The sequence below is a fragment of the Pongo pygmaeus genome, chromosome 7 (assembly GCF_028885625.2).
Source record: "Pongo pygmaeus isolate AG05252 chromosome 7, NHGRI_mPonPyg2-v2.0_pri, whole genome shotgun sequence".
In the NCBI taxonomy this organism is placed as follows: domain Eukaryota; kingdom Metazoa; phylum Chordata; class Mammalia; order Primates; family Hominidae; genus Pongo; species Pongo pygmaeus.
Genome location: NC_072380.2, coordinates 90,758,486 through 90,902,664, shown reverse-complemented (window position 1 = coordinate 90,902,664; position 144,179 = coordinate 90,758,486). Strand labels below are relative to the sequence as shown.

The 144,179-nt window shown below is 35.4% G+C and overlaps 1 protein-coding gene across 5 annotated transcripts; it reads right to left on the bottom strand.

The window, feature by feature from the left end:
• Positions 1 to 42,023: 42,023 nt before the first annotated feature.
• Positions 42,024 to 131,753, bottom strand: PKIA (cAMP-dependent protein kinase inhibitor alpha). 5 transcript variants are annotated; one of them, XM_054497858.2, is made up of 4 exons: positions 131,590 to 131,750; positions 73,969 to 74,097; positions 47,413 to 47,590; positions 42,024 to 44,218 (listed from the first exon to the last, which is right to left on the bottom strand). In XM_054497858.2, the coding sequence occupies exons 3-4, from the start codon at positions 47,561 to 47,563 to the stop codon at positions 44,139 to 44,141; spliced, it is 231 nt and encodes a 76-aa protein (XP_054353833.1). In that variant the 5' UTR covers positions 47,564 to 47,590; positions 73,969 to 74,097; positions 131,590 to 131,750; the 3' UTR covers positions 42,024 to 44,138. The 5 variants fall into 5 exon arrangements, with proteins under 5 accessions (XP_054353833.1, XP_054353834.1, XP_063524996.1 ...); XM_054497859.2 differs by lacking the exon at positions 73,969 to 74,097 and having other exon boundaries at positions 131,590 to 131,753; XM_063668926.1 differs by lacking the exons at positions 73,969 to 74,097; positions 131,590 to 131,750 and adding an exon at positions 68,749 to 68,772.
• Between the last annotated feature and the right edge of the window lie 12,426 nt (positions 131,754 to 144,179).

The following is a 144,179-nucleotide window of genomic DNA, read 5'->3' as shown; positions in this document are numbered from 1 at the left end:
CTGGGATTACAGGCGTGAGCCACCACACCCGGCCTGATTTCTTAATTTAGCTTACTTGCTTTATTAATTAGAATAGGCAAAAAACTAGAAGCAGGCAGAGACTAGGTCAAAGATGAACTTATTATTTCTTCAGGCAGCATAACAGACCTACTTGGTTGACCCTTTTACAAAATATTGGAAGTAAGCGTGCATTTTTAAATGGCTGTAATATAAGTAATAATGAGCCAAAACCATATAAATTACTTCTACTTGATAAAATTCTTCTCTTTAATGGTCACATCTGGAGTCTCTTGGTGCATATGCTTTTCCACTGTAATTCAAATAATCCATTACAAAAATTTTTAGTAAAAAGTTTTTTATAAATAAAGTTTCTTCCATAGTAGTTTGGACTTGACTGTTTTAAAGTATGTATGCCAAGAGGTGCAACATTAATAACCTTAGTCCTTCTGAATGCCAGTACTTCTAGTCCAAGTTCTGTCACTAACTGTATAATCCCTGAGCAAATCAATAAACACCTCTACCTTCATTTTCCTCATTCATAAAACAAGAGTTTTATACTAACTCTAGGACACATTTTATCTGAAGACATCCACATTTTGTGATCCTAGTAGTATTCTGCAGCCTATTTTGGAGGGATAGCTTTGGGCAGTTTTTTCCTCAAAGAAAGACATGTTCTTGAAGGCCTACCTCTTCATTGCCTTATTTATTGCCCCATTAGGCAATATAAAGTTAATCTCAAGTACTATTAGTTAAACATTGACTCTGTGTCAAACTGTTAAGATAGGGTGATTATCTGCTTATAAAGGGTATGTTGATTAAATGATATATTTCTGGACAATGACAGATCCATGTTAGAATTGTAATCCTATCTCCTCTCAGCTGTATGACTTTTAACAAGCTCATTGGTTTAAATTTCTCCATCTACAAGACACAGCAGTAGCTCCTAATAAGGGTGTTGTGAAGAATAAATCAAACAGTACATGAATATACTTAACAGAATGCCTCATGCATAATAATTTACTATTATTAGAGTCTTATAAACTCCAATTTCTACTTTTGCTTGATATGAAATAATTGAGCACTGAACAGTATGTATTTTCAATACACAGTAATGATAAGCACAGCATCAGAGGTTCATCCAAAACCACACGTACTGCCACTTCTACATTTGTGGGAGAAGGGGGCCAGGAAAAGTGTATTTGTCAGAAATATGCTGAAACTGTGAAAGAAAAAAAAAAGAAAATACATCAATTCCTTAAACTGAGAAACTTAAGTCAGTTTCACCTTTTCTGTAGTACCAATAATGTCCATGACAATGAACATAAAAATAAAACCAAAGAAGATCTAGGAGCACTTTGAAAAACTAAAAGGTCACTGATACTTTAATTAGGCCATCCTATTCCACTGCAAAACTTTTCATTACTCAGCACACACATTTCCTAAATAAATCTTCCAGTTTTTAGCTATAATCATTTATGTATTCTTTATTGATAACTGTGATGATTTGTAAAGAAGTCCTCCTGTGCTAATTTCCTAAGGGGCCATTAAAAATAACCATAAACCTGGTGGCTTAAACAACAGAAATTTATTTTCTCACAGTTCTGGAGGACAAAAGTGTATAATTCTGCAGGGTCATGCTCCCTTGGGGTGGACTAGGGAGACTCCATTTCTTGCATTTCTGCAATCTCTGCCTCTGTCTTCCCATGGCTTTCTCCTCTGTGAGTCTTCCCTCTGTTTGTCTCTTATAAGGACATTTAACATTGGATTTAGGGCCCAGGTGGACAACCCAGGATGATCTTCTTATTTCAAGACTCTTAACATAATTACATCTGTATAGATTATTTTTCCAAATAAGGTAACACTCACAGACTTCCAAGGTTTAGTACATAGTCATATATTTTTGAGTGTCACAGTTCAGCTCCAATACCCTGAAAATTACATGTTTCTGATAGTCTTTCAGCTATGGGGTCTTTCCTTTAATCTCTATTCCTTTACTTCTCATGTTCTCCTCTGACTTCCTTTCTTTTCTTTACCACCATCAATTATCATGCCTGACAGAAAATTTAAGTGAATGACTGAGTAGGAGTTACCAGTTTTTCAAAAGCTAAGGTAAGCAACTGTAGTCTAAAAAAAATGATGGTGAAGGCCTTGGTCACTAGTCCAACTATTTCTCTTCACTGATTTTAATCATCCTACAACTATGAAGAGGTTTATGTTAGAGTGCTCCAGACAATGTAGAAGCTAAAGAACTAAGATTTTTCTTGAGTAGTGAAATGACAGATCAACATAAACTGGATCTGAACATAAATCACTTGATAAAAAAAGTAAGTTGGCCAGGTGCAATGGCTCACACCTGTAATCCCAGCACTTTGGGAGGCTGAGGCAGGAGGATCACTGGAGCCTAGGAGTTCTAGAAAAATAATAATTTTACAGTGGAGAAACTTGATAAACACTACCTCAGCCAAGATTAGTGTTAAGGTCAACATCAACAGTGATCAGTCGTGGATACCTTTAATACGATGTAATGAAAATGGCACTTTACCTCTGTAGTATTCTTTTCCCGAAGGCATAACCCATAGCCCAGGACCAATCATCAAAAAATTCATCAAGAAAAACATCAAAGAAATTCCAATTGAGAGACATTCTATAAAATACCCGACCTGTAAAAGTTTCATGATTGTCAAAAACAAGGAAAATCTGAGAAAGTGTCACATGAAAGAGAGCTAAAAAAAGACAGAGTGACTAAATGGTATATGGTTTCCTGGATGAAATTCTGGAACAGAGAAAGGACATTAGGTACAAACTAAATAAATCTGAAAAAAAGTATAGTCTTTAGTTAAAAATAATGTATTAATATTGGTTCATTAATTGTAACAAATGTAACATATTAATGAAAGATGTTAGTAATAGGTGAAATATTAGGGGGTATATGGCAACATTCTGTACTATCTTCCCAAATGTTTTGCAAATTTGAAATGTGCTAAAAATAAAATTTATCAAAAATATCACTCGCAGGAGATAAGATAGTTTTTATTTATTAGTTTAATAAATATTTTTGTATCCTTTCCAAGTGGCAGGAGCCAGGCAAAGACCAAGGATACAGAGGTAAGGAATAGTCAGGGATCTTACCTAAATAGACCTCAGGTCCCTTCGTGAACATAGCCATTAAGCAGGTGACTAAATATAATATAGAGTGCTATGATAGGTAGTGCTATCATATGTTAAACATGGTTATAATCTTAAGGCCTCTTTGCATTGCCTGAGTGAGGAAACTTAGTTCCTCGCCCCTCCCATCCCCTCCCCTCCTCTCTCAATCTCTCTCATCCTCCCTTCATTTCTCTCCCTTCCCCTTCCCTCAACTACTCCAGCTCACTCTCCTCTCACCTTTTATGATAGACTACTGTTTTATATTTTGTTTCAGTCTCTCATTGAATCTACCATAGTGCCAGGCCCTAAGCAAGGGTTTATAAGCATTGCAATTATTATATATGATTTCATAAATATTTGTTAAATTAAATTAGATATCCAAAATCCTTAAATGGGTAATTTGAGGAACTGTGAAGGAGAATTTGAAAGTTAAGAGAGGAAGGAATAGTTTATAGCAGTAACTAATCTGTCTGCAAACCAAGGCTAGAAGTACCATAAAGATGATATATTTTGCCCAACCTACTCATCAAGATGCAAAGCTCATCATTAATATAATTTACATTTATTGAATAGGAGTTCTGTGCCGGACATGCTGCATAATGTATCGTACACATTATCTTAGCGAATCCACTGAGCAATCCCCTGAGATAGGAACTATTTATTCTCCCAGTTTTAGGGGTGAGATAACTGTGGCTTAAAGAGGTTAACTAGTTTTCTCAAGGTCACATAATTAGCAAATGACAGCTCAGATTCAAACAAAGCTCAGTAGTTCAACTCCAGATCACACTGTCTGAAAAACAAGAATAAACTATTGACTTCCTTATTAATAATAGCCTGCTTCATGGTCTAAAGACTTGGAGAATTGACAGGTAAATACTTATTTTTTAACTACTTCTCTTTCGGTTGTCACTGATTTAAATAAATATTCATTCAATTTTTGTAAATAAAATATTTATTTATTGTATAGATGATCATTGTTCTAGAAATGTCAGTTAATAATTTGTATTTTCTCAAGTTTCTTAATACACTTCAGACCCTTGGGATTAAAACGACTTCTTTTTAAATCTTTTTAAATTATATATATATAATTATACTATAAAATTATACTATTATTTTATTTGTAATTATTAATATATATTTTAGTAAGACTTCTCAGAATATACTTCAGGAAGAAAATGGAATAAAACTAAAAAAATTAATTGTATGCCAAGAAATTGATTGATTTTCTCAAAATATACCTGCTGCTTATAATTATTATGTTATCAAATAATTTTTCAAAGGCTAAGAAATGCTAAGACATTGTTTTCAGAATTATATATTTTAGTTTCAAAATTGTGGTTAATTATATAATGTATATAGCCCAGAGGGAATAAAAATTTACTTCTTGCAATGATTAATTTTATGTTTCAATTTGACTATGCCAAGGGGTGCCCAGATTAAACGTTTTTTTTGGTCTGTCTTGAGGATGTTTCCAAATAAGATTAGTATTGATTAGGTGGACCCAGTAAAGTAGATGGTACTCCTCCTCTGTGTGCCTGGGCATACTCCACTTTGCTGAGCACCTGAAAAGAATGAAAAGAAAAAAAAGCAGTAGAAGAAGGAATTCACTTTTTCCTTCTGCCCAATTGTTTGAGCTGGAACATCTATATTCATCAGCCTTGGCATTGGCACTCCTGGTTCTCAGGACTTTGGACTTGAACTGAATTATACCACCAGCTCTCCTGGATCTCCAGGTTGCAGAGGGCAGATTGTAGAACTGCTCAACTTCCATAATTGCCTCTATTAATATAAGAGTTAGCATGAACCAATTTCTTATAATAAATTTCTTCCAAAATGTATATCCTTTGGTTCTGTTTCTCTGGAGAATTCTGAATAATACACTTCTTGTGGAGTAAAAATTTCATAATTCTCATTTGACCTTTATTTAAACTTTAAAAGGATTGCAAATGCTTCATCATATCTTTCATTTAAGACCAAGTGAAATGAGAGTGTTAGAAATAATTAAACTTCTTGTGACTAATTGCTATTGAATTCACTTTTGTTCAAACAATTCTAGTAACGAAAAATCTCCAAGAATACGTATAAAATAATTCATATTAAGAGATATATACAATGTTAATATAACCTAAATATTAGTAACCAGAGCAAGAGAAGAAAAGGAAATGATGTTTGGTCACCCTCTAGTGGCTTTTCATTAGGAATTAGCTAGGGGAAACTGCAGTAGTATGAGAACTACACAAAATTTCTTTTATTAAAAGAGTTATAGTTATTGGGGCTTAGTTGGTTACATTTAAACTTCATCACTTTCTAGGATGTAAGTAAACCACTGTAGAAATAGTTAATAACTTTACACTGTTTTGTCAAAAGTTAACTTGTTTTTTCTTTTAAATAAAGGAAAGAAAACATGTTTAACAGCTGCTCGTGGAGAAGGGATAATCTTACTCTATACTTATGATCATTAGAGAATGTTCAGTTCATTTTATTTTTCTTATTTAAAATTAACATATTTAGGAATTATGTGTTTATATTTTAATAATGTAACCAGAGTTAATAGTGTTATTTTCTAGATCTTAAAAATCGTGTTTTTCATGAATACATAATTGTCAGTGCCATTTTATATATGTATATTTAAATTTCATATTTCCTAAATTTTGTTTGATTCTGATCAAGGTATAAAGCATGGCTAAAATAAATTCTTAAAATTTGGAAATTAAGTAAAAATTCTAATTCTGGTTATTGAATCCTGTTTTGGCTACTTACTATGATTTGAAGCAAATAACAATAATATATTTATCTATGCCTGCATTCTCATCTGTAAGACAGAAATGTATATCTTCCGAGAAGCAAATAGTATATCTCTTACCAAGTGAGAAAAGATAATTTTAGGATTTTTTCTGAATGCATTTCTATTCACATTAGCGTGAGTTTAGGGTTTTTGTTTTATTTTCAAACAAAGGAATTTGTTTTGTTCTTTAGAATTATTTAATTTTTATATTTATTTTTAAATGAGCATTGTTTAACCTATGCTCATAAAGAGTTATGAAATATACATATAAAGTGGACAACTTGTGTTCCATCTGCCATGATTTACAGTTTCCAAGGTTTGTAAAAATACTCTGTTGTTCTAAAATATGAGGATTTTGTGTAAAATATAAATTGGTAAAAAATAGTATTTAAAGGAAGGATGAAATATTGTAGATGTTTGGAGAGGGCATTAGAAATACTGTAGTTTGTTACCTTTGCCAACAGTTCTAATAAGAGAAGGAAATTGGGAAAGTCATGTAGATGCCATAGGTAGAACATTATTTTATTCATTATTGTTTACTTTAGAGCAAGAAAACAGGAACCTGTGACTAAAAAGAATCTAGATCAATCTTAGAAGTATATTTCTGTACTTTATTCATAGTACAGAAACCATTTAAGGAGTGTAATCTTTAAAACTTCTGCAATGACATATGCCCAGTTCTTGGGATTAGATAAAGAGTACCAGTAATGCCAACATAGTTACCAAGATAACAGAACTCTAGGCATTCCCATTTCCCATAATCTGGAGGATATTTTCTCTTAAATACCTTTCCATAATCCTAAAGAAAATATATTTAAAATTAAATGCATCACAATTCCCCCCAAAATCTCCCTTCTGAGCTTCTCCAATTTCTACCTACGGTTAGTACCACTCTATAGAACTAGAAAGCATAATTAACTTCCATCTATGTTTATTTTTTTCCTTGTGGTAAAGTTATTTTGAAAATCAAATTTTGAATCTGTTAAGCATTTTGATTATATATCTTAACAGTTCTACTTGATAGAAATGTATAACAAGAAGGCCATTTCTATCTCTGAAAATAAGGATAGCTGAGCCTATGTATAAGATTGTTCCTGGAATAATCCAAAGGTTTCTAAGAAAAGCAAGTTAATCTGAATTTTTAGGAAACACTGTAACCAGCAGTAATATTTGCACTCAGAGAGGAAAATAGCTTGATATACGGATAGCCAAAGTTCTGTGTTAAAAGTTGAAATATAACAATCCTAATGATACTTTCAGAATTTCTTTTTTCTGACACTTGGAAGAAAACCAGGAGACAGTATCTTTTAGAATGACATGAAAGATGTAGAGCTTCTCCTACCTCCTGGAGTTTTTCCACTCTTAATCATACATGCCATAAGCATAGCTGTAAGGATACTTTCAGGAACTCTAATTCTGAAAGATATCAGAAGAATTGAGTGAGTCTGAAAGGTTTGACACTGAAAAGCCTAAGCAAGAGAAAGAAACAAAAAATGAGGGTTATGTTGCCATGGAAAGCAAAAGAGAACAGAGTATGCCTTGTAGGAGAGGAGAGTGTGATAAGGGTGATAATGCCAAATTGTATTCAATTGTGTATATCTTTATATTTTGTTCTATCTATAATATTCTTAGATAAAAATAGCTAGTATATTTTGTCATTATGTACAAAATATGAGGATTAATCTAGTTCCTGTTGCTTCCTCTACCTTAATCAAAAAATGAGGTCTATGTTAACAACTGATTTTAAAAAGCTATGTAAAAAATTTCATGGATCCATGTGATAGAGATTTATTTATTTAGATTTAGAATAATAGGTAATGAAGGTGCCCTCATTTGTGTTTAATGTACAGTCATTGCACGTGAATATCCTTTGCAGTATCCAGTCCCCCATCTCTTCCTGTTCATGTTACAGAACAGTGTCTTCATGTTCTTTATTGTCAAATGCGTCATCCTTGATTAAAGTCATACCTCCCATCACAATAAAAAGGTGGCTGTTACTACAATGCCATGCCTCTTTGAAAACTGTTTCAATTTTCAAACAACTGAAAAAAGATCTTGCTGCCACTATGCTTTCCAAATACGATTTTAAAAATCTGGTAATGTGTTTATTCATAATGCTGCCTCATTTATCATTCTACCCATGAATGAATATTGGCTTCCAATATCTCTCTCAAAGTGTGTCACCATGCTTCATTGATCATGCTACATATTCCAGACTAACTCAAAACATGCAGACAATGTTAACCATATCCACTTTCTGTTCAAGTTAAATTAACTGTTTTTAATTTTATAGTATATATTTATGCTCTATTTTCTCCAACCATGTCCTCTCTCGAACTCTTTAGGCAGAAATAGCTGCACCCCTGGAATACAATCTCCTTCTGGGTTATCACTCATTAGTGGTGAATACAGGCCAAGGATCATGTTTAGATTCTCATTTACACAAACAAAAATGTTCAGCCTTCCTCTGTCAGATCTTAAAAATAAACATGGTGTCACAAATTGGCCAGGGACCAGAGAGGACATCAAAATTAGTAAAAACCCTTCTTACTTCAGAGCACATGTTATACCCAACAAAGCACGTATAAAGCTGAATATTAGAACTTTTGAAGTAACAGGAATTAAAATAACTAAATCCTATTAGCTTCTTACAAGAGGGCTCCTACTATAGTCTTATTTAATAAAATTAGAACAAGTAATATTAAATATATCATGTATGTGTGTGTATATATATATGTGTGTCAAATAGTATGTTAAGAGATGATTTTTGCAGCAGAAGGAAAATAGAATTTGATATTACAATAGCTGCCCTCAAAGGAACTTATAATTTGGAAGATGAATGTATACACAAGTGCAAAAAGCAATAAACAGACTGACAGTGGGAAGTAGAGGGGTCTGAATATGCTTTAGATTGTTAAAGCAAGACATGTCTACTACAAATATCTGAATCCTTTATGAATTAGAGAGAGATTACAAATTGGATTTCATAATAGTATCCGATTGCAAAAATTATTGTTTTATTATAGCATACTTAAGTGTCCTCCTCTGTCCTTTGTTACAGGACCAGTGCCTGTTTTGGAGGCATGGAGTTGGAATTGAGTTGGAGAGATGATGGTAATAGTAGCTTCTAAATATAAACCTGATGCTTATACAACCATTATACCAAAAGTAAAGGTAGCTGTTTAATTCCTTTCTGTGGAGCATGGAAGATTCTTTCTATTTGCATATGCAATAGGCCATTCATAGTCGAATTTGAATATGTAATAGGCCATTCATAGTTGATAGCTTTGGGAAAATGAACTAATTTCTTTACATCTGCGTATCCTCTTATATAAAAGGGTATACAAGCATTCAACATCCAAGGCTGCTATGAGGACCAGGTGCAAAGAAGACCTTTTAACACATATCAACCCCTCCCTTGCTTCCTGATTTTCTAAATTATCCATTTGTAACACACTTATTCTCTTAAGGTTGTCCTTGATACTTTTTTTTAGACTAATTTTATCTGCACAATTTTAGAGACTAAAAAGGAGAATATACAACATAGTTTGTGCAGAAACACGAGTAGATGACTCTTCTTATAGTCAAATTTTGTAGTCCATAAAACATGCAAAATATTTGGTCTATGACAATTTCAGAGCAATGTGACAGAGTAGATTCAACCATAATTGAAATCAAAATAATTACCACAGAGATGTATTATTTTTTCCCATATCCTCAGAATAGTAAATCTTTTAAGGGAACTGTAGACACTAGTTTATTTCCTATGGGAGAATGTTCTCTGTGGCATTTATAATAAAATCTTCCTTACTAAACTCTACTTATTCTCAATGATATGTTTTTTTTTGTTAAATAAATGTGGCATTCTCAACCAAAGTTAGGAAAACATAATAATTATTTTTCTCTTTAAATTAAGCTGCTTTCCATCCCAAAAGCAAATACACAGTCCTATTAGGCAACCTGGGACATAAAGGGGCCATTTGGTGTCTTGTTTAACAGACAAAGACAACTGCAGGGCAGCCAAAAGACAGATTTATATCCTGTTAAGAATAGCAGGAAATGTTTTAGTTTACAGCAGTATGACACCACTTGTGGTTTCCTTAGGCATACAAGACAAGTCAACTCAAGCCTGTGGATTTTTTGGGTGAATGGAAATAACTCCCTTCTGTGCTTGTTTTTCACTGGAATGCTGACATGTGCAATGCTTGAAAATTCAGATCAGCCAGAGTTTACCCTGGCACTTGTAAAGAAGAAACTATTTCAGTAGTACTGCAGTGTCCATTTTCAAGTGAGCAAAAGTGTAGTATGGTAGATGTAGAGAAGAGAAATCACGATTACCTGTTATTTTTCTTAAACTCAGCAGAAATAGTAGAAGAGAACAATCAAGAAATACTATCCCTTCTATTAAAACACTAGAATGTAGACAACTTATAAATTTTAGATTAAAATTCTTCATACAGGTCACTAGTTCTCCACAAATGTGAACCTTTCCAAGTCTGTGACTGTGGAAATACTTTGGTCATTCAAGGGCTGTGGCTGTGAGCTATATGTATGTTGTCTGCATGAGCAAAAATGCTGCCCAGTGAAAAATCAAGTGGAATATGGAGATATAATTGGCAGTAAAGATAAGATAACTGTTTGCTGAGTGCCTAAGATGTGCCAAGCAACTTAAACTCAGTTTGGTTAGGGTTAAGGTTAATGGTAGTCGCTAATTATAACATTGAGCTGTGGAACCCTATTAGGGAAAGAAGTTGTTTCGATGTTGGAGTCAGTGAGGTGCCACTTGTCAGAGAGATCCCGCTTGTCAGAGAGGTCCCTTGAGTTCCATAATTTTCTTTAGTTCTGAATGAATCCCTGGTTTGTTTGTTTTGTTTTATTCAAAACTTATATGTCTCACATATCTCTCAGGCTGGATTTTCTAGGAAGCATATGCCATATTTAATGTCTTTAAAAGATGCATTCTTTCTGACCTTACATTAACTTTAGGATACATTTTTTTCTATAGGCCAGGGACATTGCTCAATATTTTCAACTATGACTTTCAGTAAAAACGCAGAAACATTTTTATAGTGGATGATTTTTATACTTTCATCAATGCTGAGAGTTCAAAGACAATCTTTTTTTTTTTTTTTGAGATGGAGTCTCACCCTTTTGCCCAGGCCGGACTGCAGTGCCGCTATGTCAGCTCACTGCAAGCTCCACCTCCCGGGTTCACGCCATTCTCCTGCCTCAGCCTTCCAAGTAGCTGGGACTACAGGTGCCCACCACTGCGCCTGGCTAATTTTTTTTTGTATTTTTAGTAGAGATGGGGTTTCACCATGTTAGCCAGGATGGTCTCGATCTCCTGACCTCGTGATCTGCCCGCCTCAGCCTCCCAAAGTGCTGGGATTACAGGCGTGAGCCACCGCGCCCGGCCGAGTTGAAAGACAATCTTAACACTGAGAAGGCATTTTTGAAATGGGAGATTTTAATAATGTGGTTCAAGTGTATTGCATATTGAGCATTTAATCTCACCAAGAGCCGAAGATTTTAGGTCACAAGGAGGTACTATTTCAGTGAGTTCATAAAGCTGCATCTCTCATACAACTTATTTTTCCAAGGAAGACTTTATCAAATGCTGAATCACAATGTATTCTTATTTATACTTCGTGAAATGTGAAATACCAATATTCTTTAGAGTTTGAAATGGGACTTATAGTCATCCAAAACCAAGACTCCTGGAAGCAGAGACTGGACATTGGCTTCTTTCTCCACCTCAGAGTAGGAGGTTTTCCACTTCTCCATTGAGACGTGTTCCAGGTCCAGCTGAAGAAGGCAAAAAATGTTCTTCAGATAACTTGTGTAGGCTAACACATGGAGAAATGTGGATTTTCTAAAATTTAATAAAAACCTTGCCAGACTTGGTAGAAAAATAAGAAAATTTTACAAGAGACCAATCTCACTTACATATATTAATTCAAAAAATACTAAGTGAAATATTAGCAAACAAAAATCTATCACCACATTTAAAAATAATAAAGCATTCTGTAGGTTGTCTCATCACTTTGTGGAGTGCATCCCTTGCTATGCAGAAGGTTTTCAGCTTGATGTGATCCCATTTGTCTATTTTTGTTTTGGTTGCCTGGACTTTGGAGGTCTTATTCAGGAAATCTTTGCCCAGTCCAATGTCCTAGAGTGCTTCTCCAATGTTTTCTTCTAGAAGTTTTAGGGTTTCAGGTCCTAAATTTGTCTTTAATCCATTTTGAGTTGATTTTTGCATGTGACAAGAGATAGGGATCTAGCTTCATTCTTTTGTATGTGAATATCAATTTTCCCACTACCATTTATTAGCCTTTTCCCAATATATATTCTTGATGACTTTGCCAAAAATGAGTTGACTGTAAATGCATGGACTTATTTCTGAGTTCTCTACCCTGTTCCACTGGTTTATGTGTCTGTTTTTATACCCGTACCATGCTGTTTCAGCTACTGTAGCCACTATAGCTGTGTGATATAATTTGAAGTCAGGTAATGTGATGTTCTTTTTGCTTAGTATTACTTTAGCTATTCTGGACCTTTTGTGGTTCTATACAAATTTTAAGCCTTTTTTTCCCATTTCTGTGAATAATGTCATTGGTATTTTGATAGTATTGCAATGAATCTATAGATTGCTTTGGATAGTATTGACTTTTTAATAATATTGATTCTTCCAATATATGAACATGGAATATCTTTTCATTTTATTATGTCCCCTTACATTTATTTTATCAATGTTTTATGGTATTCCTTGCAGAAATCTTTCACTTCTTTGATTAAATTTATTTCTAGGTGTTGGAGGAAAATACTTGTAAATTGCTCATTTGACGAGAGATTAATATCCAAAATATATAAGGAGCTCACACAACTCAATAGCAAAAATGGGGGAAATATCTGATTAGACATTTTTCAAAAGAAGACCTACAAATGGCCAAAATGCATATGAAAAAGAATACTTGACATTACCAGCCATCAGAGAAATACATATCAAAACTACAATGAGATATCACTTCATCCCAATTAAAGTGGCTTTTTCTTAAGAAGACAGACCAAAGCTGACACTGGCAAGGATGCAGGGAAAGGGGAATCATTGTACACTGTGGGTGAGAATGTAAAGTAGTACAGCAACTACAGAGAACAATATGAAGGTTTCTCAAAATCCTAAAAACAGAGCTACCATATAATCCAGCAATCCTACTGCTGGATATATATCCCAAAAAAAGAAAATCAGTATATCAAAGATATAGCTCCACTTCCATGTTTATTGCAGCACTTTTTGCAATAGCAAAGATACAGAATCAACCTAAGTATCTATCAGTGGATGAATGGATAAAAATATGGTATATCTACACAATGGAATATTATTCAGCCACAAAAGTGAAATTCTGTCATTTCCAACAACATGAATGAAACTGGAGGACATTATGTTTGGTGAAATAAACCAGGTAGATAAAGAGAGACATGTGTTCTCCTTCATATGTGAAAGCTAAAATATTAGAACTCAGGAGATAGAGAGTAGAATAATGGTTATCAGAGGCCTGGAAATGTAGTGGGGAGGGAGGGTAAAGGTGGAATGATTAGTGGGCACAAAACCTCTAGATAGAAGGAATAAGCTTAAGCATTTAGTAGTACAGTGTGAGGACTATAGTTAACAATAATTTGTTGTATATTTCAAAATAACTAGAAGAGTGGAATTGGAATATTTCTAACATAAAGAAATAATAAATGCATGAGGTGATGGTTATCTGAATTATCTTGATTGGATCATTACACATTATATGCTTGCATCAAAATGTCACATGTGAAGATGGCCAAATAGGAACAGCTCCGGTCTACAGCTCCCAGCGTAAGCGACGCAGAAGACGGGTGATTTCTGCATTTCCATCTGAGGTACCGGGTTCATCTCACCAGGGAGTGCCAGACAGTGGGCGCAGGACAGTGGGTGCAGTGCACTGTGTGCCAGCCAAAGCAGGGCCAGGCATTGCCTCACTTGGGAAGCACAAGGGGTCAGGGAGTTCCCTTTCCTGGTCAAGGAAAGGGGTGACAGACGGCACCTGGAAAATCGGGCCACTCCCACCTGAATACTGTGCTTTTCCCACAGGCTTAGGAAATGGCACACCAGGAGATTATATCCCGCACCTGGCTCGGAGGGTCCTACGCCGGCAGAGTCTCGCTGATTGCTAGCACAGCAGTCTGAGATCAAACTGCAAGGTGGCAGCGAGGCTGGGGGAGGGGCACCTGCCGTTGCCCAGGCTCGCTTAGGTAAACAAAGCAGCCTGGAAGCTCGAACTGGGTGGAGCCCACCACAGCTCAAGGAGGCCTGCCTCCCTCTGTAGGCTCCACCTCTGGGGGCAGGGCACAGACAAACAAAAAGACAGCAGTAACCTCTGCAGACTTAAATGTCCCTGTCTGACAGCTTTGAGGAGAGCAGTGGTTCTCCCAGCACGCAGCTGGAGAGCTGAGAACAGGCAGACTGTCTCCTCAAGTGGGTCCCTGACCCCTGACCCCCGAACAGCCTAACTGGGAGGCACCCCCCAATAGGGGCAGACGGACACCTCACACGGCCGGGTACTCCTCTGAGACAAAACTTCCAGAGGAACGATCAGACAGCAGCATTCACGGATCACGAAAATCCGCGGTTCTGCAGACACCGCTGCTGATACCCAGGCAAACAGGGTCTGGAGTGGACCTCTAGCAAACTCCAACAGACCTGCAGCTGAGGGTCCTGTCTGTTAGAAGGAAAACTTACAAACAGAAAGGACATCCACAGCAAACACCCATCTGTACATCACCATCATCAAAGACCAAAAGTAGATAAAACCACAAAGATGGGGGAAAAACAGAGCAGAAAAACTGGAAACTTTAAAAACAGAGTGCCTCTCCTCCTCCAAAGCAATGCAGTTCCTCACCAGCAATGGAACAAAGCTTGACGGAGAATGACTTTGACGAGTTGAGAGAAGAAGGCTTCAGATGATCAAACTACTCTGAGCTACAGGAGGAAATTCAAACCAAAGGCAAAGAAGTTGAAAACTTTGAAAAAAATTTAGAAGAATGTATAACTAGAATAACCAATACAGAGAAGTGCTTAAAGGAGCTGATGGAGCTGAAAGCCAAGGTTCGAGAACTATGTGAAGAATGCAGAAGCCTCAGGAGCTGATGCGATCAACTGGAAGAAAGAGTATCAGTGATGGAAGATGAAATGAATGAAATGAAGCGAGAAGGGAAGTTTAGAGAAAAAAGAATAAAAGGAAATGAACAAAGCCTCCAAGAAATATGGGACTATGTGAAAAGACCAAATCTGCATCTGATTGGTGTACCTGTAAGTGACGGGGAGAATGGAACCAAGTTGGAAAACACTCTGCAGGATATTATCCAGGAGAACTTCCCCAATCTAGCAAGGCAGGCCAACATTCAGATTCAGGAAATACAGAGAACGCCACAAAGATACTCCTCGAGAAGAGCAACTCCAAGACACATAATTGTCAGATACACCAAAGTTGAAATGAAGGAAAAAATGTTAAGGGCAGCCAGAAAGAAAGGTCGGGTTACCCGCAAAGGGAAGCCCATCAGACTAACAGCAGATCTCTTGGCAGAAACTCTACAAGCCAGAAGAGAGTGGGGGCCAATACTCAACATTCTTAAAGAAAAGAATTTTCAATCCAGAATTTCATATCCAGCCAAACTAAGCTTCATAAGTGAAGGAGAAATAAAATCCTTTACAGACAAGCAAATGCTGAGAGATTTTGTCACCACCAGGCCTGCCCTAAAAGAGCTCCTGAAGGGAGCACTAACCATGGAAAGGCACAACTGGTACCAGCTGCTGCAAAATCATGGAAAAATGTAAAGACCATCTAGAATAGGAAGAAACTGCATCAACTAACGAGCAAAATAACCAGCTAACATCAAAATGACAGGATCAAATTCACACATAACAATATTAACTTTAAGTATAAATGGACTAAATGCTCCAATTAAAAGACACAGACTGGCAAATTGGATAAAGAGTCAAGACCCATCAGTGTGCTGTATTCAGGAAACCCATCTCACGTGCAGAGACATACATAGGCTCAAAATAAAAGGATGGAGGAAGATCTACCAAGCAAATGGAAAACAAAAAAAGGCAGGGGTTGCAATCCTAGTCTCTGATAAAACAGACTTTAAACCAACAAAGATCAAAAGAGACAAAGAAGGCCATTACATAATGGTAAAGGGATCAATTCAACAAGAAGAGCTAACTATCCTAAATATGTATGTACCCAATACAGGAGCACCCAGATTCATAAAGCAAGTCCTGAGTGACCTACAAAGAGACTTAGACTGCCACACATTAATAATGGGAGACTTTAACACCCCACTGTCAACATTAGACAGATCAATGAGACAGAAAGTTAACAAGGATACCCAGGAATTGAACTCAGCTCTGCACCAAGTGGACCTAATAGACATCTGCAGAACTCTCCACCCCAAATCAATAGAATATACATTTTTTTCAGGACCACACCACACCTATTCCAAAATTGACCACATAGTTGGAAATAAAGCTCTCCTCAGCAAATGTAAAAGAATAGAAATTATAACAAACTGTCTCTCAGACCACAGTGCAATCAAACTAGAACTCAGGATTAAGAAACTCACTCAGAACCGCTCAACTACATGGAAACTGAACAACATGCTCCTGAATGACTACTGGGTACATAACAAAATGAAGGCAGAAATAAAGATGTTCTTTGAAACCAACCAGAACAAAGACACAACATACCAGAATCTCTGGGACACATTCAAAGCAGTATGTAGAGGGAAATTTATAGCACTAAATGCCCACAAGAGAAAGCAGGAAAGATCCAAAATTGACACCCTAACATCAGAATTAAAAGAACTAGAAAAGCAAAAGCAAACACATTCAAAAGCTAGCAGAAGGCAAGAAATAACTAAGATCAGAGCAGAACTGAAGGAAATAGAGACACAAAAAACCCTTCAAAAAATTAATGAATCCAGGAGCTGGATTTTTGAAAAGATCAACAAAATTGAAAGACCACTAGCAAGATTAATAAAGAAAAAAAGAGAGAAGAATCAAATAGATGCAATAAAAAATGATAAAGGGGATATCACCACTGATCCCACAGAAATACAAACTACCATCAGAGAATAATACAAACACCTCTACACAAATAAACTAGAAAATCTAGAAGAAATGGATAAATTCCTTGACACATACACTCTTCCAAGACTAAAACAGGAAGAAGTTGAATCTCTGAATAGACCAATAACAGGAGCTGAAATTGTGGCAATAATCAATAGCTTACCAACCAAAAAGAGTCCATGACCAGATGGATTCACAGCCGAATTCTACCAGAGGTACAAGGAGGAACTGGTACCATTCCTTCTGAAACTATTCCAATCAACAGAAAAAGAGGGAATCCTTCCTAACTCATTTTATGAGGCCACCATCATCCTGATACCAAAGCCTGGCAGAGACACAACCAAAAAAGAGAATTTTAGACCAATATCCTTGATGAACATTGATGCAAAAATCCTCAATAAAATACTGGCAAACAGAATCCAGCAGCACATCAAAAAGCTTATCCACCATGATCAAGTGCGCTTCATCCGTGGGATGCAAGGCTGGTTCAATATACGCAAATCAATAAATGTAATCCAGCATATAAACAGAATCAAAGACAAAAACCACATGATTATCTCAATAGATGCAGAAAAGGCCTTTGACAAAATTCAACAACACTTCATGCTAAAAACTCTCAATAAATTAGGTATTGATGGGACGTATCTCAAAATAATAAGAGCTATCTATGACAAACCCACAGCCAATGTCATACTCAATGGGCAAAAACTGAAAGCATTCCCTTTGAAAACTGGCACAAGACAGGGATGCCCTGTCTTACCACTCCTATTCAACATAGTGTTGGAAGTTCTGGCCAGGGCAGTTAGGCAGGAGAAGGAAATAAAGGGTATTCAATTAGGAAAAGAGGAAGTCAAATTGTCCCTGTTTGCAGATGACATGATTGTATATTTAGAACACCCCATTGTCTCAGCTCAAAATCTCCTTAAGCTGATAAGCAACTTCAGCAAAGTCTCAGGATACAAAATCAATGTACAAAAATCACAAGCATTCTTATACACCAATAACAGACAAACAGAGAGCCAAATCATGAGTGAACTCCCATTCACAATTGCTTCAAAGGGAAAAAAATACCTAGAAATCCAACTTACAAGGGATGTGAAGGACCTCTTCAAGGAGAACTACAAACCACTGCTCAGTGAAATAAAAGAGGATACAAAGAAATGGAAGAACATTCCATGATGATGGGTAGGAAGAATCAATATCATGAAAATGGCCATACTTCCCAAGGTAATTTATAGATTCAATGCCATCCTCATGAAGCTACCAATGACTTTATTCACAGAATTGGAAAAAACTACTTTAAAGTTCATATGGAACCAAAAAAAAAGCCCACATCGCCAAATCAATCCTAAGCCAAAAGAACAAAGCTGGAGGCATCACACTACCTGACTTCAAACTATACTACAAGGCTACAGTAACCAAAACAGCATGGTACTTGTACCAAAACAGAGATATAGATCAATGGAACAGAACGGAGCCCTCAGAAATAATGCCGCATATCTACAACTATCTGATCTCTGACAAACCTGAGAAAAACAAGCAATGGGGAACGGATTCCCTATTTAATAAATGGTGCTGGGAAAACTGGCTAGCCATATGTAGAAAGCTGAAACTGGATCCCTTCCTTACACCTTATACAAAAATTAATTCAAGATGGATTAAAGACTTAAACGTTAGACCTAAAACCATAAAAACCCTAGAGGAAAACCTAGGCATTACCATTCAGGACATAGGCATGGACAAGGACTTCATGTCTAAAACACCAAAAGCAATGGCAACAAAAGCCAAAATTGACAAATGGGATCTAATTAAACTCAAGAGCTTCTGCACAGCAAAAGAAACTACCATCAGAGTGAACAGGCAACGTACAAAATGGGAGAAAATTTTCGCAACCTACTCATCTGACAAAGGGCTAATATCCAGAATCTACAATGAACTCCAACAAATTTACAAGAAAAAAACAAACAACCCCATCAAAAAGTGGGCAAAGGATATGAACAGACACTTCTCAAAAGAAGACATTTATGCAGCCAAAAGACACATGAAAAAATGCTCATCATCACTGGCCATCAGAGAAATGCAAATCAAAACCACAATGAGATACCATCTCACACCAGTTAGAATGGCAATCATTGAAAAGTCAGGAAACAACTGGTGCTGGAGAGGATGTGGAGAAATAGGAACACTTTTACACTGTTGGTGGGACTGTAAACTAGCTCAACCCTTGTGGAAGTCAGTGTGGCGATTCCTCAGGGATCTAGAACTAGAAATACCATTTGACCCAGCCATCCCATTACTGGGTATATACCCAAAGGACTATAAATCATGCTGCTATAAAGACACATGCACACGTATGTTTATTGCGGCACTATTCACAATAGGAAAGACTTGGAACCAACCCAAATGTTCAACAATGATAGGCTGGATTAAGAAAATGTGGCATATATACACCATGGAATACTATGCGGCCATAAAAAATGATGAGTTCATGTCCTTTGTAGGGACATGGATGAGATTGGAAATCATCATTCTCAGTAAACTATCGCAAGGACAAAAAACCAAACACCGCATGTTCTCACTCATAGATGGGAATTGAACAATGAGAACACATGGACACAGGAAGGGGAACATCACACTCTGGTGACTGTTGTGGGGTAGGGGGAGGGGGGAGGGATAGCATTAGGAGATATACCTAATGCTAAATGACGAGTTAATGGGTGCAGCACACCAGCATGGCACATGTATACATACGTAACTAACCTGCACATTGTGTACATGTACCCTAAAACTTAAAGTATAATAATAATAATAATAATAATAATAATAATAATAATAATGATAATAAATGTCACATGTACCCACAAATATTTAAGTGTTAGTTATTCACAAAAATTAAAAGTAAAAAAATTAAGGAGAAAAAAACATGACAAAGTGATATTTATTATAGGAATCTAAGGGATATTCAATATTAGAAAACTGTAAATTGAAACCTATCAATTCAAAAGGGTATAGTGAGAAAATAATACTAGCCTCTTCTTACGTATAGGAAGGCCGAAAATGCCAATTCGTGTTTAAAAACCCAAATAAATGGAAATTGATGAACTCCTATTTAACATGATACTTTACAGATACAGTAACTCAAGAACAAGTATCTTACTTAATGGTAAAGTAGCAGAGACTCTCTAGTAAAATGAGCTGTACAAGGATGCCTATTAGCTTCACTGTTATTTCACACTAAGTTGTAAATAGTAGCCAATAAAATAGAGAACAAAAGCATTTAGTGACAACAGTTTTGAAGAGTTAACACTATTTTTATTTACAAATTATACAATCATATATCACAAAAACTAAAAAAGTATTAATGCAAAAATACAACAAATAATTGATCAATATATAACAATAAATAGTCTTCATACAGGTAAATAAAATCAGTTAGAATATTTAATGGAATAAAAAGAAATCCCACTTATGTAGCAAAAAACAAAACATAGTCAGCTAAACAAAAATACAAAAAAATTTCCAAACTTGGCATAAGCATAAAAAGAAATGTTCCAAACCTATGTGACAAAAACTATAAAATACTCCTGTAAGGTGCAAAAGTTGAATTAAATAAATAGAAAGCTACTTATATTGCTGAAGAGAAAAACAGATTCAAAGTGTTGTCAATCCCTTCTAGGTTAATTTAAAAATTTTAAATAATTCCAATAACCATACCACTGTAATTTTTTTCTGGAGACGAAAATTTGATTATAAAGTTCATTTGAAAGAATAAATAAACAACAAATGGTTAAGAAAAACCTTGGGGAAGGGGTACAATAGCGTAGGTGATAAACTATTGTCCTTAGCAGATATTAAAGCATCTTATATTTTTTCTCTATCATTGAAAGGGTATGGTGTGCTTGCTTGACTGGACATACCAGAAACAGAACAGAAAACAAACTCCAGAAATAGACCCAATTCCATAGGAATATTTAAAATAAGACAGTGGTGGCTTTTCAAATACATGAAGTCAAGACAGACATTTTAATAAATAGTATTAGAAATCCATATAAAATAAGATAAATTGCATCTGTTCTGTCATGACAAATTCCAAATTAATCAGAAAGTTAAATGTAAAAAGTAAGATTCTAAAAAACCAGAGGAAACATTAGTGAATTCTTCTATAAATTGGGAAATAGAAAAATTCTCCTATGACTCAACACCGAAAAGTAATACTGAAAAACATGGACACATTTGACTACATAAAAAGCATTTTTACATTTTACAAAAATGCCAAAATCAAGTTTTTTAAAGGACAACCTGGGAATAAAAAAAATTTGCAACTTAGATAACTAACAAAATATCTATCTACCTATATATTATCTTTCTATCTATCTATCTATCTATATCTATCTATCATCTATCTATCTGTCTTCGCAAAAGACTAGAGTAAAAGACTAATGGTACTGTAGAAAAATGGACAATGTATCTGGACAGTCCTAATAAAAGCAAAGGCAAATGGTGTATAACTAACTAAACACAAATTCTAACTGTACTGTCATAACTTTCCTCACTTAAAATACTGTGTTGGTGGCCACGCATTATGGCCCAGCCTGTAATCTCAGCACTGTGTGAGGCAGAGGTGGGAGGATCCCTTGAGGCCAGGATTTCAAGACCAGCTTGGACAAAATAGTGAGACCCTGTCTCAAAAAAAAAAAAAAAAAAAAAAAAAAAAAAGAAAGAAAGAAAGAAAAGAAAAGAAAAAGAAAAGCTGGGCTGACCATGGTACCATGTGTCTGTGGTTCTGGCTACTCAGAAGACTGAGAGGGGAGAATTTCCTGGGCCCAGGAGTTTTAGGTTGCAGTGAACCTTAATTGCACTACTTCACTCCAGCCTGGGCAACAGAGTGAGATCTTGTTTCTTAAAAAAATTAAATAAATAAAATAAAAATTAAAATGCTCTCTTAGTGATCTCTGTAGAAATTGAACTTTTCTACATTGCCAATTGAAATGTGAAATAGTTCATCCCTGTTGAGGGGAATTTGTCAATATCTAGCAAGAGTATGTATGCATTTTCACTCAGATTCATAGCTCGTATTCCTAAATGCACACATACACACAAAATTATTCCCAATGATATCTATTACTGTATTATCTGTAGGAGCAAAACATAGGAAATAATTCAGGTGTCTGTCAATAGTGAACTGTGATGACATACTCAGACAAGAGAGACTCTGAGATGTAAAAAGGAATGATGGCTATCTCTATGTGGTGCTGTGGAGTGAACTCTAGCAAGTATTGTAAATCAAAAATAGCCAGGTGGGAAAAAAAGATGTGCATCCCAAGCATCCCAATGCATATGTGCATTTATTTAGAGTAAAAATTGAAAAAAATATGAAAAATATAATGGCTACTTATGAGGAAGAGAGGAAATTGTATAGAGGCGCAAAGATAGAAACTTGAATTTCTCTAAATATACACACTGTGCTAGAAGAGACTTGAGTATCTGCGGAATTTAGTATGCACAGTGGTATTCAAAATAACCCCCCCATTACAATCCTCCCCCCAAATTACAGGGAGGACTGTAATTTGTTTTGGAAACATTAACAAAATTCAGTAAACAACTATATTAAAATTAAAACAAAATAAATAAATGAATAATAAATAAATGACCCTAATTGTGTATGGATGTGAATTCATAACTACACAGGAATAATTTCAAGTGATTTTGTAAGACCTTAATTTAATGGTACAGAGTAGGCTATATTCTGAGGCTAAAAAAACTTGCACAATCCCAACAATCATATTATGTTGGTATGTTTTTTGTATGTGTGTGCATACATATATGCCTGAATATATTCTAAATATATAAATAACATAGTACATTGTATTCTATGACGTAATATATATGAAATGTCATTAAGGGAAAAACAGAGATAGAAAAACAGAGTCAGAAAAAAACATGTGCGTCAAAAGAGTTTCAAGAACCTGACCCTTCACATCAGCCTTTCAACAAATAATTACAAGGAGTGTTCAAAAGCAAGAAAAAAAGAGTTTGAAGAGACAAAGCACACATTAGAACTAGGCTTATATGTGACAAGATTTCAGAAATCTTATACAGGAAACTTAAAATAACTATGATTAGGCCGGGCCGCGGTGGCTTACGCCTGTAATCCCAGCAATTTGGGAGGCCGAGGCAGGCAGATCACGAGGTCAGGAGATCGAGACCATCCTGGCTAACACGGTGAAACCCTGTCTCTACTAAAAATACAAAAAGTAGCCAGGCGTGGTGGCGGGTGCCTGTAGTCCCAGCTACTCGGGAGACTGAGGCAGGAGAATGGCGAGAACCTGGGTGATGGAGCTTGCAGTGAGCTGAGATCGTGCCACTGCACTCCAGGCTGGGCGACAGAGCGAGACTGTCTCAAAAAAAACAAAAAAAAAACAAAAAAAAAACTATGACTAATATGCCAAAGTTACTAATAGCGAAAGTTGATAATATGCAAAACTCGATGGATAATGTAAATATAGAGATATAAACTCCAAGGAAGAATGAAAGGAAATGCTAGAAATCAAAAGCACTGTGACAGAAATTAGGAATACCTACATGGCAGGGGAGTTGATGAGCTTCCATATGACAGCAGAAACTTCCCTAATGAAATTCAAAAAAGTATGATAAAAGTATGAAAAATAGCACAGAATATCCTAGAACTAGAACATTTAGAAAAAATTAAATATAAGCATAGTGGGAAGACTAGAAGAAGAGAGAAAGGAACAGAAGAAATATTTGAAATAACAATGGCTGGGAATTTTAAAAATTAATGACAAACATCCAGACATCAAACCACAGATCTAGGAATCTCAGAGAACACCAGGCAGGATACATACCAAAAAAATCTGTACCTAGGTCTATCGTATTCAAGCTGTAGAAAACCAAAAACAAGAAGAAAATTTTTGAAAGAAGGCGGAGGGAAAAAAAACAAACAGCAAAATACCTTATGACCTTAGCTATAGAGGAAACTATGCAAACAAGAGAGTACCATGAAATATCTAAAGCATTAAAAGAAAAAAACCCAAGTTAGAATTCTATATCCAGTAAGATTGTCCTTCAAAAGTGAATGAGAAATAAAGACTTTCTCAGACAAACGAAAGCTGAGGAATGTCATTGCCGGCAAATCTGTCCTACCAGAAATGTTAACAAAATTCATAAAATAAAAATTATAGAGGTCAGAAACTTGGATCTACATAAAGAAAAAAAGGGTCAAAGAAGGAATTAATGAAGGTAAAATAAAATCTTTTACTTGCCTTATTCTAAATTGATTTAATAGAAAACTGCTCAAAAGAATAATTGTAACAATGCATTGGGTTATTATAGCACATGGATAAGTGAAATGGATGACATCAGTGTTAAAGGGAAGGGAGGGAAGAATTGGAAATACTCAATTATAGATGTTGAACTTTATTAAAATTAATAATTTCTGCTGTGTAAAAGATACTGTAAAGAGAAGGAAAAGAAGCCATATACTGGGAAAAATCATTAAAAAAACTCCTATCTGATAAAGGACATGTATCACAACGATAGCAAGAGCTCTCAAAACTCAATAAGAAAACAACCCAACTAAAAAATGGGTAATAGATTTGAACAGGCTCCTCACCAGGAGGATATGCAGATGGTAATTTAGCTCATAAAAATATACACAAAATCATTTGTCATTAAGAAATTACAACTTAAGGCTGGGCACAGTAGCTTGTGCCTGTAATCCTAGTATTTTGGGATGTTGAGGTGGGAGGATCCCTTGATGCCAGGAGTTCAAGATCAGCCTGGGCAACAAAGCATGATCCCACCTCTACAAAAAATAAAAATATCAGCCAAGGGTGGGAGGAGCGCTTGAGTCCATGAATTCGATGCTACAGTGATCTATGATTGCACCACTGTGCTCCAGTTGGGGGGACAAAGTGAGACTGTCTCAAAAAAAAAAGGAAAAAATGGAAACTTTCCAACATAAAACAATAATGACATCACTACACACCTATTAGAATGACTAAAATAAAAAAAAATGCCAAATGCTGGTGAGGGTACAGAGCATCAGATATTCTCATTCTTTGTTGGTAAGAAGGCAAAACGGTACAACTACTTTGGAGAAAGTTTGGCAATTGTTTTGAAAGGTAAACATAATTTAACCACTTACTCTAGCAAGCATGTCCTTAGGTATTTACCCAATTGAGTTGAAAACTTTTGTCCACACAAAAACCTTCATGCAAATGTTTACTGGTCTTTTATTTTTACTTGCCCCAAACTGGAAGCAAGCAAGATGTCCTTCAGTAGGTGAATGTATAAACAAACTGTGGTACATCTATACCAGGAAATATTATTCAGCTATAAAAAGTTATCAAATCATAAAAGACATGGACACATGCATATTACTTAAATGAATATTGCTAAGCAAAAGAAGCCAGTTTGAAAAGGCTACATACTCTGCTTAAAAGTATGTCATTCTGGAAAAGGGAAAATTATAGAGGCAATGAAATATCAGTGGTTGCCTGGAGCTTAGGGTAGGGGGACTTGGTAAATAGGTGATGCATAGATGATGTTTAGGCTGGTAAAACCATTCTGTATTATACCGTAATGATGCATACATGCCATTATGCACACATGCCATTATGCATTTGTTAAAACCCACAAGAGTTTACAGTCCAAAGATTTAGCTTTAATAAGTGAAATTTATGTGTACATATATATGTGTGTATATATATGTATATATATACTATACACACACACACACACACACACACACACACACACATGCATATATATATTTATGGAGTCAGAGGATCCCAGGAAAGAATGCAGGCTGTCGCAAGATAATCTAACTGAATTAAAAACGCACAAGACAATCTCACTTAGTGTAGTGGTATCTACTTTAGTAACTTTAGAAATAAATGGAGTTTGTATGATTAAAGGCAAAAAGAACAGCATGCGTAAGTGTTGTATTCTAGTTGATAAATTTGTGTCCCATGTAAGTATAGGCTAGCAACTGTGACATAGTTACACATGTAAACTGGAATGGGACAATAAATAAATGGATGTTGGATAGTGGGAGCCAATTTTCTCATTGCTGGAATGGGAGTTTTTATATAAATAAGGGGAAAAGGCTAAAATGATTCAAGTCATAATGGATTAGAGTTGGACACATTAGTATGCACTTATGTCTAATGTAATATAGATACAGATGATAACATCTAGAAATATTTATAGGTACAACTTGAGCATCCATCACCTGAAAATCTAAAACCCAAGCTGCTCTGAAAACCAAAAGTTTCTGAGCACCAACATAATGCCACAAGTAGAAAATTCCCCACTTGACCTCATGTGACAGGTCACAGTCAAAACACAGTTAACACTTTGTTTCATACACAGAAATATTTAAAAATGTTTTATGAAGGCCGGGCGCGGTGGCTCATGTCTGTAATCCCAGCACTTTGGGAGGCTGAGGTGGGCGGATCACGAGGTCAGGAGATCGAGACCATCGTGGCTAATACGGTGAAACACTGTCTACTAAAAATACAAAAAATTAGCTGGGCGTGGTGGCACGCGCCTGCAGTCCCAGCTACTAGAGAGGCTGAGGCAAGAGAATCGTTTTAACTCAGGAGGCAGAGGTTGCAGCGAGTGGAGATTGCGCAACTGCACTTCAGCTTGGCAACAAAGCGAGACTCCGTCTCAAAAAAGAAAAATTATACAAAGTTATCTTCAGGCTGTGTGTATAAGGTATATGTGAAACATAAATTTCATGTTTGGAATTAGGTCACATCCGAGAGATATCTATTTTTGTAAATGCAAATATTCCAAAATCCCCCCAAAATTCCAAAATTCAAAACTCTTTCAGTCCCAAGAATTTCAGATAAGGGATGCCCAACTTCTGTGCATATATACATAGCTTGGTACACATACATATATTTATTTGTTGTGTCAGATGAGACAGCCTAAAAGAAATGAGACCCCAATAGCAATGGGTGCATCTAGTACCCAGATCTTGAATTCTAATATCGTTCTCCAATTAAGGAATCAGGGCTCCTTGGAGAAAATGGCTGATTCTAGAACTGGGCAGAAATATTCAAGATGAGCCTAGATCATCTTGTCATGCCAGAAAGTAAGAAAGTATTAAATTACCAAAACCAAAACCAAAACGAAACCCCCAAAATATCTTACACTGGTTTGTGATTGGGGTATGTCAAAGGGGCACAGGAGCTCACTGAAAGAGTTTCCAATGACCAAAGCTGAAACTATTTCAGTAATAAATAAAGAAGCACTGTATTATAATCTAAAACATAACGTAAGTATCTGAATCTATAAGAACTGAATAAATAAGTTAATGGGAGAGAAGAGATAAATCTCCCATGCAGAAGAACCCGAAAGAGATTATGCAGAAACTCCACCCCAAACGAAGTTGCATGAGTCCCCACAACTTAGTGTGAGCTTCAAATCATGTCTTCTTTATAAAAGGTACAGTATAGCAAAGAGGGAAATTAAAAGAATTACTTTACAAGGGAGAAACCTGACAAAAATGCCTTCTACTAGGTAATTAAGATCAACATCAACAGTGATAAGTCAGGGTGATAATACATGTCCTTAATATGACATAATGAAAATGGCCCTTTGCCTTCACAGTCTTTCTTCTTCCCCCAAACCCATAACCTCAGTCTAATCATGAGAAAAACATCAAACATTTAAATTGAGAGACAACCTACAAAACATCTGACTCAATACTCATCAAAACCATCAAGTAATTAAAAAGAAGGAAAGTCTGAAAAATTGCCACAGGCAAGAAGAGCCTAAAGAGCTGTGACAAGATGTATACACAACGTGGCAACCTGAGTAAGATCCTAGAATAGAGAAAAGACATTAGGTGAAAACAAGAAAAATATGAATAACATATGAACTTGAGTTAATAATAATCTATCTATCTATCTATCTATCTATCTATCTATCTGTCTATCTATCGAGACAGAGTCTTGCTCTGTGGCCCAGGCTGGAGTGCAGTGGTGCTGTCTCAGCTCACTGCAGCCTCTGCCTCCCGGGTTCAAGCGATTCTCCTGCCTCAGCCTCCTGGGTAGCTGGGATTACAGGTACCCCTAACGACACCTGGCTAATTTTTGTATTTTTAGTAGAGACAGGGTTTCACCATCTTGGCCAGGCTGGTCTCAAACTCCTGACCTCAAGTGATCCACCCACCTCAGCCTCCCAAAGTGCTGGGATTACAGGCGTGGTTCATTAGTTCTAATAAATTTACAATACTAATGTAAGATGTTAATAATGGGGAAATTCTGTGCAAGGTTTATATGGGAACTTTCTGTAATGTATGCTCAATCAATCTGCAAATATAAAACTGTTCTAAATAATAAAACTTATTATTAGGCTGGTGCAAAAGTAACGTGATTTGTGCCATTAATTTTCAGGCCAAAAGCTGCAATTACTTTTGCACCAACCTAATAATAAAAAGAGTTTCAAGGGACTTAATAATAATTACAATATGTGGATCTATAATGAATCCAGATTTAAACCAACTAACTATATAGTCATTTATGAGACAATTGTAAGCTGGAAGGGTGACTATTTGATAATAAGGCATTACTCTTTCTTTAAGTTATAATAATGCTATTATGATTATGGGCAAAACACTATTTCAGAGATGCAAACTGAAGTATTTAAAACTAAAATGATAGGATGTTTGGATCATCCTCAAAGTAATCCAGTGGGTTATACTTCCTGTGGGAATATAGACAAAAAAGATTTTCCAAGAATGTTGGAGCTGGATAATGGCTACATGGAAGTTCATTACACTACTTTTTACTTGATATATGCTTAACATTTTCTATCAATATTTTTAAAAATTATAATTCATATTAGAGAGCTATAATGAGTGAGCGTTTGTCCTTAGTAATCAAATATATTATTTCTTCTTGTGAATTGTTTCTTCAGTTGTTTAAGCAAGTGTTCATCTATGATAATATAACTGTGCTGTATTTCTCAAAAAATAATTTTAAAAAATGGAGAATGAAAATATTTCTGATAGAGTTAAAAGAAATGTCTTGTATACTTGTATGTTCAGTGGCATGGGTTCAGTTAACTTGTTTGTTATGTGTGTTACTTATGTTAAAATAATAACCATTCAATCCTCTCTCATCTGCAGACCAGCGCTAATCACTAACATGTTTGGAAGAAAACATAAATATGTTCTGTATCACTTTCCCAACAGCATCTTCATATTCCAATAAAAAGTGATTTAAGTACTTAATTAGTCTTGGGTTGATTTATCTAATCATTTAAAAATTACATGATAATCTTAGCTGCTCTTATTGTCTATTGAAATGTGCTTCTTGTATTCAAAATATTCTCTATAGTAAAGTTTATAAGTATTTAAGTCAAATATGTATTGCTTACTCGAAATGCAGTATATTTCACTGTTTTTTTTCTATTAAGGCAATGCTTCAAAAATTAAGATTTTTGATAATTCATAGTTTAAAAAGTTGTTTCAGTTAATTATTGTTTTGGCAAAGCCTCCTTCATTTCTAGCAGGTAGTTCCAGTGCTATGTTTCTGTCAAGGCATGTTTGGTACTTCCCAAGAGGTTTATTCTGTTGCCAAGTAAAGACACTTAAGCAAACAAAAAAGCATGTTTTTTTTGGCCATATCTGATTGACCCAGGAGATTTTAGATCAGGAAAACTTACATGAAGCATATTCTGGTTAGCTAAAGATAACAAAGGCAAACTGTACTGTAAGATCGTGGAGTTTTAGGGAAGATATTCTTGATAAATATATTAGAATTGCCAGGCAAACATTTTAATTCATTTCAAATTGGTTTTCCAAAGAATATTTTGAAGCTTATGTGCATATATTAATGGCTCACAAGTCGATTGAGTGAAAAAGGGGACCCGTTGTGGTCCACAGTGTTTTTGGAAGACAGTCATATTGGCTACCACTGTTGACTTGTTCACTGATTGGTATCAAGCCAACCTACATTGCTTTTCTGAATAAGCAGTTTTCTAAAACAAAATCTTTTTGTTGTGCTTTAAGAGACACAGGGTACTTTTTTTTCTCTCTTAGAACTGCATATGGCCACCAGGAGGCAGATATCTATTACTTATTATTTGTCATATTTATAGAAATAAAGATTATAAAATAGAAATATAGAAACATAGAAAAACACAGAAATGTATAAAGATATACTTTTATTTTTTACTTGTGGTATATGAAAGACTGGTTTAATTATTGTTAAGTAACCTGGCTTTCCTAACTGATTGAGAAATATGCTTTATTAAACACAGGTATTTATTCAAAGACACTTATAGTAAATATTTGATTACCCAGAATGTCTGTTATGTGGAGTTTTCTTAGGTCTGGGAGGAAAATACTTTTTATTTTACTAGTGTATAAATAACTTTAAAAGTTAGCTTTTCTAGTGAGTAAATAGATTGACAATCATCATAGCCCCTATATATCTTGTTAAGAATATGTGAGTTTCAGGTCTATCTTTTTTAAAATCAGCTGGAAAATACTCCATCAGTGTGTATGAATAACATATCAGTGTTATGTTAATCACATAATTAATGCTATATGTGAAAGTAGGTATTTATTTAAAGATAGCTTTCATGATATATCTAACTAGCAGAAGAGGAGTCTCTCTTAGGCCAGAAACTGGAATGGGAGGAAAAGCCTACAGCTGAAAAGGGGAAATTTTCTAGACAGTACCTAATCTTTCTTTGGAGGACCCCATGCACAATACAAAGGCCTGGAGATCCTGGGCCGAGGTTAACTAGATTATAAAAATTTAAAAAAATTAAAAAGAAAAATCTTCCTTTAGTCAGCTGGTCAATCTATACTTTCTGTTTTTCTTCCTTTTGTTCTTCCTCAATGTTTACCAGACTCTGCCTGGTCTCAGTTTTACTAAGGGAGTCAAGAGAATAGGATTTTATCTGCACTTAAATCAGAAAATTATCAAGAAAGCAGCTGTCAGAGGTGCCAAAGGAAATGTCATCAAATGACTAAGTCTGTCCGATGCTTCTTACTGTCCTTCCAGTGCCAATCTCTGATGGCTTTATATTTTACATAATTAAGAGAATTTATGCCCCCTTCTACTATCTAGTGACATTGTGAAACTGCAAAGGTAACAGTTGTTAAGAAAAAGTTAGGACTGAATTTATTATGTTGACTTGAAGATAGTCCTGAAGTATTCTCTCTCTCTCTCTCTCTGTCTTTCTCTTTGTCTCTGTCTCTGCATTTCTCTCTCTTCATTTCATAACTCTTGATTCAAATAGCTAATAACACTTTGCTCCACCAAATTTGGATTTTCTACACTAAACTAGAGGAAACCCTCTAATATAAATATTTGGTTTGCTGGGATGCAATTAAACTGAGTTTTATGACTGTGGTTAAGTTGTTGGATAGCAAGCATCTTGAAAATATCTGACACATATTAGGTGGGAACTCCTTCATATCTGTTCAGTAAATAAATGAATAAAATCTCTGTGCAGATGAGGGTACTAATTTATGAGAGCTAAAAGCCATTTGACTGCTCTCTGAGTCATTTAAGACTATAATCAACATATCTCATAGAACGACAAAACAACAACCGTATTAGAAGCTAATATTTATTTACACAAAGTTCCAGGCAGTGTTCCCAATACTTTACATTTACTGATTAATCTCAACCTTTTAACATTCTTCTTAGGAGCTATCAGTCAACATTCCTAAGAGATGCTATATTATTTCCTTTTACAGATAGGAAACTGAGACCAGGATTGGTTAAGTAAATTGTCCAAAATCATACATTTAATGAGTAAGGAGCATAGATTCTGAGGCTATGGCGATTAAAATACGCTTTTCATGCATATTTTTTCCAAGTGTTTTCTAAAATTGTCAGTCATTTGGAATTCCACTGGATAGACAGATGACAAATCAAGGTGTCTCTCTGATATTTGGGGAACTCGTAAAATTTCTGATTCTCATGGTGGCAGCAGTTAGTGGAACTGGGTACCACCCACCACCTCTCTCCTAGTTGATGAATGACTCAGAGGTGTCATTCAGTTGATGAATAATAGAGGTGAAGACTACTCTTACCACCAGTGTTATTTATGCATCCCTCCTCTCCTACTTTGCCTTGTACCACCTGTTCCTCGCCAATACCGAGGGGCTCCATACTTCCAACAAACTTTAGACTGAATCACATCTAGCAGCTTGAGTCTGGAGCTCATTTCTTTTTTTTCTCTTCCTCCCACATAAAGGTGGGTAGTGGCTGAGAGGTGTGCAGGAAATGCCGGGTAGAGAGATTGAGGAAGAAAGTTGAAGCTGGGAGGATGCAGAATGGAGAGCAACTGATTAGGCATTCTTGGGAATTATAAAAATCATGAAGAGATAAAATGAAGGAGAATACTGATATGTGAGTAGGAGGAGAGGAATGTGGAGAGACACAGTGTAAGTGAGGAAGCTCAAGTAGGAAACTGGCAGAAGCAGGCAGGTGGGCTGAGTAGGATGGAGTCAAGAAGGAAGACAGCTGTATTAGGATATTGTCAGATTGATCCATGAAGGGAGAGAACAGATGGTCATGTTTTCCCTTTCTCAACTGCAAGTGCTGTCTTTGCAAAGTCAGACTCATTCAAAATATTCTTGTATGGGCTGGAAGTACAACAAGGCATTGTTCTGAGAGCACAGAAAAAAGCGACACTGTGAAGCAATTGTAATTCCAGTAAATGACAGGCCAAATGTTGCTGGGTGTTTAATACATCTAGAAGCTGTTTACTCAGGACTTATTAAATCATAGAGCCTAAGGATTCAGTCCACTTTTATGCTTTTCAGATTGGCTGGAGTTAGGAAATATTTTAATTGATGATAACTTTCTGATTATGTCAGTGAGGGGATGCTGTTGTATTAAAGGCAACAATTTTGAGTTTTCATAGTAAATATATTTTAAATTACTTAAATCTGAAGGAGGTAAATGACCAACAGGAAGAACAAATGCTGTTTCTACAGAAATTAGCTTATGGGACCAGAGGATCTGTGTGGTAATGAGATGGGCTAGAGCAAAATGTTGGGGAATTATGTACCAAGAAAAGGGGAGTAAGCCTGGGACTTATAACCTGTTCAGCAGTGAACTGAAATCTGTGATACTGGCTTCACAAAGTTGTCATCCATCTGATCTTTTGATAATGAGGGAGAGGAAACTCAGGTGAAAAAATAGATGGATAGTTCAGGAAAGGCAAGGACAGGACCAAATCCCTGGGATCATGCAGCTAAGAAGAGCTGAACAGAGGTGGAGCCAGCTTGATGGTTCAGAACTGAATGGAGATGGGACCTGCATGGACAAGGGGATATAGTGGTTTGAAGGACCTGTACTTCCTTGGGTAAACTTCTAAAATATGAATAGGTTTGCAGGTGAGTTATGATTTTGGGAGCTTCAGGTTGACTTGAGAAACATGACAATAGAACTCTACAGAAGGGTGACTTGCAATGAGCCTTCATAAATGCATTAGGTGACCATTCTGGGCCGAACTTCGGAGCCTACTCTGGAGGGACAGATGAGGATTTAGCATTCACCAGTCTCAGAGGATACAGTTCTTTCTAGTGAGTGATGACTAGAAATGAACATGACAGGAGCTTCCAGTATGTTATGATATTTGGATCCTTGATTTAGATGTTGGTTACCTGAGTGTTCATTTTAGAAAAATCCATCAAATTGAACATTTATGGGTACTTTAAAATATTTATTATACTTTAATACAAAGCTAAAAAATACCTATGCCTGAACCTCTCCTTACAATAAAATCAAAATCTACAGAAATTTGGCTGAGTTCTTAATCTTTAAAAAGTTTTCCAGCTGATTTGGACACAAAGCCAGAGTTGAGCATCACTGAGAAAGAACTATACACATACATGCACACTGTACACCTCCATCCTGCAAAAGTGAATCCTCTCCTTGTTTAATTGTCAGAAAGCAGAATATGGTATAGAGTTCTGTGCTGTATAATATGGTAGGCAAGACATTTGAAATTTGGCTGATCCGGATTGAGATCAGCAAAACAGATATTGGATTTTGAAGAATTGGTACGAAATAAAGAATGTGTCAATAATTTTTATATTGGTTAGGTATTGAACAACCATATTTTGGATATATTGAGTTATTTTACTGCTTTCTTTCTATTTTTTTAATGTGGCTACTGGAAAATGTAAAACTACATGTTCAGCTAGTATTATTGTTCTATTGGGTAGCTCACGTGTAGTTGAAAGAGCATGAGAATTGTCACCTGAGAAGATGGACATAATTTTCAGTCCTGCCTTTGCAACATGGCCTAGGACAAGGCTCTTAAGTTCTCTGAGTCTAAGACTGCTCATTTATAAGGAAATAAATATATTCATATTTCAGAGTAACTGTGAGAAAGAGGTAATATAATCAAGCATCTGAAACATATTCAGAACATAATAGTTACTATTACTCTGAGAAAAGTCTTCTACCCCCTTCCTATGGTGCAATATAAAAAGACATCTTTATTTTATACTTGAACCACATGTTGTAAGTGGAGACAGAGGGTGCCTTTAAAAACTGAGGAGTGAATCAGGGCAAGGGCATGAGTAGGATATGGATAAAGGACAGCAGCAGCTGCTTTGCCAGAAAGAACCCTATCTGTGCCTCATTGTATGCACCTCTGCTGCTTCTCATTTACCCTCTGACATCTCTTCGGCTTTTCCATCTACTAAATTATTAACCTTTGAAAAAGTCCTATGTCTACTTTCATCTCTAGCCCTTAGCGCCTACCTTCAAAAATTTAACTCTCACTTTCAGAATTCTTTCATTTCTGTGTTAGGCTCCTCAGCATGAGCCTTATCTGCAGTTCAGGGTCCTTGTGTGTGGGACATGCCTTGATTTTTACACTTTTCTCTCTGACTGGTCTGGGAGCTGGCCTGCCAGCCACTTCTGAGCTATTTCAGGCACACCCTCAAATTCTCACTGACTTTCATCAGCTTTGGGGGCTTCCAGGTCCTCCTTCACCATAGAGTCTCAGATTTCTTCTCCACCTAGTCTAGTGTCTCTCCTCAGACTTAGCATCTGCACACTGTGCTCTGGCTAACAGGGATTATTTTTAAATTATGTGATCTTGTTTTCCTACCTGTGTACCTTAGTTTATGTCAGTTTTTCTACACAGAATGCCTAATTTTTCTTTCTTCAGTGAAATAATTATTCCAGTAAATAATTTCAGTGATTCATTTTTCATAATATATCCTGTCAAGTGAAGTTTCTTTCCCAGAATCTGTATAAGATGTTCCATGTTCATTTGCTACTATTTAGCAGTTTCAGACATTTATCATAGATATGTATGTGATTCTGTTACCATTTCTATTAAATGAGTATCCTTTAATAAACCATCAGGTCCCCTGTGGCCTCCTCTTTGTATAGAGCCTAATTCAAAAAAGTTTCATCTGAAAACCAGAAATAATTGAAGAGAATTCCCAATATTTACTTACGTACCTTCTAGGATATTAAAGAAGATATAATTCAGAACCTATAAAAGGCCCTTTTCTCTCCTTCCCAATTTTGTTTCATTCTGTATTTTCATTTAAATGTCTTACTTGTCAAACCTCTCAAACTTGTTTTAAAAACCCATATCACTGCTTTAAAAATCCTCCTTGTAATTCTTTATTCTTAATTACGCATGTTGACTTAAATATGTTAAACAACTTTTTAAAAACCTGTTTCAATCATTACTTGGTTTATTCTCAACAAAGGAAACCTCTAGCATTGTTTATCTGAGAATCTTCTTTTTCCTCTTATCTCTCTAACTTATATATCTGTTCTCCCAATTCTGTGTTGCAAAAGGCCTAGGAATCAGCTGAGAAAAAACTAAATTCTCATTAGACGGTAGAATTGAATAATAGGTTCTTAAAAGGAAGATGGAGTGGTGTTGGGGGAAGACTGGAAATACTGATAGAAAAACTATGGTCCCCATTATTATTTCAGTTTTTATTGGTCTATTGGATTCTGTGGTCTTTTAAAAATTTCACTTTTATTACACCTAATAAGAAAAGACTTAAACTTAATAAATGCTCAAATTTTATTTCCTAGACAAATTTGATGATTTGTTGAATTGTATTTAGGACTATCTGAGAAGGCAGAATCAGTTTAAGTTGTCTTTCTTTAGCTATAGCTATTTTTTTACCCTTAAAACTTCATGATTATATCTTGGCTTGTGGATTTCAAAGAGATGTGGGATAAAAGAAAACTTAGAAATTCAACAGGACAGTCATAATAGTCACACCATCCTACTCAAGCAATGTGTAAAATGAATCATGGCAGCCAAAGTTTAAACATGTTCTATTAGCAGTAACCTACATCATCACCTTTGTCAGTCTTTTTCTTAGTTTCAGAGTCCAAAAGTTCACAGTACTTCTTTAGTCTTGTTAGATCTCCAAAATTAATTTTATTACTAGTGTTTTTTTAAAAGATAACACTATTCAGGAAAAAGTCTTTAAGGTTCTATACATGTATATCAGTGAGCTTTCTTTCTTGAGTATATACAAATGTATTTCTTAATCCCTTTCTACTATTTTTTCCCCTTTTTTCTGTGAATTCCTGACACTGAGGTTTATTCTATTGTTATTAGAACTTTCATTTCGTTAGGCTGTTCGAGTGCATTTCTGTAAGGCATATTCTCAGAAACTCCAGTGAACTTTTGTTCAAGGCCTGCAAGATCCTTCCTGGAGATCTTCCTCTCTGAACAATGCATCGCTTAGGCCAAAAGAGTAAGATATAACCCCCTTTTGGCTCATCTTAATTCCAGCAAACTGAAGACAATTCCTGCTACAGAATTCCCAGGAATACCTTTACCAAAGGCTTATTTAGCTGGATGGCTTACCTTAATTTGCCCATCTAGTTATGTGTCGTCCTATTGGACGTCTCATTTCTCTATGTCTTATGAAATCTTTGTGCGTGTGTGTGTGTGTACAAATGCAGCACACCAGTTTGTGATAAAAATTTTAAAATAGTTACTCTTGTATAAACTAAAAAAAAAAAGGTAATAGGAATTAAGTTTTTATCCTCTGCAATGCAATATTCTTGAGACGTCACTATTTTCAACCATGAATTTTATCTCTGAATTGCATTTTCCCTAATCGATCTATGTGTAGATTCTGTCTCTTAACTTCATTATGAGCTTCAGGAGGGCAGATATTATTTATTTACAAATATCTACTGATGTTTGTACTGATTAGCAATAACCTACATAGATAAACAATGAGTATACAAAGATGAATAAAACGGAGTTGATGCCCTCAAAAAGCTCACACTCAAGGCGGAGAGATATGCATGCAAATAAATAGCTATGATATAGAGATCCATTTGTGGATAAATTGTTAGAGAGCAAGGAGTATAGAATGGCTGATTTCCTAGGGTAGGGCTTGGGAATGGAGATGAGTCAGAAAGACTGCCAAAAAGAATGAAATGAGGCTTAGTCTGAAAGGATCAATGAGACTTTGCCCACAAGCATGAAGCACATTTTAGGAACAGGATAAAAGCTAACACAGAGCAAGGAGTTATACACAAATACAATGTGGTACTTATACCATAAAGTTTGTCTGGCTAAACTTAAGGATTTTTTAATTAGGAGAGATACATGATCAAAATCATGTATCAGAGCAATACATCTGGTGGCAAGATGGCTGGAAAGAGTGCTGGATGAGGCAGGTCATGCTGAGCAGGCCATTGCGTAATAATAGATAAGTAATGATTTAAGGGTTGGAGTGCAGATAAAAAGAAGTGAACAGTTTCAATAGTGAAGAATTAGAATTGATTGACCAAAAAACAAACAAACATACAAATCAGAGGAAGAGGTAACAGCTAAAAGGGCTCCAAGAATTTTGATTTAAGGTCAGTGGAAAATCGGTGCTACCATGATCTGAAATCTGTAGCATATAAAGAAAAGCAGGTTTGAAAATGGGATTATGCATTGTATTTAGTATTAGAACATTGAATTTTAAGATTCTTTGAGCAATCCATGTTCAACTATCCAATAGGTCAGATAATGAGGAGTGACTCGTGGGCTAGAGATCAAGATATGAGATTCACCATAGGAATATAGTTGCTGATGTGGGAGTGGAGGAAGTCATCTGGAGAGAGAGATTAGAGGAGAGGAATGAGAATGGAAACCCAGGGAACCATGAAATTTAGCGGAGAGGTAGACAAGGGGGAACCAGTCTTAGGTTAGTGAGGAGGTGTCAGAGAGAAACAAACAAGAAATCACTAAATAAAAACACCTGGAAGAAAAAGGAAGGCAAATGAAGCATATCAAAAAGATTCCATGGTGAACCAGATTAAATGTCATTGAGTAAGCTAATAAAATATACAAAAATGATCCACTCTATTTCAGGTAGATATATTTGTTTAGCTATAATTCAGAGAAGTAGAGCAAGACTGGGATTTTACACATATATGGCTGCTGTTGAGAGGAACAAGTGATATCACTAACATTTATCCAAGAGTAGAATGGAACACAGAACTTTACAACATCACAAGATAATCTTGCCCATCTATGAATGTCTAGGCTCTGTGTTGGTGCCCAGATATGTGACAACCACTCCTATAAAGAAATGAGCACTATGGGATCTGAGTACATAGCAAGCAAACATTACGGGGAGATTGTGGTCATAGAGTAAGGACATATACATACATTATGGAAGTTCTATCCTAGAGAGAAAGCTGACATTTTCTTGATATATGTCGATTCTATATAGTTGAAAAATACTTTATTATTCAGTGATACCCTGTCATACTAGTATCAATTAAAAATATAAAAACATTAAATTTTATTTTAGGTTAATCTGAGTCCTCTGAATCATCATCACCTTTTAATTTCCACATTGGTCAGAGATTCAATGACAATGGCAGAGACGATGTGCTACTAAAGATGTCATTGATAATGACAAAAATTTTATTGGAAGCCAAATTGCAAAAGAATAAGAAATAAGGAGGAGAAGAAGCATGAAAATAGGGAGTATACATTACTATTTTGAGAAACATAAGTAATGAAGCAAATAGGAAATTGAAAACTTGAGCACATTTGTGAAAAAGGGTAAAGTCAGTAAAGAAAAAGGATAATTAAGACATCCTGTTAAAGTCAGAATAAAATGGTTTAAAAACATCAAATGAAGGAATAAATCTTAGCCTGAAAGTGGGAAGATTCCTCTGTCCCCAGGGACATGAAAAGAGAGAGCTGTGCAGCATTTATATCTAGACTGAGGTTGCAGACAATGAATAAGCATTGTTTTAAACTTTTTACAGTCATCCAGAAGACAAGTAAAGAGAAGCGAGATGGCCTAATTGACTTTGATGGGGCAGAGACGGCAGAAAGGCAAGAAAATGTGGAACCTGAGGAGCACCTAGGAGAAAGATGAACAATAGAGTCCAGACTAGCAGGAAGTTTGCTGAGGAAGCATCCATATTCACCCAATCAGAAAGAAGATGTGGTGCAAATTAGAAAGTTAATAGGTTATAGTCATATAATTTTGTTAATTTTGACAAAAATTTTGTCAAAATATTAAAAAATTTTGTCAAAATATTATAAACATAATAATTTATATAAAATTATAAACATATAATTTTGTTTAATATTAAAGATGAAAAGGATCCCGAATCCCCACACCTGAATTAGACAGATACAAAAAATATACAATGAGTAGAGACACTAGAGGCTCTACAACTTATTTCACCGGCTAGCATTTTGTTGGTCCCAAGTCCCTATGTAGTGTTTTATTCTTGCAATCTGAGTAAGATGAACTTAAGTATTTACATCCCCTTTGCCCTTTGGACTGAAGAACTTGCCTGGATTCAGGCTGAGTGCTGTTTGATGCCTACTTTCTCCTGAGCTCTGCCTTGGTCTCTGTTTGGTCATTACTGGCTGTGTGATAAAAATGAAATGACGGAAAGAGAGAAACACTAAGAGAAAAGAAGAGCTCTCTTTGCTTCTTTACCCTAAAAATTTACCCTTAATGCAGTAAAACCATGTGCGTTACCCTTAATGCAGTAAAACCCTGTGAGGATTGCGTATTGTTCCTGACTCATTTCAAAGCCTTGCAGTGGAGTGGGCAGGGTGGGTGCATCAGGAAGCCTTGAACTTCTAGATCCATGGTTCTAAAGTGGTGGGGGTGCAGGTGGGTGGAAGAAAGGTATCAGAGTCATGTAGAAAGTTATTTTAAGAGAAAGAGTGTTTGTGTATGAATGTATCTATGTGGGGGGTGGGTAGAGGGTGGGTACTGTAAAAACTTTCCAAGAATTCTGATAAACACCTGTCTTTCTCCTGACTGAAAGTCACCTCCCTACAGATGAGCAAGTAAGAACCACAGGCATGGTATTGGGGTTTGAGATCTAGGAGGTGGGATGGTTCTGGTAGATGACAAAGACCAGGAAGTGGGCTACTCAATTGGAATGGAGTTGAAAATGATTAGAATAAAGGCCAGGAAAGAGTGAAGCTGGAGTCCTGGGTTTGTCCACTGCAGGATGACTGAGGCATAGAATTTCTCCTTTATCACCTGCAGCACTCTCTAGCACCAAGTACATAGTGTGAATTCAATAAATACTCTTAATAGACTGTGTACATTTCAGAAAAATGTGTTACTTTTAATTATCAATTATGTGAGCATGCAACATTGCTAAATACAAAAGCCATACAAGCTCACAAATGACTTCAGAGACTGCCACTCTTGTAATTAAAGAACAATTTAGGGTCTATTAAGACATCATAAATCATAGATCCTTTCCTATTTTCACTTGATGACTACACATTTTCTCCCTACTACTACTACTACTACAGGTTTCACTTAGAAGCTTTGCTGCCCGGCAGTTACATTTCTTTATCCATTATTGTTTCCCTGAAGAGAAATAGCAGTATCATTCTCTTCTAAAATGGTGCATTACCACTGTATCTAAGTAAGACTCAAGTATAGGGCATTTACCATTGGCTGTTCTGGGAGTATTATCTAAGAATTGTATTTCAATGTCTGTTATTTATTGGAAAAATATTTCTATGAATTTATGATAACAATATGTTGCCATAGAATGATTACAATTGATAAAAGGTAAATTTAACAATTTCATGCTTGTTGCAAATAAGTCAAAAAGCCAAAGTCCCCATGTTTGTTGGTAATTAAACAAAATGAGTAACATGAAATGTAAAAAATATGAATCATGCTGTGTTTACAGACCACATGCCAGAAAAGTATCTTCTGGGAAATATACCCCCCAAATAAGACATAATTGAATTTCTTTTTTTAAAAAAAGATATACTTTATGTGACCTACTCATATCTGCTATTACCCATCCAGGGAGCCTTGAGAAAGGCAATTTCTCCTTCAGGGATTCAGTTTCCTTCTGTAAAATATGGAGGATGAAGAAGTTCCTCTCTAAAAGTTCCCTTACAGCTCTGCAGTTGGCTCTAATTTTATGACATGTGCACTGGAAAGGTCCTTGGTGACAAACATGGGTTCAAATCCTAAGTTCATCACTTATTAGCTTTTTAAGCTTCTAAAGGTTATATTTTATTGAGTGCTTATATTTTAATCTGTGAAACTGGATAAAAATACCACTCTAATAGAATTGTTTGAGGATCAAATGGGAGAATACGAGCTGCAAAGTCATTAGCATAGGAATAGTTGGTTAATAGGCATCCAATGCCTGTTACTAAATCCAAGGCCCTGGTTTCCTACCCTTTCCTTCTCTCCTTAAAAATTCAGATCCATGTGTATTCTTGACTTGCAAATAAAGGAAACTAAAATAAAATTTGAAAGATGCCATGAATAAGCAAAATGTATAGGATGTGGACATTTTGGAAAATTAATTTTTATCTCCCTAGCTTGGGAATGCCTTTGGGTTTGAATATAGCAGACAAAGCAGTAGTAAGAAGTCAAACTAAATCCAAAGCTCCATATAACTTTGCAATTTAGCACTATTTATATATTTAAAGACAAGCATGGCACCACATGCATTAATAATAGCATATCACATAGGAATATAAACCCTCCACATAGACTCAGCACTGGTTCGAAACTTTTCAAAATCACATAAAATCAGATTGGAATTTCACAACCTTAAGAAAGAAGAGAAGTTTAAATTCACAAGAAACCTATTAAAATATTAAATGAGGATACTGAAAACTGACTGTAGGGGTTCGATGGTTTAAACAGTTTGCCAGGGATTGCCTAAAATAACCCTAGGAACCTCTTTTCTCACTTGTGAGTCTATCAATAGGTGATGTGTTTGAATTTTACTGGGCATTTTGGCCCCTGATGGATTAGACAGAAGGAAGCATTCTAAAATTTAATCTTTCCTCTTTCTGCTCTCGGAAAGGCTCACGTTATTAATTTTTTTTCTAGTAATATCTGATTGAGTACTAAATGCAACCCATGCCCTTATTCCAGTCAGTTGAAATGCCCTGTAGAAGGAGAAGTGAGCAGACTTACCTTTTATCCTGTATGTAATTACATAGAAGCGCTGAGTTTCTGGCACAACCACACAAATTACCTACTGAAATGCTGCTCTACCTATTTCACGTGGAAAGGTATCTAAGCCCTCAAGGACAGCTAAGTGGGCTCGTTATTGTAAAGGGACTCCCATTGTCTGCTATTTGTCCAGTAATTCATGAACCATTGGCATATTACTGGTTCCTTATTTATTACCACTGACAAATGATTTCATAATACTGACCAGAGGGATTACACAGCTCACAAAAACTTTCCATATAAGAAGCACGATGTTAAAACACAGCAGAGGCCATCAAACACAGTATTAATGAGAATTTTGTTAGCTTCTAATGATAATCATTATTGTATCAGAATGCAATTCACACTAATTATTAGTAAAAGTTTACAAACATTAAAAAGTGCATAATAACATTTGGATCTGAGAGGGCTGAAAAAAGACATGAAAACACAACACCAGGGCTTTACTTTTGTGATTGGTGTCCACATGATTGCAAGGAGATTACTTTCTCCACCTGATTCAGCTTAGTGAAGATAAGTTGTCCTCCAAATTTAAATAGTATCATACAGCATTGTGAGAAATTTGATTCCATAGAACAAAATATTTCCAGTCCTTAGTATGATTTTGGCTTTTCTTTTCTACCTTTCCAATTGTCCAAAATTCTCATAAATTAAAAAATATATATATATGTTAGGTGGGAGAAGTTCTCCACTCGAGAATAAAACAAATTTGACAGATTGAATTCCAGTCTGTGCAGACACCAAACAGACTGAATTCAGGTGATATTCACATTAATGGATATTTTCAAATGTCTGTATAAAAAAGCAATGGAGTCTTGATGAATCTGTTAGACTTAATCAACTCATCAACACACAATGAGCAAGGGGAAAGACTGTGTTTTAAAAAAGGGTGTTCTATCCTGTGTACACCACCACAGTATGGAAAACTAAAATAAAAAGACAGCCCTTTTAAAAATGAGTGGTATAAAAATTCACAGTAATGTACATCATTTTGTTTTTCATAAGCAATCAGAGAAGGGGGCAGTGCTGAGCATATATATTGTACAATACAAAACAGTGTAAATAACACAGCAGTAACACACAGATACGTAATGCTAAAAACAGTGCTTTCTGGATCTTTCTTTTACTGGGTGAACACTTGAGCCAGAGATATTTAAACTCTGGGGTTCAATCAACCCTTCGCAATTAGACACAATTAAATCCTCTGACATTGTGAGGGGCCAGATGCTACAGGAAGAATCATCATCTAGGTCGGTGCTACTCTCTATAAGCATTTCGTCATATGATCAAGTGAAAGGATCCATACAAAAATGACGCCCAAACACAAGCCACATGATTTCAACCATTGCTAATGACAGAGGTAGGGAAAAGTCTGCCTGCAGCCACAGCCTCTGCCCTCATTTTTAACATAATAATGAGCAGGTTCCTGCAATGCAGAACAGCCATTTTCTTTTTCCTCTTTTCACTCATGGAAACAAATGCATTCCAGACACTCCTGGAGATTTGAGACATTTTCAGGTGTGGTCGAGGGTCAAAGTGGGGTGTTAGCTTTCAGATTTTGCTGCTTCTCCCTGGGCTTCCCCACTTTGTTCTGTAGAACTTCGTTGTGCATCTTCTTCACCTTCTGCAAAAGAAAAACGAAAACAGAATAAAGGCAAAATAAAAATGATTGCTTTTATTTACCAACTCTCAATATGTCACATTGGTAACTTCAGAAATACTAAAGAGGCCTGAAACCCTCGAAGGAACAAGTATATTTTCTTGGTAGTCAGTTCACCACTAAGAAAACAGCTTAAGTTTTCAAGGACTGATTAATTCTGTGAACTTGGGACAGCATGGCTCAAAAACAAAATAATATTCAGATTTTCAGAGTAGTTAGTGATCAGCTAAGCTTTGGATAAATAGCTCAGAAATCTCAAGGCCAGGTCATGTCACTTAGATATAGTTTCACGGGTTGCAGAAATCACAAATGTCTTTAAGTAGAAATCAGAAGTGGGAGCATGTTTACCTTTTATGCCTGATTGTCTTATTTGAAGAAATATTTTAAAACTGCATTTTCTCCTTTTTATAGCACTTGATGATAACCCAGCTAATTTCTCAGAGGTTCTATTAGTTCAAAGTAAAAGCAATAGTGGAAAATGAAAGGACACTATGTCAGCTGGCCAGTCCCTTGTCAAATAGTTATAATGGCCTCTGGTCTGCCCTTACAGAACATGTGCACAATTCCAATAAAACCACCCTCATAACTGCATCCTCAGTAGCAATCTTAGCCAGTGGTATGGCAAACATTTCAATGCTTTCACTCCATATTAGGTCACTTTATATAAGTGCAAGCTGTTGGCAATTCTAGACTCAAAGATTCAAATATCTGCATGTGATATTTGGTTATCAGGCAGCCAGTATGGCTTGGCAGACAAAATGTTTTCAGGTGTTGCAATAATATAAACAAATCAATATTTGCTAAGGGTTTGTTATCATAATTCAAATAAAAGCAGGTAAGTCGGCTGGTCTATTCTTTGGACCATAATGTTATAAGGCAGTTTCTCCTCTACTCTTAGCAAGTACACACAAAGCACCTCACCATACTGCAACAACATTAAATCTTTAGGGAAATTAAAACCAATTCTTCTACATAAAAATATTTTCTTCTAAAGCAGTACCAAGGGTATGACCAGACATTATATATAATTTTCTTGCACTATTTTATTGTGAGAGGCTCGCATGATGTGCAGATGGCCTGGTTCTGAGATGTGTAAATTAAGCATGCAACAAGAACCTGGTAAACAGGAGAAGCTTTTGGTAATCAAAGAAATGAAGTCAACTTAGGGCATATGTAAGACAGTAGAATATTTCAGGATGAAAGTGATTGTATAAATACAAGATGAGGAACTTGACTCCCATGGGGCTTGGGACCTTCTAGGTGTCTGAGGACAGTTCGCAGGGCTTAGCATTATGCTGAAAACATAGAGACTGTTGCTAAATAAATGCTTGTTAACAAACAAAGGTAAACATGAAGCAACAATATTGTTGAATATAAACTAAAATGAAGCTGAAACATTTACAAATTACAAAAAAAATCCTCACAATTCTTAGTGACATTGAATTTGTCATTACATATTTGCCATTTTTTCTATTTTAGATCTTCATATTATACAGTTATTAGTTTTTTGTACTTAGAATAAACAAAGTTATTGCTTTGCATACTGTTCCTGGTTTTGGACTTTAAAACAGAAAATGTTGCAAGAGCCTAGTGAATTGCAATTAACATGCAAAAATATTTAGAAAAGAAGACATTTGGAAGTATAAAGATAATTTAATTGTTTTAAATTATTTAATTATAAAATAATGCATATGAAATTATTTTATTTATATTTATTAATATTACATTTTAATTTATTATTTAAATAATTTATAATAATTTAATATGTTTTCAGGAAAATAAAACAGTCTCAGGGCTAACAATTCTCAACTTCAGGAAAAATAGAAAAAGAAGAAATTAAATTGTACTATGAATAAAAATGTCCTAATATTAAGAGTGGCTAAAATTAATGCAGACTATTTAAAGTAGCATATTTGTATGAAAAATAAAATATAAATCTTATGCAAGACTGCAGCAAAAATGTATTTATCCATCTCATGTTACCAAATTGGAATAATTCCCTATACAGTCTTTCTCAGAGCTGTTCTGGGAAGTAACTACTGGTAGCAATAATAGCACAACAATGAAACCTAAGATATACACAGGTCTACATATTCCAAAGTGGTGATGTTAAAGTTTTATTATTAATCTGAATTTGAAAAGACCAGTCTGGGAAATACTGAGCTTTAGCCATTGAATAAAATACTATCCTTATATATTTTGAAGTAATGTTGCTGAGTCATTTCATTAATCTATGTATACATATACTCTGACTCAGTTTTCTAATAATCTAAAGGTTTTACCTTAAAAATTCTAACAGCGAAGACATATTGAATAATTAAGAGTCAGAAACTGTGATAAGTGCTTTCCATGCACATAATATCAGGGTTTCCCTAATCGTGAATTCTTTTTACTTTTAAAGGTTATTTTTACACAAGTCTTCTCAGGGAAACACATTCAGCTTTGATATCTGCAAAAGCTATGGGTGGAGGAACTATCAGGGGACTTATTCTAATACTCAGAAGTAAAACTGTCAAGTTTTTTAATCCATCAAACTTGTTTTTCTTTTTCATTAATGAAGATAGACTCCTTGGGTAAGAATTCAAGGCCCAGTAAGGAGACAAATTTTTCACAAACCCATTCTATCTGGAATGGGAAACCAAAGACCCTTTTACCTAAGACTTACTAACGTAACAGATCATTTTACTTCCATTCTTAATAAAATTAGCCCTGGAGACTCCTTTTTACTAAAATTGTTCTTAGAATTGAAGTCTATCAGAATTACCTGTGAATCTTGTTAAATATCTATCTAGTAAACGTTAGAGGTGGCCAATATTGTCAAAGGTAGGAGCTCCAACTTTGTTAAATACTGTACATAAGCAATTTCAGCTTTTATAGAAATTAGGATTTAAAAAAACACACCATGTGTTTTATTGATTGCATCAATAAAATCAGATTAAGGATTCTGCATTTGAGTGGGAAGCCTTCTAAACAGACATCGTTGAAAATAGAGCAGGAGTGATTAAGAGATTAGTCTCAGACTTTCATCTTGCCTTAGATTGTTTAAAACTCTTTACATTAGATTACTTTCAAAGATGGCTTTTCGTACCTTAATCCCACTTAGTAAAATGCTGCAAATCATTCCATGCTCATAGAGAAATGTGTGCCAGATGACTTACCTGTCTTGTTGATATCAAGACCTGCTAATTTCAAGGCTAATTCATTGCTGTTGCCACTTGCAGAGGAAACCAGGATATCATGTATTGCATTTCTTCTACCTGTTCTTCCTGAAGCAATAAAATCTGCATATGTAGTTTCCACATCAGTCATTGCTACCAAATATCCACATAGCAGGGACTACAAAAGAAAGGAAAATTAATAGGTGAATATAATGGTAGTCAATGCTAAACATTTAACAAAGACAACTGTTAAACTACCGACCTAGTATATGAATGTGAAACAATTGTCGTGTTTACAGGTTCACAAAACAAATAATGCCTTTTCTGGTCCTAGGTATTTAGATCAAAGGTCTGGGAACCTTTAATGTACAGGGCCTGATAGTACATATTGAGGCTTTGAGGGTCATATGATCTCTATCCCAACTACTCAACTTTGTCCTTACAGTACAAAAGCAGCCATAGCCAACACGTAAAACAAATGTAATAAACTTTATTAACAAGAACAGAGAATGGGCCAGATTTGGACTGCATGCCATAGTTTGTTGACATTTAGTTTACATTATAAAATTATCTTTCTCTAATACCATTTTCGTCATTCTTCAACTCCAGAGAGAACTTGAGATCAGGTGGGGGTGTTAAGTGAAAAGTGGTTTATCCTAGGGGTAGGCACTAAGTGAGAGTATTGTCTGTACAGTCTGTTAATGAAATGGGCCAAAATTCAGTTTGCTTTTTATTACCACTATGCACCATGCACCGGCAATTCTAAATATTTTCAGTGATCAAATACTGCTCCCAGTCCAGAAAAACAGCTCCCCACGTTCCCCTTGATAAGTCATTACTTGGGAGGAGTAACAAACACTGTTGATTAAATCTTGGAAATAAAATGTCAAAAGGTACAAAAACTGATTACTCAAAACCCTTTCATTTCTATCATTAAAATGGCCATACTGCCCAGATTCACAGATTCAATGCTATTCCTATCAAACTACCAACGATATTTTCCACAGAATTAGAAAAAAATTTTTCTAAAATTTGTAAAGAACCAAAAAGAGCCCAAATGGCCAAAGCAACCCTAAGCAAAAAGAAAAAAGCCAGAAGCATCATGCTACCCAACTTTAAGCTATACTACAAGGCTATGGTAACCTAAAACAGCATGATACTGGTACAAAAACAGATGTAGAGAACAATGAATCAGGTTAAAGAACCCAGAAATAAAGCCACGCTTAAAGCTATCTGATCTTCAACAAAATTGACAAAAACAAGCAATGGGGAAAGGACTCTCTCTTCAATAAATGGTGCTGGGATAACTGGCTAGCCACATGTAGATTGAAACTGGACCTTTTCCTTTTACCATGTACAAAAATCAACTCAAGGACTAAGTCAATTTCAATTGATTAAAGACTTAAATGTAAAACCTGTAAAAACTCTAGAAGAAAACAAAGGGAATACCTTTCTGGACATAGGCCCTTGCAAATAATTTATGTCAAAGACTCCAAAAAGAATTGCCACAAAAGCAAAAATTGACAAATGGGACATAATTAAACTAAAGAGCTTCTGCACAGCAAAAGAAACTATGAACAGAGCAAAAAAACAAACCACAGAATGGCAGAAAATAGTCTCAAATTATGCATCTGACAAAATTCTAATATCCAGAAGTGAAAAGGAGCTTAAATCAACAAGCAGTGGCTCACGCCTGTAATCCCAGCACTCTGGGAGGCCAAAGCAGGTGAATCACCTGGGGTCAGGAGTCCGAGACCAGCCTGACCAACATGGTGAAACCCCATCTCTACTAAAAATACAAAAATTAGCCAGGCCTGGTGTTGGGTGCCTGTAATCCCAGCTACTCAGGAGGCTGAAACAGGAGAATCACTTGAACCCGGGAGGCGGAGGTCACAGTGAGGTGATATCACGCCCATTGCACTCCAGCATGGGAGGCGAGAGTGAAACTTCATCTCAAAAAAATAAATAAATAAAATTTTTTTAAAAAGCCAAAAGCAAACAGCTCCATTAAAAATTGGGCAATGGATATGAACACACACTTCTCAAAAGAAGACACACACGTGGCCAACAAGCATACGAAAAACTGGCCAACATCACTAATCATTAGAAAAATGTAAATCAAAACTACAATGAGATACCACCTCACACCAGTCAGAGTGGCTATTACTAATAAGTCAAAAATCAACAGATGCTGGTGAAGTTGCAGAGAAAAGGGAACACTTTTACACTACTGATGGGAATATAAACTAGTTCAGCCCCTGTGGGAAGCATTTTAAAGATTTCTCAGTGAACTAAGAACTACCATTAGACCCAGCAATCACATTACTGGGTATATACCTAAAGGAATATAAATCATTCTACCATAAAGACACATGCACACGTATGTTCATCAAAGCACTTTTTACAATAACAAAGACACGGAATCCACCTAAATGCCCATCAACAGTGGACGAGATCATGTCTCTTGCGGCAACATGGATGGAGCTGAAGGCCATTATCCTAAGTAAATTAATGCAGGAACAGAAAACCAAACACTGCACGTTCTCACTTATAAGTGGTAGCTAAAAACTGAGTACAAATGGACAAAAAGAAGGGAAGAATAGACACCAGGGCCTATGTGAGGATGGAAGGTGGGAGGAGGGTGAGGATCAAAAAACTATAGGGTACTATGCTTATTACCTGGGTAATAAAATAATCTGTACACCAAACCCCCAAAACATGCAATTTATCCATGTAACAAACCTGCATATGTACCCCTTGAACCTAAAATAAAAGTTGGAAGGTAAAACAAACAAAATTAAACCAAAACCACCTCATTTGTAAAGTTCTCAATCTGGAAATTCTCTCCCCTTGTCACAGCCACCTTTTCTTTTTCTTTTCCTCTTATACTCAATGAACCAATTCTTTATATTGATGCTGTCTTTAATTCCTTGAATCACTTTTTAGTTTCCTCTAGGTCCATTCCTACGTGAATCAGTTACCCACTACTTTATGTAGTTTTTTTATTAGCATCAAGAAGTCCCTTTGATCTATTGTTATCTTTACTTTCGTACCTACACTTCACTGCTGGGAAAACACTATAGTATATTTTCACTGATCTCAGTACTGGGTGGCTGAGTGTTACCAGAAAAAGTCACAAAATTGTGCCAATTGGCTCAACTAGAAATTTCTGGCTCTATTATTAGCATACACTTGGATGGAGTTGCTCAGAAATTCTTCTGTTCACCTCTAGTTGACTCTTCCTTATGCTGTTCTCTTTGGGAAGGATTCCAAACCCTTTCCAGTCTACACACCAGACACCACCTACCTTAAGAGATGACTCTGCATCTTCCTCTGAGAAGATACAGGACATCTGTTACAAATTCTCTAAAAATTCTTCCTTTTTCAAACAACATTTCTCTGTATAATCACCATTCTTTCTTTTTTGGATGAATTGACCTGCCTTTTTAAGACATGCTATTGATTTTATTTCCTTCCACCTCTAATGCCATTACCCACTGCTCATTAACATGACACATGTTGGAGAATATATTTTCCCTCATTTCTCCCCTTGATATCCATGTCTAATCACTTGCCAGGTCATACTGATTTTTATTTGATGCCAGTCATATTTAGTCCCTGTAAAACACAGGAAAAACATAGGAACATGCACATCAACCAAATGCTGAGTTTTTCTATTCCCTAAATTTCTCCCTGTCCCAACCTATCCAAAATGCTGTGGTAAGTGTTACCATTTTGCCTTTCTCAAAGGCCTTTCAAGCCTGCTGCACAGCCTATAGAACACATTCTGAATTTTTTAGCATTTCTTTTAAAGCCTTCCACGATCTGGAAAGGACTCACTTTTTTTTTTTTTTTTAACTTCAACCACTTGCTCTCACACATGGTATGTTTTAGAATAATGAGCAATATTTTTCCAGAGCTTCTCTGCTGCTGTGCTGGTTCAAGTCTGTTACTCCACCTGTAACAGTTTTTCCCCAACAAACTTTCTTGTTAAAGTAGATTTAGCCCTCAAAACTCAGTCAAACACCATCTTCTCTTTTACCTAATTTCCCTATCTCTTCAGGTAGCGATCTACAGGTTTGATTTGTACCCTACAGGGCACTTAAATTCTAACTAGCGTTATAATTACTTCTCCTTCTCAATAGATTACTGCATTTTGTTAATATTTTAATCACATACAATTTCTGGCAGAGTTGTTTGCACATAGCCAATGTTAAATAAGAATATGTTAAACAGAACTGACGAATGAGGAAGAAATATATTAATCACCTTTTATCAGTGGCCACAGAAAACTTTCCTGCTTCCTGATTGTACTAAATTACTAAATCCTAAAAATTCGTCTACTTCAGTCTAGAAGTTTTTATAGATGAAGAACCTGAGTACCAGATAATTCAAGTGATCTGCCCATATTCACATAGTTAATAAATTAATCTGCCCATATTCACATAGTTAATGAATTAAGTACTTGGAACTTAAGTCTGCAAAGTTCCTGCCCATGCTTTTTACTTTACCAGGCAGCCTGTCCTATGAGTAAGTCAGAGTTTGAATAAAGTTTTTGGAACTTGGAATAATTCAGTGTTATTAATTGTAAAGATATTTTCATTATCTGCATTACCATTAACCAACACAGTATTTGGTTTCTGCATTACTTCAAAGGTTTAGAACTGAACATGCACATCAATCTAGCAAATACATCTTATAAATATTTAAGGAGAGGTGGAGTCACAAGAGATATTCAAGCTCTTTTCACAATGATTTTCACTCTTAGTCTCCTTCTATGGCTTTTAAAAACATGGGCTTAGGCCAGGCACGGTGGCTTATGCCTGTAATCCTAGCACTTTGGGAGGCCGAGGCGGGCGGATCAAGAGGTCAGGAGTTCGAAACCAGCCTGACCAACATGGTGAAACCTTGTCTCTACTAAAAATACAAAAATTAGCTGGGTGTAGTGGCGCACGCCTGTAATCTTAGCTACACAGGAGGCTGAGGCAGGAGAATTGCTTGAACCCTGGTGGCGGAGGTTGCAGTGAGCCAAGATGGGTCACTGCATTTCAGCCTGGGTGACAGAGCGAGACTCTGTCTCAAACCAACCAACCAACCAACCAACAAACAGCCTTAGAAAAAGCACAAGTGCTATTATTTCTCATCTGATAACAATGCTGTAAAGTAGGAAAACAAATCCTCATTTTTCAGATGGAGAAAATAAGTCTCAGAGATTTTAAGTAACCACTAAATCATACATATTACCATGACTTAAACTATGGGTATATGTCTTTGGGTTTTGTTAAAGGGCATTGTACTTTGCAGTAAAGGTCCCTGTTTTTTTGCCATTATCATTTCTAACTGCCATAATAATACATATCCTTGTAGGGGTTTATATCTAATTCTCCTTGCTGAAAATAGTTTTTAAAAGATTTGAAATACCAAAAATGAGGCAGAGAAAAGTGGTAAAATTTTCCATGAGAAGGTATATATAAAAGAAAGTGTCTTGTATTATGATTTATCTATGTGGGAATTTTAAAAGATCCTGGTGGCAATTCTACTTATACAAGGGTAAGCAACAACTTACTTTGAATTTTCATTTAGTGTACTCCCAAGTAATGAAGACATAAAAGTATATTGTGCTTACTTTTAAAATCTTCATATATAGCTTTCATTTCAATTGAATGAAAGACAATAGAGACAATTGTGAGAAGAGATTATTCCTGTAAAGTTGAAATATATTTTTAGTTCCATGTGCATCCAATTCTGCACCTTTAAAGTAACATAGAAACTAAGCACTGGATATCCAGTTACAGTAGCCAATATAATTATTATAATAGAAATAGCTATTACTATAAAAGTAATATTTCATTGCTTATTATGTTTTCTTTCCCTAGACAATAGATCTATTTTCCAATAAAAGAGCAATAGCTAACAAATAGCACACACCAAATATGTGAATGAAGGAACACATGCAATTACATTTTTAAACAAAATATATATTGTATACTCCAGATTTTCTCTATGATTATAGTGCTTTTAGTGAATTCCCCTTAAGTGCTCAAAAATAGATATTTTTACCTGCCTGGTGGCTATTTTTTTTTCAGTCAAGCATTTAGACACAGGTCTTCTAATTTAGTAATATGACTCTGAGAGACAAATATCGTTTACGTCAAGCATACCTGTATAGACGACTTGTACTTTTGCTTTGAAATTCTGGAGAACAGCCATACAAATTATGTTTGACAGATATTCACCCCCCAAAATTACAAAATTCAAAAAAAGTCAAATAAATGTCAGCAGCAGATTGAAGTTTAATAGACCAGCAACTAGCACATATTCTGACTTTATAAAAATAATCAGTAAAAAATCTGGAAAACTTATTAAAAGTAGACTTTGATTCTTTACTAGAGTTTCCTGTCTATGTTGCTATAACTGGAATTTTCTAGACATGACCAAATGATAGTATTGAATACAGACAAGGTAATATGGTGTTACTTTTTTGTATTCAATTATACAAAAGATCCAATTATACTAATATTCAGCCTTATGGGATAGGGAAAAGGGAAATGGACATTTTATTATTTAAATACTGAACTATTTAACGTTGTATTAAGTTTTAAAGCATAAATCTCTAAAACCTGACATCTAAAAATTTAATCAAAATCTATGAATTAGAAATAAGCTTGCTCTTTTCCCCATTCTTAAAACAGCCTCACTCTCTTACTCTTTAGCAACAGAAGCAATATTGCTGCTCTACAAATGCTTTATATAATGGATTTCAAAACTGAGACTCATGATCTGTGCTGATCTTTTCCTTTTTTGTGCTATCTTTTCAAAATTCCATACACACAAATTATTTGAGAGAATAAAGCATAAGGTATTACTATAGTAGAATTTACAGATTTAGATAGATTTCAAGAGGCTATGAAAACCATGTACTTACGTCTCCTACGTAAAACAAACTGAAGTGTTCCACATCGATGGATTCTAGAAGTTGGGCCTATGATGTTGCTAAAATGATTTTTATAGTGACATTGAGTCATGAGCCAAATGGTGACTGGATAACATGCTAATTTTACTCCTGTAAATGGGACACATGAAATGAGACTCACAGACTTGGAGGAAAGAATGGAGAGAATGTCATCAGCATGCACTGAAGACTTCTCTTTAATCTGAATACTATGACTCCCTTTAAGTAAAAAGAAAGAAAGAAAGAAAGAAAGAAAGAAAGAAAGAAAGAAAATTCCCCTTTTTCCACTATTACAAAATGCAATAATATAACTTCTCAACTTTGACTTTGTGAAATCATGGGAAGTATGTTTAAAGACCTTGAGTAGTTTACTATGTGTTTAGTGCTTGGTCTACATTAGTATTTCTGAATTGTTTTGGTCTCAGATATCTATTACATGCTCAAAAATTATGAAGAACCCAACTTAGCTTTCATTCTCCAGGGATAAATCTACCAATATTTAACATATGGGAAATTAGAAAAACTGAAAAAATTAAATAATTATTAATTCACCTCAAATACTATGAATAAACCCATTACGCTTTATATAAATATTTTAATGAAAATAAAATATATTCTCCAAAGCAAAAAAAAAATAAATAGTGACAAGTATGTCACTGATTTACATTTGCAGTTCTCTGGCTTAATTTTGCAAATGTCTGGCTTAATGAAAGACATCTGGTTTCTCATATTTGCTTCTGCATTCAGTATCTCTTAACATGTTGTTTTAGTTGAAGTATATAAGAGAATCTGGCTTAACAGAGATATTATTTTTTTTAAGCTGGAAAAGTGAGGAGAATTTTAATAGCCTTTTCAGATAATTGTGGCTTTTTTTCAATGTGGAATCTAAAGTCATATGAATATGCTTTCCATACTCTGCCTTTAGAAAGTTCCCATTGTCTTTCTTGCAGTTTGAAATGGTCTTTTGTCCACGCATTTTTTGTCTTTTTCTTTTTTTTTTTTTTTAACTATCAGACATTGGTCATCTGGAAAATATTGGTACACTGGGTTATGTAAATTTCCCAAACGGTAGTACATTTAAATACAATATCACATTTGTTGGCAACACAACTGTCTCATCTGAAAAGTCTTTAAGAATTGGGAAACTGACAAGTTCACAGGGGCAGATAATAAGATTTCCGAAATTATAATTTTTGTTTGAAAGTTCAGTTTTTTTCTTTGGCAAAAGATACAGTTAGATTTTGCTTTCCTAGAAGTGACAAGCTCACTTTGTTCATTTTCAAGAAAATCTCTGCCAAATGTTCAAGTTTGAACAACTACAGTTTGCCTGTCACTTGTTCGTTCAAGTAAAAATGGTGATCCATGAAAATAGTGTCTGGCTCAGCTCTCAACCCACAGTTGCACAAGGTGCTTTACTTGTGATAACCACATGTTTGATACACAACAGAAGTGCTTCATGAGATGTCCCATTTCATCACATGAATATTAAAAACATGTGTACTCAAAGGTCGAGATTCAAGAAAATGATTTTTTTTTTTACTGCTTCATCAAGTACATTCTTAGGTAAACCTGGAACTAAAAAAATACTAATTGTGAGTGTTTAGGGGTGCAGAATACATAGATCACTAGGAGAGTTCAGTGCCACTGACTTGCTTAGTGCAAAAGTGCCAGCAGTTCCCTGCCTACCCCCGCCTTGCTTTTGCATCATTCCTGCAAATGTCAGCTTTCTTTTTTATTCCCCCCAATGGCATCATTACTTAATTTCCCCTCTCAAACTTTCTTAGATCAGACTCAAGTACTTTTTTCCCCCTACAATGTTTAACACGTAAAAACTTTAAAATGAGAACTCTTTACCTGTAAATGTTTAAAATGCTAGAAGTACTATCTTTCTTTAGAAAATATTTTTATAATTGGGCAACGAGTGACCTCAAAGCTACTCATAAATTCTTATACTCATTTCTGGTTTACCCCTGTACTATCCCTAATAAAAACAATTTCTTTCTTTTTTTTTTCTATGCTCTTTAAATTTTATTTGTATCTTGCTTTCTTACTCTCCATAGCAAATCTTACCTAATAACTTTGTGGAGACCAAGGTCATCATTCATCTTCAATCCTGTTTCTTTATTATCACATATAAAGTCGTCCATCTCTTTATTCAAGAGTCCTTTTGCCCACCATTATTAATATCTGACTGGTGCTCTTGATTCTATCTTCTTCCTCATTATCATTCCTTCAATTCTGCCTCTTGCTTCTGGAGTCAGAATTTTACTTCAGCTACTTCTTTAACACCTTTCAAATTGCTTACATCTTCCCCATTACAAACTCTTTTATCTTTTAACTCTGCATTTTTTAAATCTTTCTTTTCTTTTTTTTTTTTTTCCTTTCTTTTGAGACAGGGTCTCGCTTTGTTGCCCAGCCTGGAGTGCAATGGAACAATCATCAACCCTGCATGTTCTTTAAGACATTCATCTCTTTTTCTTTCATTTACTCCCATATAGGAAAAGAGGTAGATACTAATTTTCCCTGCTTCCTCTACACTGCTTTATTTTTAATTCCCCTTGTAATTTTACACATATATCTATTAACTTAGGAGAACTGTTTTCTCAGGAACTATCACTACAGATTATTCACCAAATGCAATAGTCTTTTCACAATAGTCATCCGTATCAAATTGTATTTAGCGTTTTACACTGCACTTTTTTGTTGTTGTTGTTGTTTGTATTTTTTTTTTGGATGCAATTTTGCTCTTGCTGCCCAGCCTGCAGTGCCGTGGCTTGATCTCGGCTCACCGTAACCTCCGCCTCCTGGGTCGAAGCGATGCTCCTGCCTCAGCCTCCTGAGTAGCTGGGATTACAGGCATGCGCCACCACGCCCAGCTAATTTTGAATTTTTAGTAGAGACGAGGTTTCTCCATGTTGGTCAGGCTGGCCTCAAACTCCCGACCTCAGGTGATCCACCCGCCTCAGCCTCCCAAAGTATTTAAAGTACCAAAGCTCTTGGTATTCTCCTATTGGTCTTCTCAACCTGTTCTCATCTTTCCAGTCACACTCTTTCTCCATCTCCAGGTAGAATAAATAACTTTGTTATTGTGTTGATTTAATTCTGTCTTATGTGAGAATTTATTATTTTCATGTTGACCTCTTTATATCATATTTCTGGGTCTTTGATTTTCGAATCCACTACAACGTATGGCACAGAGTTTTGTATTTTGTTCCTAAATCCACAAATGTATTGTGTAGATTGTTCTTGATTATCTTACTCAAGATCCTCCTTGTTTAAATAACTTGATCGAGGTCATACAGTTGTTCACAGTAAAACTAGGCTAAGAGTATGTGTCCTTTTTCTTCTTTTTGAAATGTTCTTCTCCCTTGGCTGCTGTAGTTACTGTACTCTTTTGGTTGCTTTATAATCTTCCTGTACTTCTTGCTCTTCTCACTACTTACGTCTTAAAATAAATCTTTATTCTCCTTTTTGTTTTTTATGCTGTTTCTGGTAATCCCATTTACCCTAATAACCTTAATTGCCACTTGTAAATTGATGCTACTCAAATCTGTAATTCTGGGGCCTGACATTTTTTTAAAGCTTCACTAGAGAATTTCTACTGACTATTAAATACTCCACTATGGATGTCTTTAAAATCTCAAATTCAGTATGTTCAAAATGGGATCTCTTGCTTTCTTCATCTCCACCTCTGCTCACAAGACTGTTCATTCTTTCTATTATTTTGTTTATATTTTCACTATTTTTACAGGCATCAATGATAGAAATCTCAGAATTGTATTCAATCACTTCCTCTCACTAATTCTTCACATCTGATCATTTCTCAAACCTCAGTAGTTAATTCCATCTATTCAATGTCTCTTAAATATTCTTCATTCCATTCTTCTGGCAACAGCCTTCATCTCTTTCTCGACTGCTGCAATTGTAGGCTAACAACTCAACTTTATCTAAACCTCTTCTCCAATTTACCCTTTAAAGTATCAGCAGAATTAACTTTATAAAATATAAATAGTACTCAAAAACCTTCAGTTGTTCCTAGGAACCCACAAAACATAGTTCACTTTTTTGATGGCCCTTTAGAGTTTGAAACCAATCTACTTTACTAGCCTCTTTTCTCACAATATCTCTCCTGTTCATAATAAGGTCCAATCACAGCAGCACATGCAATGCTCTTGGTATTCTCCTATTGGTCTTCTCAACCTGTTCTCATCTTTCCAGTCACACTCTTTCTCCATCTCCAGGTAGAATAAATAACTTTGTTATTGTGTTGATTTAATTCTGTCTTATGTGAGAATTTATTATTTTCATGTTGACCTCTTTATATCATATTTCTGGGTCTTTGATTTTCGAATCCACTACAACGTATGGCACAGAGTTTTGTATTTTGTTCCTAAATCCACAAAATGTATTGTGCAGACTGTTCTTGATTATCTTACTCAAGATCCTCCTTGTTTAAGTAACTTGATCGAGGTCATACAGTTGTTCATTAGTAAAACCAGGCTAAGAGTATGTGTCCTTATTCTTACCCAGTTCATTTTCCTGTCTAATAAAATATTTTTTATCAACTTAAGAAGATAAACACAATTATGATCTCTAGCACACTTTCTTTTCTTATATTCACAATTATAACAAAAGATTTTTAAAAATAACAGCAATAGAAAGCATCTAGAATCCCGAGTAATCTAACCTATTTTCACTTTGTTGATGGCTTCCTCTTTTAAGTTTTTTATCAAATATACATGACGAAAGTAGCAAATTAAAGCATGGAATAATTTGTTCTGTCCTCTTGTTAGGGCTTTTTATATCATATATTTAATATTTCAGAGGGTTTATAAATCATTTATCCACTAATCTTTGCAATACCCCTGCGGAGAAAGTCAATTAGCCACAGAAGTACTGCTGGCTGGCAAGTGACAAGTAATATTACCTGCACATTACAAAAGAAGAAACTAAAGCAGCGAAAGGTTAATCGACTTAACCAGTGCCTTACCCAGTCAGCAGCAGTACTGACGTCAGAGAGGGGACCAGGGTTTATTCACATCAAAATCACAAAAGCATTAAGGGCCTGGGGCTGGTGATGTTCTTTGTTATATAATACTCGCCAAATTATTTGTTTTATCTTTTCCTTTACTGGCTCTGTAAGAGTCCAAGGAAGAAAGATACTTTTAAAATCTATAACCTCTCATTAATCTATGACTTGCCCTCCTATGTTAAATAAATACTTAGATTTTCAAAGGATATTAGAACACTGACACAGTTATCAAAATAACTCATATTAACTTTTTCATCTTTAAAATCACAAAAAGGATCCAATCAAGCTCAGTAATATTTTCTGGTCTGTTCCAAGATATAATAATGACCACAAGAATAACAAAACAGCTACGGTTTAATAGTGCCTTATGAATAATAACAATAACAAAAATAAATATCACATATGTGCCACATATCACACTCTGTGTATATGGATTATATAATTTAAATTTCTTAACAACTCTCTCAAAACAGTGTTCTCATTATTTCACTTTAAAAGATGAAATAATAAAGGTTTGGAAATCTTAAGTCATGAAACTAGTAGGTGATTTAACCATTTACAGTTACCATTTTCCAATGTTTGCATTGGGGTATAAACTTCCTTCATTTTCTGTTAATGGTTTGCCATCAATATTTCTTTTTAAATATGTAAGTAGTTTACATTATGTTTTGAGGTATTACTCTATAGGGTGATAGTCTATTGATATCTCAACAGTATCTGGGTTTTGAATATTATGATCTGCTATGCAGAGTATTAATTGACACCACCATCTTTTTCTTGATTTCTGTATTTGTTCTACAAACACTTCCTATTCCATCTCCCACAAATATGGTTTAATTATCCAGGTGATGTTCCTCATATTCAGTTGTCTCACTGTTAGGGCTGTTTTGCCTTGTGATAGTAAAAGCACACTCTGTAGAGACTATGAGTTTGAGAAAGACCTATGAAAATATTAACACCTAAAAAAAAGCTTCCAAAATATTTTTCAAAATGCAAAAGTGAGATTAAAAGCATGTTTTATTAATATTACCAGCACTAATATTACAACTCATGAAATGCATATCCTACTTAGTTATGTAATAAATTATATTAAATATGTGATTTGGGTACATTTTAATATATTTGATAAAATGTAGTGTGGAGCTTCCAAAAGTGCAATTGCCCAGGATGGGAGAAAGCTTAAAAATGGCCCTGCTCATAATGAACTAGAAGTGACTTTGATTGGCAGGTTGAGGCAGAGATGGTAGGCCCTGAGAATAAGGGAGCAGGGGTACAGTGGAGAAGACTACCTGGTGAAATAGGAGAGTCAGAAATTAGTGATTTATTGAGTGGCAAGCATGAAGGTAGAGGATTCTAGGTTGACAATTTTAGAATTTTATCTAGATTTCTAACTTGGATAAATGAGAGGCCAGTGCTGTTTAGTGAAGGCAAAAGGAACAGCAACGCGGAAAGTCTAAGAATGCCACTTTAAGATGCCACAATGCTACATTTAAGCTAAACTCGGTGATCTTTTCTTTTCTGAATGAATGAAAATGCATTAATTAAAAACACACATTTCATACACATGTTAATATCTGCTATTCTGCAAGCAAGTATTTTCTGTACAGTGTCTAAATATCTACTCCAATTGAAAAAGTGCTTAAACACTTCAATATGCCTCTTTTCAGCCAAAAAGAAAAACAGTTGCTATGACCATGTTTCAACATATTTTAAATCTACACATAATCACTGCCAATTTATAATATCTTCTCTGCAGATGCTAATTTTCTATATAGCATTTTTATCCCCTTTAACTACCGAAAATCTAATTGTTCAGTATTACAATTAATGTATTTCATTGCTATTACATGTCTGAATGTTGTTAGAATTTTTTGTTAATCTTTTTACTAATGGAATGCTCTTCAGTACAATGTGTAATAACTCTTCTTCTCTGACACTGTTATAAGTTATTTCAAAGATTTTCCATACACTTGTTTTAAATAGAATTTTCAAATATTTCAGGCTAGTTTAAGTCAGTAGAATAGGCTGTAGAGAAAAGAAAATGCTGAAGAGCAGAAATGTGATTTAAATGTAAGTGTAAATAAGAAAGTATCAATTTGGCTAATAAGAAATATACCCATATATATAAAATATATAATGGATATATCAATCAATAGACATTTCAAAATGAGATTATCCACTGAACTATTTTAAAATATTAATAAAAAAAGTGGTCAAATCGCTATACTAACAAAATAAAAAAATTTTAATAAGGTAACAAGATAAACAATATGTGTATTTATTTCGGCCAAGAGACAAGTTGTTATCTGGAAAATCATGACATGTTGTATATTATCAAAATTACTATCAATGTCAAGCAGCTCTACTATTGACTCTATTATCAGGACTAGAAATTATTATTATGACTCTATCCCATTACCAGGAATATTTAAGAAACTACTTAAAATGGTAAACATTAATTTAACAAATAAAAACCAATCCATCTGAGGAAGAGGTCTCCATGAACTGAGACATTAAAAGATCTCAAAATCTTTCCTTTGACTACAATATAAACTACTTGAGATTTATATTTTCTAGTTTGCACTCTAAATTTTAGAAAATGTTTTCTGCACAATTCAGGGTACAAAGTAAATACATACAAATAAAAATGCTTGAACGTATTACCTTGTGGTACAAATTAGAATGTCTTTCATATTTACATAACTCTAAGATTTTTATTCCAGCATTATGCATTAGTAATGTTTGTGTCTAATTCCCGTAATATTTTGTGTCAACCAAACTCATTTGAGTTATAATTAAAAGATCTGGTGCTTATCTTCTAGGCTTTCATCATTGCATGTCACTTCTTTAATTCACACCAACTTTTAATATTTTATAACACAACCAAAGACACTATAAACACATATAATAAGCACTATGCAAATGACTCAGGATAAAACAGGTTTCAGATGTGAAATTACAGCCATGCTTGGCTATACTTCCATCTAAGTGCTTCATCTGAATAGAGGTGTTCAACCCAGCTGCATATATAAATCACCTAGAGTGACTTTTAAACTTACCAATGGCTGGCCCCACTATCAAATCTAATTATTGTCTACATTATAATAATTGTTTTTCAACTGAGAGCTATATTTGATTGGTTGCCAAGGCAGCACACACACACACACACCCCCACACACACACACACACACTTCCCAGTACTTTTAGAATTATAGAACAGGGTTAATCATAACTATTGAGTTTAAATGTTACTTATCAACATGTTAAAATGCAAATGAGTTGGGGAAAATTAAAGATAAGCTGTTTTACATATATTTTTAAAAGTCTTATAGAAATCCTTAAGAAATTAATATGAAATGGGAAAACATGAAAATCTTGTTGCTTTCTATACTCCCTCACCTGTGGCAATGCAAACAACAGAAATCATTCTGGGACTTCAATTAACCCATTGATGCCAGAGGTTGCAAATTTCTTTTTTGAAAAGTCAGATTTTGGTGATGACTTTGAGCAGTGGGATATAAATGACTCCCACAAGCTTATAATTCCGATAATGGAACACTAGGCATAAATGGGTTAAGGAAGGTTATAATAGATTAGGTCTAGCCAACATTGTCTCTCTCCCATCTCCCTCTAAGGTATGACAACTCCAGTCCCCACCTTGCTGTCTCCAACTATAATCTCCTCTACTAAAATGTGTTTTTAGACTTACTGTTATACAGTAATTCAACTGTAAAAGACTGCAAATGCAAGCAGAGTCATTTAAAGAAGAAAGGAAAATGCTCTCACCAATTTTTAACACAGAAACAGCATTTTAAGAGTGAGTTACAAAAAAGTAAAGTTGAAAAATATTTCTTACAGCTAATACTTGCAGGTAATGCTATCATCCCTCTCACAAAAGCAAGAGGGATGAGGCATAGAAGGAACGTGGTGTTGAGGGCAATGAAAATAAGCGGTTACTGCAATCTGTTAGCAGCTGCATTCAATTGACTAGAAGACAGGGGTTTCAATGTCATAATTTTTACAGTATTTGCTTGCCATCTGATATTGGGAAAAATATTAATTTCTCTGCACTTCAGTTTTCATGCCTCCAAAATGTGGGTTCTCAAACTAAAGACATATTTCAAAACTTTTCGAGGTCTAAAAATTGCTGATCTTAGTGTCTGTGTGCCCTTCATAAAGGGCAAGTTTTCACAAAGAATGGTATTCTTCTAAAAGGCCTTTGAAGTAAGAAAAACCTATATTTAGAAAGCTCATTCAGTGTCCCTGGGTGTTCTCATGTCTTGCTGCTATTTATAACCAGGTATAGGCCAGTAGACAACAGTTTTGCTTTAACTAAATAAGTGCCCAGGTTTCTGAGAGTTAAAGAGAGGTTTTTCATTTTTCTAAGTGTGGAGTTGAGAAATTGTTGAAAACAGGAATGTTTTTGAACTTGTTTGCTGAATTGCCCAGTTGTTACATGGCCTGACATGGATGATTTAAAAGGTCGCATTTCTGTCTGGATATATAATTGTCACCCTGCTGCTTTATCATCACCCTCTTACAGGGTAAACATGTTCAACTGTTTTGAGTTTGTGAGTGTGAATGTTCCTTATGATTTGTTTTTTCTTATGAATTTCATGCCCATTTATTCCAATTTGAATGCAGGTAGAAATATATAAAGTTTTTGAAGAACGTTTTTTTTGAGTTTTTTATTTTATTTTATTATTAGTATTATTATACTTTAAGTTTTAGGGTACATGTGCACAATGTGCAGGTTAGTTACATATGTATACATGCGCCATGCTGGTGTGCTGCACCCATTAACTCGTCATTTAGCATTAGGTATATCTCCTAATGCTATCGTATTTTCATTCTTATGAATCTTGTTGATTTTATTGTAATACAGAGAACTTTACTAATTTTATAGACATTTGTAGAGTAAGAACATCAAAAGAAAACAAAAACATTGATACAGTTTGGCTTTGTGTCCCCATCCAAATCACATCTTGAATTGTAATCCCGTAATCCTCACGTGTTGTGGGAGGGACCAAGTGGGAAGTAACTGAATCATGGGGGTGGTTCCCCCCATGCTGTTCTCGTGATAGTGAGTGCTCACAAGATCTGATGGTTTGAAAAGTGTCTGGCATTTCCCCTGCTTGCACTCATTCTCTCTCCTGCCAACCTGTGAAGAGGTGCCTTCCACCATGATTTTAAGTTTCCTGAGGCCTCTCCAGCAATGTGGAACTGTGACTCAATTAAACCTCTTTCCTTCATAAATTATCCAGTCCTGGGTATGTCCTTATAGCAGCGTGAGAATGGACTAATACAAACATCATTAGAAAAAAAATCCCAAAGCCTCAAAAAAAAAAAAAACCACACACGAAATATTGCTGGGATTACATGGTATTAGCAAGAGAGATTAGCACCACTAGGCTAGAAGCCAACTACCATTGTAAACAGCTTTTAACTATACTAGCTGCCTGAAGAAGGATTATCTGACTCAGGGATGACTTGTCTTTTGTTCATAATTTTAAAAATACGATCTCACACTTACAAAAACGTTGAAATGACAGTAAAAAAGACAGTAAAAATGGCTTATTTCTCAAGCCATTTGAGAGTTAGCTGTCAACACAATGCCCTGTCAACCCCAAACACTTCCTACAAACATATCCAAATATTAACAAGAAAATCTGACAATTAACACTGATACATTACTATAGTACTGTCTAATCCTCAGACTTGTTCAAGTTTTGTCAATTATCCCAATAATGCCCTTAATAACTAAAGGATTAGCCTAAAATCATGTTTCATTGAGTTGTCCTGTCTTAGTTTCTTTTATCTGGTACATTTTCTTGGATTTCCCTTGAAATTCATAGCCTTAAAACCTTTAAAGATACAGACTAGTTATTTTATAGAATTTAGCTGTTTGTGTTTGTCTCATGATTAGATTCAGAAGATGTGTTCTTTGGCAGGAAAATCACAGTGAAGCTCTATTCTCACCACATCCTACCAACAGACAATTTGGGCAAACTTTTAATTTGTACCCTTATTGGGATACTAATTTTACTCATTTGATTAAAAGGTGCCACCCAGTCTTCTCCACTGTAAAGTTATTTATTTCTTTTTTAACATTAATATATTTTGTGGCAAGATACTTTGTGCTTACGTAAATATCCTATTTCTCACCAAACATAATGTATTCAATTTATTTATATTGATATAAACTCATTGACCATTTTATTATATTAACTATAACGGGTTTCTATTATTATTTATTTTGAAGCTCAGATTGTTCAAGATTTGCCCAGGGGAAATCCCTTCAATTTGGCCAATATGTCCTTTGACATCTCCCCGTCATTCTTTGATATGTTTCTTGCTTCTTGGAACCATATGTTCTAGGGTCATCTTATGCTTTCTCTGCTCTGAATCAGCCATTTCTCCAGAAAGCTCTGGTTCCTTCACTAGGAGAATTGTATCTAGACACCAAGATCTGGACACTAGGTTTGCTCGTTGCTATTGGGGAATAGCTGCCCCAGGCCTTTGCAATAGACTGAGCTATGGGATTTATGTGTATGTAGGCATACATACATACATACATACATGTGAAAACACGTTCATCTACATTTATATAGTCACACACATATATACCTTACATCTATGTTTAATTCTATATTTGCTAAATATATTGAAAACCAGCACTTTCATTCCCCCATTTTCATCCAGCACCAGAGTTCATTCTAGCTTTTGCCTATATCATACTTTAACTTCCTCCTCAGTGACAAATACTGATTACCTTCATCTTTAATATTCACACTTATTAGATCAATCTCCCTGTATTTTAACAAATTATTGTTGCTACCGCTTTTCTACCCCATACAACATTCTCCCCACCTAGCACAGACTATAACTATCTGTACTAAGTGGCTGCTGTGGCCACTCCCCCATGTAGATGTCCTTCTCCTTCCAATAACTTTCAACAGCTCACACTAGGCTCCTCTGCGCAGACACCCTCCTTATATTTCTTGGGCTTTAATAGCAAATGCCCAACCATTGCCATACCCTGTATACCCACCCTGCCCATGGTGACAAAGGCTTACTAGGCCTCATCGAATGGCTTTTGTACTAAATTGTTTAAGAAGTGAAAGCACAAGGAAGAGGATGAGGAAAGGAAAGTGGTAAAGAATGGAAAGAAACAATATTTTTTCCTAGAGAATATTAGAAGTGGTTCTTTAGGAAGTTATAAAGACAATATGCAGTATCAGCTAAATAATTAAGCCTAGATTACATATTCTTTACATATCTATATCTATATGCTCTGTATCTTTATACCTATGACATATGTATGCATCATTTTATAGCAATAAAATATATGTGACAAAATTTATAATATTTATCAAAATATTTTAATACTTCACAACTTAAAAAATTACATAGCACAATTCAATGATTAACAGTTCATTTCTATGAATGGATTTTCAAGTCTCCATGCCGAGAGTGCTTGGGATAGTATCTGTAGTGGTCTTTATCGGATCATCTTCCTCTTTTGCCACTCAGGATTCATGTAATCTGCTGGTCCTCAATTGCATACCACTGGTGCTCTGCACCAGCCCATGTTTATCTGAACAAATATACCAGCTTGGTATTTCTCAAAGGGTTGTCTGTAAACCATATGCAGCAGAATCACCTGAAGACCTTGTCAAAAGGCAGGTCCCCAGGCCATCTTGATTTCCTGTTCAGAATCTTTATGGGTGGAAATGGTTGTCTGGAACTCAATTCAGGTGATTCTTATGCATTAAATATTGAAGCCATGGTGTAACTCACATGTCTACAGTTCCTCAGATTTCTCTGTTTAAAATAGACATCTTTGCTCTATCATTTTTGCACTTGTTATTTAATAAACTTGCTCATTGCTAAATGTGTAAATACCCTCCAAAGTAAAATGTATCTATCTTTCGCAAAATGTCTCTCACCAAATGTCTCCACAAAATGAAAATGCAACTATCTTCTGAGATCTTATTTTGAGGAATCTTACAGGTCTTCCAGGTTCAGAAAATAACAAGTGCAAAGGTCCTAATGCTGGAAAAGTCTTTTAGGGAAAAACATTCTAGAGGCGAGTGTGTGAGGGGGAAAGTGGTAAATCAGTTTGGACAGTAAGGCAGAAGGAACATTGACTAAGGCCATGTAGGTCAAAGAAAGCAGTTTAATTTGTATTTTAAAAGTGATGGGAGCCAGGGTTTTGGACAGGAATGTTACCTGGTTTAAATTTCTTTGGAAGATTATTCTGGCTATTGTACTTGTTATAAACTAGAAGGACTGTGGCAAGAGGGGAAGGAGGAAGATCCTGTAAGAGACTGCCTGTTGCACTAGGTGAGGCAAGCAATGATGGCTTGCAGTAGGGTGAAGATGGTGAGAGGTAGAGGGATCCAGGATAGATTTTAAAGTTAGAGGTGGAAAGAGCTTCTTATGGACTACATGTAGAAACTGTTGGAAAGTGAAAGTTTAGGGATGAATTCCAAGCTTTTGGCTTGAGCAAATGGAGATGGAAACAACTGGAGTGAAAGTGATAGAAAAAAGTAAACTATTTCATTGTATTTGCTAATTCTGAAATGTCTATGATATATAAAGTAGAGATATTTAGTGGGAAATGGGAATTATGAATCTCAAGCCTGGGTGAGTGGTGAAGGCTAGAGGTATGAATATGGGAGTCATGGTCATCTGCCTGTTGAAGCAATGGGACTAGAATAAAACTCATGTGCACAGACAGAAAACCGTAGAGGGCCAGGAATGAGTTTTAGGGCACTCTAGCAATAAACACTAAGAAATGGAGGCATCACAAAGGAGACCAGGAAGAAATGTGAAGTGAGAAAGGAAGAAAACTAGGAGAGTATGGTGTTCTAAAAGCCAGTCAAACAAAGCATCAATGTTGGAAATTATGAGAGCTTATTTTCCAAAATTTGTTGTATTAAGAACTTAAAACTTGATATTCTAAAGAGAGCTTTTAGTAAACAGAAAAAAATAATGATTTTTTTTTTCTACTAAAAGTGATTGATTGTAACAGCATAAGAACTGGAAATGTGAAAAAGTCATCAAGAATTTAGGTAGAACATGATTTGAAACAAAAGTGTTCATTTAAGATACAAGTACACAATGTTAAGACATAATATTTTGTCTATCAACTGCAGCTACAGCATGCCGTAAGTGAAGATGAATGATTACAGTTTAATATCAAATTCAGCGGAAAATATTTGAGTCTTCATAATTTTTAAATAGATTTTAAAAATAGGCTTGAGACTTGTCATAAGTGAAACAGAATTTTATAAACGATCATAACAATTTTAGAATCAGAATAAAGTTTACATATAAAATTACTTACTTGAATTCACATGGTTCATTTTTATGGGTGAAGACAAAGACTCAGGTTTTCTGATTACTGAGTAGTATTTATTACTTTAACACACTGTCTTGAATATCTTCCAACCATCATAAGTCATCTATAAAATGACTAAAAAGGGGCTTATCAGTGATATCTTACATTTTAAAATAAAATTCTAAGTAATTAGAGCTAGGAGAAATAAGACTCATGAGGATTAAATTGTTAAGAAGAGCTTATAAGAGGGGGAAAAAGTAAGAGATACATTTCCACATGGACAGATAGGAGATTTTAGGAGAAAACAATCAAAACTTTATTTATACGTGTTTATATTAGCTTAATGAAACAAAGACAACCATCATGGGACTAGCAGATAATTTTGAATATGAATTTTTGAATATGAAGACTGGTACAGACTAACATCCAATTACACTAAAGACCAGATAAGGTCTTCATTCTATTACAGCATATCAGGAATAAAGATACCTCTTGATACTTTGGTATGTGCCGTTTTGGGAGAATGAACCTTACTACAAAGTGAACATTTATGTCAAGAAGTAGTTTAGTATATAAATTGTAGTCGTATATGAATATGACTCAGTAAATTTAGGTATGTCATGAAAGTTATGTTAGGTTACTTTGAAAAGTTAGAAATGACCAGGTTAACTAACTTTTTTTCTTTTTTTTCAAACTTTTATTTTAGGTTCAGCGGTACATATGCAGGTTGTTATATAGGTAAACTCATGTCAAAGGGGTTTGTTTCATAGATTATTTTGCCACCCAGGCATTAAGCCTAGTATCCAACAGTTATCTTTTCTGCTCCTCCCCCTCCTCCCACGCTCTACCCTCAAAAGGCCCCAGCGTCTGTTGTTCCCTTCTTTGTGTTCAGGAATTCTCATCATTTAGCTCCCACTTGTAAGTGAGAACATGTGGTTGGGGGAGGGATAGCATTAGGAGATATACCTAATGTAAATGATGAGTTAATGGGTGCAGCACACCAACATGGCACATGTATACATATATAACAAACCTGCATGTTGTGCACATGTACCCTAGAACTTAAAGTATAATAAAAAAATAAGTGAGAACATATGGTATTTGGTTTTCTCCTTTTGAATTAGTTTGCTAAGGATGATGGCCTCCAACTCCATTCATGTTCCTACAAAAGACATTATCTCATTCTTTTTTATGGCTACATAGTATTCCATGGTGTATATGTACCATATTTTCTTTATCCAGTCTATCATCGATGGGCATTTAGGTTGATTCCATGTCTTTGCTATTGTGAATGGTGCTGCAAAGAACATTTGTATGCATGTGTCTTTATAATAGAATGATTTATATTCCTCTAGGTATATAAAACCAGTAATGTGATTGCTGGGTCTAATGGTAGTTAACTTTTCTTTTTAATGCCAGAATAACTGTTACATAAAATATCTCACTATGCCACTGTCAAAGACAAAATCCTGGGACTGCAGAGGTCCATTGTCTAACCACCTAAAGCTGCACAGTTCACTCATTAGCCACATGTGGCTTTTGAACCCTTTAAATGCAGGGTAGTTTGACCCAGGTGCTAAAATTTTAATTTAATTTAATTTTATTTTATTTACATTTATTTTTCAAAAAAACACATGGCTAATGGATACAGCATTAGACAGCACTGAGAACATTCCCATTATCACAGAAACTTCCATGGAACAGAGCGGATCTACAACATTTAAAAACTTTTTACATTTATTCTTCTTTGTTAAGAAAATTGACTCTTATTAACAGGTAATATTAGCAAGATGGTAGATACAAGCTCAAGCTCCAAAAACCTATTTAACTTGATTGAACTTAAATAACAATGAGAAATAAGTATGAAAAGATAAATAGAAAATGAACATAAGATATTCTTCAGAATTTTCCAGAATAGGAAATATAGTGACTATTAAACAGATGAAAAGATTTTCAACCTATTGGTAATTAGAGAAATGCAAACTAAAACTATTAGAGACGAATTATGTTTCCCAGAAATTCATATGTTGAAGCCTGAGTCCTCAGTGTGACTGCATTTGGAGATAGGCCCTTTAAAGAAGTCATTTAGGTTAAATAAGGTCTTAAACATGAGGCTCTAATCCAATATGACTGGATTCCTTATAAGAAGAAAAAGACTCCAGGGATGCGTGCAAACAGGGAAAAAGCCATGCGATGACATAGCAGGAAGGCAGTAGTCTTCAAGTAAAGGAGAGAGGCCTCAGGAGAAACTAAACCTGCCAACACCTTTCTGGACTTCTAACCTCCAGAACTGTGTAAAAATAAAGTCTGTTACTGAAGCCATAGACTCTGTGATATTTTGTTATGGCAGCCCTAGCAAACTAGCACAAAGACCAATTGAGGTTTTATACTAACTAGATTGGCTGATCTAACTGGTGAGGCTGTACAATCATAGGACTGCAACTTGACTGAGTAACTTTGAAAAACATTTTGGCATTATCTTTTAAAGCTGAATATTCAAATTCCCAATGACCCAGCAGTTCTAATCTTGGTTATATATGTTAAGATAAATCTTGCACGTAGTAATAGGAGGCATTAAAATACATGCTCATAAAACATTGTGAATAATAGATCCAAAACAACTCAAATAACATCAACAGGATAATATACACATTTTTTACATTTATACAACATAGTATTATACAGTGATAACAATGAATAAACACTAGCTAAAACAAAATAGATATACCTTAGAAACATAATAATGTTGAGGGAAAAAAACCAAACACAGTTACAGAAAGTATGATGCCAATTTTATAAACCACAAAACAACCCATACTTAATAAAAAATACATAAAAATTAAATGAATGTTAATATGAAACCAAGAGCAGAGTTACACTTTTTATGACAGAAAAAAAGAACCAGAGAAAAGCACAAAGAAAGATTCAGCAGTGTTGATTCTAGTTCTTAGTTTTGGTGGTGTGTTTGCAAGAGTTTATTTTTATTATGTTTCATAACTTACATATAACAGATTTGCATGCATTACTTTGCATGTATCAAATACTATATAATACTGTTTTTAAAATAAAAATTTCCTGATTACCGAAGATAACCCTCAGACATTAATTGTAGAGAAGGAGATCTAATCCAAAACCACAGACACATTTATTTATGAAAATTTTGTACTTAGAGACCTTTCAGCTAAGAAAAGAAATTCTTCCTTTCTCATATGAGAACTTTATGCTACCTAATGAAGCTCCCTACTTTGGGGCAATTTTCTGTCTTTATTTAAGTGATACTAGTCTTTCGGCTGTGTAGAAATTTAAAAAAAAACTGATAGCTACATCTCCTGTTCCCAAGAGAATGCAGGAAAAGAATAAGGTGTGGGAGACAATCTTATAGCTTATTGATAAGTACATACAAAGACAAAAATTGTACATAGTTAATGCTCCATCTAGCAATTCAGAATTGTTATTAGAAGTATATCTGAATATCATAATTGATAAAATAATAAAATAATCAAATATGAGTAAATGTCCTCTTATTTTGAAACCAGTTTCAGTGTGCTATTTTAGATCACTAGTTCACTTTCACACCTGGGAGAGTGTGTGTGAGTGTTTTGGTTTTGTGGTAACTGGATTATGCTAAATTTTACATTTCCTTCTTTAATGAAATGGATTTTGTTCTCTCTTGGAAACGCAGAAGATAGCAACAGCAGAATGTAGAGAAATAGCTGCTGCAGCTGTACTACCCATGGAAAAGTATAAATAACAATTGTAGCAGCTAGTGATTCTGAAATAGCCCTTAACTGTGTCATTATAAAAATGCTTTAACAAATACGTTTTACAGTAAGGTGACTATAGCAAAAAGCAATGTATTGTATATTTCAACATAGCTAGAAGAGAAGATTTTGAATGTTATCCCCACAAAGAAATAATAAATGCTTAAAATGATGGATATACCAATTACCCTGATTTGATCATTATACAATGTATATATGCATTAAACATCACACTATATCCCACAAATATGTATAATTACTGTATCAGTTATAAATTTGAAGAAAAGAAAAGTTTGCAAGTAATGTAGTTAAGAAATTTATCTGATGGATTTTCTCCCCAAGCCCTAATCATTGAATAGTACATCTAATGAAGGTACTATGCCTAAATATAAAGGATAAGTGTAAATTATTAAAAAGCAGTCTCAGAACTAGATAAATTGTCAGCTATATCAGCAGACTCAGATTCAGGCTTTCATGTCACAGATACTTCTGTCACAGACCTTGGCAAATATGTGTTTTGTGTTGGTCTTATAATTGTCCTTACAATCATGGGGACTTATTCATTAATTCAAAAAGATTTATGGCCCACATTTTATGTGTTATTTATAGTGCTGGGTTTTGAGACTACAGAAGCCAACACACAAAGCAATCCAAGGACAAACTTTTTCCCTTCATTCATCCATTATTCAATATGTGTCTTCATTTTGAGTACTGACTAGGGATCAAGTGCTGTGCTAAATATATATATTAATAAGTATATATTAATATAACTGCAAATGAGAAGATGAGCCACTTATTATGATGTTACTGCTGTTTTTTTTTTCTTCTTTCCATAAAATGGGATGTCCTCTTGCCCCAAGTTTTGGTCTTAAATTGCAAATGAAAAGAAAATTCTCAGTGGGATGCTGACGTGCATAGATAAATGAAAACAGAGCTCCCCTTTCACATGCTCCATTCACCTCCCTTCCAACTCTCTATACGCGCTCACTTTGATTGTCCCAAGACCAAGATGAGAAGTGCCCCATAGGAACCAAAACAACTTCCTTACATCATTCATTAGGACTGTTCCTCTTAAAGAACTAAATGCCATCATGACCCATAATTTTCATGACCTTCACAGAGGGCCTCGGAGACAACCTACGAAAATGATTTGTTTTAAAAGAAAATACTGAAAGGGTTAATCTGCTGCTCCACAGGCCTAACCTCCTGGGATTAAACCACAGGCATGGAGCTCACTATGTGTACTTAGCAACAACAAGCTAAAAATAGAAAAAAGCATCATGCTGTTATTGTATGAGTTTCCCTCCAAGGTTTTGTCTGATAAACATCACAACCTCCAAGGGGATTGTGAACAGGTTCCTTGTAGGGTAGGTTAGATACCTATTTTTTCAGACAGTCACACCATAACTAGTTCTCAGCATACTTATTTTAAGGTAATTAAATGTTTGAGAATTAGTGTTCCTACCTGATTGGAAACCTTCTTGTCTTTAATTCATTGACTATACTAGATCTCTTTTTTCTTGGAGACGACCTTCAGATTTCTATCAGAAATCACTTCTTTAGGGAAACCAGGGCTTCTCAGAAAGTCAGGAAACTGAAATGGAGATAGCAAGAGAAAGGGAAATTATCTGTACATATAAGTTTCACTTTTTAAAAATTTTAAGCAAATGTTCAAGCATCCGTCGTTTGAACAGTATCATAACTTCAGGAACTTTCATGGTTATGAGAATGAATTCTTACAACACAAACACGTGATGAGAGTATAGGTTGCATTTTGGGATTTCAAGTCAAGCAGTCTTCAAAAGAGGCCTGGTTAGCCTTTGTTAATTAATTGTGTGTGTGTGTGTGTGTGTGTGTGTGTGTGTGTGCAGCTTTTTTGTGATGGGGTGGTGGGGAAAGAAATCTGTTGACTACTAGTCAGTGATTTAGAGGGCAAAAAGGGCAAGTTTTCTGTCTTTTCTTTAATATTCACTTTGGTTCTTCAGTCTTCATCTAGATTTCTCTTCTATCTTCACTTAGATCTTCAAAAAATTAATTTGACTAAACTTAGTTATTCATAAACATTGGAATTTGTTGAAGGATATTTTACAGAGACTTTTAATGTCTGTTCAAGCTTTGTCACACACAAAATGTATGTGTGTGTCTGTGTGTGTGTGTAGCTTTTCTTGAGATGGTGGGAGAGAATAAATCTGTTGACTACTACTTAGAGATTTAGAAAGATGGACAGATTTAGAAAGATGGATATTAGGGTAAAGTGAAGCAAATTATGCAATAAAGTTCCAACACTGTGATTCTGAAACAATAATAGCAGACTTCTGGATGACTAAGGAGTAGCCTTCTCAAATTATACTCATACCTGTTATAGACCACCTGTTCACAAATTCTATACTATCATTCATCATTTATGGAAAACAAATGACATGGTCTCTCTTTCCCTCCACTTATTGGCCATTCTCATATACCTTTTTTCTAACTTTAATGTCATATTCTTTTCCATCTTTTGAAAACATTAGAATCTAGGAGCGACAGACAATGAGCCAGCCCTCAGCATCTGTACCAGTGATGACCCTGAAAGGAACATTGGCCTATTAGGAGACTAGAAGTGATTTGGGATTGTCTTAGACTGATTTCCCACAGAAGCAGAGCCTGAGAGAAGAATTTGAATTCCAACTGTTCCTGGAAAGTGAGCAAGGAAACTCAGGAGTAGAGTGGGAATTGAGAATAGAGGCATGAAAGAAAGCCAAGAGAGGCACAGCACTGAACAGGTTACTCTTGGGGGGAACTGTTACAAGTCCCTCAGAGGAGTCCTGTGGAACCCTGAAGAACATTCCTCAGGGTTATCCCCACCAGTGGGTGAGAAAGTCGAAGTATTTATATCCCAAATCCCCTCTGTCATGGATTGAAAGTTTCAACCAGATATGTTATCTCCTGCACACTCTGGCCTGCCCTAAAGAGGTATTTGCAGGTGATAGCACAATTCTATCAGTATGCACTGAAATGCTGAGTGTAGGGGGAGATGTAGGTGGGCCTCTGACAGCATCAGATACAGTGGCAGTGGGGTATTAAAGGTTATCTTGTAAGTCCAAATGGATAAACTTTAGTTCCTGGGTTGACAGTTTTCTTTTGAGGTAATTAAGTACTAATGCATTGATAACAATGTCCTCTATTAAATAAAATCAAAGGTCCTGAGTGGTCTAATCTCCTGGAAAACTTTGTATCTTTGATACAGTCCTAGTTAAAAAAAAAAAGGAAAAATTAAGATTTCAAGTTGACAACTCATTCATCACTCATTTAACACTCACTGAACACCTAATATATACCAAGGATTAAGCTAGACTTCAGTAAAACCTTTATTAAAATCATTATCTTACCATCAAGAATTTACTTTATTGCGGCATCCAGATGGTACAAATTATTACATAGTGTAATGAAAGAGAGAGCAGTCTTAATTCATTCTGTGGACCAATAATAAGTGAGAAATATTAGCAGGTCTTCCTGTAGAAGGCAATACTGGAGATGGATGTGTAATGTGAAGGAGAGGTAAATTTTTGAGTCAAAGAGAAGACAAATTCACAGTAGAAAGAAAAAGAATGGTTAAGGAACAGAACAGAAAGAAATGCCATATACAACTGGTATAAAGAGTGCTTAGAGGAGTGTAAAAAAAGATAACAGACAGCATGGTAGCAGCCAGATAAAGAATGGTTTGTGTATGTATGAAAAGAGTGTGGAATTTAATTGTAAGGAAGATGGAAAGTCATTGAGTGATTTTTAACAGAAAAGTTCAAGTTAGAAGAAAAGAAGATAGAAAGGTTTATTTGCATAACATGATCAGATATTTGTTTGTTTTAGAAAGGTCACTTTGGAAATATTGGGGTTTGATTGTTGGAGAAGGGTAGTTGCAATCCTAGACACAGAAAGATTAGTTAATAGTTCATTAATATAAGCCAAAGAAGAAACTGGATATGAAGTTCGTGCATGGCAGTTCTTTGCTTTCCGTACTTGAAGAATGTTATGGCAATACTTCTGACATCCATAGTTTCAGATCTGAAATCTGCTGTCATTTGAATTGGTGTTTCTCTGTAAGTAATGCATTGTTTCTCTCTGTCTGCTTTTCAGACTTTTTTCCTTTCTCTTGATGTTTCAGAAGTTCAATTATGATGTGCCTCGGCATTAATATCTTTGTGTCTACCCTATTTGAGTTTTGCTTAGGTTCTTGAATCTGTACGTTTAAGTCTTTTGCCAGTTTGGGGAACTGCTCTGCCATTATTTCTTCAGATAATTTTTCCATCTCACTGGCTCTCTGTTTTCATTCTGGGAGTTTGATGATATGGATGTTAGCTTTTTATTTTTTGTTCCACAGGTTCCTGAGTTCCTGCCCACTTCTTCACTAAGCCTATGTTTTCCTCTCTGTTTTTCGGGTTTGGTAAATTCTATTTATCTATTTGGTAAATTCTATTTATCTGTTCTTGAGGTCACTGATCCTATGCTTTGTCATCTCCACTGTACTCTTGAGCCTGCCCAACAAAGGTTTTTATTTTGGTTATTGTATTTGTCAGCTCTATCATTTTCACTTGGTTTTTATTTTATAACATCTATTTTGTTGCTCATACTTTCTATTTTTTCATGTATTTTAAGAAATACATAATTGCTTTTTGAAACATTTATGTGATATCTTATTTAAAATCCCTGTTAGATAATTTCAACAACTGATTTATCTCAGTTTTAGTGTGTGCTGACTATAGTTTTTTTTTCATTTATTTTGTGATCTCCTGGTTCTTGGTATAATTGGTAGTTTTCAATTGTATTGTGAACATTGTGAGTATTATATGACTCTGGATCTTATTTTAACTTATTATTATTTTTAGCAGGAAGTTTCCCGATATTGGGGTATAGCAAGAAAGCTACAAGGCTGGGAATGTACAGGTTCTACTGGGCCTTGCTGACACCATACTGGCAACAGAGGGACGCTGACTCACATGGCCTTACTGCGGACAGATGAGGTAGAAGTTTAGCTCTGCCTTTGGCCTTGCTGACACCTTCCCAAGGAGAATGGGACCACTCATACCATGTTGTTGCCTTCAAATGGGAATGGAGGCTCAGCAGTCTAACAGGCCCCCTGAACTAAGGCAGAGGGAAATGAAGTGTCAATTCTTTTTCTTTACACTACCTTAATTCTATCCTATTGGTGTTAGGTGTGTGTAGAGGCTTAGTTCCTCACTGGTCTCCCCTGACCCCAGGTTTTGAAGGAAAGTACAGTGCCTCCTATACCCAACTTGCAACATCCTGTTGCTGATGGCAAGTAGAGGTGGGGGCTTAGCTCCCCACTGGATCCCATGGCTGTGTGCAGGGAGTCCATTTGTAATTAGCTCTGTCTGGCATGATCTCCTTAAGTCTCTTTCCTGATGGGTGGGGTGGAGGCTCAGCTCTCCATTGAACCACACTGCAACAAGTCTGGTGGGGGAACCACAGTGCTGCCTGCTTGTGAAGGGCAAGAGTAGGGTGGTATGCACGATCAACTCCTTACCTGGTCCCTCCGAAACAAAAGTCATGGGTCATGGCCGTAACCATGACCTATGGTTTCAATGGTGTTTTGCTGGAGAGGTGTACATACTGCCAGAAAGGTTTTCTGTTGTTAGAAATCTCTTTTCTCATACTTTGGCTAAAAAGCACAGAGTTTTCTTGGAGCTTTTTTTGTCTGTGTCTATTGGTAGTTATGGATTGGAGGCTCCTGTGGTGCCCTGTCTGAGCTATGTGGGAGGCAATAATAAAACAGGGAACTCATTGCCATGTCATTTCTTAAGTCCCGAAGTAAGTCTGCCTTCCAGTTTTCACTATTCAGTGCCTCCTATGCTTATTTATTGTATTCATTTCACGGTTTTAGTGGTAAGTGAAAATACCTGGGAGAAATGCAGCTACTCCATCTGATCAGAACCAGAATTATGGCGGTCTATTAATGTTAAAAAGTGCTGCTGGCTATAAATTGAAGTTTGACAATATACACCATGCCCTTTAGGAATTATTCTGCTAGACAAATGGCTTCCCAAGGGTTAACAAGGTTATTACGATTTGATTTTCACACTTGTAGAAGTCAAGTGTTTTGTTAAAGGTGAAATTTATAGATAAGGAAGGCTAGACTGATTCATGAGGTAATAGATTAGGGTTGGAGACATAAATATAAACTCATCCTTAGCTTAATGTACATATGCATAGCAACATACATAAAAATTTATAGATATGCGTATACACATTGTTAGTATACATAAACATATCTCTTCACTCAGTCAGCTAAGACAACCTAGAAACAATGACACCCCAGTAACAATGAGCAAACATAGCACCCAGATCTTGGTGCTAATACCACTCCCCAGTAAAGGAACTAGAGCTTCCTGGAGAAAGGAACAATTCTAGAACCAGGGCAAGAAATATAAAAGATGGAAGTAGACGTCTTGTAGTGTGAGAAATTAAGGAAGTGACTTTTTAAAACCCACAGTGATTGAGCCCTGGAACCATTGAAAGAGTTCATAATGGTTAAGATGGAACAATTTGAGCAACAAAATAAAGTGGTATATAATCCCAAGTGTAAAATTAATGTCCACAGATTCTTACTGGTGTAAACAAGTGATTAAATAAATAAATAAATGGCTGGGGGATATATAAGTCTCCAGTGCAGAAAACTTCCAAATAGCTTCTGTAGCTATTCCACCCAGAGGGGGAGTATAACTCTCTGCTTCTTATTGTTGGCTGAGCATAGTGATTTCCTTCCAGAGTATAATATAGAAAGAGAAAGAAAGAGTGAAGAAACCTGATGACGACTATCTCAGCCAGGTGATCAAGGTTGACATCAGCAGTGATAAGTCATCTTGACGAAATGGCCCTTTATCTCTGTGGTCTTCCTTAAAAGCACACTCCCAATCTTGAGAAAAGCATAAGACACATTTTAGCAGTGGGGCATGGTACAAAATACCTGACCAGTATTATCCAAAATTGTCAAGGTCTTCAAAAATAAGGAAAGTACGAGAAATTGTCACAACTGAGGGGAGCCTAAGAAAACATGACAACTAAATGTAATACAGTATCCTGATGGAATCTTGGAACACAAATGTGACATGATAAGGTAAAAATCTAAGAACCATGATGAAAGTATGAACTTAAGTTAATGATAATATATCAATATTTGTTCATTAATTGAAACAAATGTAACATACTAATATAAGTTGTTAATAATAGAGAAAAATGGGTATAGTATATATGATAAATCTCTATACTACATTTTCAAATTTTCTGAATTAAAACTGTTTTAAAATATAAAGTCTATTTAAAAAGTCAAGTGTTTTCTTGTTTTATGGTTGTGTTTCTGCAGTCACCAATAAATATTTGAGTTTGCTTTACCTTACTGATATTGATGTTGAAGAAAAAAACTAAATAACTCTAAAATGGTTGGTAATCCCAATTCAATAAGCAATAATTCCTGGTAACATGTTTTTGGAAGAACTCACTGAATAAATCAAAGCAAACTGTCTTTAAATGCTAAATGTCTTTTCGGTGTTTAATCTTCTTTAAGATTAATGTTTGCCACGGGCATGATTCCACTTCAGAGGGCAGTGATTGTCATAAACATTGGTTGTAGGCAATGTCTAATGTACGCTGAAATATTAATGTAAGATGCTGTAATAACTTTAGCTAAAGTATTTTATATTTTCAAAATGATGTATTGTTATTTCTGCCTATAAAGCCTTTTTTAAATACATTTTCTACCCACCTTTTCCAAAACAGAAAACTCATAAGGAAATGATACTACAGGATAGTATGCTCATCAATTTGAATTGGAGGCTCACTTTGCTGGCACTCGTGGTTGCCAATGATACTGGCATTTGTATTACTTTTACAAATCCCTTCCTTGGCAAAATCTGATCTCCACAGGGGAAATCTTTGACACAGCAGGTACCTAAAAGCTATAGAACATATAGCTTTGTAGCTAGATTTATGAAACATTTTACCCAGAAGTACAATATAATGTAAAAAAGGCTATTTTTCTCTTTGCCTTCTGCTACTCAGAGATCACGCACCATCTTACTTTTTAACAGCCAACAAAGACATGTTTCATAAATCAGACTATGTATTTGTAGCTCAACTTTCTATCTTAATATGACTAATTCCATATGATTTTTGTTGGTACCAAATATGTAAATCAACAGGAAATTTTGTGCTTAGGTCTTAAAAATAATTACTATAACTTACTCAATACATTTTTACACTTTTCCTTTGTGTTTTTCAAAACAGCAGTTCTCCTAAGGTGGGCTTTCAGCACATAAGTGAGTTGATCATTTTTTTCCACGGACAGTTTTCTCATCTCTTTTACCATATCAATTTGTTCTACTTTCTTGAAAAGTAGAACTTATTAAATAATTAAATCTTTATCAAGTACTGATGTAAGGCAAACACAAAAGGCAGACAACTGATCTGTTGGTTTTTGGGGTTTTTTTTGAGTAATGAGCTCAATTAAAACCTCTCCAGATAACAGGTGTTACTCTATGTAGTGGAAATTGTATTTCCTTATGAGAACTCACAGTCAGGAAAATGAAGACCTAAATAATAACAGAAAAGTGATAACATTACTAACGATGCAATGAGTGCCTGCTTTGTATATGGCCCTGTAAAAGAAACTATAAACATTACACTGGCAATCCTCATTAAAAAAAACCCTAATTACTTTAGGGTTGTGTATGTAGGTATAAGAGAAAGAGGGCGAGAGAAACTTCAATAAAGGGCTACTGAGAAATAGCAAGAGCACTGCCAGGTATCCTTAATAAATAATTTAGGAGCTTCTAATTATGCCTAACTATGCAAATAATTATTCCTCGTATGGGTGAGTATTAAGAATCTTTCAGGTTTAGACTAAGAAGACAAAAGGCTTCTAGAAGTTGAGTCCAAATTTTACACTTACATAAAATCCTTGTAACAGAAGACCAAATTATAATTCAATAACTCAAGAGTTTTTAAAATAGTGGATGTGTTCATATCAGCATGTCTTCATCATGTGGATAAGAGACAAGAAATTGGCAGATGCAATCTGCAGATTCATTACTGTTCCTGTGAAGGGCAGGATAATGAATAAAAATGAAAATAATGAAAAATAATGACTAGAATTTTAGGCAGTTTGCTTAATCTCTATTCCAGGAAAAATACAGCAAAAAAGAAAAAAAAAATCTTGAAATTTTTTCTGAAAACACTTATAAGTGATATTTCTTATTTTTCTACCAAATAATGTGGAAGTATAATCAGTCAAATAAGTCTGATCTTTTCTGGTAAAATAATTATTTATTTGAAAATGTGAGACGTAATAATCAGAGAGTCTTTAAAAAGGGGCCAAAAAAATCTCCTTTAACACTCCTCTTAAAGAGCAAAATTATAAAAAAGAACCATACTAAAAATATTTTTAAACAAAAGTAAAAATTCCCATTACTGTTGCAGAGCTTCTAAATTTTTATTTTTGTTTGATTTTTAATAAATAGTCATATGTTTACATAGTTGTCACAAGGCTGACAAATTTAAAATCAGCTGTCTTCAGTAAGCATTATTCTATTTTGCTGGATAGTCTAATAATTATAATTTTAACGACTAATTTTCTACTAATTGGATATAATTTGCTTTATTCAATCACTTTCTTATTGTTGAAATTAAATGTGTTTCCATTTTTTCTGTTATTACACATGACAGGACAATGAACACCTTTATATAATGATTTTCTAAATATAAATTATTTTAGTAAATTTCCAGAATTAAAATTAATGGGTAAAAAGCTATGACCACTTTTATCTTACTAGACATTGCCAAATTACGTTTCAAGTTATTGAACCCAATTAGATGAAGTACGTTACTAAAATAAGATATTGTGATATGTGATTACTGATTTTGATAAATTAATAAACTGGACCCTCATGTTCCATTTCTTTAAATTTTTTGATAACTATTAAAGTCGAACATCACATATATATTTAAAATACTAATTGTATTTTCTCTTAATTGTCTTCTCTCACTCTTTTCTGCCTCTTCATAACTTATTCCTAGGTAACTGGAGAAAAATCATGTGACAGGGCACGACTGTATTCCAATAAATTAATGAACACCAACCACAAACGGGCTTGCAAGACTGGGAATACTGCTCTGACTAACCAGTAAATTCTTTCTCATTCTAAAGGGCCATTCTTTTTTTTCTTTTTTCTTTTTTTTAAATAAGGCTTCCCCACTCTCCTCAAATTCCCATCTTTCTTCTTTACTTCCCTCTCTCAGCTGATGTGTTGCTTTATATCTCATTAAGAAAATAGAAGACAGTAAATGGCCCACTGTCAAATCCATTCATCCATTAGCATCTTCAGTGATCTTTGTATTCTCTTTTTGTTAGAGTTAATGTGAAAGGCCATTCACACTGTATGTAGTGGTTATTCCATTTTCTCTCATCTGATCAAGAACTTCACAGCACTGAGTCTTCCACAGCCGACCTACTCCTTATAGATTATTCCCATAAAAATTCAAACGTATTCTAGACCACTAACTCCTATTTAAAATAGTAAAAAGTATATATGCAACATGAAACCTTCCTTGGTCATCGAATATCTTCTTTGTCTCATTCACATCTGTCCTTCTCAAAATTGTTATCTTTATAGATTTTTTTCCCACACCTCATGTCCTATTTACTCAATAGTTTACTTTCTTCTGGCTTCCCTCACTCCAACACCTTTGTCCACTGCTCTGAAATTTCACTTATGAAGGACACCAGTGATCTCCATGTCACCACAGCCAATGGAGAGTTTTTGTCTTTTTATTTCTAGACTCTTTCCTTCTTTAAAAAATAAAGTAAAACAAAAGACAAAAATACTGTTATGCTTTTATACCCTCATAATCTTCTACCTTGGTATATTTTACCACCCCACCTTTAATCTGATTTCTAAATATTTTTTTAGTTCCATTTACATTCAATGGAATATACAACTGTATGAAGGATTATTCTCCACATTTAATTCTCATAATAATAATACTAGTAACAGTAGTCAAGTCTTCTATATTGTTTGGCAGATGCAAGACACTATTCTAAGAGCTTTATTAATGTGATTATTCTTATAAACTTATACATCTTGTATAATTCCCACACTACAAATGAGAAAACTGAGGCATTGAAAGGTTAATTATAATTTATGCAAGATCAGATGACCACTAATTGATGATGCCTCTGTCAAGTTAATGCTGAAATTTTAGAGTAGGGAAGTTAAATAATGTCTCACAGATTGGCCTTAGAGTCAGCAAAATTTAATTAATTACGTGGATAGAACCAGAAGGTAGAGAAACATTTTGTATTGCATGTGAATTACTAAGTGATGTTAGTAACGATGTATGATTGATTTTAATTGAATGAAGATTTTTTTCCTTGTTACATTGTTCTTTCAAAAGAGAAATATTTTTGTCATAGTGTCTCTCATTTTTTTTTATTCCTTCACATATTCATTCATTAATTCAACACTCATTTCCTGAGCATCTACCACATACCAGTCTCTGTTGAAAGCCTTGGAAGATTTGGTGGTGAATGAACACAAAGTCCTTGATCTTAAGCAAATGCCCTAGTTGTTGGGAGCGGGGTAGGGGAGGGTGGTAGAGTACATAAGTAAACAAATTGACAAGTGGAACTGGTTAATGGGATAGACAGACACAGAGCAGGCTGGTCTCTCTGGCCAAGGTAGCAGAGTTGGCATCTGAAACAACACTGAAATGATTAGAGGAAAACTGATCTAAGCAGAAGGATCAGTAAATGCAAAGCCATGTGATAGCTACAAGCTTGCTGCATCCGAGGACTTGAAAAAGGCAAACATGCCTGGAACCCGTGAAGGTCTGGAAGAGATACTGAAGGGGGCCAGAGCACTTGAGGCCTATAAGTCTTATTAAGCAGTTTATGTTTTGGTGTCTTTGCGTAAGATAACCATTAGAAGTTTTAAGCAGGACAAAGATACCATATGCTTTGTGGTTTTAAAGAGATTACTTTTTTTTTCTTTTTTTAAATTTTATTTTATTATTATTATACTTTAAGGTTTAGGGTACATGTGCACAATGTGCAGGTTAGTTACATATGTATACATGTGCCATGCTGGTGTGTTACACCCATTAACTCGTCATTTAGCATTAGGTATATCTCCTAAAGCCATCCCTCCCCCCTCCCCCCACCCCACAACAGTCCCCAGAGTGTGATGTTCCCCTTCCTGTGTCCATGTGTTCTCATTGTTCAATTCCCACCTATGAGTGAGAATATGTGGTGTTTGGTTTTTTGTTCTTGCGATAGTTTACTGAGAATGATGATTTCCAATTTCATCCAAAATTCAACAACCTTTCATGCTAAAAACTCTCAATAAAGTAGGTATTGATGGGACGTATCTCAAAATAATAAAAGCTATCTATGACAAACCCACAGCCAATATCATGCTGAATGGGCAAAAACTGGAAGCATTCCCTTTGAAAACTGGCACAAGACAGGGATGCCCTCTCTCACCACTCCTATTCAACATAGTGTTGGAAGTTCTGGCCAGGGCAATTAGGCAGGAGAAGGAAATAAAGGGTATTCAGTTAGGAAAAGAGGAAGTCAAATTGTCCCTGTTTGCAGATGACATGATTGTATGTCTAGAAAACCCCATTGTCTCAGCCCAAAATCTCCTTAAGCTGATAAGCAACTTTAGCAAAGTCTCAGAATACAAAATCAATGTACAAAAATCACAAGCATTCTTATACACCAATAACAGACAAACAGAGAGCCAAATCATGAGTGAACTCCCATTCACAATTGCTTCAAAGAGAATAAAATACTTAGGAATCCAACTTACAAGGGACGTGAAGGACCTCTTCAAGGAGAACTACAAACCACTGCTCAGTGAAATAAAAGAGGATACAAAGAAATGGAAGAACATTCCATGCTCATGGGTAGGAAGAATCAATATCGTGAAAATGGCCATACTGCCCAAGGTAATTTATAGATTCAGTGCCATCCCCATCAAGCTACTAATGACTTTCTTCACAGAATTGGAAAAAACTACTTTAACGTTCATATGGAACCAAAAAAGAGCCCGCATCACCAAGTCAATCCTAAGCCAAAATAACAAAGCTGGAGGCATCACGCTACCTGACTTCAAACTATACTACAAGGCTACAGTAACCAAAACAGCATGGTACTGGTACCAAAACAGAGATATAGATCAATGGAACAGAACAGAGCACTCAGAAATATCACCGCATATCTACAACTATCTGATCTCTGACAAACCTGAGAAAAACAAGCAATGGGGAAAGGATTCCCTATTTAATAAATGGTGCTGGGAAAACTGGCTAGCCATATGTAGAAAGCTGAAACTGGATCCCTTCCTTACACCTTATACAAAAATTAATTCAAGATGGATTAAAGACTTAAACGTTAGACCTAAAACCATAAAAACCCTAGAAGAAAACCTAGGCATTACCATTCAGGACATAGGCATGGGCAAGGACTTCATGTCTAAAACACCAAAAGCAATGGCAACAAAAGCCAAAATTGACAAATGGGATCTAATTAAACTAAAAAGATTACTTTGACTGTTGAGTCTCTTATAAAAATAAAATAGCTGTGACTCTATGAAGTGTGGGCTTAATGATTACAAATTTTTAAGAGCCCAAGAAGCTCAAAAATGACTGGTTCACTGATTATTACCATTAGTCCCAACTAGACTATATTAATATAAGCTTGGTGACCCTGGGATCCTGAGACGTATTTTGTTAGGAAAACTCAACTATTTTCAAACTAGCATGATTTCAACAATTGCTAATATTTTTTGGGGTTTCAGAACTATTATTTTATTAACTGGAGGCTGGATAAGAGGTTTTATGTAGAAAAAGGGTAGACAGTTGGCTTCTGTCTATTCTCCCTTTCAGTGGGAGAAGTGATGGTTAAGGGCGATTACTCCGTTGTTGGTGCATTGCCTAAGTTTTAGAACTAATTCAAGCCAGTAAATATTTGCTGAAGAACTATTATATGTTAGAAGGGAGCTGAGAATGGGAATACAAAGAGGATAATTAATAATAGAGCAGCTATTACAAGAGGCAGGTACTGTGCAATGTTTAACATGCATTATCCCATGTTACATGAATTTACACATTAACCCTGTAAGTTAGGTGTATTTATTATCCTCTTTTCCTGAGAAAACAGATGCTTTTCAAAACATTAAGTGATTTGTCTAAGGTTACATAGCTAGTCAGAGATGGAAGCAGTATTTGGACTCAGAAAGTTTGACATCAGTACCAACCACTGTGCTCTCCTGACTACAATGGCCCTACTTGAGAAGTTCAAAATTATACATACGTGGGTACAACTGACCCTAAGACTGCCTGGCACAAACTTTGTGGGACGGGCTAGATTTATGTGAGATGTACTTGAAGTGGAGAAGATTGTGACAGAGAGTCAATAAAATATGCTCCCTGTACTAGGAGAAAAAAAAAAAAAAATTGGCCTAGCCTAGAGCAGTGGGGTAGGCTAATTACATGATGTTGAGGAGGAAGAAGGAGCATTTCTTTCTTTTTTCTTGTCTTATAATTGATTAAATTATATCTACGTCACAATATCAGAAACAAATTACAGTATAATGGACAGTTTTTGAACCCATCTTAGCTTGTATCGTGGTATATGTAGAATGTTAGACCAACAGTGGCACCTATATGTAGTTAAATACATTTTAATTTATCTTTAGCCTGAAAGGAAAATAGTTTCTTATATGTATAATTTGGGAGTGTCTTCAGAAAAAATACTTAAAGCCCACTATTTCAGAGGAAGGCAAATTCGCAAAGATCTACCAGCAGATGCCAAGTCCAAACACACCAATCATTTAGTGAGATTTGTACTGATATACCACGTCTCATGTTGTTTATTTATGCATTTTTCCAGAAGAAGGCTCATAGAGCTCATATATTCTCAAAGAGATGAAGACCCATGCTGATAAGGTAGAAAGATCTTTGCTCTGGAATTAAATCAGTTTAGGTTTTGCAGCTTACTAGAATTAGGTAACATTCTTAATCTTCCTGAGCCTGGTTTCTATCTACCAATAGAGATAACAATAACACAGAGGGATGTGGTTAAATTAAATCAGATAAAATGTTATATATCTTTTCATGCTATCCTGTTAGGACATGCCCAGTAAATGTTAAGCCATCAGCAAATACTCTGCTTCCTTGACATGAATGAAGCCCATTCTCATGTTCTTCATGGTTTTCCTCGGCCATTGGTCTAAATATCAAGGCCATAGTTAAAAGTTATCCCTGTCCCTTCACAGTCCATCTGCTTCCCCAAAGTATTCTCCTTGATGAATTGAGTCCCAGTATTAGTAATATTCATCACTTTAGTTATTTAATGTTCATATGTTTAAGATATTTTAATGTAAGGTAAATCATTACTCAACAGAATAGCTAAGCCGGCTTTGTCAAAGATTTCAATGAGCTACCAGTACATCTTAATCAGAATTAACTTTCAAAGACAGGGAGAGCAATGATTCAAGGTGTGAATAGAAAAACATTTTCTTTTTGTACAAAATGTTACTGTCATTTGCTCTGGTGGGGAAAAAGACAGCTTAGAGTTAGCCTAATTTACATTTTATGATTAGTTTAAAGAAAGTGTCATATAAATTTAGAATGAAAATAAATCAGTTCTCTTTAAACAGAAATGCAGATTTAAAAATGTCTTTTTATGCAACTGCCAGAAGGAAGCACTGTTTTGTCTGCAAATTCCCAGATTCTGCTCTAGTTTTAAAGGCTAATGACTCTGAAATGCAAATATAATCAGGGTTCCAGATGTGGCAATCAGGAAATGATTTGTGTACCAGCTATTTTTAACAAAAGGCTTGCAAACATGATAAATGAATAGTGAAAGTCGAAATGATATCAAATATGCATGAAAGTAGCATATATATAATTATAAATTACCTTTAGGAATTAATTATAACATTACTTCAGAGAGATTCGTGTGATTTATTCCTATAGAGAATGTAGAGTCAGATGATTTAGGTTGTCACTTTGGGACTAGGATATCACCAAAAATCTTTATGTTACAACATATGTGATAGAAATGAACACAATTTTACAGGAAGAACTAATCAGATGAATTCAGATTTCATTTGTACTTTGGTATAAATAGATCAAATTGGGTTTTCTCAACTAGATGTATAATAACTACAGATAAAAAGAACTATGCTGGTTTTTCACTGGCGAAAGTGAGGGGGGCTGTATCTATGAGCTCGGGAAAGCAGCTCCATAGCCTCTATCTCCATCACACAGACGTTTAGTTCAGATTTGAAAGAGAAGTTGAGATCAGTCATTTCAACACATCTCCAAACCAGTTATGTTCAAACATGAAGGGATGGATAGATATCAGTCTATTTTTTTTAAACTGCATAAAGGTATAACTCTTCAGATTTCATCAAAACCACATTTTTTAGATTATCAGGGTCCACAGTTCTTAAGCAAGCAATGCATGCCTACAGTAGTGCTAGCTCCCTGCTATAAATAGCTTTTCAGTCTTCCCACCACTGCCCATCCCTTCTCTCCTTAATGTCTTGGCCAAAACCATCCCCCAGGAACCCCTTTCCACTTAATTGCTGACTCCTGATCATGTTGATTTTTTGATCACCTTAGCTACTTCCTAGAATCGGTAGTATATATGTGAGATTTAACTTTAAAAATACCCATAAAGGGCTGGGCGAGGTGGCTCATGCCTGTAATCCTAGCACTTTGGGAGGCCGAGGCGGGTGAATCACCTGAGGTCAGGAGTTTGAGACCACCCTGGCCAACATGGTGAAACCCCGTCTCTACTAAAAATACAAATATTAGCCAGGCGTTGTGGCGCATGCCTGTAATTCCAGCTACTCGGGAGGCTGAGGCAGGAGAATCGCTGGCACCCAGGAGGCGGAGGTTGCAGTGAGCCGAGAAGGCGCCATTGCACTCTAGCCTGGGCAACAGAGCAAGGCTCCGTCTCAAAACAAACAAGCAAACAAACAAACCCATAATGTATTAAATGCACAGTGTCTAACATAATATGAATATCCAGTAACTGCTGACTAGCATTATTATTATAACATTTACATTAAAACTAATCTGCACTGGTTTAAGTATCACTTAATGATTGATTCTGTTTCTTTTACACACCTGTTCTTTTACTCCACCTGATGTAAAGGAAATACGTGAATATTTGTTGATTATTAATATGGTTTGGCTGTGTCGCCACCAAATCTCAACTTAAATTGTATCTCCCAGAATTCTCACATGTCATAGGAGGGACCCAGGTGGAGGTAATTGAATCATGGTAGGGCGGGGGGGAGGGGGTGGTCTTGCCGTGCTATTCTCGTGATAGGAATACATCTCACGAGATCTGATGGGTTTATCAGGAGTTTCCGCTTTTGCTTCCTCATTTTCTCTTGCCACTGTCACGTAAGAAGCGGTTTTTGCCTCCCACCGTGATTGTGAGGCCTCCCCAGCCATGTAGAATTGTAAGTCCAATTAAACCTCTTTTTCTTCCCAGACTCGGGTATATCTTTATCAACAGCGTGAAAACAGACTAATACAATTACCTACAGTGAGAGAGGCAGTGAAAGGTATAGAATTAGTGGAGTTCAAGCCTGAAACTGACCTGGGTTTGAATTCCATCCCTGCCACTTACTTGGACCTCTCTATGCCTCAGTTTCCTTAGTGTTAATTGGAGATAATAGGTATTTTAGGGACACTACAAAGATTATAAATAATTAAACCAATGTTTGGATCCGGAAGAGGTATTCATTACCTGATTTAATGTAAAATATTAGATAATTTGATTTTGTTTTGAGAATCTGACAACTCACTCTGCTCTGCATCCCATTACTAAAACAACTGTAAACAGCATTTTGCATGTAATTTCAGATTTTTGCTACTACAAAACCAGTTAGTGGAAAAAAGACATCTTAGTCTAATTTACATTTATAATTAGTTTAAAACAAAGTGTCACATAAATTTACAAAACCAAATAGTTGGTACAAACAACTCAGAAAAAATGTTACAGAAGAAACACAGACTACCATCCTGGAGAAGGACAAGCAACATTGTACTACTGTCAAAATTCGGATCAAAACTATGTCTCTGCCAGGTTTCACTTTAACTGGAATTGAAGTTCCTGACATAGATGTCCGCATCACAGGCATAAATACCCATCAAATAAACTGCAGTTGAACAGCCTCAGTCCCTTTTCTATAAAATGGGTATTTAATAATACCATTTTGACAAGAGCCTTATGAATATTAAGAGAACATAAATAAACTCCCCTAGCAGCTGACAGCCAAGTAATTAATCTTTCAGCCATTTCCTTTCTCTTTTTCCTTTTTTTTTTTCCGCGTCCTGAGTTCTTTTACACTTCATGTCCCACAATGCTGAAGTAATTGAAATGCTTTTACTCAGATAATCTCATACAACTTCTAGCATAATAAACAAGGAAAGCTTAATGCATTATTGTTTAAACAGTGTCATTATTACTTCTTTTTGATAACCTGATTTTTCCAAATATGTAACTCTTTGATTCTCCTATAATAGTATGTCTTATCCATGGGCACAAATTGAGTGTGTGTCGGAAATATTAAGTCCCTGGAAAACTACCAGTGGTGCCATTTTGGGTTCTATTTATATGTTAACAGCTTCCCTAAAACCAAGTTATTATCATTTCTACTCTTCTTCTGTTTTAATGCCCTCAAAATGAGGCTTCCAATTAGTAATTATATTAATTGGCATCACATTCATTCTTGTTTGCTTTTTTCCTGATCATAACAAGAATTATCTGACTGTAAAGTTAGTGAGATGGGCTTTCTGATAAGGAAGGTTGGGAGGAAAAAAATGACAAGTAGGGTAACATATGCACATACAAAATTAGAGGAAGCTTCAGCAGTAACAAAAAATAGTGAAATTAGAGTCAATTAGTAGGAAGATTTTGTCATGTGTTGCCATTAATTGACCAACTAGAGTAATTAGATTCACAAATAACAGAAAGCAAAGATTGGCAAATCTGTCGTTCCTGCCAGCTTCTTCTGCTAGTCATCAGAACAATTATCTTCTAGTTTATGAAAGGATAAAGATGTAGTATTCAAATTTAAATGTTACCAATATAAGATATGGAGATATGTGAAGCCTACTGTAGTATCTTCATAAAAATAGTTTTATAGCATCATACATTTCACAGTAAAATTATCCATGAGAAATGTAAAATTCATACAAAGTACAGTAATATTTTAAATCTCAAAAATTAAAAAGAATTGCTGACTGTGTCTTGGCACACTTTTCTGTTTGTGAAATATGTTAGAGCCAGCCTGTTTTTGATGAAGAGCAACTGTACTGGAGAGAAAGCCTGTATTCATATTCATAGTCATCAGGCAAATCAAGGAGCCGACTTGCTTGGGATCAGTAAGTGCTTTTTTCCTCACTTCTTAACAAAGAACAGAACACTGTATAAAAAAACAAAATCCCATTTTTGTTAAAAATAATAGTAAATAATGGAATGTTAGATAATTGATTTTTTTACTTTCCATGTAAAATGATCAAAAACTACTACTAAATACTAATTCGTAGTTATATTAATTGGCATCACATTTATTCTTGCTTGCTTTTTCCCTGATCATAATAAGAATGATCTGACTGTAAAGTTAGTGAAACAAGATTACATGGGCAAGTAGATACTGACTCATGTAAATAACAGTGAGTCATGTTTGGCTGCCTGATTCTGTTAAAAGAAAAATGCATCCATATTCATTCAAAGCAAATGTTCTTTTGGTGACTGAATAAAAATAATAGGTAGTAAGATCAATTTCTTTTAATTTACATAACTGCTAAACATGAAAGGACAAAGGAAACAAACTGTGCTTTCTATCATATTTTATTTTTTTGCTCAACTACTGACAACATTCTTAACTGATGGTATTACCTGTTTGTGTCCTTTCAAACCAAACCCCTTTACCCACCAGTGCCATAAAACAAAATCATAGTGTTGGGAGACATTTCAAGAAAGTCATTGCTATTGATTTGTCCCTCAAATATGACTTAATATAGCAATAGAATGATTTTGAAGTTAATAGTTTCTTTTCAGTGCATTAATAACTTTAGCAGTTTTAAATGTCTTTTTCTAGAGTGGTTTCTATACAAACACTCTCTCACATACACATTGACACTCACTTTCCTTTTGTAATTATACACTCAATTCTTCTTGCATTCACCAATACCAAGGCCTCTTTATCCAGCTCTTTTTCACTGTTGGCCAGTTTGAGATCAGAAAACAGGGATCAATTTTAATGTTCTCTTCAATAGACCGACATTGTATTTATGAACTAAGAAGTGATTTTTATTTTTGTTTTCCTATATTTTGAGCCTTTTGAATGACTACTTCTCTCCAACTATGTCTTATAAGACGAGTCTTATAACTGGGAGAAGCCAAAAAGTTCTGATGCCTGGCAGACTCTTGTCTCTTTGCCTGAGAACTTCAATCCTTTAGCCTTTCTTTTCCACTGAAATTCAAATATCTGTACTTTAAGATCTTAGTCATTTTTTTTTTACCTCAGCCTGAATGATCCAAAACCAAGTTTTGATGATGTGGAGGAGGGAAGAGAATTTCAGGGCATACAGTTACTGTAAAGGGTATTAGATAACAGAGTGAATTGAGTAATAAATAGACTCAAAGGAGAAAGAAATTCAGAAAGTGCAGCTTGATGAAACTTATGCAAATATACATTTGTCTAAGGTCTAATTAGTTAGAAGAGAAGTCTCTGAAGGTGACTACTATTCCTTTGTAAAAGTTTGAAAAATGCAACCTGTAAGTGCCTTGTACCCCTTCATATTACAGAATGTATAATATGATTCACACAGTGCAGAAAACGCAGATTCCCATAGACTCAGTCATGCACCATTTTGTACGCTCTCCACTTTGAGCATCAGAAAGTGGATTGTAGAAATCTGGTTCATCTTATTTTAACTTGCTCATTTCTCAAATTTAAAACAATCTTTTTTTTTAAACTAGTCTCCTTAAACCAGAAAATACTGTAAAGTTATTCATTGAAAAGAATGTAACATTTACTACTGCAATATATATGTGCAGTTGATTATGTCTCCTAAATGCATCTTTATGTATTGCATAATCTAAAATTCATACCAGGTATAACTACAATGTAATTCTTGTGTCAACCATGAAAGCCTTTCTTAGAAAGCTGGTGAAATCCTTTGTTACAAATATCAGTCTCTGCTTGTTATTATGTCTGTATTAGTATCATCTGCAATCCTCAGCAGGTTACTTTTCATCCTGGTAAACTTCTAACAGGCCACATCCGAATCATGGATAAAATACAATTTGCAGAGAATTCTTTATTTCTGTTCAGAATTTTAAAAATTTTAACTAAATTTGCAAGGTCTTCAACAATTTCTGTAGCTTGCTCTTTTCCTAAGCCTACTTGCTACTTAGGTCAATATTAAGTTCCTGGATTTAAATATTGGTGGCTTTCCTCTCAGGTGTTCTCTGTTAAAGGCTTTCTCTTCCTTTAGAATCCTTAGTAAAGGAAGTGGTATTTGCAAGGAAGAGAACAGTGTCTTCCCTACTATTTAGCTGTCAGGACTTTAGGGCTACATGCTAGGTTGCATAGTGAAAACCCTGGCCTGGCGTCAACTGGTGGCATTAAAAATCACTTTTTCAGTTCTTTGCAATTAAAATATTTCCACCAATTTATCTTTTCATTAAAAATGGCATGAAGAACCCAGTATGGGAATGGCCCATGATTCTGCTTCTGTGACTTGTGATCTACGACTTGCTCCTTCTAACATCCTTATAAATGCACTCTACATATTGCTGGGTGCCAAGTTTGTTTGTTGATATTGGTTCTCAACACTGCAGTGTCATGGGTCATGTCTGGAAATTATTTCTTTGCTATGTCTATGAAGTATTTCTCCTCTCCTCCCCATCCCGTGTTCTGCCTGTTTAAACTTAACATTTATAAACAGTCCACTGGGTTTGTTTTGTTGATGCACTGGCTGTTTTCCAAGATTTTGTTGTTAATCTTATCTGACTGTTTAAGGATGACCTTTTGTGATGTTATAAAACTCTCAAGAAAAGGAAAACAGATTTGGTCATCTAACCCTCTTCTAAAGACTGCAAAAAAAAAAAAAAAATCCAGTTTTAAAATAGAGTGGCTTGATACAAAAAGCTGCAGCATATTATATCTGCATCTGCACGTTTTCAGCTTTCAGGGACCAAAAATTAGCAATGCAACATATAATCAGACATAAAGGAAAGCCAAAAAGAAGCCAGTGGGGAATTTTTTCTGCCTGATACTCTAACAGTATTGGTAAATAGGCCTACTACTTCTAGTATTTACATAAGAGACAGCAGTCAAATAACCAATTCAATAAAACAAACAATTCTTCTATGAGAAAAAAGGAATGACACCACTTAAGAGTTGATGGACATAGACTCAGAAATATTAGATGTGAAGGGATCTTAGAAGTCTCATTTTATAGATGAGGAGTATGAGGTCTAGAGTGGGTAAGTGATTTGATAAAGCCAGAAATAGGACTAGGATCCAAGCCGGGATTCTCTGCCTCCACAGACAGGACCCTGAGTTTATTCCCTGACTGAACTTTTTAGGTGTTTATGCATTATATCAAGACAGCCCACATGTACCAGATTTGTTTCCATTATTACTAAATGAAGCAAGACAGTGCTTTTACGGGTATTGGAGTATAAAGTCAGCCAATGTCAAATTAGTCAAAAGAACTCTAAAAGAGACAGTGTTTTCAGGCTTTTTTTTTTTTTTTTCTGCAAATGGGAATTAGATACATTATGTGTGTATATGTAAATGTATATTCAAATTTAAAAAAAGTACAGTTTTTGAGTTTCTGATAGTTTAAATTATACATAACATCAAAATAAAACCCTTGCAGTTCACAAAATATTTTGTAGTGTTTATTTTTGTAAGAGCCTTCCTTTCTTTATGTATCTCTACAATGTTGAAGATAATGGGTCAAAATAGAGATATTATGCATTGTTGAGCTAACCCGGATAAACAATCTTTTTTATGTGCCTTAAATTATATAGAGACTAAAAGTATCATTATTTATTCTATAGAAAGACACTTAGATTTAGCTATAAAATAATGCTCAGAGAACAAGTCTTAGGTTAAAATACTCATTCTTCCCATGACACATTGTCTTTTCACAATTTAATTCAAAGAATTTGCCTTTTTAAGACTCAATTATGTTTCACCATTGTTCCCATGCATGTTCCTGTTAAGGGTGTCTGATTCTGTTGCTAAGCAACTTTGCAGTCTTGTTAGGGCTTAATGATAAACTAATAACTATTTTAAATATGCCTGTTTGGATAAGGCCCCTTTAAGAATATCCTGATACTTCTGTCTAAGAGGCTATACAGACTTTTTGATTTTGACTCACAGGAGCATAAATGATAGAATGATGTTTTCCAGAAGAATTGGAAGAATGCCAACAGTGCACCAGAAAAGCACTAAGTCTGTCTTCCTTCCAGTATGCAACTTTTTTTTTTTTTTTGAGAAAATGATAAAATTGGTCAAATGACAAGTCAAGGATTTCAAAGAATTGTTAGAAAAATAGATATTTCTTTTATTTAGTAGATGACCATTAGTTTTTTTCTCACCACAAATTCTTTAGAAAAAGTTTCAAGCCATATTGTTTTGAAAATAAGTATCATATCAGCCCAACATGGGTATTTGAATTTTATGGGACTTTCAGATTGAACTAAATTGTTAATTAAATTCTCTCCACTTTGCTTGCTCTTGTCCCAGACATCTCCCTTCAATTCAGGAATATCTTCCTTTATAATTTTTTTTTAGCCAGATAGGACTGGCACCAAGCAGCTTTAATATTTCTTGTCCTGACATACAGAGACATATACAGGAACTATCAATACCTCTCCAGCACATAATAGGAGTTAAATAGCATTCTCAATGCACATCTGAAAACACAGAAGATTGTTCCCTTAAACGTCTTTCCAGTGATAATAAAACCAAGGAAACAAAGAGATACTTCATTAGCAAAGAATCACAGAGAATGTTTTAAACACTGGAAAGAGCCCCACTAATTTCTATCTCAATGACCATCCAAACCAGAATTTAATTGCTGAAGTTCTGCCAAGAAACAGATTCTCCTTGTGTTGACACTCCCTTCAGATGTTTTGGAAGGTACCCCAAAACATTAGCCATTTTTATCCTTCCCTGTCTCCAGCATTTAAATATATATCTAATACTGCATAGATTCTATTTATATTTTGTGGATGATCCTTTCTTGGGGGTGTCATCTAATATGTAAAGTTAAAAGTTCTGACTGTTTTTTCTATTCTCTAAAAATTAAACGATTACAATTTAAGTTTACAGCAACAAAGTCTAATGGCTTTATAACTGGTCAACAGAGGTGAGGGTGAGTGTAGCTATATGGCTACTCTGTCAGTTTCTGCACTTATGAAATGGAGCCTGTAATACTTTTCTTCCAGACGAAGGACTATTTAGACATGCTAACATGGTGTCTACCATATACCATACATTAGACAAAAGCTCCTTTTCCTATCTTCACTAGGTATGGCCCACTTTTAGTTGTCTAGGATTTACTAGAACAGTTCATACCTCCAGGAACATGTCTCTGATCATATTCCTTTATAGCATTCATATTACCAAACTAAAGACTCTTAATTCTTTTGTAATATCCACACTCTTATTCCCACATCCTTGTTTCTTATCTTATTCTCTGAAATCTTTAAAATTCAGTCATTTTTAACAAGTATTAATTGAATTACTATGAGGTGAGGGGCATTACTGTAAATCCTGAGATTACAAACCCACAAGATTCTTGCCCTCATAAACTTCATAGTCTCTTGTCAAGAGTAATAAACAGACAAAAACTTGCAATTCATCCAGATAAAATCTGTGACCTTGGCAATCCTGTGCCTCCATGGTAACACATAAACCAAACATCGTATGTTCTCACTCATAAGTGGGAGCTAAGCTATGAGGATGCAAAGGCATAAGAATGATACAATGAACTTTGGGGTCTTGAGGGAGAAAGGGTGGGAAGAGGGTGAAAGATAAAAGGCTACAAATTGGGTTCAGTGTATACTGCTTGGGTAATGGGTGCACCAAAATCTCATAAATCACCACTAAAGAATATACTCATGTAACCAAATACCACATGTTCTCCCAAAAACCTATGAAAAAATAAAAAAAAACCAGAAATAAATATTTAACTCAGATAAGGGAGTATGGGTGATCAGGGGAGTGTCTGTCTTTTCAAGCTTTTTTCTTGCATTGGCAATCAGATCTGAATCTGTGTTCCAGGTTTGGATTGACCAAGACAGCCTTAAAGATCCCACTCAGCTTGATGAACTGCCGGCAGGTTTCTTCCTTCTGGGACCCTAGGCCTCTAACCACCTTTTTTCAAGATCACTTACTTTAGAAAACTTGCAATTGTAAATTCTTTCTCTGACTCTTTGAGCTGTAAATATTTTACAACCCAGGAATGTCTTTCTGATAGACCTGGGAACCATCTTTTTGAAATGTAATAATCAAGAAAGATAATGTTCCTATTTCCCAAACTGCACGAAAGGATAGGACCCTAACTTGACTAAGCACCCATTAGCAAACACAGATGTCTAATCACATTGAAAAACTCTACCCTAATATCCTCCAGCATTTTTCACTAGCTCACTGCATCATTTAAAAACTTGCCTCCCTTTTATTTCAGCGGAGTTTAGTCTTTCTCCCCTATTGAAATAGTCTTGAATACATCTTTGCTTGCCTGTTTAATTCTGTTCTTTAATAGGATGCATCCAGATTTTATACAAGAGGAAGAAATGGATCTTTGCCTAATGTTCTACTCAATGATACCTAGCATTTTGTCATTGTAATTGCTGACTAAAATAAACTCATTGTATTATGGTCTAGAGGAAACTGTTTACAATGGCTCTAAACTCTTTGACTAGCAATAAATGAAACCTCAGAGTTCATCATTTTCTAATTGTAAATATAATTTTTTCAAAAATATATTTCTTTACACTTATGCACAAAATGGACCTTTGTTTCACTGAGACTCTGAGTAGGCTCAAGTAATCACTTTTCCTAATAGCTTTATTCTTACTTTTTTTTTTTTTTTTTGGTATTTCAGTGATTTCAGGGGTTCAGAATTGTGAGCAAACTTGAGACCAATTAATCATACCCATCATTTATAAATTAATAAAGACTCTGCTGATTTTCAGTGAAGCTTATAGGATCAAATAAGGCACTTGGCTTCATGGGCAGTCTTGATTGAGAAAGGATTTCAGATAATTGATGGTTTTATTTAGAACTCTGAATTTTAAAATTTGATGGGAATTTCTAAATCAGTTATACAAAATTACAAATAATCTTCAAGAAAGACCATATAGCAACATTTTCTAAAGATTGCTGTAAAAGTTAAGCTTAAATTTCAATTTAGTTCTAAGTTAAAAAAACTTTCATCTTGCCATCTTTTTTATTATAAAACTTGTAAAACCAGATTTTTGCCTTTTAGTGTGCATGTCTGCTACTCTAGCTTTTTCTCTTCCAAAAAAAGTTTTAGTAACTTACATTATATATATCATGTCATACAACACATAGCATCTGAACATTAAGGAAATATGAGAGAATGACTTTATCTTTTCCTGCTACATTAAAATTATGACTTCAAACTCCTTTGGACAGTTTTTAAAAATATGCCAGTCATCTAAATCACATAAACACCCATATACATTTACCCAGTACAGCTTTCTTGTTTGGAAACAGACTTTTATTGGTGTAAATAAGTGACAAAGTTAGTATGTTAATTTTATGTAGTTATAATTTAAGACATAGAATGTGGTTTTAATGTCAACACATGTACCTTTTCCAAATATAATGGAGATTCATGTAACCACCTGATAGTGCATGTATTTGTCCATTAAATAAGGCTTAGAATGTACTTTATTATCTCAACGAATTGAGTATGATAGTATGATATTTTATAATTATATCTTTTATTTCATCATATATTGTAGATGTAGAGTCACTGGTGGGAACTATATCCCCTGCATTATAACAATATAATTATTGGAAAGTATAATATTCTCTTAATATCTAAGTCAACATGGAAAAACAGATTTTCAGCAAAAGGAGGGAGTTGCATATATTTGACCTTTATTGACAGGCCTATTTGTCTCCAGAAATTATCCTATCTCTATATGATTCAGTGTTCTTAAGGAAAATCAAATTTCCTTGCTGTTTAATTCTTTGTTTCCACAAAATACTTTCCAAACACATAGCTATTAGATCTATGTGACATGTATGTATATATCAAAATTTCTTCACAAGCCACTTAACCAAGGTGCTAAGTTTTCTGGAATCCAAAACAAATCAGTTTAAGAGCTAGGTATGCAAAGATCCTGTAATACTCTAGATTCCACGAGCTGCAGTTTTTATTAACACCACATTACACAGGAAAGTTAGATTGGGTCTTTACATTGAGTTTATTTGATTAACATATGGTTAAGAACACAATTTAAATGCAATTACACTAGGAGATCATGACTGGAAATGCATAATAAGGCAATGTATAAAAAATAAAACATCACTCACATATTCCCTAATTGTGTTCTGCTAAAGAGAGAATCTCACCTCCATAATGAGGCTATTAATATATTACATGTTTCTGGTAGTAAGTTCTCATCTTTTAAGAAAATACATCAAACCTTATATCTGTGTAGTTTAATCCCTTTTAAGATATATTTTCTAATAATAATACTGTTACTCTAATATTTTTAAAAACTTATTTCATACTATTTATCTTAATATACTTGTGAGATAATTATTGAGACATTTTATTAATATTTTATTTAGTCTTAGAATTTCAGAGAAAAGTGAACCTAGAGAGGTACTTCTCCTGGTTCAAATTGTGAACATGAAAATTCTGAATTTAAGTAACTGGACAAAGTAGGTCATGTAGATTAAGAAAACTAAGATGAGCTTCATCTTTCATCACATTTTAGTTGCATTTGGATTAATCTAGGAAACTTCACCCAGATTCAAAAATTATTAAACCTCCTAATTTTTGAAGGTGGAGAATTTCTACTGTCAGGCTGATTTTTAAAAGGTTGACTAGAAAAGGGTTATATAAATCAAATTAGTGCAAACAACATACTGTCTAGTCTTCTCTCAGTCACCACTTTCCTAATTAAATTTCAAGGTCATTAACTACTCATCTTATGTCTTTAAATTTAGAAAGCCTCAAATTAGCAACAAGTATTCATATGACTGAAAGCAGGAATGGTTTTACAGAATGATTTTGGTAGATTTATATTTTCCTCATTCGTAACATAAGTGGTTAAGATATATAAATTAATTATAGAGAAGTCATATATTTTTCAATGGAAAAAGTCCTACCCCTGTGCTTTTTATGGCTATTTGTGTGCAACATTTAAAAAATACTAGTAAGGCCAGGTGCGGTGGCTCATGCCTGTAATCCTAGCACTTTGGGAGGCTGAAGTGGGCGGATCACGAGGTCAAGAGATCAAGACCATCTTGGCTAATATGGTGAAAACCTGTCTCTACTAAAAATGCAAAAATTAGCCGGGCGTGGTGGCGCCTATAATCCCAGCTACTTGGGAGGCTGAGGCAGGAGAGTTGCTTGAACCTGGGAGGCAGAGGTTGCAGTGAGCCGAGATGGTGCCATTGCACTCCAGCCTAGCGACAGAGCGAGACTCCCATCTCAAAAAAAAAACAAACAAACTGTTTTTCTTCTTTTCTTTTTTCTTTTCTGATTCAAACCTTCAGTATTTGTGATGATTAACTGTATGACTAACTAGACAGTAAGATCCTCAGTTTTTAACTTATTAGAATAGTCTTTGAAATAGCATTTTAGTAAGTGGGTGTTGAATGAATGAGTGGACAGATCTCATTCACATTATAATGCTTGGATTTTTATGTAGAAATACAAGGTTTAATTTTGTGGTCAAATGCTTAAAAATGAAACAGAAGTTAATAATTCCATTTGATTTATAATATGACCTCTGTCTTCAGTAGCTGGTGAAAAAGACTAGTTTTACTGGTGGCTTCAGAAAACAATAAATAGACTACACGGGTTACAAGAATCAACATATTTATGGTATCTATTTAATTGGTTTGAGAGCTGAATGAACAACAATCAGGTGCCAATTTCAATTATGAGGTTTTAACAGCACGGGTTTCAAACTCCGCTCCACATCTCATTTAATTTTAACTCACTTTATAATGCTTCCCAATCCTGGCACACAGCCCTTATTTTAAGGTAATAGGATTGGATTTTTTTTTAATGTTACATTGAATACTAGAGTCAAAAGTTTGTATGTGACATGAGAAATGTGATACTTTGGATATGTGGCTATTTATGATAAATGCAGATCTACAGAAGTTTACATGAAACAAAAAATGCCAAGTAGAATTGCACCCTTAAAATAATTACAATTTTGTAATTATAATTTAAAATTGTAATTACTGACAATCTCTTCCTTCTTAACTATATGGTCCTATATCTAGGCTGACTAGTTGTGCAAGATACCAAAAGGTCTCCACTGGATATGCCATTGAAGAAGCAATTTTGCAGGGGAAGCAGTTTTGCAAGGCAAAGCAGATTTTGCAAGTAGTTTCCAAATAAACTAGTCATGTCCCCAGGACAATCACACAATTAGCATTTTCAATGTATTAGTTGATGTATTTGACAAAGCCATGGATTTCATTCACTCTTCAGGAAACCTTCATCGTATGAAGATAGCCTCTCTGTGGCTAGTGAGCTAGGTCAGATTTTGTAAACTCTAGCAAACCTGGGCTCACAAAATAATCTAATGAGCATTCTTGATCTAAATTCAAACAGAATGGGATAAAATACATAAATCTTCGCAGGAAGTTTGGACACTGAAAATATCTGTCACTTAAGGTGACAATTCAGCTTAATAAATGAGGCAAACGGGACTGATGAAACATGCCCTTTCCAAGGAAGGAGTCACGATGATTTCTATTGATGCTATCAGTATTTCCACAAGCTTCTGTTTCCAGTAAGTTATATATAGTATCATAGAGGAACACTGAAAACACATAATTGAGTCTTCATGAAGAATCAGAAAAACAGTTTAAATCTCCCTTGACAAGAAAACCCAAACTCTTTTATTGATAATGAGAATTGTTATCATTATAGAATTATAATGTTACTAAATATATAATTTTTATATTCAGGGAAGACTGGTATCATATTAGTATTATGTCAGTAAAAGCTAATTAGTATACAAAATATGCTAAGCTTACACTAGGGATTCTAACTTCTGATCTTAAGGTTATGCCATTTTATCTCAATTTTCCAGCAAAATTGTTTATCGGACTTACTGTATATTATCCCACACTATATCAGAACTATTTCAAAAGCGATCTTGTTAGTCATCTCCATTAAAAAAAAATCCAAGCTATGCCTTTTCTATGAAATTTTTGGTGGTTGCCATGACAATGGTATTTCTATCTCAGCCCACAACTGATATTCTTCAGCTCTTACCCAAAGTAACATGAATTTGCTTGCTAGGTGTCAAATTCTAAGATTCCAAAAGATAGTCCCAACATTTTCTCCAAAGACTGGGTTTGGAAAAACAAAAGCATTACTAAATGTTGAGTTTTTAAAAAATCATTTCTATTTTAAGCACCCTAATATAGGTATTTTCATTTTGCATAATCCTTTTCATTTTAATAAGCATATTTTTACATAGTTGCAATTATAGAAAGCATGTAATTTAGCTTTTTTCTTTACTATTTCCAATAGTGAAAGCATTTTCCCATATATTACTGTTTGGGAGATTCTTGAATAATAAAGAATATATGACATATAATGGATATAATCCATATTTAATCAGGCCTCTATTACTGGCTATTTAGTGTGCATTTACTTTTTCCTTATTACAAATAAATCCACAGGTAACATTTTAATAAATATATCTTTTTTTCCTTCTAAGAAATTATTTGAAGACAGGGGTTATAATTTGTTTGGCTTGGACAGTAATTATAAAAATGTGAATCTGAATGTGTCTAGATAAGGTACGTACATTAGTCTGTATTCTCTGTTGTTATCTTCTGTACTACACTGGACATTTACATGACCTGCCTGACCTCTGAAAGCATTTAAGTTTTTGATTCCTGGATTAATAGATGAAAAGTATTTTTATGGCTTTCAATTACTTTTATCAAATAGCTCTTCAAAACCAGTAATACCTATATTTCAATGTCAGCAACATTCATTCAAGTGTTTTCCATGTGCTAGGTGCAGTGTAGGCACTGGGAACAGTGCAATAAGACAACGAACAGGGAATTTCAAAATATAGTGTGCTGGAATATGATTCAGAATAGGATGTTAGGTGAACCCATGAGAAGGACAGAAACCAGCCTTTCCCAAAGTAGATTGTGGCCCATTACAGGGGGAAAGGGTGGTGGGCAGGTGAAGTATGGAGGAAAAAGAGAACTTCAGGCAAAGAGAGTGCCACATGCAATGGCCTAGAAAATGTAGAGCAAAGCACACGGAAATTTCAAGTACTATGAGAACACAGAATTGAAAGTTAAGTGTTAGAAGACATGAGGCTGTTGAAGTAAGTTGGAGCAAAAACATGAAGGCACTTGCTTGCCACGAGGTAGAATGTAGTATACATGTACCCATTGTATATAACAACATAGCAATCCTTAAGTGTCATTTAATAATTTTTGTCTGATTTATTAGCTATATAAGTATATTATAGTAAATGGGTTTTAATATGCATTGCATGTGAGAACATCAAATTCCTGGCATAGTTAATAGCATGAAAAGTGCCACAGAGATCAGAAACTTCCCAGCGCTTGAAAGGAGACTTGTGGAGTTTGACAGCAGCACAGGCCTATGATTAGGGAAATTGGAAATGACGGAGCTGCAGCCATAGGTTGGAACAGTAGAAATTCCTGAAGTGCCAGGATACGGAGTATGCTCTGAGTGTATTCAATGGGCAGCAACACGACATCGTAATTTTAGAGAAAACAAAGTAACAATGAAAGAAAACACCAATTCTCTTAATTAAAGCAAAATTGAAACTGGCCTGATTTTAGCATTGGAAAACAATCTCCAGGTAGGTGACGGAGGAAAACTGCATCCATTTAGGAATTCTCTTGTTTTGAGTATCACTGGCACCACCATGCCAGCCTCTAGGCCTCCACATTGATGCCTGGGTTTAGGTGTGAACAAAAGCATGTTGCATTATTTCACTTCAGTACATATGATATAGTTGAAACATTAAAGAATTTATGGGAAAATAAGAGAATAACTAGAAAAAACAGAGTATGAGAAAAATCAGGTCTGTTTTATAAAAGCTAGTTTATTCTTTATAGAAGATTGCTAGCCTGGAGTCCATGAAACTTTAGTTTGTACTCCAGGTATCTGTTAGCCTGGTGAAATAATATGTAAGACATTGTGTGCATTTATACAGACCACATACGAAGGATATGATGGATGATGACCTCTGTCAAAAGACAGAAAAGAAACTTACAATTTGCCCATTAATGCAAGTCAAAGGCATAGGGTGGGACACTTAGACAGAAGTAATGCTACAAGGAATCTGAACAATTTGATCCAAGCACACAGCTCTCTGGGTTGCATTATTTAAAAGCAAATCTTAAAATATCTGGAACCAGGGTTCTGACCTCAGTGTTCAAGGCACGTAGAGTTCTGAGAATCCCTTTGAAATTACACTGAAAATCTTGGGCACACGTATATTTGTGTGTACATTTCTGAGAGGGCACTGAAAGATTCATTAAGCATCACCTTGCTTTAATTCTATGGCACATCTTCATGCTACTTCCTGTGTTGGTTCTCTTCATTTCTGAAGGAGGAAGTTCTAGCTGCTGAAATCTTGGGCATAATTCAGCAGGTGGTGACAGCCTTCCCCTGAAGGAAGAGCCCAACACTCTGCATCTTCAGATGGATAAGAGACAGGAAGGAGATAAGACACTTTTGTAAAAGTTGAAATAAAAAATAGAATCTAAACTATGGTGGTATGACTGGGAATACAAAAGAGAGTACAGGTAGGAGGGGCATCTTGGTATTTGGTACACACCATAACATTTTTTTGTCAAGCTGTCACTCTGTCTGGAAAACAAAAAAAAAATTGTCACTATTTAGTAGGAAGAAAAATGAAACCAAATAATTAGTGCCTAGCATATGATAGAGATATAGCAAATTCTGGAAAAAAAGCAAACGTATGCTGGGACTACAAATTTTAGTATTAACAATATATTAATTTGCAGAACAGATAGTGGTTGGCCTTTTACATTTCTGATGTTTACAATATCTTAATTTCTGATCACCTCACATAAGCTCATTTGATCTCTTATTGTTGCAGTGGAGTTTAGAATCTTGAATTTTGAGATGTGGATGACATATGAAGTTATGAGATAGATGAATATAGGTGCTGGAGCTAAAGAAATAATAGAAAGCTTGGTGAACTGTAGTTGACTACAAATGGCCACTGGTTCTGGGGTGAACAGGAAGTGGCCTGAACAGAGAGAGGACCATAGTACTTCCTAAGTTCAAACTAGGGCAGTGCAGTATGGTAGTAGAAGCAAAAACAAAGTGGCATAAATACAAGGAACGGCATGGCTGTTCTTACTGTATTTTTTGAGACAGGGTCTCCCTCTGTAGCCTAGGCTGAAGTGCAGTGGTGCCATCATGGCTCACTGCATCTTCTATCTTTCAGGCTCAAGCAATCCTCTTGAGTAGATGGGACTACAGGTGCACACCATCATGCCCAGCTGATTTTTTAAAATATATTTTTTGTAGAGATAGGGTCTTACTATGCTGTTCAGGCTGGTCTTGAACTCCTGGGCTCAAGTAATCCACCCACCTTGGTCTCCCAAAGTGTTGGGATTACAGGTCTGAACCACACACCCAGCCCCTGGCTCTTATTCTCTTGAAAGAGAAAGCTAACCTTCTGTTGGAGATGGTAGAGGGAATCTAAAAAAAAAAAAAAAAGAAATCCAAATTTCAGTTGAGCTGAAGAAGCCAGAAAATGTGAAGAACAAAGAGGGCTGTTTTGTTAGGAGCATGGACATAAAAACAAGTGTTGAAACATGGTTTTGACACTTTAATTACCATTTGAATAATTGTGGACTATCCAGAAAAATATGAACAGTAGTGTACATTAAGTCAACATTGAGGAAAGTGATATATTTATTTGAAATATAATTCAACTGATATTTTGCAATGTTTTAACAAAAGTTCACATTACTATATATATGTAAATTTATGAAATAATCAAAAGTTTAAAGAGAGATCATGTTTAATAAGGATGTGCTATTGCTTAATTCAATGGCTAGAGAAATAAAAAAGTTCAATGGAAATACATTTCTGTCAGATATTTCCACCTGACAGCTGTTGTATATATGGGATCCAGTATCTGCCTTTCATTTCCCTCACACTTCTTTGAGGTGGGTTTAGCTTCATGATTAAGAGCATGACCCATTGGGTTGAAGCCTTTGGGTCTGAATTCTAGATTGCCACTTGCCAACTGTGCAACTTTTATTTGTAAAATGTGGATAATACTTGTGAGAGTTAAATGCCACTGATAAATAGTAAGTGGTATAAATTTAAGTGCTTAGAAATATAAGAATATTATTTATCAGGAAGAATTTGGAGAGTAGACGATGATAGTAGATGGATTCATAGGGGAAATGCAGAGATGTTGAGGTTGGGCTGAACTGAATTAGAATAAAATTAGAATAAATAGTTTCAAGAAGGTAACAACTGTTTTAAAATTTTGTAAATGTACCTTGTAAATATATATTATATATAATTTTGTTAATTAAAAATAAATAAAATTTGCCAATTTCATTTGGAAATTATCCAGAAATAGCTTAGCAAAACATCTGGTTAATGTGCTATTCAAAATTAATTTTATTTTAATAGATTAAAGTTATATAGGCCTCCTTTGGGAAGAAAACTAATTTTTCTCAAATGTAATAATTATAAAATGTAATAATTATATGTAATACAGATTTTTGTAGATGGAATCATTGTAATTAGAGTATACATATGTGTGACTTTTATGAACACATACAGAATGTCTAAAAAAAAAAATTTGCGAAAAAAGGAAAACCAGAAGGTAACAGCTGAAAGAAGTCCCTGCCCCACCCCTTCTGTCCCTCTACCTGAAAAAGGGGAATGGTTCACAGGAAAAAGAGCAGGAGTTGCAACTGGTGACTTCTGACTGCTTTATATTCTTTGCTGTTAATTTAATATAATTTTAATCGTTTTAGAAAGTGCACAATCTATTCCCAGTATGTCACAGCCTCTCCCATCTCTCTTGGCTTTTAACTGTCTGAATTCGTTTGGCCCTGCAGGGATTTGACTAGGAGCAGCATGCTTGAAGTGCTTTATACACACAATCATAAGAAGCTAGATACTACCATCCAAAATAGATGTGGATATATATTTATGTCTATTTGAGGGACTAGCTATACAATGTCTCTTTTGAGAAGCCAGCAAAAGCTCAGCAGATAGAGTTCTTACCCTCCCTAATACTTGCTAGGGGACAGGGGCAGCGGGGGGGCAGTGGAGCTGGCACCCTCGGGACCTACATTTTTACTTTTCATTTTCCTCCTAGCATTAGAACTCGTAGGGAAGTGAGTTACACCCTTTTATTGCCTTATTCATTCTCTCCATGCATCTCCTGCCATCAGGCTTCTGATTCACTTTTTTTTTTTTAACTTCATTTCTTCTCTGATGTTGTAAGTGTAAAAAGAAAATGAACTTGCCACACTCCTCTTTCTTCTTGACCTCAATGAACTATGAAACTGCTGAATATTTTTTCCTATCTCTTTTATCTAGCAATCTATCCTCAAAGGTGTGAAATCATACAATGTGTAAGACAGAATTGTTCTCTCACATAAAACTGTACGTGTATGTTTATATATATGCAATTAGAGAAATCTTCACATTCAAATTAAATTCTTACAGGATCATGCATTATATGTAATATAATTAGGTTTATTACATATAATTGTATTACATGTAATTCTAATGTGAGGATTTCTCTAATTAATTTTTCCCTTTAAATTTAAGCCCTGCAGGTAATAAATATTTTTGTCCTTGTGGACTACATAATCACATATTCTTTTTTTTTTTCTTTTCTTACCTTTTAAAAATGTAAAAAGCATTCTTAGCTAAGAATGGGTTTGGCTTGTAGATTATAGTTTACTCCTGTGAATTATAGATTGCTTACTGCTGCTTTAAAATAAAAATCTCTGAGTTAGAGAAAAACAACAAAACTCAATAATCAGTATTGATGTTAGATGTTCTACATCTCAAGAAGTACTATAGAGAAAATATACTTATCAATTCCCAAGAAATCTGAGGAACAGAAGTAAATGGAGTCAGATCATTTATGAATAAATCAGACAAGTTTTTAATCCACTTGCTCATGCCCCTGAGTCTCCCTTTTTGTTTTATGCAACTGCCATTTCCTGAAGATGATTTCTTCCTTACATTGAGACAGGGTTCTCAGTCTCACCTCAGATTTCCTCATGTGACAAAATAATTATCATGTTCATTTTCTCAATCTCTTATCACATACCACTTTTATCTTTGATATAGCCCAAATGTTACTGTTCAGAAAATTATTTCTTTTGCCCATTAATTGGATCTCATCACCCTTTTCCTCCAAATGTTTTCTGCCACATTTAATTAACTCAAATTACTCACAGCTGATTTCCAGGCCTGCCAATATACCACTTCTGCCTTTCATTACTCACCTTGTTTCTCTGCACTTTTTTTGTCTATCATTTTTGCCTCAAATTTCTCATATTTAAAAAAGCCTCCTTGTCATAGTATGCATAATTCACTCATAGATGTGGAAGAAACAGATGTAATACCTTTCTGCCAAGACACTCACACTCTCTCACAATGCCCAGTCATTTTTCTCTGGGTTGTGTGTAGGATGGGTCATTAATATTTTGACCTATTCAATACTAAGCCACATATGCTACTGTAACACCTCCAAATTCGGCCTGTCTCCCAGACTGTCAACTTTAGATCAAGCTTTGTCTCTTGACCATCTTTGTTCCCGAGGGGAATAATTTCTAAACTAATTACACCATAAATTTAATATATTACCTCAGCACACACCAAGAGCTGCCAGATGAGGTAAAGTGCAGAAACAGTTTCTGAAGAGTTTCATCAGGATCTACTACCATATACCTGACACTTTTCTTAGTATTAGAAGCTTAATATGGCAGTGGTTGTCTTTGTGACAGTTTGGACACCAGAATCACTGTTATTTACTACTCCAAAATAAGCTCGAATGCCTCTTTCCTTCTCCTTGAGAATTATTCTAGTTAGTCTTGAAACTTTGATGTAGTTGATCTTCAAGACAGGTATTGCCATAAATGTCCCTGCACCTGACTTTCAAGAAGACTCATTACTCTCATATTTCCCCAGGATAACTATAGAAGTTTAAAACAATAAAGAGTAGTACCACGAGAGAGAAATAAGGTGGGTTGTTGTTCATTTATTCAACATTTATGAATAGTTGTCATGCACCAGGCATTTTGCTTTTGATGCCAGAAATAGCAAACAGTCCCTGCTTTCAGTGGCTCCCTTAACAAAGTCCATAATGAGTTTCCATCAGAAAGAACAGTATAAAGAGTGAGTTAAGAGCCAGCGTAGGGTATGGGGGTTATATGTCAGCACAGGGACGTAGAGAAAGAACAAGTTTAGGGCCAGCATAGGGTATGAGGGTTATATGTCAGCACAGGGACTTAGAAAAAGTTTATCATGAAATACTTTTGGAGACCAGGACACCTGATTTATGTTTTGAGGAAATGTAGGAGTGTGAAAGACAAGAAGGTTCAGAAGTGAAACTTCTAGGCAGCGGCAACAGCATGATTTAAAGTAAGAAAACATAAAGAGCAATGGTGATTCAAAAGAACTGTCAATAGATAAATATGTCTGCAGCAGAAGGCCCATTTGAGGCAGTAGCACAAAAGATGCATGCTTGGTAGCAACCACAATTTTCAGTGGATAATCTACTGTAAGGATGCATGACCTTTTTATTTTCTTTCATTCTAGAAGTATTAGTGAGTGGCTGCTATGTGCCAGTAATTATTGTAGGTGGGTCCTGCAATGAAAAAATAATAAAAAGCCAAGACCCTGGTCTCATGGAATTTGCATTCTAGTTGGTGGTGGTGGGGGGTGGGACGGAGAGGGGGTTGGGAAATAAAGTAACTCAAAAATATATTGGTTATCACATAGAAACAAATATGTGGATAAAATTGAAGACTTTTGGTGGTGCTGGAGGTGGTGTAGATTAGAAAGGGCTTTTTAGACGATCTCTTTAAGGACTTGTTCCCTTGTGGCTTTCCACCTCTTAAAGGCAAGGAAATGTCTACCTTTCAGACAATAGAGAGCAAGTATTGGAAAAATTTAGTCAGTTAAGCTTCAAAGTCTAAAATCTTCATAGAGATAAATTTTGCTAAAAGTTTATAGCTATCTTTTATTGTATCAGAGAATTAGATGGATAAATCCAAATAATTTTCTACCTAGGAAAAAAATATCAGGGTATGCCGTGAAAGAAGGTTATGAGTAAGAAGCTTAAAAAAAAAACAAAAACTAAACCTTGTTACTTGGGGAAATTTTGGGAAGAAAAGAGCTGGTACAGAGGTTTATCAAAGGAAGTGGCCTATAGATCCCTCAGCCCCTTCATGACTGGTCCCCCAAACCCTGAGCTCTATCTAGGTCTATATACTAAGTTCCTCCAGCCATATGCCCTGACACTTCTTCGAGAAGGAAAGGTAAAGTCGTAGACTCAGAAGCATTATTTGAAAGAACCACTCAGATATGGGCGTTGACTGAGATGCCAGGATTAAAATATTGTGTGTGTGTGTGTGTGTGTGTGTGTGTGTGTGTGTGTGTGTGTGTGTGCGCGCGCGTATGTGTGTATGTTTTCTAGCTACCCAGATAAGTTATAGATTATATAAAAACATATTTTCTTTCTACAGTAGAGTTGTAATCTATTTTGTAATCCTGCTGCAGTAGCAAGATATACAAATATTTCTAGGTAAATACATGGACTATTCGGGGTCAATAGAAACTCTTATATATGCTTTCCCAAAGTTCAAAAAAAAAGATACACAGCTTTTTGAGGAAAAATAATTCAGTAATAATTCTCATGCAATTGTTTCTTCTACCTTTCTTGGATTTTTCCATTTCAGAATGAAATGCACTTGCCACCTTGTCCTCAGGCTAGTTAATAGTATTTGCACCTTTTTAGACTATGGACTATCACAAATAAACAAAGACAGTAACTAGAATTGGATTGTCTACCTGCATCAGACTCCTCTTCTTTTTCTTTCAAAGAAATTTGTGCTTACTACTTCCAGAGTCTCTAACCAGAGCTCAGATGGTTTTCCTTTATTTTCATAGCCTCTCATTGTCTCTGAGGCAGCTGTACTTCTTTCACAAAATACATATATCATGTTTTTGTTGCAATATCATTTTTGTTTGGAATTGCTTTTTTTCTTTATAACTAATGTTGGGTAAGGAACAAGTGTCATTTGGCAGTCTTAAATATATTTATAAATAGAAAAATATATTCTTTTAATTTTAAATAGTAATAGGACAAATTTCAGAAGCTAAAAATATACAGGTCATACCCCACCAGTCTTGATAAGGTTTTGTTTGTGTTTTTTTTGGTCTTGTTTTTTAATAACAGAGGAAATAAATTACCATTATTATTTGAAACTTAGACGGATGCTGAGGGAGGTTAAAAGATTAAACTGTGAGCCTGAGCTTGAGCAGAAAAGTAAGGATTGTTCTTCCTGATTCCCTCAGCCAGTCACTGTTTCAGAGGACCATTTACAGTCATCACCTGGCAGCATGCACGGGGCAATTGGTTCCAGGACACCCCTGTATCAAAACCCGCAGATATCAAAATCCAGGGATGCATACCTCTCGGGTACTCTAAATCCTCTCTAAATTACTTATAATTCCTAATTCAAAGTAAATGCGATGTAAATAGTTGTTATACTCTATTATTTTATTTGTAATAGTTATCTTTTATTTTTTTGTCTTGAATATTTTCAATCTGCTGGTTGAATCCATGGATGCAGAACCCCAGATTCAGAGGGCTGAACGTACTTTTGATAGGTTCCTGAGCAGCAGTGATTACATTCACAGCAGACTGGACAGTTTGCTGAGCAAGTTCAGGGGCTGGCTTAGTGCTTCATAGTTCTTTCTTCCTCCTCCCCCAACAGTTTTGTTTCAGCAGTGATTTGGTCAAATGTGAACCACAAACCAGCAGCAAAAGCATTTTCTAGGAACTTGTTAAAACTGGAAGGCCCAAGGTTGCACTCAGGCTTACTGAGTCAGTCACTCCAAGTGGACCCAATCCCTGAACCTTGAGACCCACTGCCCCTCTTTTGATCTGGGAGGGAAACAGAAAAAAGAAGGAAAAAAAATCCCCAATGTGAGTATGCTGGAAAGTAAATTCGAATAGCTTTTTATATTGGGTACTTACTGTGGGTAATTTACAAACGATTGGAAGCAACCACAAATTAAAACACAGCCAAATTTAAGGTCTCTTTAGCAGAAATCAATCTTACATCATGGCAGTTCTCCCATACTCCGGTCTTTCACTTGATAGATCACTTCCTCATTAGGATGACCTCCACCAATTCTACACAAACTGCTCTTTACGTTTAAACAGTGCTTTCTGTCCTAACATGTCAAAATGCTTGACAAGCAATCAAAAGGTAGCTCACTAATTTTTTCAACTCATGGCAGTAAATAGGCTGCATCTACCATCACTGCTGTTTACTGGTGATTTCTTGGCAGGGAAACTTTAAATGCCTTAGCAATGTCTAGAAAGTCAATGACTAAAGAAGAAAATATTCATTTTGGCTTCCATAGGGCTGTATTTGATGAATTGCTCACTAACTTCTATTATTACATCTCAAGAATAGATAATGATACTCATCAAGGGCAAATCCCAAAGAATAGTCTATGCTTTCCTTGATTGAATCTGATTTTTGAGAAATTACATGGCCTAATCTACATTTAATTATGATACAAATGCTACTTAACTCCCTGTTATTTCTGGCTGCATATAATTGATACTACTTGAAGAGTAAGAAGCAGAGTCTCACTACACTGGGGACCCTTTGAGAGCCAAGTCTGTGTCTTAGTCATCTTTGATGGCTTAGTGACCAGTACCATATCTGGAATAGCATATGTGATCAGTAACTCAAATGTATGTATTTCTTGAATGTATGGTGCATGAATGAGTCAAGATACTTTTAGCGTTGGAAGCAATCTGTCATGCAGTAGGAGGAGAAAAAGTAGTGAAAAAACTTCTAAATTCTCAAAACCTAGTGCTGAACTGAATGCTGATAATAATTTGACAACGTCCTTTGGCATTGCAGATGTTGAGATACCAACATCTAATCTGCCAAGAAAGAATTTCAGAATTAAAATTTGGGTGTGTTCTTGCGCTGGGGATTTCTCTGACCTACCTTCTGATAGAACTTGGAACCCAAGTCAATAGTCAATAAACTAGTTTTTTACTTAAAACTGTAACATTTTAATCCAATTTTAGAGACGTGAAATAAAACTGATGGGAAACTCTTGAAATTTTTATCACTGGAATAACCTAATTTTGAAAACGCTGATGGTTAGTTTCTTGAGATATTAATATTACTACAAGTCGTAAGTAAAAGCATTCTATCTTAAGTGAGAAACTATAAAGATAGATAATTACTATTTGAGTTTGTGGCCTGGTTTGAATAAACCCTTGCTTGTTTTAAGTAAAACAAAGTTCAGCTGAAGTGACAATCCATCTTTAATCTTATAAAGCTTCTATGTTAGATATTTTCTATCTCTAACACACCAAACATGCATATTAAACTGAGTTTTTTTGCATGCAATTTCTGTACCCTTTTCTTGTTTCTTTTTGTTTGTTTGTTTTGCTTTGTATTGTTTGTTTGTTGGTTTAGATACAGGGTCTTGCCCTGCGGCCCAGGCTGGACCTCCTAGGCTCTAGTGATACCCCTACCTCAGCCTCCAGAGTAGTTAGGACTATGGCATGCATCACCACAACTGGCAAATTTTTTTAAAGTGCTTTTTGTAGAGATGGAGGTCTTGCTATGTTGCCCTGGCTGGTCTCGAACTACTGGCTTCAAGCACTCCTCCATCTCAGTCTTCTAAAGTGCTGGGATTATAGATGTGAGCCACTGTGCCTAGCCCTCTTTTCCTGTTTGAATGTTAAGTACACTTTCATAACAATCTTGTTTGAAAATTAGAATGTAGATTGTATACCATTCTGTTTAACATTCTATTGCCAGCAACTAGTGCAATAAATGCCTGAAATAAGGTACATAATAAATATGTAATAAAAGTCCTAAAGTATCTTGATTAAAATCTATATCTATTTTAAGTACTTGAAGACAGAAATAGATTCAAACTGCAAAAGAACATGTGAATAATCAAGTCAATGTTAATGTAAGTACAAATTATCTGCTGATTAAGATATGGAAAATGTCTCAGCTTTGGAATTACTTTCTGGTAATCCTGAGTTCAGAGTTATGGCAAGGGCATATTTAGAGCATGTTAATATTTACTGAGACATGTATAAAGGAAGATGTTGAGAAGAGGGCATGTAAAATTTGCTGGGCTCCAAATGAAACCTGACTCATCTGCAAGGGACCAACAGGCAAAAGATGGAAATGAGTCCATTGTTCTCCTAGGTGAAGCCCACCCTGGTGCACGGAGTGAAAGAGAGGAGAGGACCTTGAAGGTCTAGGCTTCAAGGATACTCACTGCACTTGCTCTCACAAGACCAGGCCTGGACAAATAAGAATGTGGGCACCATTGCTTTGTACTTTTTTTATTTTTATTTTTTCTGAGGCAGAGTCTCTCTGTTGCTTCATCACCCAGGAGTGCAGTGGTGCCATCTCGGCTCACTGCAACCTCTACCTCTCGGGTTCAAGTGGTTCTCATGCCTCAGCCTCCCAAGTAGCTGGGATTACAGGCACACCGTACCATGCCTGGCTAATTTTTTGTATTTAATATTTTTAGTAGAGAAGGGATATCACCACGTTGGCCAGGCTGGTCTCGATCTCCTGGTCTTAAGTGATCTGCCTGCCTCAGCCTCCCAAAGTGCTGGGATTACGTAGGCGTGAGCCACTGCGTCCAGCCTGCTTTGTATCTTTAAATACACAGTGACCCTATGCAATAGTAAAATATGGCTCAGTGAATGTTCAATTAAATCTGACCAATCAGAAAAATTTCTTCTTTCTTTCTTTTTTTTTTTTTTTTTTTTGAGACGGAGTCTCGCTGTGTCGCCCAGGCTGGAGTGCAGTGGCACAATCTCAGCTCACTGCAAGCTCCGCCTAGAAAAATTTCTTCTTTCTTAGGAAAGCAGTTATGATAGAAATGAGCAGGGGTGAGCTGGAGTGGGATGAGGGTGCTTTCCTTTGGCTAAAAGCTCTAAATTTGTTTGTTTTTTGTTTTTCATAATTTAAGCCTAATTTACAACCTTACTAAAATTTATGGACTTTTATAAAAGGTAAAATTTTATTAATATGAAATAAGCTTTGAGTGTTGGGGTGAAAAAATACCTAATAATTTTAAGAGAAGGTAGAATTATTGCTGTGAAAATTACTCAAATTGGAAAAATAACTAATAGGTACTAGGCTTAATACCTGGGTGATGAAATAATTTGTACAAAAGACCCCCATGACACAAGTTTACCTATATAACAAACCTGCACATGTACCCCTGAACTTAAAAGTTAAAAAGTTACTTGCATTTTATTTGTTCCAAATATGAGACTGCTATTGAATTAAAATTATGGTTATTACTAAATTGAAATTCACTTGCTATCTCCATCTGATATTACCACATACTTCATTAGTGAACATTTAAGACTATTCTATTGAAATCTTTACAAGTCCTTAAATTGAATTTCCTTATAAATTATAGCACACCATGTCAACCAGCTAGCAGGAATTCGCCATCTCTCCTGCCTTCTTCCCTCTCTCTTCTCCTTCCCTTTCTTTCCACAAAGCAATTAAATGGCCATACAACAAGCAGTAGGGATCCAAACCCTTATATTAACTATGGGGGTGGAGTGTGGAGTCTCAGAACAGACCACCTGGTGTTTAAATCCTATCTGTGTGCTTTATTAGCTGTGTGACTATAGGTACTTTACTCAATTGTTCTGTGCCTCATTTGCCCATCTGTCAAAAAGGTAATAATAATGCCTATGTTTTAGGGCTGCTGTTAGGAGAAATTCATTTGGTTGTAGAATAGTGCTTAGCACAGACTAAGCACAATAACTGTTATATTATATATATAACATAGAAATGTTATATTCTATGAATATACAAAACATTAACATTTGTATCCTTAGCCTCAAAAGCTAATGATCACTGATGTGAATAGCTGATCAGCTAAATGGAGGAAAAACGCTGTTTCTTCAGTTTCTCATTTTGCTTTTTCAACTGAAAACCAGAATCACTAATTTCTGGCATTATCGGTTGTCAATAAACAATCTCAAGCCATGATATTATTTTTGAGAAGGTTCTGAATATTTGCAATGAAGAGAACTAAGAAAGGGTAGAACATAAACTTTTTGATTTGGCTGATCCCAAGTGAAAGATGAAATTAATGATGAAAAATGTAAAAACTCCACTGAAAATTGATACAGAAAGAACCTCAAGTACTTACAACATACTTGAAATTCAAATGACAGCAAATGACTAATTCTTAAATCAAGAACTCTTCACTAAAATTAAAAATATAAATGCTTTCTTGTAGGCGGCGAAAGGGTACTTAGTAGGTGTCAGGCTATTTTAAAAAGCAGGTTATAGTGGTGATATTTCAGAAGCATTAAAAAACTAAGGCAGATCTTATAAGTGACCTGTTTTCAAAAATTTTTATCCTTAACAGAAGCTTAGTAGAAATCCATTAAAACTTCCCAATGCAGTTATAGGAGAGAATTCTGTGAATTTCAGTTATCTTTTAAAATGATAGATTATATTACTGCATCTTACCATTAGGTTGCCAATTATATAAATCATGTTCTAGTAAGGACCAAAACTTACTACTTAAATTAGACCTAGTAAATATGTGTATGTATAATAAAATGATATAATCTCATGTCAGCATTACATCAGTGCAAACTAGACTGGCATATTTAACACAGGTAAGTGATCAGCAATGTCCATGTTTACTTTTTAAGCAATGCAACTCTTGAAATGAAGCCATGGTATACTCAAGAGGAGCTGCTGATAGACACAGAGATATGGTGGGAAAGAAAAAGAAGTTTAATTAAATCTAAGAACCTGTTTAACATGTTCATCTTTGGGTTGATGAAAGTAAATAACCCTTACAGATTTTCCTAGTTCAGGATCCAGTGAGGTTTGTAAGTGAATTTATAACTAGAAGCAGACCAGGCTTATTTCCATGTTTATGCTTAACTCTTAAACATACCAGTTCCTATAGGATAGAGGGCAGCACTAGATTGGCCATGGCACAAAACAGGCTTGAATTCTTGCTCTAACACTTAGTAATTGTGTATACTGATTAAGAGAGCAAATTACTACATTTCATGAACTTCGAATTCATTGTCTGCAAAATAAGGACAATTCTAGTTCTGCCAACTTTAGAGAGTTGGTATTGTCCAATAAGACAATGGCTATAAAAATGCTTTGAAAATTATGTGATACTTTAAAAATATAATTTATTATCATAATTTTAGGATGAGGGAAAACTTACCTTCTTCTATATTTAATATTTTCAAGGCCAGCCTAGATTTTCCAGAAATCTACATAAAAAGTGAACACTTCAGCCACACTCTCAGCAATGTTTAGATGGTAAAGAACATCCAAACATGAATTTCTTTTTATGTAGTTCTACAAGTAATATATACACATTGAATAAATTTGGAAATAAAAAACGTGATCTCACTGACTCTCTGCTTCTTGATTTAACCATTGATAATTGACTTTTATATTTTAAATTTCCTTTTAATATTTTCCTCTATGTATGCATCATTTATTGTTTAATGCGCTGGTCTTTGCACTTAACATTTTACAAAAAAATTATTTGTTATTTTCTACTCTAAGAATCTTATTTAATAATAAAGGCAACACCTGTGACCTGTTATGTAAATGAATAAAGTTTAGCATAAATAATCTAAATACATTCAAAATTTGTATGTTTTAAAGGATATTCCCATACTTTTGTTTGTTTGATCATTTCATATATTTCAGACTATTTCAATATTTATATTTAACCATGCACAAATTAGTATTTTTAATTTTTAAATAAAAATGTTTAAAAAAGACTGTGATCCACTTGAAAACTGACATAGAAACTCTAGAAAACTTTCTTTTACTTAAGTGAAGTGGTAGATATAAAAGCATTATAGGAATATAGATCATACTTGAGTTTAAACAAAAATCTGATTAAATACTATATAATTGTTGCCCACTCCATATTTTGTTAGTAATTGGTAAGATGTGAATTACAGAGAATGAGCATTACTAGTCATCTATTGATCACACTGTTGAGATAACACTGATGTGGTATAATGAATTTGCAAAAAAGGAAGTAGCAGGTACATTTTATTGTCAAAGGTTGCCTATCAGTTGGCAAATCGTTTTATAGGCTATAAATGATGTTCTAAAATAAATCATTTTGTTAATATCCATATCTGTAAGCTACATCACGGTCATGTTATTAATAGGGCAGACACTCTGAACCATGGCTATTTTTGTCTTTCTGATGCATTTATTGGAGACACCAATTACTAGAAACCAGAACAGTAACTCCAATAACCTTTAAATTAATTTTGACCCTAAAGTTTTAGCAATTTCAACATTAGTTGATGTATTTACACTAAATTAAAATTTCTAAACTAGTATTAAAATTAATACAAAGTTTATATGAAATATGAGTATATAACACTTAATAAAAATGAAAACACTAAAGAAATGTCACAAATATTTGTGTTCTAGAAATGATCCAGAAGGAATTTCTTTTTTTTTGTATAGACAAGGTCTTGCTACAGTACAAGCTGATCTCTAACTCTTGGCCTCAGGTGATCCCCCAACCTTGGCCACCCAAAGTGCTGAGATTACAGGCATGAGCCACCATGCCTGGACTTGTAATTTTTTTTTTTTTTTTTTTTTTGTAGAGACAGGGTCTCACTATGTTGGCCAGGCTGGTCCTGAACTTGTAGCCTTAAATGACCCTCTTGCCTCAGCCTCCTGAATCACTGAGATTACTGGCATGAGCCACTGCACCCAGTCCCAGATTATATGTATTTAACATTAAGAGAGATGTATTCCAGAGTTAATTTTAGAAACATCACTTCTATTGTGCTTATATCTTCTAATTGACAGGTCTGGTCTTTAAGCATTTTTTAATTGTAGAGCTAATCAGTTATAAAGCAGAAGAAAAACTCAATGATCCAACTAATGGCATTTGTTAAAATAAGCCTCTGTATAATAGTGTTATGAAACAAAGTTAAAATGAAGCAGAAACAAAAATAGGCACCATTAATCAACAAATGGCTGTTTTTTAAAAGTCTAGTTACTAGTATACTACTTGGGTTAGGGTAGTGAGGAAGACTAAATTAAATGCCAGACCAAATTTGGATCTCTTACTGTACTTGAACAAATTTTAGTATTTTTCGCCTATGTCCTACCTTGGGGCTATTTAACTGCAGTTCTCAGCTTTCTAGCTTTACTAAGAGAAGGCATGTTATTAGCAGTAAGTATAGAAAAAGAACTGAAATGTCCCATGGTACAGTTTTCTCTACTCATTCTCCAAAATGAGAGAAATACCTAAAAAACAGATCTGACAATTCACAAAGAACAAGTCTATATTCTGAAAAACTTGATTTAAATGAGTACCTTCCAAGTTAGAACTTTGTGAGACACTAAAAAATTATGGCATGAAACACAGATGTACAAAATAATTTATTATGCATTGGACAATGTATTCCTCAAGACAGAAAAGCTGATGGAAGGCCAAATAACTTATGGGTTAAAAAAATAACAAACTGAAATAGGTGCATTTTTCAAGCTGAAAGGCAACTATACTGTTGTTCTTACATAATTGGACGGTAGTTATAACCTGGTAAGATCTAGTTCAGAAAAGCTTAAACAGATAAATATATACTTAAAAATTAATATGACATATATAGCAATCTGAAATAGGTAAATTAATATTCATACTCATTTATTAAATAAATCACTTTAAAATCTTAAATGTATTCTTATAACTTTGAAAAACAAACTGCCAGTGAAAAAATAAGTTTTCCTTGCTAAACTTGGCTCTGGAAACAAAGATTTTTCACATGCTTTTCCAAGCACTTGTCTCTTTATTTTAAATGAAATCCAACTTTCAAGAAATCAAATATTTGAAATAGGAATAAAATATTAATGAATACATACATAGATACACATATACATAATTAAATATAGTTTATAATATACATAAAATGTGTAATATATCTGTATACTTGTATGTACATACATGTTTAAAGCAGGTATTTTCATTGTTTCCAACATCTCATCTTAATTCAGACTATGCCCCAAATTTACCCCTCAAGCCTTTGGTAAACAGCCAGTCAATTCAGTATTTAAATGCGGATTAACAATATAGGCTTGGAAATTTAAGACAAACTTACACTGATGATTTATACTTTTTACTTGAAAGAGTGAAGTTATTCTGTTCCCAGGAATACATGAAGAGACTACCAACTGCAATAAATTATCACAAATTTGGCTGCAGTTCTTGCTCACCACAAAATTCTCCCCTGTAAATAAGTGTGATTTACATATTAAATATAAGGTCCTATGCAGTTTTGTACTTGTTTTTTAAAACCCAAATGGCCCATATCAATAACAGAAATCCATATAAGAAAAATAAAATGTAAAATTGTGTGCTTTTCAAGCCCAACAAAAATTGTCATCATACTAATGTAAATATGTTATTAAAAATGCAGCTTTTATAGGCTGGTGTTTCTCCTAGTAAAGATTCCACAGTAAGTGAGGCTCTATTTTTTTTAATTTTGTTTAACAGTTTTGCTCTTCATCAAATCTAATCAGTAGCACCTAATAATAAACAAGTCCCTGAATAATAATGCTTGCACAATCTCTGTAAATTCTTCAGGCTTCAATAAAATAGAAATGTATCACAGACCAACAAAAGTATGACCTACAATGGAGTTAGTTTAATTTTTGTTTTTGGAGAACTTAATAATATGAAACTTCTCCAATAGTTACATATTAGAAACAACAACTATTTGAGTTAGCCAAATAGGATCTTCAAAGGCTTTTGACATTCCTATTTTATATGGCACTTTGCTTCTGAAATAAGCACCCTTATTTAATGCCCATAATATCATTTCTGATAATGAGCCAGTGAAACGAGTGATTAGACATGTGGTACAATTCAAAGAAAATAAGATGAAGAATTGCTAGCCAATTGACTTTTGCCAGGTGATCCAATCAACTACTTGAAGAGTTAAAAATAGAAGCTAGGTCTAATTCCCACAGCCACTGCTGATCAGAGTCTAACAACCTCGCATTATGGTGGACCCAACCTCTCCTGACACTGGCAGTATCTGCATTAAGACATTTTCCAGTGAGATACAGGGTCATTTCAAGGCTAAGTTTAACTTACATGGGGAGGGGTAGAAAAAATAATTCATGAACACTTGGGAAAAGACATAGTAATGAGGTCTGGCTGTGTAAGTTGTCAGTGGAAATAAAAATGATAAAAATGGAAAACATTAACCTTTACCGTGTATATTTCAGACACTTCACTAAGTTCTCCTTTATGTTATCTTCTTTCATATTCACCACAACTCGGTGATTTTCCTGTTTTAAATATCAGGAAACAATTCACAGAGGTTGAGTAACGTATAAATCACACAGCTAGTAAACGGTAAAGGTATGATTCAAAGCCCAAATTCATTTCCTGAAAGACATGATCTAGACATAAGTGGTAGCCAAAACGTCCCCAAATAAATAAATTAAAAATAAATAGCAAAAGGGAGGAGGAAAGCCCAGTGATCAGAATATATTCATGATAATGGTTAGAGCTTTTTGATTGAACTTGAAAATGATCAAAAGCTGCCTGAGAGCTCTAAGAATAAAACTGTTACAACTTTACAGTCAGACATTTTGAGATTAACCTAACTGCTTTGCTTTCATAACACCGTAATGCCATTTTATTTCATTTTCCATTTTGTTTATTAGAAATAATTTAAACATTTAAGTATTGCCTAAAAATGTTAGTGATTTTTCTTTTCTAAATAGACGAGCAAGATGCCAACATTCATCCTCTTATTTAATGGACTGCTTAGTGTCAGATAATTTTAGTGTCAGGTTTGAATTTTGTGGTGACATAGTCACTCCAACATACCTCGTGAAGATGTGACAGACAAGCCCACTATCTCACACCTATATGCAGGTTGAAAACATTTTCAATTGACAGTAATTGTACTTTATCTCTGATTGTGTTCTTTATAGTCAATGAGATTGAAAAAGAGATGCAGACAAAAGAGGTGCTGACTAATACTCCATCATTATAAGCTCTATCTTGCATTCTGAGTTTTCTAAAAGTCCCCATCTGCTATAGTAGAAAAGGGGAATGTCATGTTTTCCTGCCCTGGGTAAACAGACGGTGCATGGTTAAGTGTCTTGAACTGCTTACTAGATAAATTCCAGTCTAAAATATGATTCACCTCTAATTTCCAACTTATAATACCCCAGAGGGAAGAAAGTATGGTTTTAAAAGAACCAGGGAAGAGAGTAATTCTATCCGTAATTTACTCCTGCAACATCTACTAAAGCAATCACAATGAGCTTGTGTAGAATACCAATCATTTTGTATTGGGGGGTAGCTTTCAGAAATAAATGGTATTCATTTTGTTCAACTAATATTTTGTAATCTCCTATATTAAAGCCATGTACCATAGTGGCCATTTGAGTTACAGAAATTTTTATGCTGTTGATATTTTACTTATGAAACAACAATTTACGTTTATTGAGTGCTTAGTATATGATGCTGATAAGCTCCCCGGAAATCTTAACATTGATAAAATATATCAAATGCTACTTTTTCATGCTTTGCTTTGAAAATCCTGAGTTATTCTCTAATATGGAGAAGATGAAAAAATGTAATTTAGATTTCTATAGGATCACCAGCTGTATCTTAGCCAACTTTTATCAATGGAGAGTCTCAATAGGTACATTTTTAGTTATCATAAAACTCTTTTTTACTGATTATTAGGTAATTCTAATAAATATGGGCATGTAACAAATAGTTAAGAACATCAGCCCCATTTTATCTCAGCTTGACTCACTGCAGGAAAGCACAAATTTGAAGAAAGCCATTTCCCCAAGAACTACTCACTTCCTTGAGAGCCACGCGAGAGACTAACTTGGGATGACAGTGACTTGTCACAATTTATTTTTGATGGCACTAGTTTAAAACAGTGGTAAAATAGTCTTTTCAGAATGAATCCTTTCTAAAAATCCATTATTCTCCAGTGAGTATACCTTATAAGTAGAAACCCATATATATATATAAAATGTTCCTAAATTGCTAATATATTACCATAGTTACTCTTTAGAATTTCCTGGTCTTTAAATCTAAATTTGTATTTGAGTGATTTTGACAGATTATTTCTAGTGACTCCATTAGATGCCCACCAATTTCAGATTCAATGTTATTTCTGCAAGTCCCAGCAAAATTACATTTTGTAAATGGAAAAGAGGTCTTAACATTCTGGTTATTTTCCCCTACATTTCAATTCTCAGAGAAGCTGAGTATGAAAGATCATGGAGAGTTGTGCAAGAATTGCATTAAAGGTATTACTGACTTTTCTGTGTTTATTCGGTCAGATTCTGCAGTATATAAGTGAGGAATGTAGAAGGTTGTGTTGCTGTGACTGTTGCAATGACCAAAAAACTGCTGCTTCTACCCTTTGGTCTCATAACCGCAGCAGTGCATTAAGAAGGTGTGGCCATGGTGTTGCTTATTCAGACAAAGATCAGAATGCTGATTTGTTTTACGTCTGCCTTTCAAAGAGGGTTTAATCAGACAACCATAAAGATAGAGGTAAACCATAGGAGAAATGCTTATTAATAATTCCACCCCAATCAACTGAAGAAAAAGCATACTTTAAAATGCAGTTGTGACATGTCTAGGGTCAGCTACACTATGGAGTGTGTCTGTCCAACTAAATAAATGTTCTAGCAACCCTTTAGTTTTAAGTAGATACTCAAACATATAAGACATGTTGCTTCATCTTTGTCCTTTTAGCATTTTAATGTTTAAGTAAAAACTGATGCAATCTCCAGCAAGCCTTCTGTTTCTCCTCTCCTGGCCAATGCAATCTTCTGCTGAGGAGGATGGTTAAAAGTCTTGCCAATTCTGTTTATACTTCACATATGCCAAATATTTTGTAGTTTAGCTTAAATAAGACACTCTTATCACTGGGCTTTATTATTCTATTTCAGAATAAACTAAAAATAATACATTAAAGAGAAACTAAGAAAAAAAAATAAAAGATTTACCATAATGTAGGTACATAAATTTGAACAAACAGACCAAATTTTAGATTAGGTTTGATGCAAATAACCTATTGCTGGTGCAAACAAACAAACAAAAACCCTAAAAACTAGCTAGAGATGTTTCTACTATTCCACATGGTTATTACAAGACTTAACTGACATCTATGATGCACTTTGTTATCTATGATTTAAAAAAATGCATGATTGAGAGAATTTCTCTCAATACTTGTGTATAGCATTTTTCCTCCATGAACTGGAAATGAAAAAAGTGAGAATATTTCCTTGCTTGGATCATGTTCAATTGATTTCCTTATAGTATCTGCATTCATTTTTAAGACAGTATGAAAGGGTTCCAGAACATTCAGTAATACTATCTGTTGCAGAATGTTAGGATTTTTATAGTCCATATACTACAGTATCTAGAGTACTCAAACTATAAATATCTGGGCATAATCTTTGACCCAACAATTCCACTCCAAGCATTCTTTGATCAAAAGTAAAAGTACTGACATATAAAGACATATGTATTAATATACTGTTTATTACTACATAACTTGAAGTCACAAAACAATTTGGAATTAAGTAAATGTTTTTCAGTGGGTTTTGACCAAATAAATTATGGCACCTTCATAGTGTATATTATTTGATATCTATGGAAGATAGATGGTGTTATATGCTAGCCATGTTTAATGTAATAGACAATGTACTGAAAGTGTTTTGCAATTCAAAATTACCGTATGTGTTATATACATACAATGAAATAGTATTCAGCCTTAAAAGGGAATGAAATTTTGATACATGCTGAAATATGGATGAACTTTGAAAACATTTATACCAAGTGAAAGAAGCTAGAGACAAAAGGACAAATATGTATGAAAGGGTTCCAGAACATTCCATAAGTGATTCCACTTATGAGGTACCTAGAATATGCAAATTCATAGGCACAGAGAGTAGAATAGTGTTTACCAGGGGCTGAGGAAATGAACGGTTATTGTTTAATGTGTATAGAGTTTCTGTTTGTGATAATAAGACAGTTCTGAAAACTGATAGTGGTGATAGTTGCCCAGCATTGTTAATTATACAGTTAAAAATAGCTAAAACAGTAAATGTTACGTATATTTTACCAGAAAAAAAATTTTAATTATAGAATCTATAAAATATAAACTTACCTGATATGGAGCACATTATAAAGTTTTCATAACATTTTACATATTTTAGATGCTTATATAGTTATAATCTTATTTTGGTACAAAAAAAGGTATTTGGGAAATGTAAAGAAGGTAACAGCTTAAGTTGTCCTTTTGAGTTTTCTATCTTTCCATCTGTTTTTTTTCCAGACTAATGTTGTTCTTGTCACACCTCTTTGAACGCTCTTTAAATACATCAGGAACCATGCTTGCTAGTACCAGTCCCTTTAAGTATCAGCTGAGAATCTGAATGCATTTTTATGAATCTAAAATGATATGCAGCTCTTTCAGGCTGGCACTTGTTTTAGAACCTAGGAGGGATGAACATAAATTATCATTCTTTCCTTAACTTGGCAAAAGCAAATATATTACTGCAGATGGCATTACCATAAAGAAATATTAATATTGAGACAGTTAATAAGTCCATCCTAAGAAAACTGAATATATTCCAAAGTAGACTACACCAATCAACTGCTGGCAGTGTTTTCCCACATATGTGGTAGTATAATACTCTTAAGTCTGAGAACAGTTTCTTTTTTGTAAAAATGGCTTTGATTGGAAAACCTTAAATAAATCATTTGGAATGTGTAACGTTCAGAGCTCCCTTTCCATGCCTTTTTTGTGAATCAAGGTTCTTTGAGTCACTATTTTCACTAGCACTTGCTTCCTAGTCATCAGCTGTCTTCATGTCAGTGTTGGTGAAGGGTTCTCATTTCAGGTCTTAAAGTAAGGAGAAAAACAGGAAAACCTCATCTCAAGTACTGGAAATGTAAGGGCTAATAAAGGACACACATATTGTCCAAGGGAGCACAAATAGATGTTCTTTAACCATTCTGTAAAGAGAGCTTTAGTGAATCCACAAACACCTGCATTCGTATGCAAAATTAATATGTGTATGCTTCTGTATGTACTTGGGGAGAAGATGTACAGACTTTACTGAGTTATCAAAAGTTTGAGATGTTAACCTAAAAGTTTAAAAAGCACTGGAAAGATTAATCACAAAACAACGTGAAACTATTCTGATGGCTCTGACTTTATGTTTTTACAATGTTTTCCCTCACTCTGTTACACTTCAAAGAGCGGGTGGTAATATGGAAAAAATCTCTGCCATTCAGGTGACATCTCTGAGCCTCAGTTTTCTTAGTGTAAAATTTGCATATAGTATAAACATCAAATGAGATACCAAAGATGAAAGTCCCTAGAAGAGTGGCTTGAAACAAGATAAATGCTCATATGCATAAAGTGCCTTCAATGCAATAATACTGAAAGCAGGTACAATGTCTTCATTAAACATTTGTTTTGCTATGCTCACCATGCTTTTAGTATACATTTAAGGACATTTAAGCTCACAATACCTTTTGTAGATTATAATGATTTGAATGTACTCTCAGTATATTTACTATTACTCTAAGGATTTTTTAAAAAACCAAATTAGTATTTGCACATATATTGAGAACTTAACTTGGCTGGTAGAGGAGTGTAGGTAGATAGATTTATAACTCTGGAAAATAACTTATTTCTTCACTAAAATCAAATTGCCGAACACCTATAATACATATATGTAGCTAGACACCATAGAGTTGCAGGTAATAAAAACTTATTCCCAGACCCTGCTTTCAAGAGCTTTTTTAGAAGAGTAGACAAAGCATGTTCACATGAAAGGATAACCCAAAATAGAATGTGCTATAGGAATTTAAACAAGAGAGGGGCACATCTGGTTAGGGAAGGAAGGTGGATATGGGGAAGGCTTCATAAGTGAGTCAGTATCTGAGGTGAACAAGGTTTCAACATGTAAGAGGGTGGGCTAGGAGAATAGATGAAAACATACAGGCATGCCACCATGGGGTACAAATTGGAAAGAAGATCCACTTGGTGTAGGTTGGGCATGGGGTACTTTAAGGGAATTAGTGACAAATTAGATTAAGAGATACCACAGTGCCTGATACATAGTACTTAATAATACCTTTTAAACACAAATATTTAATCCAAGAATAACATAGAAGAGGACTTATAAAATGAACAGGGTGAAATATTATAGAAATCTGGCAATTAAGAGGTCATTGGCAACTTTCAAAATAGCACTTTTTTCTACCCATTCTCAGTGGAGTCACTGGTTGAATAGAAATGACATTTCTATTTGAGCCTTATTATTGCTATTCTTTTTCCTTTTCCATTTCAACATTTCTGAACTTTTAAAAAAGTTTTTATTTTATTTTTTGAGACAGGGTTTCATTCTGTTGCCCTGGTTGAAGTACAGTGATGCCATCATGGCTCACTGCAGCCTCAAACTCCTGGCTCAAGCAATCCTCCTGCCTCAGCCTCAAATCTTAAGCCTATTTCAATTGTAGTTAATGGCAGTAATGCAGCACCAGAAAAAGATATTTTGTTAGAAGAGGGCAACTTTAACTCCTAAATTTTTACTCTCTAAATTTCTGGTAACACTGCCTAGCAGACTAAACTTTTCTTTTCTTTTTTTTTTTTTTTTTAACACAATTGGAGAGCAGTAGATTGACTTCAGTTCTATCTTGTCAAACACAAAAGTGCCTGCAGTTCATTTAGTATCTAATCATTTAGCATCTAATCATGCATGTCCTTCCATTTTTCTTTCCTCTTTCAATTCTGAACACCAGCCAGTTGGTTTTTCCTCTCGCTAGGAAACATTTTAAGGAAAGGATATAAAGTCATAAATCAGTTTCAGACATAAAATCATACATATATTTCTGCTTAGGCTTCTAAATTTAGTCCTCAAACTTTTTTAAACATAAAGTCCAAATTCAGAAATCCCTTCAGTTTATCTTCCTCAGTTGTACTAAAATGAAAATTAAATTTTCTAACTTGTTTTCTTTCTTCTCAACAAGATTTCTCCAACTCCAGTCCATAACTTAGTGGGTTCAACTCACCTGCAAAATCACTAGCAAGTATTATTCCACCTTAGGCAGCAACAGTCTCCTAATCCTGAACCTATTTCTTGCCAAAGAGTTTAGTTTCTTCAGAAACTTAAATGATAGACACTTTGAATTTCTAACCATCATTAGGATATTCTCATGCACTTGCTCTTCAACAGAAAGGTGACTGTCAACATTACAGAAACTGCATTGTATTTCTAAGATCAATTGTACTAATCTGTATTTCATATACCTTAGGTTATTTAGAATAACTATATTAAAATTCATTATTACTTATTCTATATTAGTATTATTACTTCAGAATAATGATGTATATGGTTAAGTATTTTAATACTAGAAAAAAGGTGGTAGAATAGAGGATTTGTTGTTGATCTTGTTCTTTGTTATCTCATAGTTAATGTGACTGAGTAAAAATTCTAGAATCTCAAGAAGTTAATATTTCAAACCAAAACCCTGTTTGACATATAATAACAACAAAAAAGGGACATAAGGTTATTAAGACCCCAAGGGGCAGTTCCTGAAGTGGATCACTCAGTAGTGGGCTTTGCCCACCGCCTCCCCCAACCCTATGCCTCATATACTGAAGATGGAGACAAAGAAATTCAAATCTTTCTAAAGTGCATTTTGTAAAAACGAAATTTGTAATCAGAAAGGCAATAATATATAATATGATTAACATGATTTTCCATACTAGTATCTTTGTTTAAAAATAATATTTGAAGAGGAAAGAAAGCAGAGGTAAAATTTTAAGCTACCAACTCTGCCCCTCTTTTTCATTGATCTTCTAATTTAATTTACTAAAATAAAATTGCATGGCTGTTGAGTCAGACAGTCTCTCTAATTTCAAGTTTAAAGATAACAGATCTTCCTTTAAATAGAACATTGGCACACAGATACCCCACAATCTGGCTTATTGCAACTGTTCTCTGTTGGTGAAGTGGCACGTTTGCAATCCCTGTAACAGCCATCTTAACCATTTCACAGCATATTATTCACATGTACATCTCTAGGTGGCAACAAGGATAGGCACTTGGGCTCAGTAGCAAGGGGTCTGTGGGGAAAATCCTAGGACGAGGGATAGGAACCTGCAAATAGCAAGACAAACTAGAGGATACTCAACCAGAGGCTTAGATTGGGCAGCTCCATTGGCTTTCTGACTGCCTACGAGGAAAACCTCACTGGAAACTCTTTTGAGGTTCTTGAAGAATCCTAGAGGCAAACGGACTCCTCTGCCTTTTGGAAAGGATGTGTCCCAAATCTTAACAGCTAGCTGTCTCAAAATCCAGCTGGACTAAAATTGCTTCAGGAAAAACTGGATGGACTGGCATTCCCATTTTTACTTCTACCTATGCCTATGCATAGGGAACATCCCTCACACTCCAGTAGATTCTATCTGTCCTCTCTAGCTTTCAAGTAGCCACAGTGACTACAGCGAAGGGGGTTAATGGGATAACATGTTGATACAGGGCCACAAGCAGGATATTTCATTCCATGCATTTGGGGGAAGGACACAGGTAATAGTATACAGTGAGAATACCGAATAAGAAATCTGAGGCAATGCCCTTTTTGGGACCTTGACAAAATCAGTCATGGAACCCAGGTGGTGGATAAGAGCTGACAAGAGTTGGTCTATGAATGGGCACAGCATCTCCGAAAAAGATCAATGAAATGATTGACAGAGAAAATGGCAAATGAAGGAAGAAGCGATGTCAAGTGCTGCTCAACCCAAGCTGAACTCCAGGAGATAAGAGAAGTTTCCCCTCCAAATAGAGGCTCTTTCTAAAGGTTCAGTCTTGAAGCAGGTGTTTTGACATTGAGAGGGGCACAGACCCATTCTGATAACTGGAAAGGCAGAGGACCAAGGACTACAGGAAGAGGGATGATTTCTGATTACCCCAGGCTGCTGCCAGGGACCTACTGCTCCAAATCCTCAAAATAAGCAAAGGTAAAAGGCACAAAAAGCAAAAGAGTAACTCAAATTATTTTACATTTTGAGTCCTCTTCACTGTCTACGCGAATCTGGCACTGAAATGGTAGATCACGTTCAAAAGAGTATAGCGGCAAGAACGCCTTCTTTGTTTGCCCAGTAACACTGCTCCTCCAACCTCTGCACTTGGCCGCCCAACATTTCCATCCTAGTTGTTGCTCCTTTTCTCATTGCAGAATGCAGCGGGGTTCTCCCCTTCTTCCCTCTGTGCTGAAAACCCCATTATTAACCAAGCGGAAAGCTCTACGCAGTGCAGCCGGGGCGCACCGGAGCCGGGCTGCTTACCTTCCCTGGACCTAGTCAGCGCAGGTCCCCGCGCACGCCGCCACGGGCCGCAGTCCCGCCGCGCCCGCCGCGCCCGCCGAGTGCTCGGTCAGCTCGCGCCGGCCCGCGCCCCACCTGCCAGCTGCAGCCTCCGCTCCCGCCGCCCAGCTCCGGCCGCATGAAGTCATCCCCGCCCCGGGCCGGATCACCACATTCCGCGCCAGCCGCGGGGGGAGCGGGGCCGCTCCCGACCCCAGGGAAGGCGGCCTGGAAACGACGCCCGACGATCGCTGCCCCGCGAGGTTGTGGATTGATTTTCTATTAATGCTTTTACAGCTGCAGCATCGCTGGATTATGGACTGAGAGAGAAGAGCCAGGGGGGCTTTCTCTGCATAGCGTCCTTCCTCTGAGCGCTCCCCCGTCACCCCGGCTGCATGGACTGTTCCATTTGCCCCTGTGGGTTTCCCACCCTCTTCATCTTCCTTATCAGCATTGTTCATTTGGCTGAATTTGAGAGCAGGAATTGTCTTTTAAGATAAACATTCAAGCGCTACAAAAACATTTTAAATTGGTAATGAAGCTTTCTAAGCCCTTCATAGCTCTCTCCATCACCCCCGCCCCCGCCAACAGACACACACGCATAAACACACACACGTATACACACAGCCAAACCACTCGCAATTTTGAAAGCTAGAACCTTTCGCCCTCTCGCCTACGTAATAGAACGGGAATCTCCCAAAAGACTGGAGAAGTGGGGCCAACCGGAGAAAGCGCTCAAAGAAACAGTGGGGTGGCCCGATGATTTTGTTGTGTTTATGGTGCACTTGTGCACAGATGTTCCCTCTAACATCTCTTCCTCCTACTTCCTTTGCTCTGGACCCCCTCCCCTCCCTGCCACATAATTGGGCAAACTGTTGTGATGACAGCTGTAACATTTGGAAATCAAAAAGCAGAATCTACGTTAGCAGATGACTATCTCTCTTTCCCTAAGGATTTATGAAAATTTGCTTTGGGAATGAAATAAGCATGTATTCATATAAGCCCTTTCCCTCTGTTTTTAAATTGACACTAGCTATTAACAAGATTGTTCTCTCTCCCCCACCCTCCCGTTTTGCTTCTTTCCCAAATCTTCAGGTTTGAGGGTTGAATGTTTAAGGAAAAATGGGACTAAATTTGCTCTCTTTGTAGCTAAGCCAGGGTTTCCCCTGAGCTGTTGAGTTATTTTCCAGTCGGGAGGTTCCTTGACACTAGGGTTCTGTGGAATGGAGTTCCCTCTTTTAACTTGCCTTGCTGTTTGAATTGACCGTCACTTGATACAGGCCAGCTTTACACTATGGATTTGTCCAGCAACCTAAACAGTGCAATTGCACAAAGCCAGGGAAGCACCTTTGCTAAATGAGATGTTTCCATCCCTCTATCAGTCCCAAAGTTAGGTGGTAATGTAGCCAACAGCTTTCCAACAAAACTTAGTTAGAATTCTTGGTCATAGAAGTATGCTCTTTGAAAGCTAGAACAGCTTAATTCATCGCTCTGAGACTCACTTTCATAACATTAGCCCGTTAATATTACCATAGAGCAGGAGATTCTTCATCTGTATAGATGGAATTCTATTCATATACTCCTTTTATACAGATTAAGTATAATGGGAAAAAATTCATTTTTAGTTTCACTAACTTCTGAGATTTAGCATTTAGCATGTCCTTTAAAATAATGTAGGCAACAAACCACAAGAATGTTAGGAGTACCTGGGACTTTGTTTCCAATAGAAAGAACAGCTAATTCCTTATTGCTGTTTTTATAGATATCTCTATCACTACACTGATGTTATAATCAAATCATCACTACATTTTTTTATTTAATAGACTATATTTTTCAGCTTTGGTATCCAGAAAAATTGAGGAAATAATACAGGGAGTTCCCATATATCCCATTCCCAGTGTCTTCTATTGACATCATACATTAGTAAGGTATCTTGGTGTAATTCTGGCGTTGCTATAAAGAACTACATGAGAATGGGTAATTTATAAAGAAGGGCTCTCGTGGTTCTGTAGGCTGTACAGGAAGCATGATTGCGGAGGTCACAGGAAAACTATAATCATGGTGGAAGGCAAAGGGGAAGCAGGCAGGCTCTACATGGTTGGAGCAGGAGAAAGAGAAGGGGGAGGTGCTACACACTTTTAAACAACCAGATGTCATGAGAACTCACTATCACCAGAAAGACAAGGGGAAGTCCTCCCCCATGATCAAGTCACCTCCCACTAGGCCCCTCCTCCAAAATTGGGGATTACAATTTGACATGAGATTTGGGTAGGGACACAAATCCGAACCATATCATTTGGTTACAATCAATGAATGTATACTGATACATTATTACTAACTATAAATAAAGTCTAACTACATTTAAGTTTCCCTGGTTTTTACCTAATATCCTTAAATCTGTTCCAGGCATCCATCCAGGATACCACACTAAATTTAGTTGTCATGTCCCCTTAAGCTCCTCTTAGCTGTGATAGTTTTTCTTGTTTTTGATGACCTTGACAGTTTTGAGGAGTAGTGATCAAGTATTTGCCAGAAGGCCTCACTGTTGCAATTTGTCTAATGCTTTTCTTAGGATAAGACTGAAGTTGTGAACTATTGGCAGGAGAAAGAAAGAGTTAAAGTCCCATTTTCCTCACATCATATCAAGGTGCTATAGTACTGATGTGATTTATGACTGGTGATGTGTTGACCTTAATCGTCTGGCTGAGGCAGTGTTTGTCAGGTTTCTCTACTGTAATGTTATTGTCCATCCCTTCCATACTGTACTTGTAGGAAGTAACTACATGAAACCCAAACCTAAGGAGTGGGACTTTGGCTCTACCTCCCTGAGGGCAGAGTGTGTACATAAAGTATATGGAATTCTGCACAGGATATCTGTCTATTCTCTACCAAGTATTCAATTACTTATTGATATCAATATTATAGACTCATGGAGATGTATTATATTTTATGCTTTTGGTAATAATCAATTACTACTTTATTTTGTTGTTCAATTTGTTCCAGTTTTGCCCATTGGAAGCTCTTTCAGTAGGTTCCTGTGCTCCTTTGACATACTCCCTTTGATATGTGTGTGTGTGTGTGTGTGTGTGTGTGTGTGTGTGTGGCAGGAGCAGCAGGGCCATTAACAATCCCTTACTTTATGGTATTATAAGTTCATCCAGTCTCAACTTGTATACTTCCTACTTCATTCCTAGAATCAGCCATTTCTTCATGGAGCCCTTGTTCCTTTTACTGGAGAATGGTAATACAAATCAAGATCTGGGCCCTAGACACGGTCATTATTGGCGGGTCATTTTGTTTAGACCTTTCAACTAAGACAGTGAAGAAATATATGTGTATACTTACCCATGCATATATACATAAGTATTTCTATATGTGACCATTCTGTGTCTGTATTAAGCTAAATATGAGCACATACTTATGTCTCCAACTTTAATCCTTTAACACATAGATCATTCTAGCCTCCTCCCTTTGCTTGTCTGTAAATTTGTATTCTAATAGTGAGAATCATGGCTCCCACCATTCACTGTTACAATTGTTCAATTTCAGTGTACATGTAAAGCAGTATAAAAATTGTTAACCTTTTCCCACAATATCACAATTTTTAAGTAAATATATATAACTCTCCTATACTATGTTTAATGAGTTTAAATGCCCATACCTTTGTATATCATGAATTTTGTTTTTAAATATTTTGATAACAATATTTTTAACTTGGTAATTAGTTTCCTTTTCAATTCCACATATTATATTTTATGCATTTAAAAGGATTATTTTAAGAAGAGTTATGTAGGTTGCTTCAGATTGTCAAAGGGAGCCACAGCAAAACTTAGGATATAAACTGTAGACTGTTACTGTGAGGCTATAATGAGATGGCGTGAAATTGCCACTCCAGAGCTTCAGGGAGCTGATACTCTGTAAGTGTTACCCTTGCATACTTGGGCAGGCTTCTGTCCCCTCTCTCCCTTGAAAGTTCTAAATACCTTGAATGAGAGAACATGTTCAGCCTTCATAATTTATCATTTAGTTGAAGGATTTGCTAGGTATCTCATGTTGAAGATAAAAGTCCTTATAACGTAAAGAGGCAGGAGGATGAGAAGGTGAAGAGAACCAGAAGGTTGAGATGACTGTGAAGGTTAGAGGTTTTGTAGTTGAACAGACTTGGGCTTGGATACCCACCACTCACAGCCTGACTTTGTCTTGTTTCTGAGATGAAGACAGCAATTGTCTCAAGAGTGAAAGATGTTTGATCTTTTCCTTCAAGTTGCCTGAGGCAGTAGGGATGCAACTGTGGTGACTTGGGACAATCCCCGAACATGTTTTCTTGACCCCCCCAGTGTAGTTTCCATCTGCGAAGCCAGACTCACTGAAAATAGTTTCTTGTGATAATACAGATATGTTCATCTATCAAAGTATTCTTACCAGGTACTTTTTATTTATGGAAAGGAATCAGTGTGTTGATGGTGTTAAAGACAACAGTAAAAGACATTAAATGCCAAGACTGAACTGCTTCTGATACTCCAGCATGGTAAGAGGCATAGGGAAGCCAGAAAGAAAAGGGGAAAGATATTGGGAAATGTCTTACGTCAACATATAGGGTTTGAATCTGTCTTCTTGGAACTTTACATATGGCAATATGTAATTTTTTTTAACCTATGACTTGTTATTGCACAAATTTTTTTTTTTAAACCCTAAACTTTGGATCTTGACTTTGAGGTCTGCAATGCTTCCTTTCTGATATTCTCAAATTAGAGATCAAATGGCCTAGTGATATCATGAGTCTCAGCAAGGGAAAATGTGAAACCAGAGCCAGAGGCCCTGTGTGCTGGGAGCTGTCAGCATTTAGAACCACTCCTTTGGGTTAAGGGAGTCCTTCCAGAAAGGACTCATTTAAATGCAAATACACTATCAGGAGGAGTAACTGAGTATCTCACTTGCAGCTATTAACAATTTAGCAGAGATTAGATTCTCAGATTTATTATTGAGAGGAGTTGTCAGGGTGATTTGGCCCCAGCATCTGTCACCCCGTTTGCCTGCCAGGTCTCCTGTTCTCATCACTCCATAGGGGTCTGCCTGAAAATGAGAACTTGGTCTACTAGGAAAGAATTGGGCACTTAGTGAATAATAATCAATATTGTTTTACATAATTTTGACTTAAGAGAAAGGGTAGGAGAAGGATTTCCATGGTAATGGTACTGTGTGTGTGTGTGTCTGTGTGTCTGCTAGGCTTGGGCTGATTAATCATGCTCTACAGAAGTCTTACAGTTTTATGACAAAGCATCTACTCTTTTAATGAGGTCAGAAAGTGGATCATGTAAAATACATATAAATGTAATGCAAAGCTAGCAATAGAAACAGTTGCATTCAAGTAATCATAGGTAGGCTAAGAATTTTCTATACTAATATGAAAACATTTTGATGTATGATACAGGGAACAAAAACCTATCATTTATGTGAATATTGGCATTAGATCTTGAAGAGTTTCAGCAGATTGAACAGAAATAGGACAATGCAAGAAGGGGAAGTGACTATAAACAGAACAGAAACTGTTTTGACATTAGGAAGAATTCACTTTGTTTATACTGGTAAGGAGCTGACATAAAATTCTAGGTCTATGTAACACAGCTACTATGCTGTAATCGGAACTCTATATTTAATTGTGAAGTGTCTATTTGCTTAGATGACATACCTAGTAAATGGCACATGATGCATTTCATACTGTGGTGTAAGTAATACTCAAATAAACCTTTAAAAAATTATTATGAAAGCATGGGATAAAACAATCTACTTAGGTGATGCTTTACATTTTTTTCACTTCTTTTATTTTAAGAATATGATGAAACCAATAAAATCCCCCTCTCAAGAAAAGTATGGTTTAATGAAAACTTTTCTACTGCAATGAGTAGATTATCAAATAATATTTATAAAGAATTATGTCTCTGTCATTCTTCATCAATGACAAATTTCTTCATCAATTTCTTACCATATTCAATTTAGTAAATTATCAAATAATTTTAATAAAGAATTATGTCTCTATCATACTTCATGAATGAAAAATTTTTTCATCCATTATATACAATTTAGGCTACTAAAAAGGTAAATAAGTTTAAAATAAGCTTCAATGAACTGTGTTCATCAGACAAGTTGTTATTCATTCAGCAGATTATTTATGGAGTACAGTGTACTAGTACTGCTGTTCTGATCACTGAAGATACAAACATGGACAGATAAAGCTCTTCTTCATGGATATTTTGTCCAAGTAAAAGGAGACAGAATTTTTACTCTGTTCATTCATGGCCCTTTCCACCAACTAATGTGGCAGATAGTTAGTGGAAAGGGCCGTGAAGGAGCAGAGTAGGAATGCAGGGCTGGGCGTGGCTCACACCTGTAATCCCAGCACTTTGGGAGGCCCAGGCAGGTGGATCACCTGAGGTCAGGAATTTGACACCAGCCTGGCCAACATGGTGAAACCCCATCTCTACTAAAAATACAAAAATTAGCTGGGCATGGTGGTGCATGCCTGTAGTCCCAGCTACGCGGGAGGCTGAGGCAGGAGAATTGCTTGAACCCAGGAGGCGGAGGTTGCAGTGAGCAGAGATCGTGCCAATGCACTCCAGCCTGGGCAACAGAGACTCTGAGGCTCCGTCTCAAAAAAAAAAAAAAAAAGAGAATGCAGGTATAGGGGTAGTTATATAAAGTGTTAGGGGACACTTGGGCAGAGATTTGAAGACAATGTGAAAGCAAGATATGTGAACACTTGAAGAGGTTCAGCACATGCAAGTAGGTGAGCATATACGTCATATGTTCCAGGAACTGAAAGGTTAGTTTCTTTGTAGTGAAATGATCAAAGGGGGAAATTGTTAGGAGATGAGGTTAGAAAGGTAGGTGAGTGAATGTTCATTTAGATCCTAAAAAGGCAGTGAGATTTGGGGGATTAAGACTTTGTTTTTGGACTTCCTAACTTTGTGTTTCTGATCAGATCTTAGTGGAGATGTGAAGTAGACAACTGGATGTACTAGTCTGAAATTCATGGGAGACATGTCATGGCTGTAGATGAAAATTTATGAATCATCATGGTACCTAAAGTCTTTAGATGGGATGAAATCACCTTGGAGGTAAGTGTAGGAACAGAATAGATGATGTTTGAGGACTGAGCCATGGGGCATGCCAGAGGATTCAGCAGAGGTGAACAGGGAGATAGGGAAAGTTGTCCCAGAATCAAAGTTGAAAAGGGGTTAGAAGGAGGATGGAGGGTTAATTGCTCCTACACTGCTAGTAGATTTATATGAAACATGATAATTGAGTGTAGGATTTGCAACATGGAGATACCTAATTTCCTTGATAAGAACAATTTCTGTGTTCTTATCAAAGAACAAAAAAATAGTGTAAATGAGTAAATGAAGTGAAAAAAGGCAGCCTTTTAAAAGTAGTTTTGTTATAAAAATAAGCAAGAAATGCGTAATAATTAGAGCAGGATATAGGAATAAAAAAGGATTTTTTTTTCTTTGAGATGGACATTTTTGTATGCTGTGGGAACAACTAGTAGAGAACAAGTAACTGATGACGCAGGAAAAAAGAGATACTCAGAAGGGATCTAGTGCAGGAGAGAGGATTTGGCCTTAGATCAGAGGACAAGTATTTCTTCCCCCAAAAGAGAGGGGAGGCAGAGCATTTGGCTTCAAGTAGACCCAGATAGGTTGGTAAACTTGATGTTCAGAGCTCTGGGAATTTTGCCTTGCTCTCACTTGTATTCCCAGTGAAATAAGAAGCAGCTGAGAATTTAGAAAGATGAATTGGTACTGGAGATGTGAGGAAAGAGAAGTTTTGAAACAGTTGCCTAGAAGGGAGTGAAAGAGAACTGATTTACACTGAGTTTTCTAATAAGTACTAGCAAGTTCACTCAGGCTTATGATTATGAATTTAAACGAGACAAATTAGCAAAGTTGCTGGGTTTTCTCCAGCCATGGTTAGCTGCCTGGTGCGGGTGCTGAGTTGACCTAGGGTTCTGTTTCACTGGGCTTGGCGTTTTGTACAGCCAATACAACCCAGAATGATGGCCGTCGGAGCTCAGAGTGAATACAGCGAGTGATTCCAATAGGAACCATGGACTCTGATCTGGGTAAGCAGGGAACAGCATTAGACTGTGAGCAATAGTCTTATACTTGATTTTAACTTTATGAATCACAAGGGCTGAAAACCCTGACTCATAACAGTGTGTTAAGGGCAAACACAACTAGAACTCAGTTTACTGTGTTGTACAGAAATTTTCCATTTTTCTTTTAGTTGAATTCCTGTCTGTAATTTCTTGACTCTTAAGATGGTGATAGCATGTTACGTGATATATACATTTTTGATAAAGTAATCTCAGAAATACATTTTAAAAATAAGATTTAAAGCTGTCAGAATAGAAATAAGTTCAAGAGAGTTTACAGTGTTTTCAAGTGCTTTCCTCATCACTAAAGAGACATTTATATGATTTTGTTACGTTTGACTCCAACTTTCAGATATACGTACCTCCTTTGGCATTGAAAATAGGAATAAAAAGTAGAAATTAAACAAAAATCTTATCCTCAAAGAGCTATACTAGCATTGTTTTCTTTCTAATATGGGCTTAATGTCATTAATGACTCCATTTTTTTTCTCCAAGGAATCCAGTTTATTACTAATTTTCCCTGCGTTGTGCATGTGTAGTAAGTTTGCCCCCTTGTGGATGACTTCGGAACTGTCAACATTATTTTTTTTTTCTTGTTTTTAGTAGGAAAAAAGACTGAAAGTGTAGATATTGTCGTAAACGGGAATTATTTTTAAATAAATGTGGAGACTAACCAAAAGAGGTTCAAATTGTTGGACATTTACCTCTCTTCTGTTAGCTTTCAAATTTGCTATTATGTTAAGGTCCCTACTAACTGAATTTGGAAATGATGATAGTCAAAGAAGTTAAAATGTTAATATTATAATACAAGAATACAGAATTTAAAAAGCTAGTCTCACCACTATTTTACATTAAAAGTCTCAAACTTTTCAACTTAGTAGGATATGATGGCTTTCTTTAAATTAGCTTGAGATTATATAAATATAAATACAAGGCAGCCCACAATTGATTAATCTTCACTTGCTAGGGTTGCATATGGAATTATACAAATTATGAGAAGTCCCATTCTTGATATTGTGCATACATCAATAACTCTGATGTTTTATTAATAGTTTTCTTTACCACATTAGAAAAGATATCTTTAATGCACTTAACTAAGCATTTGTGACTTGGCTCCTAGAGAGCAAGAAGTAGCATAAAACAATCAGTAATTTTTATTTACTATTTTATTTATAAAACATTATCTATTGATCACTTACTGTGTGCTTGGAACTATTTTATATTCCAGGGATAGGACCCAGTTTCTTTCCTCAAAATAGTTGCAATCCGATGGGGAACAAACCAATTGCAATAAAGTGTTATAAATTTTGCTGCAGAGTTTTGTACATAATATGAGTATAAGCAACACATTTTAAGTTAGTTCTAGAAGAGTAGTTAAGGAAAGCATCATAGAAGAGAGGACCTGAGCTGCCTTGTGAGGTGTTTAATAGTTGAAGAGTTAGAGCCAAGGGATAGAAAGCAGAGGAGTTTAGCCTGAGGAAGGAAATATACACAGAGGTAATCTTGTGGCTTATTCACCAGTTCTTATTGTGTACACCTGCTGGTAACTTCATCATCATCATCGTCATCATGCTGGCACTAGTGAATACATACTTACTGCCACATGTCAAATAAGCTCTTAATATGTAGTACCTAGATGTTTTTTACCATCCACTTTATATTACAATTATTCTCACTTCACACACAAGAAAATGAAACCTTAGTTAGATTAAGTTACTTGCTTGAGCCTAGGTGTTACACTTTAAACTTTATGCTCTGAACCTCTGCACTTTGCTAGCTAGAATGATTTGCCCATAGTAAGAGCTCAAATACTGGTTAGTAAGCATAATAATTTCATAAAAAGTAAAGTAAAGTAGTCCACTTTGATATTTATGATGCAGGTTAGGGAACATGCTTAAGGGCTTATGGATGAGTAATTAAGATGAGAAATGCTCAAAGAATAGGGGAAATTGTATTATGCATGTATTATGGCAAAAAAAGAATCCTTTCTAATATGTAACTTCCAGTTCATAGTGTGCTATTTATACTAACACACTTAGGCAACATCAATGGAGTGTTCCCTTCTCCTTTGTGACAGGGCAATGTTGTCGATGCATGGGAAGAAAATTGACATTACCTGCACACTATAACTCTTTAGGAATAAAACTCTTTGGGATTTTTTTCATTTAATTTGTCAACTGGTGTATATGAATCATTTTAGGTGAAGAATTATTGCCTGATTGGAGATACTATGTTTGAATTTTCTACAGATAACAATAAACAACCTCTTTCAGTTTTAAAATACTGTATCTGACAAATGAGTTGTTATGCTAAAGAGAGTAATCAATGCCATAATATGTCTGGAATCTAAAATAAATGAGAAGTAGCTAAAGGAACTGGGAATAGATGAAATGAGACAAGACCAGATGGGAACTAGGTGGCAGCTCTAAAACATTTGAGGCATTGTCCTACGAAAAAGGGGTTAGGCTCTTTCAAACAGAAGAAGTTAGACCAGTGAGCCAGGCTTAAGGTCATAAAAGGATGAACATTTTAATGATTGGAACCTTTCAAGAAATAAAATAGACCACATTTTACAATTATAAACTCCCTGTCTCTGAATATTTCAGCAGAGGTTGAAGCTAAGAAATTGAGAAAGTAAATTCTAAGGGTCTTTACAGTGAGAAAATTCTATGGTTTCTAACTCCTCATAAATTCGTGTAGTTCATGGATTCCGCTCATCATGACACTTAATTGTATAAGGTTTTGAAAAGCCATCATTCAAAGCTGACATTTTCCTCTGCCACACCTTATGAATCTTTTGTAAATATTATCTTCTACATCACATTTGTAATATTCCTAAACAGGATGCTTTTCTTCATAGGAAATTAAAAGAGGTTCAGAAATTTTCAAACTAAGTTTTTACCAACTGTATTATTAAGCTTAATTTACCAAAACACTTCATATATAAAGGCCTGAGTTCCCATATAGCCTTTACTCAGCTTTCTCAAGTGTTTATGTTTTACATAACCACAGTACAATTATGGAAGTCAGAAAATTTGCACTGATACCATTCTGCTAACTGCTTTACAGACTGTGCTCAAATACTGCCTACTGTCTCTTGGTCTAGGTTCACATCCAGGTTCACTTATCTCAGTATTTGCTATACCTCCTCATTCTCCTTCAATCTAGGATCGTTTTTCAGTCTTTCATGACCTTGAGTTTATGGAGAATCCTAGGCAGTTATTTTGTAGAATCTCTTTCACTTTGAGTTTGTTTGATATGTTCTCATGGTTAGACTGAGGTTATACGATAACCGGCAGGAGCACCAAAGGATGTTATGCCCTTCTCAGTGTGCCATATTAGGGAATACAAGCAATGTCTCATTACTGGGTGGTATTAACTTGGATGACTTGTTTATAAGGATAGCAGCAAAATTATTATTTTACCCTTTAATATGCATTTTTCTGGGGAGATAATTTTAGATTGCTCAATTATTCTATTTCTTGTTTCATCGTCCCATACCAATTTTAGCAACTGCCAATAATTCCTGCTTCTACCAGTTACTTTGTTGTTTCACAAATGGTCATTTTCTATTCTCATAATTCCTTCAACAGTTATTAATTTAACTATAAGGAAGCACTGTTCCTTTCCCCTCATTTGCATATTTAATTATTTATATCAGTGTATACTTATGGATGTTTATTTTATTCTCTGTTAAAATCAATTACAATTATTAATTACATCATTGCTCAGATTGTTCCAGATTTGATCAATGGACTCCTTCAAATCGTCTCCTGTGTTTTTTTTTTTTTACAGGGCCATACAATTTTTTTAGTAGTACTTTCCTTTCTCGCACCACAAAATGCTCCAGTCCTATCTTTCCCTGTCCCAGCTCTTAATCCATTATTTCTCCAAGGTGTTCTGGTTCCTTGAATTATACAATAGTAATTACAGGCTGGGTATGGTGGATCAGGCCTGTAATCCCAGCACTTTTGGAGGTCAAGGTGGGAAAATCACTTGAGTCCAGGAGTTTGAGACCAGCCTGAGCAACATGGTAAAACCCTGTCTCTACAAAAAAAAACAAAAACAAAACAAAAAAAATTAGCTAGATGTGGTGGCACACACCTGTAGCCCGTAGCCCCAGCATCTTGGCATGAGCTATATTCATTACTAACCAGGTTACCTAATTGCAGACAAAACTAACATACAAACATAAACATCTGTTTTTATATTTATTTATGTGAATGTATGTTTATATATAGATATCTGCATGATTATCTGTATAAAAGTATGAGTTCAAACTTATACCTGGATTCCAGTCCAACTCAGGGTTTATTTTGCCCTCCTCTCTCACTCTTTCTTTATTTGTAACTTCTTATTTTCTTTCCTTCTTTTTTTTATTATACTTTAAGTTCTGGGATACATGTGCAGAATGTGCAGG

Bases quoted from the DNA above. Each gene is read 5' to 3' on its own strand.
- PKIA (XM_054497859.2), bottom strand. From the start codon at position 47,563: ATGACTGATGTGGAAACTACATATGCAGATTTTATTGCTTCAGGAAGA. The intron at 44,219-47,412 runs GTAAGTCATCTG...TTTCTTTTGCAG, and splicing joins TCTTGATATCAACAAGACAG to AAGGTGAAGAAGATGCACAA.